This window comes from Haemorhous mexicanus, chromosome 12, assembly GCF_027477595.1.
Source record: "Haemorhous mexicanus isolate bHaeMex1 chromosome 12, bHaeMex1.pri, whole genome shotgun sequence".
Classification (NCBI taxonomy): domain Eukaryota; kingdom Metazoa; phylum Chordata; class Aves; order Passeriformes; family Fringillidae; genus Haemorhous; species Haemorhous mexicanus.
Window position 1 is genome coordinate 13,269,790 of NC_082352.1, and position 137,068 is coordinate 13,406,857.

The 137,068-nt window shown below is 40.4% G+C and overlaps 3 protein-coding genes across 3 annotated transcripts; all 3 read left to right on the forward strand.

Annotated features, from left to right (window-relative positions):
• The first annotated feature begins 818 nt into the window (after nt 1-818).
• On the forward strand, nt 819-28,960 carry LPCAT2 (lysophosphatidylcholine acyltransferase 2). The gene is made up of 14 exons (XM_059857121.1): nt 819-973; nt 6,316-6,455; nt 7,469-7,686; nt 8,933-9,045; nt 11,075-11,135; nt 12,154-12,212; nt 13,389-13,423; nt 15,397-15,451; nt 18,531-18,613; nt 19,155-19,280; nt 20,364-20,517; nt 25,156-25,254; nt 26,929-27,070; nt 27,336-28,960. The coding sequence occupies exons 1-14, from the start codon at nt 866-868 to the stop codon at nt 27,545-27,547; spliced, it is 1,605 nt and encodes a 534-aa protein (XP_059713104.1). The 5' UTR covers nt 819-865; the 3' UTR covers nt 27,548-28,960.
• Nucleotides 21,942-23,214, forward strand: CAPNS2 (calpain small subunit 2). Its single transcript, XM_059857122.1, has one exon. It carries the CDS (start codon nt 22,053-22,055, stop codon nt 22,806-22,808), a length of 756 nt encoding a protein of 251 aa, XP_059713105.1. The 5' UTR covers nt 21,942-22,052; the 3' UTR covers nt 22,809-23,214.
• A 20,050-nt stretch (nt 28,961-49,010) lies between the features above and the next one.
• Nucleotides 49,011-109,413, forward strand: SLC6A2 (solute carrier family 6 member 2). Its single transcript, XM_059857123.1, has 14 exons — nt 49,011-49,408; nt 70,486-70,617; nt 74,323-74,560; nt 82,041-82,179; nt 82,912-83,046; nt 86,862-86,965; nt 87,672-87,796; nt 88,541-88,653; nt 91,194-91,322; nt 94,023-94,122; nt 97,490-97,590; nt 99,552-99,719; nt 101,399-101,470; nt 103,022-109,413. Exons 1-14 carry the CDS (start codon nt 49,099-49,101, stop codon nt 103,043-103,045), a joined length of 1,890 nt encoding a protein of 629 aa, XP_059713106.1. The 5' UTR covers nt 49,011-49,098; the 3' UTR covers nt 103,046-109,413.
• Nucleotides 109,414-137,068: the final 27,655 nt, after the last annotated feature.

The following is a 137,068-nucleotide window of genomic DNA, read 5'->3' on the forward strand; positions in this document are numbered from 1 at the left end:
AGTCTGGCAACATACAGACAACTGTTGTACCAGGAACTACCAATATTTTCATGTGAAGGAGAAATTGGAAAAGCACCATAGCAAAACGAAGTGTTTGAACCAATGTCACGCAAGAGGCCAGCCACGCACTGCACAGACAGACCGGCGGCTCAGCCCCACCACTGGACCGGATTCCTGTGAGAACCAAAAACCCCGCTTACTAAATGCGGTCAGCGTGGAACTTCCTCTGAGATGAGCCCAGCAGCAGCCCGGCAGGCTGGCAGAAGGTGCCGCAGGACGCGGTTGTACCGCACCTCTCGGCCGGCCCTGCACAGCCGCTCCCGGCGCATCCCTGAGGGCACACCTGCGGGAAGGGATCCCGCGGGCATCCGGCACGCAGCGAAAGGCTGCAGCGGATCGGCGCACCTCACGTGCTCCAGAACCAGAATCGCTGTACCAGCCTTAGCAGCGGTGAAAATGCACCATTGCCCTAGAAACGACCTCTGCCGTGCGCCACGACCGCGCCGGCCCCTCTCCTCTCCTCTCCTCGCCCAGCTAATGGCCCGCGTTACTCCCAGTGCTTACGAACATCGCCCTGCGATCGCACCCGGCCAAAGCGGCTCAGCTGCGGAGCCTGCAGCGCGCACGGCAGCGCAGGGCACGGCAGGGCTGCGGGGACACGGACCCCGGCACGGGGCAGGGCACGGCCAAGGCACGGCAGGGCTGCGGGGACACAGACCCCGGGACTGCCACCGCCCGCCTCGGCCGCGGGCCTGCGGCCGCCCGCCCGCCCTCACCTGCCCGAGGCGGGGCTCCCGCGGTGGGCAGGGCCGGCCGGAGCCGCTGGCCCCGGGCTCCGCCGCCGGCTCATGCGCAGCCGCCGGGGATGGCGCCGCGAGTGTTGCCGCTGCCCAGGCAGCACTCCTTCAACCCACCCACCGTCCCCAACCCCTTCGTGCACCCGGGCCGCCTCAGCGCCGGCGACAAGCTGCGGGTAAGGCTGGGGGGCGGGCGGGAGAGGCCGCGCTGCCCCGGGCTGGGATGCGCACGGGAGCGCGGCGGGCGCGGCTCTGAACCAGCGCTCCGTGCCGCGCCCGGGCCTCCGCGGGGCTGTCAGCAGGGAGGGCTGGGGGCACCGGTCGCGTTCGAGCCCCCTTGTCAGGGCAGAGCGCGGTGTGAGCAATCGAGGTTTGAAAGTGCCGCCGGCAGCCGGGGCTGCGGGGCCCGGCCTGCCCAGCACCGCCCGTGCCCAGCGCCGTGCGCGCAGGGGAGCGGAGCAGCCCCGGCTCTGGGTGACATCTACAGCTCCCGGCTTTGCCGGGAACAGGCTGCTAGTGACAACATTTCCTTCCCTGTACGGCACTGTTTGCTTCCTGATCTAACCTAGAGAGCAGATACACGGGGAAGTTATGTAAACGCTCAAAGATGCAAAGGGTGATCAGTATAAAAAAGTCGCAGTTTTTGAAATTAAGTTCTTCAGCCTTTCAGAGTGCTCAAGCTGCATGCTTGCTCAGTGCATACACAGGGGCTTCCCACTGCGTACACACTGACTTCAAACTTAAAACTTTAAACACAAGATTCAAAACAAGCTTTTGGAAATATTTGTGCAACCATTGCTGATAACACATCACTCCTAGAGAAAACAGCGGTCCTGTGTCAATAATAAGTATTACCCATCAGTCAGTCATGTCAAATGCCTCAGCTTTGCAGTTGTCAATTTCTCTCTGATATGAAAAGCTAAAATAGAGGATAACTTTTTCAGTCATGCTGTTTCAAATGCTCAGCTGTCATTAGGCTGATTTTAAGCCTGGGATGGGGAGGGGAGAGTAAATCTCTTGGCTCCATGTTGCAGAGTGTACAACAAAAAATGGTCCCCCATACTCCACTGGGTCACTGGCTGGTGTCACTGGGTGAATTGAATCAGGCCTCTGAGCTGAGTGCTGTCCCAGTATGACTTGTGTACAAGCACACACAAGACTTACAGGATACTCATACAACTAAAAAAGCTTTGATTCTTAAAAAATTCCTTAAAAATTAGCTGATGAACCAAACATTAATATATGATTGAGGACAATGAGGACATCAGTGTGTAGGTGAAATTACAGCATTTTCTGCTGATGTTTATAAATATCTGAAGCTGACATGCAACTAACTATTTTATGTTTCATATAAATCTTTATCAAGTTATAAACAATGTTTGCCCTGAAGATAGCATGGTAGAGGAAATGTGAGAAAGCTGGAAAACATTTTCAAGTCCTTTTATCCCCTATGTTTTACTAGCAGTCTGGAACACATTTCAAGTGCATCTGGATCAGTAGCTTTAGGCATGAACCCTGAAGAAACCAGTTTCTTAATGAGGTTCCAGAAAGGAACAGCTTTCTGTACTGCCTGTCCTTTCTGGAGGGTGCACAGACTACTTTCAAAAGCCTGCATTTTTAAGCTACTTGATAAAGCACCTGGAAGGAAAAGCACACATCTGGGTTAGGGCCTGGTGCTAGTGAGCTGAGGAGCAAAACAGTCACAGAATTGTAAAGCAGAAAAACACACAAGAGAATGTTTTTTGGATTGTGATTTGCTCCCTTCTGTTCTTTTCCCCCTATGGTGATAAGCACTGGGATACTTCCTACAGTGAACCTCTGCTCCTCTCTTGCTCAGCACTGCCAGTCAGACCTGCTGGGAATCAAGGCCTTACCAGACAGTGTTACTATAAACTTCAGAAAAGGGAAGTCTCCCTTCCTGTTCACATGAAGTGTTGTGTTTCTCCATTCTTGCATGTTAAGGATACTCTTGTTATGTCTCCTCATTGGTACTATTCCTTTGACATACACCAATACAGACATACCATTTCAAAACCCTCTTTCTTTGGGAGTCCCCAGCAGGATTTCCATGTGTTGGTGACCTTGCATGTAAAGGCTGCTGTGTGCCTGATGAATGGAGCTTGAAATGAGTCAGGGTAGCTGTTTGCATTTCATTCAGCTTCAAATATAAAAACAGCCAGACTGAAAAGTGAGTGAGAAGATTTTACAATTTCTTGCCAGTCCTTTTTAATAGTTTACAAGCCACCTTTTATTTGTCATTCTGTAAAATATGCAAAGCAAAGATCACTTGGGCTGTGCTAAGCATCTTCGTGTGCCAAACGATTTTTAACCACTTGTCAAATACTTCTGGTTTCCATCCTCTGACTGAAGTTGGCTGCAATTCATTGTTGAGCTTTTTCCTAGGTTTTAGTTCTTTTGCTCCTGATTGCTCACTTGCTGTCCTAACTTCTGAACTGCAAATCTAAAGCAGAAATCCTAGTTAAGTCATTACTGGATTCCAATTTATTCAGAAAAGATGCTCAGTGGACTTCTGCAGTGGTGAACTATGTAATACCACAACCAGCATGCTAAAAGCAGTATATTTGGAAGCAAGCAGCTGGGCTGCCTGGCAGAGCTGTGACATCCTCTGGGTGCTCATGGAACACTGTCTTGCCCTGTGTGTACTGCTGGAGGACAGTCCATCTGATCACAGCTTCAGATGTCAAAGTATAGCAGTGGGAGCTGGCCTTCACTCTGGTCCCCAGCCTGCTCTGCTGCTGCTTGTGAGATAACTTGACAGCAGCTACAGTTGAACAAAATTTTATATGGAATTCTGTGGCTTTCTGATAGACCTGCTTTTCCACTTTTAAGGTTCCTACCATCAGCAGAGGTATAACCCCATGTATTGATCAAAGATCAATCAGCTCTGGGAGCGGGACCTGGATTGCCAGCACTGCAGCAGTGACAGGATGTGCATTATTGCAGACACAGTAAACAGAAAGTACATGGGTGATTCAGTATGTGGGAAAAGGTTCTTTGGATGACTCAGAATAATTCTGTCTTGGTGATTACTGCACAGAAGCTGGAGCAGCTCTGATCCTACCGAGTAGTAACTACACTTGGTAGTTTTCTCTGTATTTTTTTCTCCTATGCTTTCCCTTTTCTAGTCTACTTTGACCTTCCTCTTTTCTGTCCTTTTCTTACCCTGCTCTGCAGCTGATGGAGCAGAAACCAACTCTGCCTCATTACACAGTGACCTAGAAAGCCAATAGTTTGCATCAGCAAATCAGTACCACCTGTGCATCTGCCTAAACTAGATTAATGAATTTATTAAAGTTTTGAAGGAGGGATTGTTTTGCTTTTGCTATTTCATCCTTTATCTTTCATTTTAGGTCAGTACATATATATTCTTTTTTTCATTAAGAAAAACATTATTCTAAGTCAAACCACACTGATTTATGCTTATGCTGCCCATTTTGGATAACTGACTGCAGCTGAAATGTTGAACTGGACTATAGGTCATAGTAAAAGAGGATGCATATAGAGAAAAAAAAAAACCCAAATCTAATTTTGGGAGACAAGCAAGGAGTCTTTGTTGGTTTCTCTTCCTAGCTGACTATTTCAGATTTGCCACAACTGACACCAGAGTGAGTGGGAGCAGTAGATCTCTAGGGTCAAACCTGTCATGCTCATTTCGGTGATCCAGAGCAGTCCTTTGCCTGTCTTCCATAAAGTTATGGTTAAAATTCCATAGCTACTTACACAGAAATGTTAAATAAAAGAAAAAAATAATCAGACCTAAATGTTCAGATCTCTCCTGGAAACACACTGTACAGCAGTGCTTGCAGAACATAAACATCAACACAGTGTACCTGCTTATCATGCTCATCTGAATTTACTCCGTGTATCCACTGTCATGTTTGGTCTGCTGCCACTGTGCCTGTGGTAACAGAAGCGGGTCCTGAAGGCCCCAAATTCATCTTAATCCTCATCAATGTCAGAGGGTTTAGGGCCAGATGGCAGAGCCTCTCCTGAATGGTGACAAGGGGAGGGTAAGAGGACATTACATGAAAATGGAAGGGATTTGGTGGGAGGGAAAGGACTGTGTTGGTGGAAGGAAAATTAGAAACAACTGACTATCAAAAAATTGGATAAAGTATGCACTAAGGTGCTTATTTCCAAATATACCACACTTGTTCCATTTTAAAGAAAGGAGGTAAATTAAAATCCACTGTGCTGTTAATAATCACAGCTCTAGGAGGTTGCAAACTTTTGTAAAGCTGACTTACAAAAAGCTTTGCTTTTTCTGTACAGTAAGAGGCCATTGTTAAAGAGCTGACTAGAAAGGTTGATTTTGAGAGAGGAACACTCTTGTTCCATTGTAGATTTTCTTAAAAACCAGTAAAACATAAAACGTAGTAAGCTCACAAGAATAAGTTAAACTCTCTTAACTCTCCTTCAGTAACTTCTCCCATACACTGGAACTGGTGGAGTTGTCAATCTGTGACACACTCTCAGATAAGTTCTGGGGGACTTGAAGAAAGGGCCCAAATAAATTTTTAAAAATCACTATGACAATTCTTTTGGGGTGTGTTTTGTTTTGTGCATAGGTTTGCACACAAACTGGTCCTCAGTGAGTGGCAGCAGAGCTGGATTAGTGCCAGAGGGAGTTGAGCCCTTTACTGGTTTCCCAGGAGTGCTGGGCTCTGACCTGCTCACACAGCTCACCTGCCTCCCAGCCCCAGCCTTGCTCAGTCTGCACAGTGCCTGTTGCACCATGAAGCCAACCTTCAGGATACAGTTCCTAACCAATGTGCTAGGGTAAAACAATTAAGAATTTCTTCCTGCCCTGCCCTGTACCAGAGCTGTCTGTGGTACAACATGGTGCCAACACACCTGTTTCCTGGAGCTATGCATGAAAACAGGCAAGCCCTCCTGTGGGAGGGCTGGGGATGATGTTTGAGGATTATTTGCAATCAGGGCATCTAAAACCTTGGCTTTGTTAAAGTCCCAGCTGGGGGAAATGACGTTGTGTTGTGAGTGCACAGCTCCCTGGAGCAGTAGTGAGGACCACTTGCAACAATGTTGTGACTCAACACAAGATTTGTCATTTGAAAGGGCAAGACTACAATTAGTCATCCTAAGGATCCCACTTCTAGATAGGCAGCAAGTGATAGAAAGCTCTGGAGTAGAGATATGTGTCAGCTGGGCAAACTCATCTGAACTGGTTGTGTGCTGCAGACCAGGTCCAAATATAAACTGGAGCCAGCAAACTTAGTTTACCCTCTGTCTCTAGCTACATCCAAGCCAAAAATGTAAATAGTCAGATACTCCAGTTCTTCCTGAAATGGGAACTCAGAAGTGAAAATGAAATACCATTAATTACTTCCCATAAGAGCACTGGAATCATTAAAGCTTTCCTTACTAAATCACAAAGCAATAATGGTAGTACTTTTAAATCGTTGTAAAGTAGCTACACAGATAGCAGAGTCCTTTCTGTTGATACCACTTCTTAAGATTTGCACCTCTTTTTTTCCAGACTGTTCTCCAGGGGATTATTTTGCTTCCCCTCCGTGCCATATGCATCACATTCATTTTACTGCTAGCTTGGCTGTCTGCATCAATTGCAACTTTCTGTCAGCCTGGAAGAGGATTTCTGCCACTGGAAGGATGGAGAAGGTGAAAAACTGACCAATATTTGTGAAAACTAAGCTTTTCTTTTCCTAATAACACAAAGCCAGGGTCAAAAGCTTTTTTTTCCTTTCACTCCTCCTTTTGATTAAAGAGGATTCCTCACTTCTACCCATTTATATGAAGCAAATTTTTAATAAGTGTATTTTACAAGAATCGTGGACCTTTTTAAATAAGCAGATTTTCAGTTGTTTTGAGGCTAAAAAATATATGTATAAAAACATCTATAGACTTTCTGTAAGCCAAGACTTACTTCAGTAATAATCCTGAAACAGGAATATTTGAGAAAATAAATTCATTAAGCAAGTATTTTGTAATGTGACATAAGCTGAGCTCCTGTGTAGCCTTTGTCATTTCTGCTATGGTATGATTCTTTAACAAAATTAGCTTTGACAGCTCCTCTCAGCTGCATTGCCCTTGAAGTGGTATTTCACAGCTGCTTCTGTGGGTTCTGGGTTTCAGTCACTCACTTCTGACCTCAAAGTACTGAAGTTCCCTTCTAGCCACGATGTAATGCAGCTGCAGGAGGAGGAGACACAGGAGGTGAATTCTAGCAAGACCAGAAGTTTAGGGAGAGTCCCATGAAGGGAATGTGTCCTCTCCTGTGGGAACATCTTCCACTAAGGAAACATTGTCATTTAATCTTATTTAAAACTGACAGTAAACAAACAGTATCAGTTACATCAATTCTTGTAGAGAGGACACTAAATCTGCTAATTACCCCACTCAAAACAGAGTTATGGTACAATGCCATGAAATATGCCATGAGAAATAGTGTACCTGGGAAGAGTCTGTACACTGCCTTATCTTCCATCAGGAAAAGGTGATGTCCCCTTCCCCACTTCCCTTCAGCCCTACATTCTGCTGCTGAGTAGCATTGCTACCCTGTGTGGGGCCCCATTGCTAGTTAGAACTGGGAAATCTGTTAGGGGCTTTTCTTTTGAAGTACAAAGTAAAAACTGACTGTAAACTGACAAGATTTTTGTGTTTCTGTTTCCAAGGAGGATGATCCAGACCACCCTCTCCAGCCTGACTCGCGCGGCGTACTTGGTGATGGGATTCCAGGTTAAAGTGAAAGGCAAGGTAGCGAGTCAGCCAGAAGCACCAATCTTTGTTGCAGCTCCTCATTCAAGCTTTTTTGATGGCATTATTTGTGCCCTGACTGGAATGCCATCAATAGTGTCTAGAGCAGAGAATTTGTCAACTCCAGTATTTGGCAGTAAGTATTTATGAAAAAACCTATGAGTTACAAATTAGCAACTCGACATTGGGCCAAAAATTTTATCTCCAGAAGTGATATAAGTGCGTCATCCAAAATCACTCCTAAGTGATTTTAAGCTCTGTCTTCCAAAGATACTGACAAATTATTTCCAGTGAAATTCCTATGACACATTATCTTTTTGAATTGGTAAGAAAGCCTAGAAATGATGCTGTTTCTTTTCAGGTATCATTTTGAACTTCTTTTATACTGAAAGTATGTTTTACAGCTGCTCAGGCTGCAAACTTTCTCTTTCATTCTTCCAGTACTAGCTCAAAAAATCTGTTCCACTGCTTTCTTTTAACAGTGTAGCCCACAAATGTGCGTGAAGGTTATTTCAAAACAGACCCAAACTGCAGTAGTCTGGAAAATACCATATTTATAAGATTAAACTTGCAGGAACTGTTATGGATTTTTTTAATGGGAGCAAGACCAGGAAAGAATAAAAGAGGAGTTACTCAAAAAGGAAATGCAGGGAATGGAAAAGATCAGATGAGTCATGCTTCTATTATTTTCTCCTCCTTCTGGCACAAAAAGAATCCCCATTTGCATTATTGCTAGAATCAGCTGTAGACTTTCTGCTGGCTATACAGTAACCCAGAACTAAACACAGTAGGCAACATAGCAAAGTGTTTTTGTAGAAAAGAAATGGACAGAGAATATATTGATTTTAGCTTAAAAGCACAGGACTGTGACAGAGAAGATAATTCTTTGCCAAGTTTCTCATCACAAAGATCCATATATTCTGATGTAGACTTCTGATGAAATGAGGGGTTTTTTTTCTGTAATTTATACTGAAGCTGTGCATGCTTAGTAACAGGAAAGGGAAGGCTAAAACTGCATTTTGGGTGCAGTCTGCCTAAGTTAGGCCTGAGTGTGGCCTGTGAGCAGACTCAGGTCACTCTTTTGAATTGTGGAAATGCTTAGTGAAAAATAGCAGCAATATTGTTAGAATGTGTTTGGGTGAATTTTGCATGTTCATACCTACTGTAAAGCTCCTCAGCTGGCAGGCTGGGTATGTCTTCTGTGTCTTATTTCCCATTTTGCAGAAAGAGAATAACAATACTCTTATCAATTTAGTCTGGAAGTTGTTTATGTGGAGTCTGTCTCCTAGTATGTAAATAACACGTTTTTGCTGTAAGGAAGCCTTGAACCCATGTGTTTTCTAAGCACTAGTATAAGGCAATTTCTTTAATCTGTTTCACAGCAATTTTAAGATCCCTCCAGCCTGTAGCAGTTTCTCGCCAGGACCCGGACTCGCGGAAGAACACGGTTGCTGAGATAACCAGGCGGGCATTGTCGAGGGGCCAGTGGCCACAGGTACCAAACACACCAGTGATTCTCTTCTTTCATGTATTCCTCTTCCCTGGTCATTGGGCATCACAAGTGACCAGCTGGATAGGATTCTTAAAATGTACAGAAATGGAGTCAGCTCTCAGGTATATGAAAGGGTTAAGAAGGGAAATATCTGGGGTCCAGAGGAGTTTTGTTGGGACAAATGGATCAGTTAAATCCTACCAGTACCAATTGCTGTTGCAAATGCAGGTGCTCTTGACTTTCTCTTTTCCCTTTTCAAGTCTTAACAGGCTGCCTTCAGTGCAGCAGGTGAATTGCACTGGTATGTGTGGATCAGTATTCTGAAGCTGGACCACAGAGCTGTGCTCACACCAGGTAGAGGATGAGCAGTTGATGAGATGGGTAACCCAGACTGTCCAAGATTAGTACAAACTACTTTAGCCCAAAACTTCAGTTTCTCACATAGAGTTTAGACAAGGTAGAAGAATTTTCCTTCACTTTTGTTCGACTGAGTGGCTTTTGAGGAAAATTGAGTGGAAGTGAAGATAATAAACTTCAGTAGGAGGTACCTGTGACAGCTAGACCTGCTGTTTACTGCTCTACTTTATAAACAGTCTCTAGAAACAGAGACCATTTAAGTAGGGAAGACCAACACCTTTTTTTTTTTGGAAGGCATTATAGAAAAATGTAGGAAGACCTAATTTTTTTTGTAATGGCATTATTTACACATTTCATACATTTTTACTTCATAAGTACCTTTCTAAAAGCTTTTTTAACATTTAGGGTACTTTGACTCATAAATGTATTTTTCTAACACAATTGCTCTAAATAATTTTGAGAGCCTCGTTATTTTTTGAAATTTTTCAGTTAAACATGCACATGCCAAATTTTTTTAATACTGGGTTTACAGACTACCCTGGTGCTTATGATTTCCTAAACACTTTTAGGTAAATGCCCCGGTAGACCTGATCTCTGCTGAAAGCAACATGGGGAGGAAAGGGAAATGGGCTCCTGCACCAGTGCTGCACTCGGGATGAAACCTAGATATGTATTGTGGCATAAATAGATTATGAGTCAAGTAATCTGGGAATCTCCAAGACTGAGTCAGCAGTACAACTGAGGGTGTCACTGGGTGATTCCTAGTCCTGTGCCCTGGCCACACTTTCTGATGACAGGATGTGTCATGGAGGACTGGCTGTAATTTGCTGTGTGCAGTTGCCTCTGTCATACCCTTGAACAGTGTGTGTCCCTTGGGTGTGACCTGCTGAGGCCTCTCTCACAGCTGGCCTTGATCTGTTCATTCAGACTGAAGTGGGAGCACACCTTGATCCAGACCATTTCGTGCTGGGGTGTTTTTAGAATGCTGCTTATGATCCTGTAGTTTTATGAAAAATACAAAGCTTGTGTTCCAGATGCAGTGTATCACACTGCAGTTGCCCATGCACTTCATGTACTATCTCAGACACTGATCCAGAAACCTTCTGGGTGCTGGTGTGTCTGAGTCACTGGGGTTCAGAGGTTGCTGTGGTGTGTAATGCCTTTGAAGCTCTGCCTCACAGCACATGCCTTCTCTGCCTTTTGCTGTGCTGCTCAAGCTGTGTTCTCATCACAGCTGGCATCTCACTGATAGCATCTTCGCCTGTACATGCCCAAGTACTTATGTACTTCCTTCAGCCCAAACTCCTCTATTTATACACCCAGCAACTCAATAAGGAACTGCTGTCAGAGGAACAATTTATTATTACCAACACTAAAATGACAAGTGAAACACTTCAAGCCTTTTCTACCATATTTTTGAACTGATAAAAGCCTTTTTCCATAACTCCTTTCTTGGAGAGCATTGGTTTCCAAGTCACAATGGACCAGGTTAATAATATTGTCAGCATCCTTCATTAATATGTTTGTTTCCTTTGGAAACAGTAATGATATTCTTGTAATACAGTAAACAGAGCTTGCATAAGGTCAGCCTGTGCATAACAGATATAATATAAGGTATAATCCTTTCATGAAATCTATGTGTGTGTATATATTTTTCTCTCTCTTTAAATCCAAGATACTGATTTTCCCAGAAGGCACCTGCACAAACCGATCCTGCCTGATCACATTTAAACAAGGTGAGAGATTTTATCCCGTTGTTGGGAAAAAATATGTGATACTAATTTGCTAGTTGTAGTAAGGACTGAACTTGTGAAGGTACATCATCCACAACAGCTCTGTTGTAATCTCTTACATTATTAAAGTTTCAGTGGCACTAAACCCACTCTTTTATACTAGTCAGCTTACTTCTCTGCTTTGTGCTGTTGTGTAGGATGCAAAATATCTGTCACATGTATGGATAGTTAGTTGAGGGACTTTTCTGGGTACAGTTTTCATCTAATTTATTTACTCAGAAACTCAACTAGGATTGTTATGAGATGAATGTATGAACTTAAATGATGTTCTTTTATCTCAGCTAACAGTTGGGCTATCTTAGATTCCTGTAAATTTTGCCATGCAAGACTAAGCAGCCAAGTTACAAAATGTCTTTGCATAGCACTTAGCAAGCCAAGACAACAAATCATTTTTAACAGAGAAACATACTTCATTGCACCAATGATCATTAGATTGTTGTGCTGCCCCTCAGTTAAGAAAGGAGAGCACCACGACTTTAACTGTTTTGCAGTGTCTTGGGTGAAGTGTTAAAAACCATCACTGCGTGGCCAGATCCATATCACTTGTGATGATCAGACCACAGAGTGATTCAGGAAATGCTCAGAAGCCTTGTGAGCATCTCATCCTTTGAAATTAATGCCCATCAGTGGGGAAATAATGCACAGAAAATGAGTTTGAACTGCCCAGAGATCTTAAGCAGCTTTCTCCTTGAGATGGAGCCAAACCAAACCCTTTTCTGTCCCAATATCTTGCTGATTGTACTGCTGATTTAAAAACAAATAAAAAACCAAAAACCCAAGTTACAAGATACATAAACCCCGAATCAAACAGCAAACAAAAAACTGAAGTAGAACACTTCTCGTTTTCCTTGTGTTTTTAAAAATATCTCTTTCCAGGTGCTGTTGTCTGAAATAGATCACTTAAAGCTCCCAATTGCTGTATTAAGCTTAGTTTAACAATTAGTTCTGATTTGTGCTGCAGGTGCCTTTGTTCCACAAGTCCCTGTCCAGCCTGTGTTACTCCGATACCCCAACAAGCTGGTGAGCAGAACTCTCTTCTGTTACTAATAACACAGAAGGCAAAAGCCTGACTTAAGTGAAACCTACAGTAAATACTTTGCATTGTCACTGAAGGATATATTGTCCTGAGCTTTAGCATTGCTAAAGCTAAGCTAAGCAGCCAGGCTTCCCAAGTGTCACCACGGTGTAGTTGCTATTCTGACTGTGAAAAATTACTGCTGGGCTTCTTAGCTAAAGGGGGGAGGCAGGAAAGTGTTGTGGAGGAAGTTGGAAACTTCCTGCAGTGGCACAGAGCCTGTACTTTGAAGTCTAAAATGGACACAACTTCCCTATTAGTCATCATTTTCTGGTTAACCTCAAGATAGCCTTTCTGCAAAAGGACTTGTAAAGTTTCTGAGCAGAAGCAAAGCTGAGCCATGCAGTACATGCAACACCCCTCCTCAGGAGAGCAGCTTTGCAGATGTTCTTTTCGTGCAGCGTTCCTTGTGCTGTTCCACTTTACTCTGCCTGTGAGGCTGGGACCTTTTCAACTTTTTTAAAATTACCTGGTCATCCAACAAATCCAGGAAAGACAAAACTTTGACTTCCTAATGTTTTGTTAGGATTAAAAATATGGTTGTTATTGTTATTTGCAAAGACTCCTTTGTGTAATCCTTTTACAAATGAATGTCAAAAGTGAACCACTCAAGGGGATTGGTATCTCATTTCACTGATAAGATTTAAGGATCTGCCAGTACACACTGTAAAAATAATGTATAAGAAGTAATAAACATAGAGAGAGAAATTAAAAAAAAATCAAAGAAAAAGCATGATAAATTATGCAGAAATATCCTTAACAACTAAATGAGACATATTTATGAGAATGCCTCTCTAAAGGGACTGGTAAGGCCCACTGACAAAGTCTTAAACATTTTTATTTTCTCTGCTTTTGTTGTTTAGATCAAAGTGATTGATCTACAATATCTAACTAACAATAAATGTTATTCCCAGTTGTTTATAAAAGTCTGCCATGCTTGTTTCCAATTTTTTAAGGCAAGGAATCCTATTTGCCTTTACACCTTTATTTATTTTTACTGAAAGCCTATAAAAACATCATCCAGTTTTACTAAACTTATGCCTGTTTTAAATTGTAACTTATCTGCTCACTAGCTTTCATCTGGTTTTGTCATCCATGTCTGTGTTTTATTTTTTCCTCAGGATACTGTGACCTGGACATGGCAGGGCTATTCATTGTAAGTTTCTTAATCCTGCTGAAAATTACATACAGAATTTTTTCCCCTGTTGCTAAAGTCTGCCAAACAGATTCCACTAAGCCAAGACACATGTTCTTCTAGGTCTGTGTTTATGAGGGGGAAATATCAGGGATAATGCTGTCATGCAGTAGATTTCATATCTGAATGGCTAGAGAAAGGGTTAGCAAAGGAAAGTATTATTTCCAGTTCCACCACTCTTTTTTTTTTTTAAATTTTCTCCCGTTTCACACATTAAATTAGAACAAAAGAAAGAAAAGTATTAAAGAACCTTCACAACTGCACTGAAAATATGTCTGGAAAATACTTTTCACTTTACAAACATTCATTAAAATGTGCATTTTCAGAACCCACACACCACATTTTCATGTGGAATATTGTCTCTAAGTACAGTAGTCCTGATATACTAGCATTTGTAAGGCAGCTAATTTTGAAACACATCTGGACTAGTGGAGAAGATCATAAGCACCTTTTAAGCTATCTTTGTAAATATATATATATATGTGTGTATATATACACACACACTTTTTTATATATATAATCCTAACATCTGCACACTTAGACAATGGACATGATAAAAATGTCCATTTCAGTTTCCCAAGGGTTTTTCCTGTTTCTACTATTGCTGATACATTTATCAGCTTACTGAGACTAATGAACATTGCAATTTCAGTGCATACTACAGATTTCCTCCATGGAGGATTTACACTGAAAGATTAAAACAGAGCTGTACCTTCACTTATGATAGATGGAGTAGGAGCAGGCAAAGGAAGAATTAAATCAGAGTTATTCCCATGGGAGGGAGGAGGCTGCCCATTCACTCAGAATGGAGAAATGCTCTGAGCCTGGTGGCTGGATGGTGGAGGCTCGAATCAAAACTTGTGAGCAAGCTTAGCAAAATCATGAGGAGAGAAGGGATGGATGGAGAAGAACCCATAGATTCTTAGCAAAACTAACTGGAACCAGGAGAAGAATATTCCCTGCACAAACATGTAGATCACAAAATGCAAAACTGTCTCGCTCTTTGTAAAACTTCCTGGACATTGTGGCCAGGACGGGACAGTACTGGTCTCCTCAGAAACCTCCTGACACAGTTCCTGCTTTCACTTACTACTTATTCCTTACTTTGTGCCTTGCTGGAAGGAATACCTGATGTTATGTGTTTGAAAATCAAGCATTAAGAGTGGACTTGTGCAGGAGATAGACAGAATCCCATAGGTTTTCTTGCCTTTTCCCTTTTCTTTTCTATTTTGTCTAAAACAAGAACAGAGAAAGACTGCTTGAAAGTTTTCTATTAAAATATACCTGCTGTAAAGATCAAATGTGCATTTCTGCTTAAAAATCACAGTGAAAAGAGCAAGTCAGAAGTAGAAGTGACTATGCTTATCCTCTTTAGCAGTTTCTTCCTCCCCAGAGCTTATCTGTTGATCCTAAAATTTTTGACTTTTTAAAAAAGCACTGATGGTCCTGACCATACTGGCACTTCATTAACACTTCTGTGTAAATGTTACTGTAATTTGAAAAGTGGCTAGCAAATACTAACAAATCCAGTTCTGCATAAGGAAGTTACTGGTTCTATTTTGCAGCTGAGAGAATAAAAGATAAAGTGAAGCTTCTTCTCAGAATCGAAGCTCTTAAAGTTTAAAATGCAGTGTCCATGGACATCCTTAAAGAGAGGGAGGTGTTTTACTGGCCAGAGGGCTGTGCAGAGTTGTAAATGTACATGAAAGCAGATGACAAGTTGCCTGCCCTGTGAGCAAGCAGGAGCTATATACAGAAGCCCTGTTAGAAAAAATGTGAAAAGTAACTTTCTGGGAAACTTCACTGCAAGGTACTTAAAAACCTTGCCTAATACTGGCTTTGGTTTTTTGTGCTTTAAAACGTTTAATCTACTGACATGCAAATTCTTTTGTTTTAAATAAGTAAAATTTCTTTTTCTTCCTCTTTGCTTGCAGTAAAGAGCTGTGCATAATGACATTGTGTCAGATCTTCACAAGAATAGAAGTTGAGGTAAGAATGGGAAATCTTTTTGTATTAAGATTTAGCAACCAGGGAATTTCTGCTTTAATATAAATGCATTCTTCACATTATTAGTTATTTTTAGTGAAAAACAAACAAATGTCTCAGAAACAAGAACAAGCATCATAGTAATAGATTTAATGTTTGTCCATATGTATGTATCATACTGATGAGTTTCTAAGACAGCTGCCAGAAATGACTTTATTTGTAGAGCATTATTAAATCATTGTTAATTATCACCACATGGATTCTAGAGATATTAAAACTAAGAATTAACATACATTCTTTCAAAGGTAACAGCTTCTTTTTCCCACCTCTCCATTTCTCTGATCCCTTCAAAGTAACCTTCTCTTCCTCACCATCTCCCCAGACTGGACTCTTGTAGATTTCTACAACTCAGAGCTCATTCAAGTGCTTGTGCTGAGCCTCATATAAGGGACCAGTTCCCTTGATCATTAAATCCACTGCACAGCACAGGGACAGATGAATGGCAACTGAAACAACATCCACACTGCTTCATGTGAGCACCCACACTCTAACTGCTCCCTGCCAAAGAGCAGCTTTCAAAACACATTCCTTACCAGACCACAAAGGATTTTCAGTGTGGACCAAGTTTGTTTAGGAGCCTGAGGAAGGGGAGAAAATGACACATTTTGCTGTTTGTCTGCAAAACACAGAATTTAGCAGAGTCCAAAGCTTTGTGAACACAAGCAGTGTTATTACTGCTAACAATTGGCAATCCAGCCTGTGTTGTGGAACAATGAAATTCATTTTAAGGGAGCATCTTGTTACTGTATAGTGCATGCATTAGACACATTTTATTATTAGGAGATAATTCTCCTAATAATTTTGTTTGGTGGGGCACAGCTATGTGATTTATATACATGGGTGCAAGGAGCATTTAGTGCAGCCCTTCCAGTAGAAAAAGAGCATCATTTTCCCTGCTTCAGAACAGAACTCAAACTTGTTTTTTAAGAAATAAATCTCATTTAGTTTCAGTTCCAAGAGATGAAACTGAAACATGAAAAAATTTGCAGCTTTCACAGCAGCATGTGTCCCTAAAATGAAACTAATTTCTTAGTGTCAGTGCAAAAGCCTTTCAGTTTCTAAAAAGAGAAGAGACACTTTTTCCTGTGGAAGGTGGAACTCCAGCTCCTCTTTTTAGAAATGGTCATTTCTGTTGCTGTCCTATCCTGTGTGCAAGTAGCCTCTCCACTCCCACCAGTCTTGGAGTGCCTCTACCTGCTGTGCAGGAGCAGTGATGGGCTCCAGGGCTGTGTGCCCATGTCCAGTCCAGCTCTAACACACTGGGATATTGCACATGAAACTGAGCCTGGCAGTGAGTTTTAGGGCTGCAAAAAATACAGCAATTGGCAAATTCTGTAAGAAGAGGAACTAAGTCACAAGCAGATCAGAGAAATAATTTTGCTGCTGAAAGAGGGTGAAGAATTTTCTTGCAGGACTGAATTTGACTGGGAAGATGTACTTGCCATTCTCCAGCAGGTAAGCAGCTGAGGTGTGAGATCATGCAGCCACTGCAGGAGGTCAAGAAACCAAATTCTTGCTCCTCAGCTGTTGTTTCTGGCAAACAGGTTTTATGGATAATTGTAGGGGGTTTTTTTGAAGGGGATGAAGGTGATGTTTAAGCTGCCAGGAATTTACCTCAGCCTCAAGTGAAGTCATGAGCACTTTCAAAGCCGTGACCATGTTTGCGTAGATAAACCCAGAGTTATGACTTCATCTCACCCAGGGACGTCAGAGGTTGCTGAGTGCCTGTGCTTTCTCAGTTTAAGAGTTATGTGACTTTTGAAGGGGAGTTGTAATAACCAGGGACCTATTCCAGACCTTGAGCAAAGCTGGCAACTGCTTACAGAAGGAATGAAATCTCAAATATTCCTGTGAACAGTTGGACCTCTCCTTTCCTTACAGGGGAGACAACTTCTAATTATAAAAAGAAAAGTTTTATGGTTATTTGTCAGATAACCAATTCCATAAACTCACTGGTTTTAATCATAAAGAGAAAACATTCCTTAAAAACAAACTTTAAATGGCTGTTCAGGACAAACTATGATTATATGGGACAGTTAGCACTGTGATAATGCATCACCAGCACCTGCAGTATAACTAAAGCAACAGACTGGCACATAATTAACAACTTTCTTCCAATGAACCATGGGCAACACTTTATTTTGGAATCTTTATATTCTAGGAATTAAGGGCAGGGTGCAGAGCAGCAGAAGTCAGATAAATGATAACCACAGCTGAGAAAAGGCACAGTAAACAGAGCTTCACTGTCTGCTTCATTGTAGGCTGAAGTAGGAAGAGCAAAGCACTCCTCCCCACACACCACTTTGCAAACAGGTGCTGGTTCATGCCACAATAGATAATAGTTCATCCAGAGGCTATTTTGGTGAAAAGGTGCTTCCAAGTTCTTACATAATAATACTGAGTCCTCAACAGTAAACGTGTTTCCATTGAGATAGCTGGGGTGTTTCCTAGGTGTGGTGGGAGAGGGGGTTGTTTGGATTGTTTACCTTCTGCTTGGAGTTCCAAAATTGTATCCAGTTAGTGTGCTATTTACAACTCAGACCTATGATTCCTTAATGCTTTTGTCAGGGTGGAAAACTTATCAGTCACATGCTGACAGATACAAGGTATGAGATGGGACTGCAGTGTGTATTTAACATTGAAACTCTCACACACGCTAGTCTAATATATAATATCACTGAGAAGGATCTTTGAAAAGATGTGTGCAGTATTTCAAGCTCACATTGTTACCAGTACAGCATTTAATCTTCTAACTATTATGCTTTCCTTCTTTGGAGGTTTGATTGTACATATTAAAGAAACTTCTACCAATCCTTAAGTTTTGCAGTAAACCTCCTTTGTGTGGGGAGGGCAGAAGAGCTGAGCAGTTTCTGAGGTGGCTGAGACCTCTAGTGCCCATTCTTCTCATTGCATGGCTGATGTTTTTCTCCACTTCTCCTGCACTCAAACAAAAATAAGGAATTGCTCATGTTCCCAATGAAGTGGTAACTATTGAATTGATTGGATAACTCATCCCTTTCAGTTTCTGCCTGTTCATGTTCCTACTGAGGAAGAAAAGAACGATCCAATTCTTTTTGCCAACAGAGTCCGACAAACCATGGCAAAGTAAGTAATTAATCATCAATAAAACCTCTGAGAACTGTTCTTTTATATCCAGCAATTCCACATATAGCCTAACCATAAAGTACAATTTAATCAAGTCCCAGGTACTATACATAGGAATTGCTCTAGATTTTCTCTGAGGTGTCAAAATCCTATACTAGATTACCCTGATTGTTTTTAAATGGAACATAAAAAAGATATACATTGGAACATAGTATATCTTTATATCAAGTTCAATTCATAGAAAACTGGAATAAAATGATCTCTCCTTGTTTGGCAAGGAGAAGTGAGTGGTGGTTTGTTCTCCAGCATTACTGGGCTGCATTTACAAGACTGTAAATCTTAAAAGCTCATGGTGCTGCCATAACGTAGTTTCACAGTGTGGTTTCACAGTTTCTTGAAATGGTGTGTATTGCTTTGTCCTACTTGCAGCAGTGCAAGAATGAATTACCATTTTTTTACATATCAGAGAAGGGAAACTGCCTACAAAAAGTTATTTTCATATATAAGAAATTTATTTTGCTTTTCCTTAATTTTATTTCAGTGCTTTGAATGTGCCAATCACTGATCACACTTTTGAAGATTGCAGACTGATGATTTCAGCAGGACAGTTGACTTTACCCATGGAAGCTGGGCTGGTGGAGTTCACCAAAATTAGCAAGAAACTCAAGTAAGGGAAGTTTTATTGCTTGGTAGCATAATTACTAAAGTGCTGTGAGTGTTGATGGCCACCTGCCAAAGGTTAAATAACCAGACTACAGACTTGGCCATGTGCAACATAGTGTATTTAAGGATACAACTTACATAAATTACAAGAAATCAGAGATGAGGAAAATCCCAATAAGGACTAATCCTGAGTAATTTTTGTTGCCAGCATTGCCAGAGAAAAGATTGTTCTCACCGAAGGGTGAGAAAAGTAGAGCAGTGCCTTTTTGAAGCACTCCATGGTAATCTTGGTGGAAATTTCAATTGCTTTAGTGGTGAGGCACTGACAGCTTGTGGCAGGAAATAAAAAGCCTTCTTTCCAGACTGAAACTTCAGCTTACTGTTCTCAGTTTTACTGTGCAGCCATGTGTCACTAGTGATGTCAGTTTTTACTGTCTGGATACAGTGGAATTTGAGGACTGAGCCATGTAACCATACTCCATTAAATAACCTGGCATGGCTGTGGTGAAATCTGAATTTGTCCAATAAATCTTGACTTTTTATTAAGTGCTATATATCCATTTATAGAATTCCATCTGGAATAGTTACATGGCAATCCTGATTATTCTTACTGAGGTGCAGTGGTTTATTTTGCAGAAATCTGACAGTTCTGAGGCTCTAGCAATACTGGTGTTTGGGTAGAGAGCTTGCTAGTAGAGCTGAGACCTGCTCCCTCTGTCAAGGAAATACCCTGGAGCATGATGCAGTGAAATACTGCTACACCTGAATTTATGGTAATGAAAAGCTGTCTGCTGGAGCAGCCTAGTAATTGGACAGACAATTCCAGGTTTGAGAAGTTATTCTGTGGAAGTCTGACATACCCAAGTATAGAACTGCCTGCTTTTTATATTAGTAACCAGAGGGCAGTAGTCCTTAATTAGTGATTTAAAGTAAAATATCTGGTCTGAAGCACAGCATTAGAAATGCTGTACACACATGCCCTGTTTGGCAGTTTTTCATCTTTGAGCACTGTAATAACTCCTACTGAAATTCCATCTGTCCCAGAACTGCTGTATAGAAATATCTCCTCTCTCTCATGTTCACATAGCCTAAAATGGAATCATGTCAGAGAGCAGCTGGATACTTTTGCTGCTATTGCAAGTGCTTCCAAAGGGGGAAGAATTGGAATTGAGGAGTTTGCTGAGTACTTGAAGCTGCCTATTTCAGATGTCCTCAAAGAGCTGTTTCTACTTTTTGACAGGGTGAGTAATTGGTTAAATGACTTGTTGACAATATTTTGTTAGACATCACCTACCAAAACTATATTTATTATAATTCATTATGTCCAGCTTAGTAAATGCTTCTTGGTTAAGAGTTTCTGCAGGCAAGGTAGGTGACTCTTAATGGTTTTTTTCATAAGTTTCAGTGGAGAAAATATTCATTAGTTTCTGCCTTGTGAGATGGCAACCATCCCTTGGATCAAGTTGCTGCACCAATATCAGACAATAATCTTCATGCTGGTAATAGCTGAATATTTTATTTGGCCAACTGCAGATTTTGATCTTATGTACATTTTGATAGCTTAGTTAGCTGTTGCAAATAATTAGATCATTTAAGGCAGAGTGAAGCTAACTGGAGTGCTCACTGGAACACTGCTGTGGTCCTGCTGTGCTTGTCAATGGTGCTGTTAGACTTTACAGGGACTCCTCTTGCTTCTCTCCATCAGTAAAGGGGATTGGGTGTTAACATGATCATTTAGGCTTTACCCCTAGTCAGTGCTAATCTCTCCAATTTTCTTCTTCTCTCTGAGGATGACAAAAATGGCTGCATTTCTCTCTGTACCAGAAGTATGAATGACTAGAGCAGAGATGGAATTAACCTTACTTCTAGGCCTCCACATGTGCTGCAGTGCACACAGCCTGTTGTCCTGCAAGTGCCTGTGTACTGGAGGTTCTCTCTTACCATAAAAGCTTTCCCAGCTCACCATCACTCTTCCTGATCAGTTGGCCTTAGCAGTACACCTGTCCTTGGGAGGCCATGGAATATGCTGATTAAAACTGTTTCAGGATTTTTCCACATAAAAAGTTTTTACAAGCTCTAAAATAGGAAAGAGTCAAACGTATTTCCTGAACTGCTGAATGCCTTAAAGCTCTAGCAGAGCTAGGTACTCATCCTTTTGTCATTCCTGCCTCCCCATTTTGGACCATTGGCTCCTGAGGCGTGTAGTCTGAGTCCTGAAGCACAGTACCTACATCAGAAATGTGCAGTGGCAACCAGAGTAATTAAGGGCAATCATACTCTTATCTTATACTTTCTTTATATGAGGCAACATCAATGACTAGAACTAGTAAAGTAATGCTCAATTCACTAAAATTTTGAGGGAATAAAAGATTGTGAAAACAAAGAAGTGCAAGGCTGCATTCACCTTTAAGGGGATTAGCACAACTGAGGAACAGTCAGGCTCATCTTACAGGGCTGGTTTCAAATTGCTTCAGGTATGAGCACAAGCATTCTGAGACTTCTGCTTTGTGGGTTTCAACCTTGTTATTTTTTTCTCTAAAATGGTTCCTCAAATCACATAAACATAACAATGCAAAGAAGAAAAGAAATAGAGGCGTATCAACACCTGACAGAAACTAGTGAGACGTAACTGGCAGCCAGAAACATGCACAGACATGGTGAACTCTAAGCATGCAGATAAGCTGTGTTCTACCCACGCCCAAGTCAGACACAAAACAGCTTCAGAGAGCTACAGAACACTGGATCTCCGAGTAACTCACTTCAGAAAACCTTCACGATGTTCCTTGCTAAAGCTTTGCTGAGTGGAGGAAGTGGAGGAAGAGGTAGCAGTCATGGAGGAAGCCTTGCACGTGGCCTTGGAGGGCTCCTGACAGGAGGTGGAGGTGCAGGGAATATTGGAGGACTTGTTGGAGGTCTCGTCAACCTTATAAGTGAAGCTGCAGCTCAGTATAATCCAGAGCCACCTCCACCTCCTCGCAATCATTTTACAAATGTGGAACCTCAGGAGAGTGATGAGATCAGACAGTTTCGTCGCCTGTTTGCCCAGCTGGCTGGAGATGATATGGAAGTGTGTGCCACCGAGCTAAGGGACATCCTGAACAAAGTCCTTTCCAGACACCAAGACTTGAAGGCGGACGGCTTCAGCTTGGACACCTGCCGTAGCATGGTCGCCGTCATGGACAGCGACACGAGCGGCAAGCTGGGCTTCGAGGAGTTCAAGTACCTGTGGAACAACGTCAAGAAGTGGCAAGGTGTGTACAAGCAGTATGACACTGATCAGTCAGGCACTGTTGGGAGAGCCCAGCTGCCCGACGCCCTGAGGGCTGCGGGGTTCCAGCTGAATGAGCAGCTGTGCTGGGTGATCGTGCGCAGGTACGCCGCCGAGGACGGCAGCATGGATTTCAACAGCTTCATCAGCTGCCTGGTGCGCCTGGACAGCATGTTCAGGGCCTTCAAGTCCCTGGACCAGGATGGAAGTGGCCACATCAGGGTGACCATTGAAGACTGGCTGCAGCTGACCATGTATTCATGAAGGCTTGGCAAAGAAGTGGCTTTGTGTGGAAGATACACCTGGAGGACTGCACTCCTCTGCTGCACTGCTGTGGTCTTTGCCTTTAGTCTTTCTAAGGCAGATGTAGCTAGCAGTAGATGGCTCAGTTTCAAGTGTAGTGATTCCTCTTGTGCATGCACTAGTCTGCTTTTCTGAGGGGTTTGTGTAGGTTGTTGATGAGGCAGTTGCTTAAGTTCAGAAAATTCTAAACTCTAAGGTTAGGGAATATGTTGGAAGGATCAAAGTTAGTTACTGTTTCATGTAAAGTGGCTTGTATATTAGTATAACTATTACATAAAAAAGCTCCTAAGTTTGTTGTTGATGTTGCTGTTCTGATTTGTCAGCAGTCACTAAGCTGGAATAAAGGCTGTTTGCCTGAAGGCAGTCACTGGTAGAGTCTTGTGCAGTTATTTCTAACAAGGGGAGCAACCTTAGAGTTGCAATAACTGTAATGATCAGTGAACTTACATAATCATTCAATTTGCTTTTTACTTCTGCTTTTTCATGCTTGGCTGCTGAAGCAAAATCTCAGTTCTGCTGTCACTTCTATCTGGTGGCCAGGACAAAATTGAAGACTTATATGAGGCTACTTCTGCAATGATCTCCTTCCTACAGTTCCATGAACTAGTCTTTTCTCTCCTTCAAGCCTAAACATAGTTATAAAGCAAACAACTTAAAATATTACATTTATATTTAGAGAAACTTGAAATAATGATGCAGTCACATAGCACACAGCCAAAGTCAACCTTTGGCTATCTGAGTGAAATTTTATCAGAGTGCAGCATCCCACTCAAGGAAGTTATGGAGTTATGGCTAAGATGTCAACTTCTGAGTAAAAAAATAAAAGGAATAACATGAACTGTCAAAAGTGCATTTCTTTGAATTAAGGATTGCATTGTTGATCAAAACAGCTCTTGCTCAAGGCAGATTTTCTTGGCAAGGCTCTGCTGCTTTAAACAAAAATTATCTTGGGTGTGTGCAAGCTGTCTGGAATGTGAAAAGAGGAGTTAAATCGGCAGCCTGGCACTAGAGGCAGTCTCCAGATGTGAGAAAGAGCCTCTCTCAAATGCCCCTGCCCTTCCCCAGGGACACAGCAGCGACTCGGTGAGAAATGCCTCCCAATAACTGCAGGCCATCTACATGTTAATGGGGTATTGTGGAGTGGATTGGTTTGGTTTGGTCTGTAAATTTCCATAGCTTTGATTTCTAAATATTGCACTTACACTTGGCAAATAGTATTTTTCAAATTGATGAGACACCCTCCCTGGTATACTTGCAGAAACCTTTTACTTGAAACTAACTTACAATTTGTGCCCAGACTTTTTTCCTCCTGCACTTTGTTTAATAGCAAACAGAAAAATATTCATACTATCCCAGAGAGAAGAGGCCTGTTCCTTCCTAATGGCATTCAGCCTCCCTCCAGTTCTTCAGTGGAAAAGCACTCAGTTATCCATTGTGCCACATAGTGCCATTTGGGCTCTGAGTAATAGAAAAGTGAGCAGGAGGTAAAGTGTGATAACCTCCTCTAAAGTATTGATGCAGTAGTACTTTAAGCTTTATACTGCATCTGGCTTGCAGTCCCTGTGCAAAGCTAAATATACTTATGGCAGTGCAACTTTCTTGTTTTCCAAAGTCTAAGATACACTATATAACTATATATACTATACAATTACAAAACCCCAGTTACCACAGCATGCTGTAGGGAAAATAGTAGCAGAAAGCTGGCTTCCTTAAAGAAAATAAGAGTTGTTAAGGTTGCATTATGTTTTGATTGCTTTGTGTAGCATAACTACAAATAGCCAAATTCTGATGTTCTACTTCCATGTAGAGAACTGGAGCTTAGCTCACACGTTGCTTCCTTCCAATATTCTTGGGTACATAGGCTGCAAACACAGTTAGATATGCATAGAAAGACAATTGCAAGTGCTTTTTGCTGTGGTGTTATACAAGCACCTAAAGTTTTCCTGTATTTTCAGTTTAACTTCTGTTTCTTTTCCCAGGCAGCAACCACATCATTTCTCCTTAACCAGAGTGCCAGAGCATTTGGAATTTAGCCAGCATCCTAGAGTTTAGTAGAACTAGTCACAACATGATCTTGCAAGCATAGTAACTTTATTTCCTACTAAAAAGGCTGTTGAAAACATGTATATTGCTACTCCAGCCTTAGTATTACAGATTTAGTGAGCTCTTAGGTTTTTTTCCCAGGAAGAACAAAACCTCAAGTATTGTAAACTGTCTTAGTGCATGTATTGTGTTTGATTCACAGAAGAGCTTTTAAAGTGATTTGCAGTATTAACTATAACTACTGCCATGCATGTTTGGGTTACAGAATGGAGATGGCACCATTGACTTCAGAGAGTATGTAATTGGTTTGTCTATCCTTTGTAACCCAGCCAACACAGAGGAGACTATTCGGATGGCATTTGAGGTAAGTTCAATTTAGTGTAAATCTACAAACCTGACAAATCAACACTGACTGTAAGTCTGTTAGCTTTCAAATCATAAGTTTATAGCTTCAATCTGTTATGCAAATGTGAGTAATTCTCTTAAACCAATTGACATTTAGAGTGTGAAAGGGAGGGGAAGAATTGCAGGCATCCTAGGGAAGGGTTTCAAAAGCCATCTAAAGGCACTAATGAATATGTAACTTGGCAGGCTAACTCCAAAAATGATTCAGCAGCACTTGTAGTTTTTTTGCCTGAGATTTTTTTCTGCTGTGATTCTTCAATGTCACAATAGATGGAGTAATATCCTCTTGTGGGTCAAGCTTCACTAGAGTCATTGTTCTTAACAAAGAGGAGGAATAAAAAAAAAAAATCAAGGGCTGTTCAGGACTGGCACATTGAAAACTGGGCTGCATCTAAGAGCTGCTGGCTCGTCCTCTGGTGCCCTGGTAGTACAAGCAGTAAAGGAGTAGTAGCTCCTTTCACATCTCAGGTACATGCAGGCAATACATGCCCATGCTGTGAATCCTTGGCTCTTTTTTTAGTAGCTCTGACACAGATCCAGTTGTTTTACTGGTCTTATGGACTGTATTGAACAACATATTGAGATGCCACTCATGTTCATTGTAAGCTGGATGCTTCCTAGTACTGATGCACACTTGGGAAGTACCAGAGATTTTTTGGTAATCCATTATATCCACTGGCTTCTTTTCAGATAAGCACTAGAGCTTTTCAAGGTGATTTGTTAATTTTTGGGGATGTTTTATCAGTACAGATTCCAATGAAGTAGCAAGCCTAGCAGCTATTGTTGCTGTTCCATTGTGTTGTTTCCTAGACTGTACTGTTCAGTATGTTAACAGGTGTGCTGATTATAAAATTGGTAATTTTTTTTAATTTCCTGTTTCAGCACAAAACAACTTGTTTAGCTGGTAAAAGCCTGCTTCAGTCTAAAATGGAACTGTGGGTTCCTTTTGCTACTTGTTTTCTGTGCCACTAAATGTCTTTTCTTTCACAATGGCAAAGTTTGCCTGTAGCAAGTATTTAAGAATTACAGCCATCCATCCCTTGTATTTCTCCAGGGGTGATTCATAGCAGATGGTTACTGTCACTGCACTGGGCAGGATGGGATGATCAGTGTACATCAACTGCCTGCATTCCAGGAACCAGAATTCCTTGTTAATTACAATTAATTCCTTAGTGAGTGATCAATCACATACACTAAAATTTAGTTATGTCAGAGAATAAACTACGATAGCAAGTTTAATCTGACAGCAGATGTGCTATAACCTAACAAAAATGGAGACTAAAACCAAAGATGTTGCAGTATAGACTGGCTGAATCCAGGAGACTCTTAGCATAGCTCATGGTGACAATAAACACACATCTTTGTTTGTGTTTTACCCGTTTTGTATTATTTTTATCAGTGAACCAGTGCTGTGAGGTTTGTTTGTTCGTTTTGGCAGAATGTTCTATTCCCAGCTATAGCATGGACATTGCACTGCAAAGTGTCTGCTTAGTCTTATTCCAGGCTCTTCAAATCCCAGACATTGCTCACAGAGCTGCTGAGTGCTAGAAAGGCACAGTGGGCGGCTAATGTGCACAGAGGGTTCATAGGCAAAGTGATGCCAAAGTATTTCTACACATTTTGTCTCTTCCAGCTCTTTGACATGGATGAGGATGGCACTATAACAGAAGATGAGTTTGCTTCTATCATTCAGTCAGCACTGAGGCTGCCTGAGCTTGATGTTTCTGTGCTCTTTAAAGAAATAGATGCAGATGAAACTGGGAAGCTCTCCTATGGTAAGTTACATCCTTTTGTTAGAAAGAATTCTCTGATAGTCATATTGACAGGAGTTTCCTTTTTTAATTCCCTCAAATTCCCTCATTGTTCTCATACCTTGTTTCTGGGGAGAACTGTTGAAGCACAGACTGAGACACTTTGTGTGATATTCCTGTGTTTTCTTAGAGGGAACTAGCCTGAGACCAGCTTCAGTAAAAGAAGCAGGCACTGAAATTTTCTTTGATTCTGTTGCTGCACTCTATCTGTGTTTTTAATGTTTTTCAGAGGAGTTCAAGAACTTTGCACTCAAGCATCCAGAATATGCTTCATTGTTTACTACCTACATAGATCTGCAGAGACACCAGTTAGGTATGTTTGAGGAGCACGACACTGAGCCACCAGCCCTGGTCTCAGAAACAACACCACTTGCAAGAAATAAAGTCTGTCCAGAAAACAGTGAAGATAGCTCAACTACCTCTGACAAAAAGGATGACTGAGAAGAGTTAAATAATTCAGCTCTTGAATTCTACAGAATTTTTTTCCCCAGCAATTCATAAGCACAACTGATGTAAAGCAGAGATGCAAGTTACAACTTAAAAAAAAAATCTGGGGTTTTTTTTTTGTTTGGTTTCTTTTTTTTTTTTTCATATCAGAAGGAGTTATTCCTGTTTGATTGGAAGGGAAAAACCACTGTTCAGTCCTTAATGTCAGTATCACGGTACTGGGAATGTTGTTCAGTGTCTTCCAAGTTCATGCTTCCACAAAAGTAACAGGTGTGCTAAGAGGGGTACAAGGCTCCAGCACTGCAGTGATCTCTCAGAATGGAGGCTGAGGAGTCCACTTGTCTCAAAACAAGTGGTATTTTTGGTGCTGCTCAATTCCTCTACATCCCCAACATGACTTAAGGGAAAAAAATTATGCTGGTGTGTTCTAATTTGCAATATCACTTAGCTATTCTCAAGTTTCTGAAACACATAAATGAGTTACAGGAAGCTGAGAATTTAAGATTTTGTTTTTTGGCTGTCCTTAGATTGCCCTTAACTACTTGGGAACCAGAAAGCCTGAGCTTCTGAACAAGACATGCTGGTTCAGTCATGTTAACAAAAACCACTTTAGGCCTAAAGGCTGGTGGCAGATGGAAATGGCTGCACTTCTAACAACAAAAAACAAATTGGAATTCCAAGATAGCAGCTTACAGTCTAGAGGAAAATGCAGTCAGTAAGACCTAAGAATTAATAGACTATTTCAAAATAAATAACATGTTGTTTACAGTAACAACTGTTCAGGATCACATTGGGAGGAGCATTTCAAACTTCAGCATATTTTTTTATTCTTGCAATTATCAACAGAGGAATGTGACCTTGTTCTGCAAAGCTTGAAAGGCAAATATGCTGTCCAGCCATAGTTCTAGTACTTAGTATCTATCTAAAGCTGTCTCCTAGAAACCATATTTGCATTACTGTGCCATTACTCAGTGTTTTTGGGGCTTGGTTCAAAACCAAGCTCTTTCTAGTCAGAGATTTGAATATATTTTGCCTCAGTCCTCTCTACTGCACTGGAAATTGGGCCTTTACCTTTATCCATCCTTTATCTGAATGCACTTTATGCAGTATTTAAAATGTATAGCTATTTAGGCAAATACGTCTCAATAAAAACTTGGAAGGGATGAAAGGAGAAGATATTTTCAAATTAAGACTGAGATGAGCAAAGCCTAGATGGTCTAGTACCAATAATAACCAACTTCCAGCAGGTTCTCTTGTGTGAAATAGTAACCTCTGCCTCTAAGTTATTGCTTGCAGTCTGGCCACAAGTTCATTGCCATGTTTTACTTTCTCTGTTTATAATTGTGCCTCTCCTGATGTTTCATGTGCTTAAAATAAATATATATTTTTTGAAAGACTTTACTTGAACAGCTGAGTCTTTTTATTTTTAGTACAGTGGGAAGGGTACTTGGTCTACCATAAGGGGCTGGGGGGAGTTTCCATTAAATCATGCTTAAGGTGTCTTACCTTGATAAACTCAGTGCAGCCTGAAATTGGCATTTTCAGTTCCTTGTATGGTGGCACTTTGCTTTATGGTAGGACTGGAAGAGCAGGACAGGATCAATACTCTTCCAAAGATTTACTTCTGGTGACTACCTTGACAAGAGGGATTATGATAAAGGGTCTGCAAATCCGTGGGGAGAGAGTGCCATTTTTTGATGGAAAATAAGGTGTCACCGTTTACATGTAAAATGAGTGACCTCAACCACAGCTGAGATGTAACAATCATGGCTTTGAGTATTGTGAACATTAGGAGAGCATTTTCTCCCAATTGGAGAAGGAGAAACAGGAATACAGTTAACTGGAATACACGTTAATTCTTAGCAAGGATGCTTTTACCTAGCATGTTAACCAAAGTCTCAGCTTTTCAACCAGCAGTAATCTCTTCAAAGATAACTTCTATTCCAACCAGTAAGAAAAAGATGGGTGGGCAAAGATGACAAAGGAAAGCACTTCAAGATCTTAGGATGCAAAGGCTGGTGAATCCACACACTCCTACTGAATCCAGCCACGTTCAGCAGCAGGAGCTGTGCTGTCCAGTAGCACAGCACGTTTAGAGATTTTATAAAAATCTGCAAGTCACACAAGCCCTTTGCACTTAACAGCTAAAAATATTATGTGTATAAATCTACCTATCCCTGTAGTTAGAGGAAAGGCCACAAATGGGTTTGGTATGTAGCAGTGATTCAACCACGCTCTGAAGAGAAATTAGCTAAACACTAGAGACACTAACTCAATATACACACATCTGCTGGGTGTGCGGGAAGGGAATACATTAATTTCTAGGCATCATCGTGCCTCAGGGAGCTTTTAAAAGGACCAAACTAAAAGCAGTCTGCAATAAACAGGCATTACATTAAGTAGTAGAGCAGGAACTAAACAGAAGGAGAAGGTTAAAAATACTAAACAGAAAATGGCTCTCAATCAGGCATTGAGGGATGACACCTTTCTGCCTCTGACTTCCTGAGGTGTAAATTCATGAGTCTACGGGCTACTTTAGGATCGCTGTGAGTCCTGCACTGCAGGAAGGATATTTGGCCCCATGCCACCATAGAAAACATCATTTATTGAATTAGCACTTCTCTGTCTTGCTTTGACATGGATTTGATGATATGTCCTTCATGAATACAAAAATAATACACTTTAAAGTGTGCAGAAGCTCCAGCAATCTTAACACAGGCAAGACTCAAACAAGGACAAGTCTATTACAAGAGGGAAACACAACTTATTCACAGAGTACAGGCTCATGGGATACTGTTATCCATGAGGTTTGATAACTATATATGCTATGAATAAATCTCATTTACATTTTTTAATCTAGGCTCTTGTTTCTGAACACATGAAAGGCAATGCTGGGTCACCTAGAAAAGTGAGCCTTCTTTGTACACCCTGGAACAACAAAGACACAAATACTATAAGTTTAAGGAAGGCAAATTAACAGAATGTCTGCTGGCCACACCAGAGGTTGATTTCTGAGACAAAGATCTTTCAATCCAAGAAAATTAAAATTTTGTACATCCTTTGCTGCTTCAGTGTTACTGCCTAAATAAGTGGAAACAGAGATGACACATCCAGGTTTCATGTCAGGTTATACCTCTATAAGATCTGGCACTAAACTGCCAAAATCACATAATTCCTGGCTGGTTGCTGTCCATCAGATCCATGAGGAGTAGTAACACTCAGATGGAAAGCATCTGAAAATGGCTCTCCTCACAGTCAATAACTGGGCAGCACCAATCAGAGGCACCAAACCATCAGGGACTGCTGCTCCTGAACTCTTGTGCTCATCTGCCTCACAACAAGTGAGGTGCCAAATCATATTCCTCAATAATCCTGTGAGAGTCACATCCTCTTCCTCATCAGCTTGCTCCATGGCACGGGGATGCAGAGGAGGCAAAGCTCTGTGATTCCTGAATGGTTTACAAGGGAAGCTGCCCAGCAGCTGTGTGCTCTGCCCATTCTTCCCTCCTCAATACCCCAGCAGGACTAAGAGCCCCAGGAGTCCAGCCAAGGGTTGGGTTGTGTGACAGCTCTATTGACCATTCATGGAAGAGCTGCTCAGGGCTGCTTGGCCATATCTGCCATCTCCCTTGCAATTCCAGCTAAAACAAAGCATTCCCTGGGTATCAGAAGTCTGAGAACCATTTGTCAAGACCTTGCTTCTATGGTGGTCAGCCCACCAGGGGCCTGTTCCTGGGTGATTCCCCAGGCACCATACCAGTGCAAATAAATACACCATTCTGCCTGAGCAGGCTCCTCTTGCATAGGTGCCAAGAGCTACTCAGAGCCTGTGGATGTGAAAAATCAGGGCCTGAATCTTAGAAACTAAATGTAAAAAATGTCCCTACATATACAAACACACCCACACTGGACAGTGCTGGGAACTGTTTGACCACAGCCTTCAGCAGGGAATGCAGCCTGAGATTTCATGCTGAGGATTACACAACTCTCACTTTGACAATGCCACCGGAGAAATTCTAAGGAAAGGCTTGGGAAGTTGGTAGCTACACACTGTGTGATTTGCTGGAAGGTTGGACTCTGGTCAGTGCCCTTTGGCTTACCTTCTTCCCTTTTGTTTCACATCTCTCGAAACAACCTACCTTTCTCTCTGCTTTCTCCCTCCACATTTCCACCTCAAACATAGCTACCACCGTAAAAAGTTATATTCCACAATGATTAAAGTTAAATTTTAATATTAAAACATAAAAATTACCCAGTCTGGTGGGATTCAGGGGCACATGCAGTATTCAGGTAGCTACTTTTACTGGTCTGCAGTAAGAGCAAACTTGTCAAAGGTTGCAAGGGATTTTAATGACATTGAATTAATTAATTTTAAATCTTTACTCAATGAAATAACATTTATTAGACTGACTAGCAGTAGGGAGACGTTTGTCAGCAGTGCTTAAGTTTGCAGACTCTCTGTTACTATACATAGCCAGAGAGGCAGAAAGTAAACATCTTATAGGATTAGCAGCTATGTTCATAGCTGAGATGAAATTTGAACATTTCATTAGTATAAGATTAATTCTGACATTTCATAAAGCCAAAATGCAAACAATAAAATGTGTCTGATATAAATACAGTATGCAGCACTTACTCAGATAAAGTTCAAGAAGCACAGCAGGTTTAGTGCCATGACAAAGGAAATACAGGAGGGTCATTTAAGGACCCAACTTCTGCTAAGCACTTCAGTGTATGCTTAATCCTGTAGGTATCAACCAGATGCTTTGTACTTCTCAAAAGCAGAAAACAATACTAATAATCAGAAAACAGGAAAACTTTCCATGGCTAGTTATTGTAAAGATGCTGAGAACTGCATCACCATCATCAAGAATACAATAGCACAACTGATTAAATTTTATTTATTATGGCTTGACTGGTGAGACTTCAGAGACACATGACAATGTTATAATAGAAAATACTTCATTACCTTGGCTAAGCACTACTTTTAAAGCCCCTTCTTGCTGCAACAGGTTGAAAGTAAATATATGCCCCTCCTCTATTCTCATTTCATGACTTTTCTTGGTTTTCATGCTATTACATGCTTTACCATGCTGATAATAAATCGATATTAACTTTTTTAATCAATATTAGCTTTTATTACAACTTTTATTCCAGGAAATAATCAATTGAAAATTTTCCTTTCAAGACTGAAAATTATATGTTAAAAAGAGTTCAGGCAAGGCTCACCTCTAAAGCTGCAGCTGCATGTGCATTGCTTTGTTCTATACTGGGCATGGGTAAGAGCATTCATCTCATCATGGAGTGAGCATTCACTAAGTTCAACTTGTCATTAAAACCTCCACAAAGGAACAGTGCACAGCCTTGCCCATCTAATCCATTGCTCAAAAATTTCTGCTGTTAAGAAAGGTTTTCTGCTGGTCTAGCCTGAACACTTTTGCAGCTGAAGTGCTGTGTTCACCTTGCTCAAGGAGAATGGATTAATTTCTATTTTTCTGCTGGGTAACTATTTATAACTGCACATACCTATATCCAGATCTTATCATCCTGCCTGTTTCACTCTTGCCTTTCCCATCCTTTCTTGAGTCAAAAAGCAAAATCTCTTTCTTTTTTTCTTCATAGGTTGCCCTTTCTAGACTACTGATTATTTTCATTTAGGTTCTCCAGAGAGAGAAGCTCTCAGCTTCAGCTCCAGACCTACAATTCCTCAGAAGACAAGAAGACTTTCTGTTGTTTGTAGTCAATGCTCCTGCTCATACACACCCAGTGCAAAGCTTGGCTTTTTAAAAACAACACAGCATTGCCCACTGCAGAGCTATCTCTGATCCAGTGAACTGCTCCCCCCTTTCTCTCTTCCTACAGCTGCTCATTCCTGCCCACTGCAGTATCTTAGTTTTATCCTTATGGAATTTAAAAGACCAGTTTATCAATAACATTTTGATCAGCTCAAATTATTGTTAAAAAGAGCTTTCTTATTTTAAAAAACCCTTTATTTCCCTTTTGTTAAGGACATAATCTTCCTAAAACTTCACTAAGCATCTGACAGTGCACTAGAAGCAAAGCTTCTGCAGATTAGAGAGACACGATGAAAGAGGCTATAAATGTTCAAAAAGAATAATTTCCTTTTCAAAGGTAAACATCAGCCTTGCAGACAAAGATAAGGCCAAGTGAACAATTAGATACACAAGTCTGTGTTTCTGCTCATATCTCCTGATATCAAAAATTGCAGGGAAATCCAAAGTGTTTTCTTAAACCGTAAAAAAGAAATGAACAGGAAAAAGTGTAGGAGACTAGAAGGAGTCATGCCAGAGCTGCCAGCAGCTCTTGGAAAAGCTGTTTTCCTCAATGCCGGAAGTCTTTGAAACAGGAGATAACCAGCCAGGAGCTGCAGGAGCCATTCAAAGCACAAATCATTTCTAATGTTTACATTTTGCCCACTGGCCTTTCAAATGAAAGCATGCCAAATTCCAAAATGTTATTTAATCACGTCCTTAACAGCCCATCTCTTGTAAGAGAAGTGTATTGTCAGTACACACAGTGGGGGCAGAAACAGTGTCACTGTCACCTGTGTGGTTTAAGTTCAGGTTTGAACTAAAATTAACTCAAAGCTGCACTAAACTTAAAACAGCCTTTGAAATAAACACAGGCAGGAGCCATTCTTTTTACCTTTGGTATTACCAAATCTAAGGCAAAAGTCCATGCTTTATATAGTGCAAACTTCTCTTTTAGTAGAAAAGATACTTGAGGGACCAAAGAGAACCAGCCCTTTGGGCAACAAGCACTAGGAGACACCCTTGACAATACTCTCCATTATTATTCATATTATTAAAATGACCTTTGCAGCTTAAGCAGAAGAAATAGCTATTGAAGTACTGTGTAAAGCACTTAAGGGTAGTTTCCACCTTTCCTGGCTATTTAACTGTTTATAAATAGACAAAGAAAAAGAAAGCAGCTACCCTGCCAAAAGTTGCAAAGGAGAGCACTGGTATAGCAAAGAGAGAAACTCAAGAGTTCTGACTCGTTAATTACCTATGGGCACTCATGGTGTTCCAAACCCTGCAGTCCATTTTTTGCTTTAACACTCCCACTATTTTTTTTTTCATATGCAAGAAGGTGAATTCAGCATCTGACAACGAAAAGCACAGATAAAACAGATTTGACATTGTGATGCATTTAGACTCTTTTATCATCTTTTTCCCTATCAAAATACTTGTACCTCTAACCTACAGCTCTCTCTGACTTGCTTGCTCTCTCTGGGCATTTTTGTGACACCAAGCCTGACTTTTCCCACCATGACTCAGGGACACCGAGGTGCAAGGGAAAGAGATCTCAGCTCTCTGTACAGTCACAGGGGCACAGCAGCAAGCTCTGGCCCAGCAGCCAGGTCAGTGTCTGACCTTCTGGTGGAGCCTGTCTGTCTCCATTTACTCTTCTTCCAGCCTAATGTGAACAATTTCACAGCAGACAAAAAACCCCTCCCCTCCACCTAATCTCTTATTATTTTCCCTAGTGGAGTCCATCTAGCTTACATCAAAGAACTGCTCTCATTAAGCCATTGTTTTATAAATCTGCTAATATTTTTCCTATCCATAATACAGAAGACACTGCTGATAGAAATATGTCAACAGGAAGACAAACAGGCAGCATTTGACATGCTATTAGTCTGAGTCTGGGTGGATAAATAAATCATGGGTCACATATTCACAAGGGGGAAAACTCTGTTTATTTCCACTGGATTTATTACGCACACATCTCCCATACAGCCCGGTGACAAAACACACCCCACACAAAAGGATGTCACAGTGTACCCAAGAAAGGACTATTGATGCAACCAGGACAAAGTATTCTCTCCTTAGGAAGGGCTTCAGTCTCTTGGGAGTACATCACACTGGTCACACAAAATAAAGACAGCTGGAAGTGTCCTTCAGCTGTATCACTGTATATGGCAGGGTAATTCATCAAGGCTGAATCATTCCTAAACACTGGATGTTTCTCTGGAAGTTATTTGTTCTATAAGTGCAATAATTATTAAGTATTTCACCCCTTTCTTTAGAATATTGCAAATTCCCACACTATTCTTAAATGAAAAATATATGCTGATCCAGTCTGATTCTGAATCAGGCCTACCCAAAAGTGTAGCCCACCAACTCCTAAATGAGAAAACACAAAACAGCTTAATGATGTTGTTAGCCATCTACCTACATTTCAGCTCACCATGCTCTCCATAATAAATGATTCTGATACTGCAAAACTGAACCCAATTTATTTTGGTGACATTTCCTAATTAGGAACAGCAGTAAAGAAACCACCTTGGCAATTGTTTCAGATGCGACCTTAGCTATAAAAAAAAGCCAGGATTATAAGGTTAGCATCTCTCCTCTCTTAAAATGGGCACTTTGCAATCAGGCCACCCAAAATCTAAGGAATAAAACACATACAGATGTGGAGTCTTCAGTTAAAAGAACTTCATAGCTGTAGTCTTTACTGGTGCAATAGACCATCAAAAGAAAATATTTACATTTGTCTTAGAAGTTTGTCATTACACAGGTGCCTGTAACCCACTGGTGCCATCCACTTTCAGACAGTGGGAAATGATTAAAAAAAATCAAGAGCTCTTTATTTTTTCAGAAGCAGTTACTTCAGAGGAAGTGTCTCAGATAGGTAAAAATTTACCTTGATCTCTAGATAAATGCTGTGTGGAAGTATTCTGAGAGAGAAGGTCATTTTGTTTAAAGGGCAAAGGTGCCCCTGTGCCTAATGTACCATGTTCCAAAAGCTACCTACAGCTCAGAGGACCAATATCAATAAAATACATTTTCAGTCTGTTTCTTCAGAAAACACAGCCCAGGGCACAAAGATGGTGTGACAGAAGAGAAGAAAATCCCTATTAAATCCATTTTAATTGTGAAAATAAGCTCTCTGGAGGACCTAAGCACAGGACTGGTAAGAAAGCACAAACCTCTCTTCCTCCACTGCTTTCTTAGGGCAAACAAAGACTGATGAGAGGCATCCTTCACAGTCCTGGTGGAAGAACAACATTCATCCTGGTAATTAGAGAGCCAGAAGCACAGCAGAGCAGCACAACACAGACCTGTAGGCTCACAGGGGTAAGCCAGGGAGTTTGCAGGCAGCCCTGCAGTGGGGGCAGTGGAAGGGGTTTGCACCCAGTGCCACGAACCCCGAGCCCCTTCTGTGCTGAGAGCCCCACCTGTGCTCAGTGAAGCTCATCTCATTAGTGTGGCACAGTGCCACACTGAGCTGGATTTTGCAGCTGAGGGTCAGGGCTGGCTCACAAGGCAGCTCTGTGTGTGTTGGCACTTCTCCATCAATGGCAACTTCTGTTCAATCCTTTCCTTATTCAGGCCTGGGCGAGGGAGCAGTGCCACTGTGCCATATTTTGCAGAGAGCTCCTCTTGCTTCTACTGTAACTAATCAATGATCATCAGCACACTCATCTTTGGGCTCTCATTAATTGATAAATGGCTCAAAAGCCAGGGCTGCTGATCCCTGAATCCACTCATCACGGGAGAACCTCTCATGGAGAACTTTAGTGGAACCCATTCAGCCCTGGGTTGCACCACAGCTCGAGCCTTACTCACCAGTCCTGCCACATAGCTGCAGTCACATATTGTTTCCCCTACTCTTTGAATGAATAAAAAGATTTTTAAAGATCCCACACCTTCCCCCTCCCTGTCCAAAAAAAACCAAAAGAGGAAATACAAATCACTAACCTAAACCACAGCCTTCCAGGAAATATTAATGCTAAAATCATGGTGACTTTAGTTGCATAATTATTTCACTTAATGTCTGACCACTCACAATCTGAGGCTTTCTCAGAAGCAGATGGAATGAGATCTCCTCCCTATAGGGAAAGGCATCTCTCATTTGTTTGTTTTAGGTATCATTAAACAACCCTGAAATTCAACTGCATTCCTCTAGGGAAAAGTTAAAGGTGATTTTTTTTTATACATATTACAGGCAAATACTCAGCATTATAAATGTGTGGGTTTTTCCTAAGAAACTCTAAATAAAATCATGCATTTATCAATTATGTTATCAGGATCCTTCCCTCACTACAATTCAATAAAGATAACACAGAAAATTTTAACAAATTCAGCAAATTTCAAGGAAGATTCAAAGAATGGCTGCTTCATTCCTGCAAAAGGAACCAATTAAAATCCCAGCACTAAAAGGAATTTTGAACGTATTGCTCTTGAATGAAACAATGTTTGAAGAAGGAAATGAATTTGTTTATGAGACACATTGTTGGCTTTGCTGAGTTTTACTACCACAGTTTTCCTCCAAGAGGAAATACATTATTAAACAAGAAAGAAGAAAGCCTATCAATCCCAGTAAAGCAGCCCAGTGCTAATGTCAGCAATGACATGGCAAGGCTCTACCAGAGTTTTATTTGGTATTCTTAATTATAAATCCTCCAGAGCTTCCAAAATCCAATTTACATCCAAATTTCTTCCAAAAGGTTGGGATTTTGCTGTGAGCTTATTACATGTTCTTACCTGATTATTTTCTTTAACTATTCTCTAGGGTTTGGACTGGCCTTTATTTTGGGCATTTTACAGAGCCTATAACAACAGGAGCCAAACCCCACCAAAACACAAATAATAATTTATTCAGCACAGAAACCTGACCTTTTCATGTACATTTTTGGAAGCTGCATTATCAGGTAGATCTGCCAAGAAACAGAACCCAGAAAATAGGTCCTACAAACTGTGTACCAGAATCAGAAAATTACCCTGTATGATAATGAAATAGCCCAGTTAAGGAAGCATCAGTACTGCTTTAGTGGTTCCTAAAAGTAAAAAAACTGAATTAGTGTGCCATCAGAGCTGTGCTGTTATACCACAGGAGCACAGCACAAAGCTTCCAGCACTTCTCTGTTCCTGGCTTCAGACTTGTTCCAGTAAGAAGACTGTGCCCTGCTGCTGCCTCTGAAGCTCTGACCCATTTTCTCCTTCTCCCTGTAGGGCCTGCAACAAAGTTTTGCTGAGATCAACACAGAAGAGGAAAGAAAGAATGAGGATAAGAGAAAATAAGGAAAAGTATATGATAAATAATATGAGAGTTATTAGTGGTCAAAGTTAATTATTAATTGATTGAGAAAGAGAATACTGAAGTGCTGTCAGTGCATTAAACCCTGTTTGTGCCTCCTTACAGACATACAGATCAGGAGATGCAGGGATGAAGCCCACAGGAAAGGGGAATGTTGAAGACAACTGCAGCAATTCTGTACCAAAATAAAAAAGCAGACAACCTAGTCACTGACCTAGATGTTGTAAAAGATGGGTAGTTTTGCTTTCAGTAGCCCTCTCCCTGATGAAGTTATTGACCACACCAACTTCGTTTGGGTCTATCTTATTTTTTCTCTTCCACTGTTGTTAAATCAGCATATACTGGCATAATAACTATATAAACAGTATTCCTTCAATGTAGTTTTCCTTCCAATTTTGACCTAGGGTCTCCCAGACCACAGCTCTGATGAAGAAAATAAATTATGTAGGAAGAAGCTTCCTACTCTCAAACAACTCATCCTCCTAACCTCAAACTCCATCATGATTACCTCCCTACTTGTATTGAAAGGGCTCCTGTGCTAACTGGAGCTCAGAGTCCAGCAAATATATACTCCCCTAGTCCTTCTTTGCAGCCTTGGTTAGCTGCCAGCACACAGTCCTAACCAAGTGGTACCTACCCCTATCTTCTTTTTTTACTCTCTGATAAAGAAAAACAAGACAAGAAGACAGGAGAAGCCATGTTTCTCAACTTCCTCTGGAAGTTTTGGGTCTAGCTGCACTCACTTGCATCAGGCTGCCTCAGCTCAGAGCCCTTCCTTCTGCAGGGTGTATGGATGCTCAAGGCTGATCCTTGCCCAAACTAATATTTAACAACAGCCTGCCATTGATCTAAAAGCTTCTTTGAAGAATTAGAGAGAGAGGATGTAAAACTTAATGTTCTGTGATAATTTTTGTCCTTGACCACAAGGAGTTATACACTTGGACACCAAGAGATTGCAGCATGAAATCTTCAGAAAGTGAGAGATATTTTTCTATGTTGAGGATACATCTGAATATTCCATTTTCCCTTCAGAATGTCTCACAAAGAATATCTCATGATGATTCATCTTCTGGTGTCACTACTATTTCAGTACATAAACAAAAACCTAAGGTTTAGCTGGCCAAAGTAACATCATATTTTTAATTACTTAATTTTATGTTTAGACATTTCTATGGTTATGTTTGCTGAGATGCAAGAAAATTACTTTGATTAAGAGCAGCTTGAAAACTAAGTAATCACAGCAAGGAAGGATAACTGCATGACTGCTGGTTACATCTCAGCTCATTTATTTGAAAGGAAGTAAGAAAACAACTGATTCTTCCAATCTATGTCTAGCTTCAAAATCAGAATTTTCATTCCCCTTTCTTTAGCATCAAAGATTCCTCCCTGCAGAGGACAAGACACAACCAGACAAAATTTCTTACTAGCTTCAGCAGATCTGCATGGAATTAGGAGGTCACAAAAGTTTTAGTTCCTGGAAGTGGCAGAGACAGATGTCTGGTGTGCAAGAGGGTGGCTGTCAGAGGAATGTCAGGCAGAGGCACATTCTATTATCACTTCTTCTATTAATTTGTGCCACAGCAAAATCTTAACTAAAACACTATCTTAACAACATTTCCTAAACTTTGATTGCTTGGCTTTGCCCCCAGAACTGACCTGTAGCATAGCTATTCACAGGTCTCAAGTATTTGCTTTAAATCAGCATATTTACTGCACCATTAAGGAAGTTTGATCTTCCTCATTTTCAAAGCTGGTGTCTGTAATTTCTGTGGGAAACCACTGCGCTGTAGCCCCTTCGGAGCTCTGCGGGGTTTGGCCGGAGGCAGAGCCCAGCCCCGGCTCCCGAAGGGCGGCTCGGCAGCCGCGGCCGCTCGGACCGCGCCGCTGCGGGCCCGGAGCGCTCCGCTGGCCGCGGGCAGCGCATCCAGCAGATGGAGCTTCAGGGCAGCCCAAAGGGCCGCCGGCTCTCCGCCGCTCCTGCCGCAGGCCGCGGGGCGCTGCTCGCACCTGCAGCCCCGCAGGAGCCGGGCGAGCCTTCCTGCCCCAGCGCGGAGCCCTCGGAGCCCAGAGCGATTTTGCCTTTTAGCAGCCCAGCAAAGCGGGTCTGGGCAGAGCCGAGCCCTCCCCAGGGCAGCTGGTGCTCCGGCTCTGCGGATCACGGGGAACCCACCCGGCTCCAGCGGCCCCGCCGGGGCCAAGCCGCCCCGGCCCCTGCCCGGCTCCGGGACCTGCGAGCGCCCGGCCAATTTAATGTACCCAAACCCAAAGCACCAGTCGTGCAAGTCTGAGTTCACTTTGCTAGAGGTGTCCTGAAGCAATAATTCTTGTTTTTTGTTTTTAATATATCGTTTCATTCTTTGCAAAACAAGGTAAATTCCTAATGAAACTATTTGTGCTTAGTCTGGAAATGGAAAAATGGAGTTAGGAGTTAAGTGAGTAACAACAGGGAGATCCTGTCTTCTACCACCCTGCAGTGTTTCCAGCTACATTAAATACATACACAAGTTTATTTGAGGTTGCTTGCACCTTGTAAAGTTTTCCTCTGACTTTTAAAAAAACACTTTTAACTACCAAAGTACGTTGTTCTTCATTTTACAGCCTCCTCCTCCAGTACCTCTGCATTTGCTAATGTTCAGGCACCGGGTGTCTCCAGAAGGAATTTACTGTCTCCTACATTACTGGCCAACATTTTGGGCTTGCCTGCTTCTTTGAACACACATGCACACACACACTGCACTCCAAAAACCTCATCTGCTCAGTGAAACATGGTTTCTACAATGCAGCCTTCCCTTTGAATCCTTGAGCTGAGCAGCAGAGATAGATACAGGTACATGTGAGTGAGCCCTGTGGGTCACCTGTGGTTTTCAGTAATAAATGGCTGTAGATGCACAAATTAACACAGAGGTGGCTAATTGTAATTTTCTCTTTCTCACACAGAAAATGTAACCCCTCCCTTCATGTCCCCAGGGCTCTGCTGATTTGGAAATTCTTAGCCACTGTACCTAGAGAAATCATGTGTCCATTGTCCCTACCATATTTAGGATATAAAAGTTGTTTTACTTAGAGTTGCTTTTTTCCAAGTCCACCTTCCTTCAATTCAGCTTCTTGCTTCTAACCTTTCAGCTTATCAGCATTGATTTATTTAATATAAAGTAGTGAGGTTACCTTAGATCAATTATACCTTTTTTTCTGTGCAATTTCCAATGCTTAATACATCTGTTACTGCTCAGCCGCAGGGACAACTTGTCCAGCTGGATCCTAAATTATTTCAATCCTTAATTCAATTGTATTTTTGCCACAGCCCAGCCAATGAGCATAATTCTTTTATGGCTAAGAAGCCTCTTTAGAAATAATCCAATAGCCCATATTAAAATATAGGTCATTGTGAAAACTGCCAAGTGCCTGACTTGTCATAACTTTGAGGATAGGCTCTGAGTCTCCTTTGGCATTGCTGATTCTTTCAGTGCTTGGAGGCTTAATTTTAAAACAATCAGCTCAACAAAAACAATTTACTTAGAACTGTCCAAACTACTCAGTGTTAGTTGGAAAGCTAAATTGCTACTTGGTGCTGCACTTGGATAAATGCTACAACTAAGGGCAGCTGGAGGTTTCCAAGTACTAAATCAGCTCACAACTTGATGTGCCTGTTGCTGTAGAACTGCCAAGGTTTTGGACAGTAAAAGCAGTAAAACCCACTCAAACCTATGCATGAGGTGTAGACACCTGTAAGATGAATGTGTAAACTTTCATTAGGCAAAGCATACAAAAAGGTCTTAAGCTTTGGGGAGAAACTGTTTCTTGCTCTTCAACTAATACCCATTATGAGACTTGAATCCTCAAAAGTTTATATTTTTAGAGATTCACTTTCTTCTTAAGAGAAATAAATAATTGGTCTTTTTCAGTGTTTTAGAGGAGACTATTTTTAATTAGCTACTGGATTTTTGTCTTTCTGTGTCAAAGACATGGAATCACAGTATCAAAAGCTTAAGGAAATTAGTTGCCTTAGGACCACTAACAACCACAATGATCTTTCTCTCAAGTAACAGCAACGGGAAGTTCACTGCTTCCAGGTAGATTAGGTGAATCTAACTTTTTTCTGTCCTTGTGAATGTCCAGCACCTAGCAAAACAGAATTCTGATTTGGATATAGCCATAGCGTAAACCTTGGGCAACTGTAGTGTGAACATCTGCTTTCATGCATTCTCTTACTGAAAAATCAACCTTGTTTAGCATAATTTGATTGTTTCTGAGTACTCTTAGAAAATAAGAATTCTCAAAAATGAGAAACTGACCTTAGATAAGTGAGGCTTTTATTTCCACATATCATTCTCACTGGCCACAGAGAGTTCTGTTTCTGTACCAAAGGAAGAAATTTGACCCCAAATATTTGGCCCAGTAGAAAGCACCAACCATTAGTAACTTAAATGTTTTCACTCTTTGTTTGGACTTTATTGTAATCAGTGAAATCAGCTGCTCTGCATTTGGAAAAAGAATTTATCCAATTGTGCCTTCAGATACAGGAGCGAGATCCCTCTGAAGCTGAATGAGGCTACATAAAGATTGGCTTTAAATGTTCAGTGATGAGTATAGTATACAATAAACTTAAGATCAGAAGGTACTTATTTTTAGTTAAACAAGATATCAAGCTCATTCTCAGTCTTTTTTTGCAGCCTGCACAATTGGACATATTTTATTCGCTGTATAAGCAGCGATATCAGCAAGAGACTGGCAGCAAAAGAAAGGACAGGTCATCCCAGCAAGTAAGAACAGATTGCTTCTGGCTTTTTGTTTAGTCTTTTCAACAGGAGGAAAATAATACCCAGACCTGGCCATCAGCAGTGCAGTTAGAAATCACCTTAGGATTATATGAAATTCAGCAAATTTTACATCACTGGATATTTTGGGTCATCTCCCAGTCTAGCTTTGGACATCAAGCAAGGTGTCTTGTTCAGGGTCTGCAGATGACAGAAATGATGAAGTATCTTACAAAAACCTTGATTTAGGCAGATGGAAATAATGCTATGACCACATGGAGCTCCCAAGTTCAAACACTGTTCACCAATTCTACCCACAGGTGTATAAGCATAGAAAACTCCCACATATCAAACCAGCTTCCCAAAGGAAGACAGATTATTCTGGTACCTTTTTCTCATAACTGCCTTTTACAAAAGCAAGGTAAATGGGGTAGATATTAATCTATCACGACTTTACAAAAGTAGCTGTTACAATGACATTTGTAATTGGTAGTCTGAGTAGAAGACATGGAGATAAATAGAATTGTTAAGACAGGAAAGGAACTGACTAAAGAGGATATAATACTATGTTGTGCTGTAAGGGTAATTACAGACTTGGAGTGAGATTACCTATCTTGAAAGATCTGTTAGTGGGAATGATTTTATTAAATATTTGCATTAATAATATGCACCCAAAAGTTTGTGTTTGCTAATTAAATTTGGAGATGATGAGGTTGGCAGGCAACATTTAATCAGTGAAGAATGGGACTCACACAGGGAAAAAAAGGAAACCTAGCATAACAGAGATGGGATGGAAGCAAACAGAATAAAATGGTAAACCTGGTCTTGAAGAATTAGAGAAGTGACAGAGAAAAATGACATGGGTGTTTATAGCCTGTCTGTGGACATTTAGCACAGATGTGAAAAAGGCAATGGAGATCTCATTAAAATCTTGGCTGATAGTCCTGGGAATTATTACTATTTCACTAAAGGTTAGTAAGACTTCATCTAAAGTCTAGGCCATTTTTGCTCAAGAAAGGTTTAGTCCAACCAGAAAAGAGAAAGATTACACTGATATATAACCTGGTGAACCCAGAGGAAGGACTGCAGCAGAGCCAACTGTACTGGTCCTCCTACTGTTCAAAGCAGAGACGAGGTCAGTGGGTGCCCTTGCACCCTTTGGACCCTGCACTTCTCCCTTGCTCAAGCCAAGATAAGGGAGGAGGGCACCTCATGCACAGCCAGACTGAAACTGGGAGTGCTCCCAGTTCCACCTCACTTGCATGCAGCTTTGCAAATCACTCTCTTGCAGCTGTCTCTGAGACAGAATGAGCCTGGTGCTAAAGCAGCTGCAGGAGCTGGGGATCCAAAACAGGTAGCAAGAAAGAATATGCTGAAGCTGAAACTTAACTACTGTGTGAAATGTTCCAAAGGAGATGTAAATCTTTAAAAGACACTAAGTGCTAGTAAACTGGGAAGAGGTCAAAGAGAAGTGAAAATGTTATGCTATAGAGAAGGGGCAGTGGTGTAATTATGAGGGATAAAAACTCCTGGACTTCAGTGTCATCCTCTCCACACACACATATTCTAGACACTAGAAAATTATAAAGATTCCATGGGATAGCTTGCTTGGATGACACTGATGGTCTCATGAAGGTCATCTGGTGCTGGAGGTAGCAGACCCCAGGTAAAACCTGCTTTGAAGGTGTGTATTTGTGACAATCTCAGGCAATTTGATAAGTTACAAAAGCTACTACCATGAGAAACAGGGAGAAGCCTTGTCTTCCCCTAGAACTTGGCAGTATTGCATGAACAGAATACCAAAATACTGTGAAGTGTTTCTATAATACTTATGGTCAGTCTGAAGACAGTTTGTAACATGACAGACACCATCAAAATGCAGGGTAGGACCAACCCAAACAAGCCCTTCTCAGTGAAAGAGATGCATTTCTTTAGCTCTAGGAAAGAGATATTCTGACACCAGCCTTCAAACAATAAACCACAGACGTTTTAAATACTAAATAAACATTTCATTTGGAATGGCACTGTGATTTTAGAGACACTGTGAAGCAAACATGCCCCACCCACTCTTAAAAGCCCAAGAAGCTGGGGCTGATATATCTCCTGTCATTAAAAGATGCCCAGTGTAGTCCATGGCATGGCATCCTTTACCTGCTAACCTAGAAAGATGGGCCCCCCTGCCAATGCCATGTTCCTATCACTGTGAAATCCTTTTACCATTGATTTAGTCAGAAGGCTTTGTTCCCAGTTCCTGCAGCAACTGGCTATTCCTCAAGTTTCTTCTATTACAGAATAACCAAACTTAACTTCATACAACTTCTGCACTTTGTTTGAAAAATGTTCAGTTTTTTTAGTGCTGGTGAGCCTCAAGGCCAGAATGAGTTTCTGTGGATTTACCAGGACATGAAATTAAGTACTTGATGCATATATCCATTGCCTCTTTTACTTTTTTCACTGTCTCTTGGATTATAATAAGAAACCAATGCCCCAAGTCTTCAAGTCTGAAACAACTTTGTCATACAAATCTAGCCATAAAAAAAAAAAAAAAATCCCAACCCCCAAATCTTTAGTTCCCATTGCATTCACTGCTTTGACAGCTATTACTCTTTTCATTTTCCCACTAAATTTATTGTGATCCTTTGGTTGAAACAATGGTGGGGTTTTTTCTCAGTGACATTTACCTCAATTTACTTACAAAACAATTATATCCTCTCTCAGTTACTGTTTTGCTTGGCTTAACTGCCAAGCTCTTGCACCAAGTGTATCAGACACTTCATGAGGCAAGACTCTCACAGATGCACCAACAGTAAAGTGCAAGTTCCAGCATATTTGAACACTGTTTGTTTGTTTGGTACCACCCTTCTCAGGAGATGTTCCTGGGTTCATGGGAAGGACTGTAGGCAGCTCCTGTAGTTGTGTAGGGTCAGTGGCAGAGGGCTGTGCTGCCAGCACTGGAGAATTCAAACCCTGCTGCCAACAAGCGCAGTGAGCTTTCACACCACCAGCAAATGGAGCTCAGAAAGCACACACAGAATTGTTGTTCTTTGGGGTTTTTTTCTTCCTAGATACTAAGGTGTGAGTGACAGCCTCAGTTTACTGTAACAGCACACAGTATATTCTCCCATACATGGCAAGGAATGACAGATAAGAATTTGAATAATTGGTGACTAACCTAGCAATACCTGACTGTTTTCTGAAGTAAATCACAACCTGTTTCCCAGCCAACAGTGGCATATCACTAACACCCTGCCATCTTGCCTGGCCCCATTGAGGCTTCTAAATACAATATTCTCTTCTCTGACTTCAACTCTACCCACTGTCAGGCTACATTAGACATAACAAGATCCAGACAGAGTCAAGATTAAGCAACTTTTTCATAAAATCCAATTGAGGACTTTCTTACCTTGAGGGTGCAGCGGATATTACATTAACCAGATTGTGCACACTTTCCATGCAAGAACCAAAGGCATATATATATATAGATATATACATGTGTGTGTGTGTGTGTGTGTATATATATATATATATATATATATATATATATATATATATGCAGAGTGACTTAATGACTTAATTCTCTTAGGAAATAAGCAGGGGCTTTCTAGATTCCTCCCACCACAGACATCATGATCAAGCTCAGCTAATTGAGACCTTGTGGGGAAAAGGGTGTTCCTTAGCTAGGTCCTATTTTTCCAGAAGCAATACAGGAGTGCCTCTTTCTAGCGTAGGAAGTCTGTGCAGATCATTAAGGCAGTAATAGTCACGTGGAGAGAGGGGAACCAGGTTTAAAAAGCTCCTTACTGGCTAGGATACCTCTTCAGCTCCCAGAGAGACTGCAGTCCCTGAGTGGGGGAACGAAGAAGGAGCAATCCCCCTTCAGTCATCTTCCCCCTCCCCATAGGTACCAGGGAATGGGACAGAGACACCCCCAGTGCTATCTGGTGAGTTTGTCAACAAGATGCCTTCAGGGCTGTGCAGCTGAGAGCAGAGGCTGCCTTGATGTCTGAAACAGAGCATGTCCTTTATTTGCTGTGGGAGAATGGGGGTGCAGACTCAAACTCAGGTGAGCAGGGCATATCTGGGGGCAGTGCATGGCACAGGGTCTGTATTTGGTGCATTTGGTGCATGTGGTGGAGTGACTGATGGGTGGTGCAAGGAGGAGGCAGCAGCGCACGAGCACGATCCCATGGGCTGCACTGCACAGGAAAACAGCAACTGCTCGGAGGGCACCATGGGACAGTCATACAGACTTACAGCATGACACATGGAGTGTCCAAAAGCAGAGAGAAAGTCTTGTGTGGTGTATTGGAAAGAGATGAGGACAGGAAATCACACAGTGACCAAAAGAGAAGGTATGAGGGCATGGTCTAAGCACCTAAGTGCTCCTGAACAGGACAGCCACTGCTCAAATGCTTCACCCGAATGAAAACTTAAGGATTCAAGTCAGAGCTTGGATGTCGGAGCTTGAACCAAGTGTATTTTGTGAAGGCATAAAATCTGTATATTGTAGCTGTCTTGCTAGCATCTTTTTAGTCTGTGGCCTAAAGAGAGATGGGGAGGATGCCAATAATGTGAACTTTAACTCTGAGGTAATATTCTTTTTCACATTCCAAGTTTGCAGACAAATCCGGTGTTCTTTATGAACTCTGACTAGTGCCTCTTTATGTATTACAATATATGTACTAGTGTTTTATCAGCCCTAGCAGAAAAAATAGGTATGGTAGGCTGTTAAAACATCCTAGTATCCTCCGTGACTTGACCTGCTCTCATTGATGCCAGGGAGAAGGGAAATTATTTAATACCAGGAAGGGAAAGCTGGTTTCTGTCTTTTGTGGACAAATTTTAGCCCCTTAACTGACACAGAATGTAGAGTTACTATTCACAGCTGTAACAAGAAGAGTCCCTGAAAACCCCTTACTGCAGCTGTATTTAGCCATCTTCTGGCACCAGTCACTGTTCTGCCAGATAATTCTTTGTCCATTTTACATGCAAAAGGCTCGAGTTCCATCTGGAATAGCAGCAAATAGCTAATGTCCCACAAATGCCTCAGCCTGACTACTGAATTCTACCAGCCTCATACTTGCCATGAAAGAAGCAGCTGGGCATCCATCAGCCCTGGAATAGGAGCATTAGCAGTGTCCAGCTCTGCCGTGCATCCTGCATCCCACCGGGTTCTGATGTCAAAAGCCAAAAATTCTCCTGTTTAACTAAAGCCACACTAGCGGGCAGGGGAGACCAGCCGAGAAAGAAGGGAAGTGGGCAATCCAAGCAGGCTCTACCTGTTGCCTGCTAAGGGCATTTCAGCTGCCTGGACTAGGGATGCGCGTTTTGCCTGGCGGGAAGCAGCAGCTCCGACCGCGCCGTAGTCTGCGGCAGGACGGAGCCGACCTGAGTAACTCGGCGGGGAACCAGGGGCCGTGCGGGGCTCCGGGCGGTGCGGGCTCGGAGCGGCGCGGGGCGCGGGTCGGAGCCGGGCGGCGGCCGCAGGTGCGGGCGCTCCCCGCGGCAGGAGGCGCGGGCAGCCCCGCTCCCCGGGGGCGCCCCGGCGGGCGCGGGCGCCGCGGTCCCCCCTCTCCCGCCTCATTTGCATGGCTCTTATTACGGCCGTGCCTCGCTCCCGCCGCGCTGACACCGCCGGGCTGAGCGCGGAGTCGCCTCCAGCGGGAAGCGCACTTCCGTTATCTGCGCTCCCGCGCCCCCTCCTCAGCTCGCTCTCTCTGGATGTTTAAGGCGAGGATGAACAAACAGGTCCAGCCCGAGCGCAAAGTGTCGGTGGTGGCCCCCTTGCCGGACCGCGCGGGGCCGCCGCCGCCGCCCAAGAAGGACGTGGAGCTGCTCCTGGTGAAGGAGCACAACGGGGTGCAGTACACCAGCAGCAGCCTCCTGCCCGCCGCCCCCGCGCCGCGCTACGGCACCCAGGACAGGGAGACCTGGGGCAAGAAGATCGACTTCCTCCTCTCCGTCATCGGCTTCGCCGTGGACCTGGCCAACGTCTGGCGATTTCCATACCTCTGCTACAAAAATGGAGGGGGTAAGAGAACCGCTTGCGAGGTCTTTTTCCCCGGCCCCACACCCCCAAGCCGCCCCGCCGCGAGAGCGGCATCCCGCTGCCGCTGGCGGAGTTTCTGCGGGAAGCCGGGAGCCGGGGCTCACCCCGCGGTGCCCGGGCGCCGTGCCCGGTGGCCAAGGGAGGAGCGGCGGCACCGCCGCGCTCCCCAGCGCTCCCCGCTCCTCCCGGGCAGCGGGGACCCGCCGCGGCCCCCGGGCACCGCGCAGCCCCTTCCCGGCAACGATTGCTCGCACACTCCTCGAAGTTTAACTTAGTTTTTCAGTACAGGCGTATTTGCCTTTTGCTGCCACTCCAGGCTGCTTAACACTTTTTTTTCGTTCGCAAAAAATAGCACCGAGAGGAGGGGGGGAAAAAGGCCAAATCAAAAACACTCCAGCAGAAAAACAGCATCTAGAAGAGCTAGCGCCAGACCACTGATAGGTTTTGTGGGGGCAGTTTTAATGCAGGATTGTGATTTCTGCCTTCGGTTCTGCAGTGTGGGGGTTCTCCCCTCCTCCAAAGTAGGTAGGAGACTTGCTACAAACAAAACCTCACCTCCTGCACTGTTTGGCAATGACAGAAACAAAAAATTGCACACTATAGTAACTATAGTTGGCTCAGATTGTCTGGCATGTCTTCAGCAAGACCTTAACTCCATCACCCTCTTTCATATCCCTGAAGTACACAGTGTTGTCAGCGATGACTCCAGACTGTGATGGAGTAACACCATCTGCAAGCCAGGCAGGTGCCTGGGATGCTCTCAAATCACACACAGAAAGAACAGACCCTGCCTGGCAGATGGAGAACTGTGTGTGAACGGTGAACCACACAGATAGAACTGACAGAGAGAAAGCACATTCTGAAAGGTGTTTATGTATGTATATAGTGATAGTGTGGTTGCCTGGTGATAAAGGCTAATAGGTCACACTTGTAGCATAAAATAATTGCTTCCTGTGAAAATAGGAATGCGGGATGAATGGGAAAATCCCTATCAAATAACATGGAATTATACCTGTCCTTGGAACTTAATAGGATATTGGTGCTAATGAAACACTCGGTCGAGCTTGGTAGCTCCAAAACTTCTGATAGGAGTCAGAAAATCTCTCTGCTCACCACCCAGACAGACTGAGGAAAGTAGTTAGTACTGAAAAATAACCTCCATCCTTATTTCGTTACGTCCAGAAATAGTCCTAGCCATTCACTACAGCAGCAGAATGCATCAGGAGCCCAGCAGGCTCCTGCTGGGTCAGGTGCAGGTGGGGCAGCATCATTCATACCACTCAGGACAGGTGCACTACTGCCACATCTCCACATCATCTGGCAATTTTCAGGAAAAGAGATATATTCTCCTATCTCACATTACACAAGGTGACACCCAGAATGTCTGAACTCTTTTCTGTTGTAATTTGGGTCACTTAATTTCCTAACCTGCTTCCTTCATAATTCACTGCCAGCTCAGGCACAGAAGGTAAGTCTGCAATTCTTGAATTTTTTTTAGCCACCATGTATTATTTTATGTCAGTTCAGCTAGAAAAAAACTGGGTCTTCATTAGCATCTTCTGATTCAAATACTTCCAAATGGCAGTGAAGAAAAAGCCAACAGTGACAAGAGGCACATTTCAGTGAAAAGTTTGCAGTAATTCTTCATATCAAAGGTAGAGAGGCCCTTTGCTACCAAAGTCTATAGAATGGTCAAACACTCTGGTATCTTGAAATTTTTCCATCCATTGCCTCTTCTGTTGGACATACATATCAGTTTTAGTCAGCAGAAACTCTTGTAAGAGTTTCAGGCTCTAGAAGAATTTTACTGAGTTTCAAGCTAACTCAGTCCCTTCTTTCTTTCAAACTGTGCTCAGGAGCTTGTTTACTTTATGCATAAATTTTCCTACAAGACCAAAAAACATAAGGCAACAGGCAGAGCTGTGGGATTTTGTTGGGATCTTTCCAGTCATAAATCGTGGATATTCTTAAATATCTTCCCCCCTGCCCCCCACTGCTTTTGCATGAGGGAACCTTTCCTGCACTAATTTAACTTTTGCTGCCTCAAAAGGATAACACAATGGGTTTCATATAATTCCTGTTTATGCCCATGCAAAAATTGGGATGTGGATATAGACATGGGGAAATCTTAATTTCACTATCTTAGTAGTTTTTCTGGACTGCTGAGCAAATTAAAGGGATGAAATCAGAAGTTGTTTTTATACTTGTCTAGACTTAATCTATAAAAAAATTACAGGATGCTCATACTAGGATTACAGATTGCCTTTTGATATTTATAAGGAACTGCTAGGTAAAGAAGAAACCAACAGAAGAGATAGACTTGAATTGGATGGTATGCATAAAGTAAAGCGGTGGAAGGTAAAAGGTTTCCTTTCCTCTTCCTCCTGCAGTTTCTCTTTATTCTGAAAGCCTCAGCAATTATTCAGACTCACTGCCTTAACTAGAGCTGGCATTGGACAGTCGAACCTGTAGGTTATGAACATGTTATCAGCCAATTGATACAAAATACTCGGTGAAACAGAAGCTCAAGCAGCTTACAGAGCCCCAAGTCCTGGCTCAGCACAGCTTGTGCCACCAAACAAAAAGAAATTCTGCTATCCTACCAGAAGCTACACCACAAAGGTTCTACAAATGTTCTTAGAATTTGAATAACAACATCAAGGACATGGAACTGGGAGAAAATAGCATCTTCCTTTACATTAAAAAAAAAAAAAAAAAAAAAAAAAAAAGTTAGGTGGTTGGCATACGGACTATGTCCTAAAGCTGACTATGATTAATTCAAGATGCCTGCAGACACACTAAGGGCATTTGCATGTTTGTAAAAGTAGGCAGCTCTCAAGAAAGCATGGAAATTTACAAGAAGTGAGAAGGAAAAATATAAACACACACTGTATTCCCCCATTCAAAGTTGAATTTTACAAGGACATGGATGTATATACACCCCCTTCTTTTTACTAGCCAAGTACTGGAGTTTCTTTCTTTGATAAACTCCAGGGAAATTTTCTAGAAAAAAAAAAACAGACATGGAAGCTTTTGGGTTAGATCTGGAAGTTCCACTTATAGAAAACTCTGATAGTTTACTTTAGTAAGTTTTACTTACACAAGGCATACACCACCCAGTGGCAGCTATACAGACTTTTTTTGTTAGGTAACTTCGGAGACGGCACTGGTGGTGGTAACAAAAAGAAACATTCATATTTTAACAAGCTCCCAGTAACAAAAAGCTAGAGAGTAAGAAGCATCCAGCAGAACTAAGACACTGAATGAAGAGCCAGAAACATCTGTGTTTTGGGAGTAGCCTGCTGAGAGACCCCAAGGGGACTTCTGCACAAAGATAGATGGCAGAATGTAACCCTTCTGTAAACAAGTGTAATTTTTGGAATCATTCTTCTGCTATTAAAAAATCCCCAGTCTTTAGTAAGATCTAAAAATCTAGAGCATTTATTTTTCTATATCAGTTACCTACTTTCACAGGACTTGCCTGCCTTACAAGGGCAGACAGATCCAGTGAACGTATTGTAATGAAATGTGCCACAGAAAGCTTACAGGACAGTTTAGTATGAACAGACTGGAGGAGTTCTTGCCCTCACTGACTTCTTGGAAGCAGGATATGTCCACTGTGTGCTCCAAAGTATTTATCAGGTGATAGACTCTGAACAGATGGGGAAAATCTGCAAGCTACTAATAAGTAGATATGGCAACACTCCAAAAGGGGGAATTCTCAAACACCACCTTGTCAATCCAGCTGGAAAAAAAGACCACATCTTACATGTATTTGACTGCTGCTCACAGCACAGAGGAAAAGCACTGTTTGCAGCAGATGGAATACTTTTTGTGCAGTGCATTTGTCAGAGTTGCAAAGGAGCAGGGCTTGTCACTGGAGCAATCATCAACTTCGGTCATTTCTACTGGCTAATCTAACAAGAGCTAAATCCTTGTTATAACCTTTCTGGCAAGAGCACTTTTTTAAAAAATTATTTTTAAGGAAAAGATTCCTTAGCTGTTTAACTCTCTCTGTAAGTGGTCAACATCAATATAGTCTAAAGAACTCTTTATAACACAACCAACATTTTAATTGCTCCCCAGCTCTACAAGAGTCTATGGTGAATTAAAGAAGAAGACTACTATTAAAATTATACTCTCATCAAATTCACCAGGGAAAGATTTACCCTGATATTTGGATTACATCTGAAATTTTACTGATGCCAAATGAAGTTGAGTAATGCCTACTATGATTAACTGATGTGCTCACAGTGGGGGAGGATGATGCTCAGTCTTAGTTAACAAGCTATTGTAGTTTTTGTGCAAGACGTTTTCAGTATTAACGTTCATTTTTGTTTCCTGTTCCAGCATAGTCATAGGCAGAAGTAATATTTCCCACTGAAATTTGGGGAAAAGGAATTTACCACCATAAAGTACAACTTTTGTGAGCCAAAGTATTTGCAAGGTCAGTCATGTTCAGACTACTCATTAGGAAGAGTGTAATTGTTGGATTAGTCACTGGAGACTTACTGTATCATAAGAATCAGATTAAGCTTTTAATGAATTTAAGAATAGCGGCAGATAAATATTTTAACATTACTCTAGCCATCATAATGCACACTTTAAATCTCCCCTGCAGCATTATTTTAAAGTGTTTTTAAACCACAGTATTTCCAGAAGAAATTGCTTTCTTCAACAGTATGCCAGCAATCAAAATACTATAGAAGTATCTCACAATTTATCCTAACGCCCCCTGTCCTACTCATGGTTCCATAAGCTGTAATGCAGGACTGAGCAATCCACAGCACAGGTACCAAAGACAGCAAAAACCACATCCAAATATCCCTGAACAGGCCCAGCACAAAGTCAGGAGCCCAGAGCTGTCACCCATAGAGAAGGACACGGTGGAGCTGTCACCTCCCACAGAGCTGAGAGAGAGCCCGACCACCACACACTCCTCTGAGAGCAAACTGCTGCTGACAGCACCACCTTGTCTTTCTACTGCACTCTGCCTCCTCAAGTTTGCAAAGTGTCTGCCACCAAATTTAATCACTGTTTTGGGGAAGAATATAACCTGGCACTTTGAAGTTCAAAGGTGGATGACCTCTGCCTTACAATATCAGAGTTTATACTTCAAAATAGCATTGATGATGATAATAATAAATCAACTTTGAAGTAATCTCACTGCAAAGCCTACGCCAAGAGTTTGACTCATCAGTCAATCAAAGCTCAGATGCAAATCTAGTGATTTTGGTTTCCTAAAAAAGGGGTTTTCAATTCCTATTAGCACATCAAACCACTGACCTCAGATAGGTTAAACTGTTATGCTCATCTCTTCACCACGAGCTCTGGGTTCTCAGCCATAGTGTGACATTAGGGACAATGCTCAGCTGTGTGGGGTGGCAGTACCTCCTTTCCCAGATCCAGAGTCAGTGTCCAGCTCACAGACGCTGTCTTTTCCCACTCCATCTCTTCTCTTTCCCTTCCTTGATCAGCCACTAATCACCTGGTGCATGCAGGGCATGGATTCACGCAGGCCCTTCAGCACTGGAGCTCACATGCCAATTACCAGCTGCTTCTCTGAAATTCCCTCTTCTGCTCTGCCTGTCTTGTTGGCTCCAAAAAATAAATCTTCAGAACAGGAATTTCTGCAGGGTTATAAGCTGCTGCATCATACACCTACTACACATGAAGTATTAAGAATAACTGAGAGGAAAGGACTGAATTTCTCACCCAAATCTTTCATCAATTGCAAACTTCTTGTTTCTGACCCTGAGGTATGATACCATGAAGTAGTGTATAAATGGCACACTATATAGACCCTCAGCTAAACACCTGCCTGTGCAGGGATGTTATTTGTCCTTGAACAATTCTAGCAACCCCTAGCTTGACAAATTTACAAAGGTCTAGAGATAGACTAGCATAGAAAGGTTCTAGATGGGATCCATAATATTTAGCTTGATGTTACACATCAAGAGGATCATCCTGTGGCTGTGCAGGGCAAGTATTGAAAACTGATCTATAGGGTGCTCCAATCAATTCCCAAAACTGATTTTCCAGCTGACAATAAAAGAGCTGGTGTGGACCAGCTGACAAAAGCAAAGATACATCTTTCCAAGTACAGAGGATCCACATTTTGATTGCCACTTGGAGTACTTTATTCTAACTAAGAGGCTGAAAAGACTTCAAGAACTGGACTTAGTTCTGTTTTTAAAAATTTAAAATCCCTGCTTAAGATCTTCCCATCCCCTGCATCCCCCCCCCCAAGCCCTCTTCATTCCTGTACACCCTTCTCAATTCTGCCAAGGAACAGAAGTACTGAAATATCCCTAGTAAACCATTTCTGCACAAGTAAATTCTGCAAGTCACATTAGGGAGACATCAAAGCTGATATTAAATCCTACTGAAACAAATACAGGCCCTTCTTATAGTTTGACATGGAGACTTGGGTTCGGGTACTCACTCAAGCTGAAATAGCAAAGACCTGAGCTTCATGTGTCTGCTTTCTCACTCACATCATCCTAAGCTTTGGGAGAAATAGAAAAGAGAAAGGCCAGCTTAGGAGTGCAGCAGCCAACAACCCTTATTTACTGAAGAAAACAAAATATCTCTAAAGAGGCTGAGACATGGTTTGGGGACAGAATTTCACTTTTGTTTTTAGGCAAAATACCACAAACCTGTCTGTCAGTTCAGTGAATATATGAATATAGCTCCCCAAGTCTAAATATGTCATTTCCAGACAGATACTTCTTCCCCATGCTTAGACCAATATGAAACAGAATGTTAATACAACTACTTACACATAAGATCAGGAGGAACATACACCTTTAGTGAGAGTTCAGATATGCTGTGAGGGGAATGATGGATTAAAATCAGTCCATAAACTACTGAACTTCTTGCTCTGTGTTAAAATGGAAATGAATGGTTTAAAGAATTTTGAGAACTTCTGAAGAGCAACATAAAATAGCCCATGTCTTAATTTTTGCTATGTCTGATAGTAAGCACATCAGCAGCTCCCAGTTGTAAAGCCTTTGTCCCGATTAACAGATTAACCAATCTTTAAGAACCGTAGTATGGTTCTCTGATATCAGTCTGCACTGTAAACTCCATAGCATTTACATACATTGCAGTTATTACATGAAGTTTTTAGACATTGTTTTGCCTAACTGCTCTCAACGTTATTAAAAAACAGTAAAACCACAACCAAATAATTCTATACTTGGAGATACAGTTATACTAAAGTATTGTAATGTAGAAGTCAAGACACAAATTTAAATGATGCATCTTTGTAAAACAGTTCCGGATCTTTCACTACTATCTCACTCTTAGTACTTTCCATTTTCTTTGTATGTATAGAATCAGAGAATTCTTTGGGTTGGAAGGCACCTAAAGGATTTTCCAAGCCCCCTGGAATCTTGCATCTGACTCTCAACTTCTTGACTTGAAATGTGGAAACAAGAAAAAAAAATCATTAATATTGTTGTTCCTGTTATCATAGTCGTTAAAGTTGAAATAAATTATATTAAAGACAAATCCACTGTCCCAAACCATTTTCAATGAAGAGTGTGTAAAGAATCCAGGAACATCACACTGGTTATAAACCTTGAGTTTTCCTTCCTCAAGACTTTTGGAGACAAAGGATTCATGTTAGCAGCCTATTACCCATGTCTTGACAACCTGTGATTGCTTCCTCCAACTACAACTCCTCAATCATCTGCTTTCCTTCTCCCTACCTTCGTATTAAGTCTTGAACCTTTGATGGAAAGGTTTAATCCTAATTGTGCAGCTCTTATATACTGGTGCCAAGTCAGAACAGTTTCAAATGGAAGGCTTTATTGACATTCAAAACTTGGTTTCCTACAGATGGATATCTGAGTCCTTCAGGAAATCAGCACCAAAAGTGCCTAGATCCCCAGCACTGTTGAGTTATTCCTGTTCTCATGGAAATTCTGGGTGACTGTAGCATAACTCAGCAGCTAAATTTCTGTATAGATTCAACATAATTAATTTTAGCCACAGAGCTTATGAAACCATAAAGAAGGGAAAAGGGGGTGAGAGGCATGGAAGGAAAACAGTTGATTTCCTCGCCTTGTGAAATATTCTTCAACAAAACCATAGGAAAGAACCTCTAAACTACTTATGAAAACTATCCTTTGTTTTATTTTCACTCCTCCTTTCCCCTATTCTCTATTCAAACAAGTTTTGCAATCTTTCCTGCAGCATGACAAAGGTGACAGCACAGAGCAGCACTTTGGGGACCAGGGTTTGCCATTCAGAAGCAGAAACTGTCAGCAGGGAGTTCTGGCTGTGTAAGCCACGTCCTTCTCTACCCTCATATTCATCTAAAGCACACTACCAGCTTTCCAGTGAGCAGAATTCTGTGATAGCACATTACTAAGCAAAATTCAGGCAGGATTGGGCAGGCAGTTGTCTGTTGTCAGTCCATAAATATTTTTTTATGACAAACATTCTGACTGCTAGTATGTAGTAAGACAAGCTGCACTTATTATACAATAAGTCTTTTTATAGAAGATGGTAATTTTTCCAGTGCTCCTACTCCTTAAGACTTCATGAACCACTCACTTCCAAAAGCACAAGTGATTGCAGAAGCTGTGTTGTTAATGTAGGTATTAACTGATTGCTACAGTTTGGCTATTGTAATTGTCTAAGAATATGTGCTAGATGTCCAAAATAGGATCCAACCCTCCCAGACAGGTGGTGTCAGACCACACAGACAAAGTCTTTCTTAGAATGCTTTGTTATAAGCTGCTTCCCTAGAACAAACCCAGCAACAGAAGAGCAGTACTGGTTTTGTTCCACCCCACTGAAGTACACAAGAATTGTGATTTCAACACCAGAAGAATATTACTCCTTTGCAGCCTTTATTTCAGAGCTGGAGAAAGTTATTGCAGGATTTCCAAGCTCTGGGTGCCCCGTCTTGCTGCAGCACTCTTGCTAGTCTGAGAAACAGCTTTTGTGGCATTGATGTAGGGGAAGGATTGTGGCTGGGCAATTGCACAGCATCCATCTTCACTGAAGCCTGCAGGACTGTGGGAATGAGCTGATTTTCTGGCCCAACAGCAGCATGGAAGAATGAACCCTCTGCCACTGCCTCACTGACCACCCAAACCACTGTTTCCTTGGGCCCAGTGTATGTACTGAAAAAAAATCTGAGTATTGTTTATCTTGGTTTTTGCCAGCTATTTTAATTTATTCTGCACCTCCTAACCTATGTGGGTATGTGTGCACAGCACTCTTCACTGATATTTTAATTTCTATTTTTCTCTTCTGTAATGAAAGACCTCTTGCAATGTCTGTCCTGAAACACGCCAAAGGTGACAGCACGTTACTTGCCCTTAAGATTCATATCTCGAGGGAAAGTATGATACTGATTGCAGTCAAATTCCAGTTAAATAAAAAAAGAGGAAGAGGCTGGACTTTTCCTGGCTCAGGACTCTCTACAGAGTAACGGGAAGCGTTTCTCAGACCACAAGGTGGAGCAGTAGATCCTCACAGGTCTTGGGAGATCCCCACCTGATAATCAATGTCACAACATTTCTAGGAAAAAATAATCTCTTTCATGGTGGCTCAATCCTTCTAAATACAGAGCTGCCCAGTAATAACAAATATTATTAGCAGGCCGTTCTTGGATTTCCCACTTTATTTTGTTTATTAGGATATTATAGGAGTGGCAGCATTTAGCAGTGCCTAATTCACATGTAGGACCTCACTTGTCAGCATGGCCACCATGACAGCAAGGACACAATCCATTGACTACAAGAGGTTAGCGCTGAACACACCTTTTTTTAAGAGAGTGCAACAATAAAACAGGGATACAGTCTCTTCTCCCCAAGGATTGATATGGGAGGAAACAACTTCTCAAATCCTAAATTTAGAAGGTGCTCCAAATACCCTCAAAAGATTCCCCTTTGGGAAAAAAACCAAGGTCCACACAGACTTTCGTGGATACATTCTAAAATTGAAAGATTTCTTTTTTCTTCTTCCATGTTAATGTAACCCACAGTTCAGGAGGTCTCAGCATCTTTCCTTCTTGGCAGAGGAATCCTTATTTCACAACACAGTAATTTCACAATTAAGTATATTGTACTTACTATGATATTGGAGAGTTCAAGGCCAAATGTTACCAAAACATCCAGTTGCAGCTCAGAAGCCACTCTCAGAAGTGGCTTGACTCTTCATCAGCGTGCAGGGCTGTGTCTGCCTACTGATGTGCAGTAAGACTGATGCTTGAAGAAAGCTCCCAAGCTCCTGCCCTCTAATTGAGCTGTACAAGGCAGCTTAGTTCTACAACTTACCACAAAACTAAGGAATAGTTTGTGCTGTGCTTGGTCTCCTTTCAGAAGAGAAATCCAGATGTGTAAATGAGATTATGAGACAGGTGTTGGTGAGAACAACGACAGTCCAGGACTTCGTTTTGGGGAAGAGTTTGATCATTGGCTTCTTTTCTACAGTTAGTTTCTCATGTATGTATGGCTGTACAGCCTTAGTTAAAATCAATGGATTCTAAACCACATGGGAGGAATCCTGACCCAGCTGAAGTCAATGGGTGATTTTTTTCCATTGACGTCACCAGAGCCAGGATTTAAACCCAAATAACACACGTCTCTCTCTTAAGGGCTCCTAAGTAGACAGAATTTCCAGACTAAGAATTATGTGAGAAGAAAAACACAGTAAAGTAACAAAAAACTATTCAGACTAAACTGATGCACAAGACTTCCACCAAGTAGTAACTGATATTCACTCAGTACAATAGCTCAGTACTTTACCTAAAAAGCAAACTGTCAGGATTCCATAAATGATGGTGATTATTACACAAAATAGATTTACTCTGTGAGAGTTAGACTATGACCTCAGCATTCTCCTATGCTGGGCTCAAGCAATAAAAAAAAGTTCTATTTTAAGAAGTGCCTTTTACTCTCACAGTTTCATATGGACAAATGATTAAGCAAGGATCTCTTTCTAGTTTTCAAGGCTGAAAAGAAAAGCTGGGGATGTACAAAGTAAATTCAAAACTAAAAGCAAGCAGGCAAATAAAAGGATTGTAGTAGAAGATCATGCGTTTTAAAGTATTCGGGGACCTACTTCATGGTTTTTGAACTTTTGAAATTGGTGGCTATAAGAATACAGTTACTCTCTGGCATAAGTTATTGTCTTGACTTTACCCTAACAGAAATAGCCAGAATCCAGCTACCAGGGTCTTCCTAAACAGCCAGTTAATCCTTCCTTGACTCATACAAAAGCTGATGACAAAATCACTGTGTTTGACCCTAAATTATGAGATTTTGAGATCTTCAAGATCACCTCTATGTTTCCTACTAAACACCATTTTACAGTCATGATGTGTTATGTGTTTAAAGCGGTTTAGAAATAGAAAAATAAAAAGTCACTGTGTGACAAGTTGAAAACACCAGACTCAGCCACAATGATTTATCATAAGGTCTGAGTAACCAGTGAACAAAACTGCCCTGCAATCTGCCCAAGCAAAAGTTTGCACTGTGATGAAACAAGAAGGATTTTGCTTCAAACTGTTAATAGGCCTCTACTTCATCTTGGCAGGGAGCTCTGATGGGCCCTGGGGTAATTTTCACATTCTTCCATGGCATATCAAGCTAGAAGGCCCTGTGCAGAATGGCAGTGACAAAGCTTGTACTGGACAGCTTGGACTGAGGGGAAAATTACATTGCTGGAAGCCTATTAGGAAAACAGTCCACTAAGAACAAACATAAGGCTCAAGTTGCAAACTTAAAGAAAAACTTTTGTCTTATAAATTTCCACAGAAGAAGCTGAGTAGCTGGAGGATGGAAAATGGAAGAAGGATATTGCTAGCCAGAACAGGTAGATTTGTGCACTGTTGTGATCTTATATTAGTCTAAATAAGACTCAAGCAATTGATGTCAAGAGAAGTTCTTACAGTCCTCCTGCTGCAGGAAGGATGATACTGACAGGTTTCACTTTGTGCTCACAGTGCCCAAATTCTTGGAGACCCCACCTAATGGCTGGCACTCAGAATATTACCAGCACTACCCTGTGCCAAATACAGATTTTTCCCAAAAGGAAAAGTTTTCTGTGAAGAACTCAGTGACAGTTCTTGTGAAATTCCTGTGTTCAGTGGTAACAGAAAGGCACAAAGTAAAGAAATCACACCCACTTGGAAATTACCATTGCCCAGGCCTTCCAAAATATTAGCACAACCCAACAGTAACTAGAATCTTTGATAAAAGTACAATTTTAATTTTTCTAGGCAATTATGCAAACAGTAGCCACGACTGTAATGGTAAATTTGCCAATATCATTCTCAATAGCACCATACACAGCCATTAAAATTTACAAATAAATTAAAATGGTGTAGCATTTGTCTTCTCTAAGAAAATATTCTTCATGGCTAGATAGCATACTATTGTAAACATAATATTCATTTCAAATATGTCTGATATCTGTACTTCATAATCTAGAAAGCTGATATTTCTTCTATAAGAAATATCAGAAAACTGCACATAGTGGATTTTAAGAAAACACTGAGAATGCTTTAAAGGGTATGTAACTTTTTGCCTTGGCTGTAAATCCCTGTTTAAACCTGCATTATATGTAATTTACAGTACAGTCACTCTGCTTCCTTTAGTGGAGTCAGAAAGAAAATTCATCCTGCAGGCTTCCTTTCTAATGACTGAGAGTAAAAGTTAGATTTCCTAGAATTCTTATAGATAGGAGTGTTGACTGTCTCACACTTCTGTAATAACCCTTTACTGAGAGGAAGAATTTAGGGGATTCTGTTAGGCAAGAGTTTGTAAAGATTAAGATAGTACAGAAAGTATAACACCAATAAAAATTAATCTCTAATGAAGAATGGAAGGAAAAGGAGTGTTTTGCTTTAGTGTTTGAGTCCAAACATTGAAGTTACAACTTAGAATTGGATTAATCCCTAAATGGTGAAAGGCAAGTTTTTAAGAGTATCATAGATTGTTGTGCTTGATTCTTCTTTAGCAGAATGTCAAGGCATTTTCCTCCTATTGGTTTGTACATTAATCTTCTTGAAAGCTGCTTGGCACTTGTCTGGAGCTGATTTAAGATGTCTTGGGCACTTTGTTTTACCCTGGCACAGTTATGAATCTCATGCTGCCTAAAATGGGTACTGCATCCTGCCCAGAGGGTGCTTAACTTGGAGGCTGCTGGCTGGTTTTTATTTTGACAACGTGCAAAAGAAAAGCAGTCTTTAAGAGCAACACCCTCCATCCCAGATTGCTGAGAACCAGGAGCTGCCCTGCTACATGCACAGCACAAAGCACATTTCACACAGGGGCAATCCTGAGAGTGTTGGAGAGAGTAGGAAGCAAGGACCAACCAATACTGCCTAAATGAGGGGCTCAACTTCACAGGACTCATTCCAGGCTCTTTTTTATTAAGGTGGAAAACCAGTTCAGGGATATAGACTTGGCATTCCTGACACATTAAAAGCACAGCTCAGAAAGCAGGTATCATAACTTAATGTAGGTACCAAAATTGACTGCACAGCTCTTCAACCTGCCAATGCCAAAAAGTACCTGCAGGCTGGCAATTTCAGATAGAAAAGCAGATACCACTATTGCACTGGAATTAATTTGTTTAGTTCACTCCATCTCTATAGATTATAAAAAGAAGGCCAAGACTTGATTCAAAACAAAACACAAACAAAACAAAAACAAAACAAAAAACCCTAAAACAAAACAACACAACACCAAAAAACCCTCCAAAACAAAACAACCAAATAGCAAAGGATCTGTCTAGTATCTTCCAGTCAGGCATGTAGGATTTTCTGTCTGAAACTCTGGTCTATGCTAGACAGCAAGTTAGATCAAAGTATCTCACAAGCCATTCTGGCATCAAATTCAGATTAATCCATGAATTTTAAAAACATGCATTTTAATTTACAGCTGACTGAGGAAAAGAAAACCCAACACAAAGGAACATACAAGTCCTCTGAGAAGATGAGAAAGCTATGACTAACAGTCTATATCTGAACCAAAGTAGAACTTTAGTTGCCAAAATCTCCCTGGCACCAACTCTCCCTACATTTAAGAGACAGCTAAGCTGATGAAGTAGTATTTCCTTTTGTGTACATGATGATGTCCCACATATCACAGAAAATATCTTTTCAGTACTTAACAGTTCAAGGAAAACTTATCACATGAGGTTATGCTGTTAGGGATCTCGTGCTGGAATCTAGGAAAACCTGCTTATCTTGATCCACAAGCTCACAGAAAATGCCTTCTGATATCTTAATTCAAAAGTATTTTTTAGCCATGGATGTTCTGCCACCCATGAATCAGGGTACATTTTGACAGGCACCTTGCTCTTGTACATCAGAAGTACAGCCTACACCTCACCTGGGTGGTTTTGTTGATGTGCAAGTGCAGGTGAATATATCCTTGTGTCACCCCTAATAGCTGCAAGGTTAGAGAAAAAAGCCCTAATAGAACATTCCTATTAATTAAATACAAGAATAGTATTTCCCCCTCTTAATTTAATATCTCTTAAGCTCCCAGTCATGTCTGTTGTGAAGCAGCTGTGTTCTCCAGAGAGGCATCTGCATGCTGACCCAGTAGTCCAGTGCTGTACATCTCCCCTGACCAGGACATTTTGGAGAGTTTGTGAACTATAAAGTTTGCTGGTTTTGGTCCCAACAGTGTTATCTGTCCAGGAAAGGATACCACCACTCCTACAACCCCTGTTCTACTGAGCATTAGCAACAGGGATGGCATAAATAACAACAATCTACAAGCTGGCTCCACAGTCCAGCTAACTTACTCTCTCCTTTCTTGTTTAAGCCAGCCAGGTAGTTAAAAGAGAAAAAGGCACAAAATCAAGATGGTGGATATGGGCAGGAATGTTAGTAGCTAGGCTTTCATATTGTTACAAACTCCAAGTATTTACTTCCCAAACTACAGATAAAACTCATCTTATTGCCTTGATCTAGAAACAAGAGATCCAACCCCAATAGGACCTCTGCTATAGAGGCACAATGTTAGAAGCTATCACTGCAACACATGAAGCAAATCTTTGGACTTTCTATGGTCACACTCATGGCAAATTATAGTAATTGCTCTTTTCCTAAGCCAGCCACAGTGAGTGTTGTGAAGGTCAGCAGCAGGAAGCCTCTGCAAATCTCCAGAGCTCCCACTGCCACACTGTCCATCTTGGATCAACCTGATTTATATTCTTTCATACCCACCATGTCTCTTCATTTATTCCTTAATTTTCTACCAAAAAACACAGGCCAGAGTTCTGCTCTTGTATGTGCCTGCAATTATCTTTAAACTACACATTGTTGTAAATGTGAACATTTCATTAATTTATGTAAATAGGACCTTGGCCAATGACTTGGCTGTTATTTATGAATGAATCATGCTGCTCTGAGTGGCTGGATATATTTAGCACTCATTAATTTGTTCAAAATAGCTGCTAATGGGTTTCTTTAGCTCATGACTCTTGCAACAAAAGGCAAAAGGATGATTGGATTTGTGAGGGGAGGGCCTAGGTAACCCTTTCAGTTACTGATCAGTGACCACCTTCTAGATAAAATCACTTGAAGTAACTTGAAGTGCAGTGTAAGGCAGTAGCAGGTTAACAGCTCAAGACAAAAAATGCAGGCTTCAGTTGGCCTCAGCCAACAGCACTGAACCATTTCTGGAAACTGTTTGTTTTCACTTTCTTTTGAGTGAAAGGAATGCTGTTAAAATTGCAATTCTGAAAAAAACTGAAGGCTCGGAGCCCAAATTGAGAGTAGTAATATAAATAAGCTCTAATCTAGCAAAAGTTTGTTGGAGGGAGTAGCTAAATGTAAAGGCTTCAAGAGAAACATGCCACTCACCATGGTATAGATCCACTGGTTTTATGATTCAGAAATACTTTCCATTAAAAAAGATTGCATACTTGGAAGATTTTCTTGTATACTTGAAGAATTTGACATGTGTAAAGCGCTACTGAAGTTTTTATAGTATGTCATGCAACCTGTTTTGCAGAAAAATGTTATTTTTTACAACTAGAATCTCTTGCTAGCTGCTGTCAACATCATCATACAGCTGCTGTTATCATCATCTTGTCTTTGGCCTGAGGTTCCCTCATGCTCTTTTGTAGCTCTGACATTTCTTTGCTCTACCACACAGACCCTCATTGCTTTTAATCTCAGGTCAGTAAGGTCTCAGTGTTCCACCCCCTCTTCCCAGTTGTCAGGAGCAGGCTCCAGCTCTCCTCCTTCAGAGGTGCCCTTGGAGGCCGTGCAAGCTTGGTGGCCTGTCTGCTGAAGAGCCAGATAACATCCATGTACTAAGAACACCTGCTTTTCCAATTACCATTTCTACCCATGGTGATCTTGTACAATCTAGATGTCAAGAACTCTGCATCAGTGACTTTGTTTTTCATTCACAAGAGTCTGCACAGATCTGAATTTCCACCCATTTTCCTTGTTGTCCAAGCAAATGTGCTACCTTCTATCAACTGTGTGTTGACATTGTTTGGAATACTATTTATTCTGAATGAAAAAAACCAGTGTTGATCAATGTTAATGAAGATACTAGCTTGTATTTCAGGTCACCAGTTGGGAGATCTCTGCTTTTAGACTTTTCCTGCACAGATACTGGAAACAATCCTATTGGAAAATATACTGCCATATTTGCTCAGAGTTTGTTGTTTTAGCAGACACCCCTGCCAGTATAACATTTTGACTAGAAATAACCATGGTAACAAATGCAGAAAGCTAACAAGCACAGAGAGTTCAAAATTGTTTCAACCACCCCTGTCCTGGCCTACTTCTTGTATGTGCATCAAAAATCCTTTTAGGATAACCACAGCTGTTTAAATTATCTTTTTAAAGCCATTAGTAAATTAATGCTTCTTCCTTTCTGGGATTTAAAAGTAAGAAGAGACCTCCTGGTAGGACTGAGAAGAATATTTAGTGCTTTTGCTTCCCACCCCTTAGGATGCTGGGAATGCTTACAAAGAGAAGAAACACTCCATGTGGATTCTGGTATACCAAAATTAAGAAGTTGCTTTGGCACTGAATACAGGAATGCAAAGTCTGTCTTGTATTTTGTCCTTCATTAATTAAATACAATAGTTTAAAAAAAAAAAAAATCTGTGTGAGTTTCCACTTGAAGTTTCACATTAATGGTTCTTGTAGGACCTAAGGGTTTGACCTAACCTAGTTTTGCATAAGACATAGGCTGTCTTAACCCCATACTTGCACTGGTGCCTTAAAGGGACATTTATGGATCTTGTGAAATCTGTCAGGAGAGAGATGGAGCACTTCACAACAGTCTGAGACCAACCTGTCCTTCGAGCTGCATGTGACTCAGTAGAGTCAAGTATGGCTCTTGCACCAAAGCTGTATTACAGATGTCAATGACTTCAGCTTTTGAGCTGCAGAGGGAAATGAGGAGCTATTAGGGATTGCTGAAACTAGTGCTGCCTTGTGGGATGCAGCTGTGTGCTCCCACCGAGGGGAGTGGAATGCCCTCGGGTGCGATCAGCGTTCCTGCCAAGGCAGCGATCGCACGGCTCGCCGAGGTAGGGAGGTCTTGGCAGGCTTGAATGAAGTGTTAGCCAAGCCCTGCTTCCTAAGAGCTCAGCTGTCTGGCCTATCCAAATGTGACACTGGATTCATGCAATTAAAGCCCTGCAGTTTCTGTGGCCAGAGGCAGGAGTGACACATGGTGCCACCCTTCCTACCACACGCTGCCCTCCAGGCAGGGTGGGCATTAACAGCAAGTGCTCCTGCAGAGGAGGCTGGGCTGGTGCTTCAGTTCACACCACTGGATCTAAAACAAGAGGACCACCAGGACTGCCTTGCCTCTGGCCCACAGGATGTTCACACAAACAGGACTGCAAAATTCCTCCAAACAGCACCTCTTGTCCATAAGGACATTGCTCCTCAACAGCCCGACGCCAGAGACCCTGTTCAGGCCCAGAGTGACACTGGACAGCTCTCACACATAGGCTGTTCACAAGCATGTGCAGACCATTCTATTCTATATCTATTTATGTTCACAAGCATTTGCAGACCATTCTATTCTACATCTGTTTATGTTTACAAGAATTTGCAGACCATTCTATTCTATATCTATTTATGTTTACAAGAATTTGCAGACCATTCTATTCTATATCTGTTTCATGTGGAAATTTGAATGATATTTTGACCATCATTTATTTTTCTTCGAAGGGGCCTTGATCCCAGAAAGGGTTGAACAAACACCATGAAAATTTATTCTGGATTTTAGCAAGGAAAATAAAAGCAAATATAAAGATACTTACAAAAGTACCTGACTCTTTGTTATTCTTTTACCTAACCAGAAGCTTCTAAACAAGAAGTTTCCAGAAGACTCCAAAACATTAAGTCAAACTAATGTGACTAAGCACCCTTACTTTGGTATTTATCTCAATTTCAAAATACTTCAATCACTTAGCACCTGAAAAGTAACCCAGCTATGAAACCCTGCCATACTGTGTAACTGCTCTTTGATGAAAATTACACCACACCTTATTAATCCCTTGCGGGGGCAGGGCGGGGGAAGAAAAAAAAGAAAGAAACCTCCTATAACTAAAGCCTGGAATGACTCGCAGCCAAACAGATGACACTTGAGCAAGTATGCCTAAGTACAGTACACTTCACAGTTCATCTTGGGATTAGTCATACTTTCAAAAACTGCGTGTTTTAAACTAGCATTTAATACGTATGTCCACTACACATCTCCAGGATTAATCTTCTCAAATACAAATTTCCCTGAACAGGCATCATGTTTTCCACAGCCTCATGACATTAATCAAACATCACTCCCTGCAAACTCCATACCTCCCAAATACAAGCCAGGTTTGTGAGTCAGCTCCACACACTGTGATATGATCAAAGCAAGACAAGTATGGCACTTCAAAAGCTCACTTGCAGGAAATCTGACAGTAAAACCACCTAAAATAATTTTTTCAGATACTAGATATAGTGAAAGCAATATGTAGTATCCCAGACTCACTTTGCTGAGTATGTTTCAACATTGAACAGAGCTCAGAACTGCAGGGCATTAAGCATCTGATGAATTTTTTTTTTTTTGCACAGTACTCAAACATACAACAGTTCAACATGGCAATCATAGAAAACAGATTATAAACAACACTAAAATATTACCAAAACCATGTATCACTTATACTGTAGTAGCTTATGCAAATGCAAGCTGCATTCACATTACATTCCATCATGAAGAAGATTCTTGCCCCCAAAGTGATACAACCAATATATTTCAATTGTAATAAGCATTCTCAAAGGTTTAAGCTATTTTTTCTTTCTGTTCATATACCTTGTCTGTTTCATTGCAAGGTTTCAACTTTCAAATGACTAAACTTATGACTGAATGCTGAATACATTGTCCTTACCATTAAGTTACAGCACGTTACTTTTAGAAGTAGATTGGTGGTATGACTAACAGAGCAGAGTTTGTTTTTCCATTCTATTCTCCAGTATAAAGTCAAAATTCCCTTTCTGAGCAGTCATGCAAGGCAGCTTACACCAGTAATATCTGTGAAAAGCAAGCTCAAAAGGTAAAGAAACAACTATTCAGACTTTTAAAAGCATAACAATAGTTTCAAACATACTTTTAAAACACGTCATTCATTCTGCTTGCTGGCATGTTTTACAAAGCTACAGTCATGATTCCAGATTTTTACCTCCTGTAAGTGTATAAATTTAGGAGCAATGCAAATTTACTTCCTTTTACAAAGGAAATTTTCAAAATTACTAAACCAATACAACAGATTTTAAAGGTTTGCAAAAGTTTGTGCCACTTGCTATTAGGAGAAATAGTCAAGCTACTGCTGTTTTTTCCTTGTGCTGAAAAATTGAACCATGATTTTCAAATCTAGTTTCCTTTTCATAGGTAACTCCTAAGGACAATAGTAATTCAGTGTATGTAATTACTCTGTCAGCTCTCTAGTTATTAAAGAAATCCAATAATGTTTTTCATACAGGCAAGTTTAATATTAATTGAACTCTTCTTGACCAAGCAATCTGTGCACTATAACAAAAGCTACCCTTTCTTGTACCACAAAGAAGAGATCTGTCAGAGCCCACAGTTACTAACATGACAGCAGCTGTAATTGCTTTATAGTATCACATGTGGCCATGTGCTTTATAGCATCACATGTAGCACTGGGGTAATCTCTCTGTGATCTGGATCATATGCAATAGCTACGGAATTTTCAGGCAGCTTCAGCATTAGGTGATCCTTTTGCATTTCAGCTGGCAATACTTTTTATGCTACTGCAGCTCACACACCAGGATTTTGCTGGTGACAGTACAGCCTCACAGCAGAATGCTCAGCCTTGTGAAGGGCTCCAGGGAGGTGCCAGCAGCCCCAGCACTGTCCTGCTGCAGTACCAAGATGCTGTACTGGGGCTAGCAGGAACCTCCACATCCCCCACAGCAATGGCCACAAGCACCACAAGGTTGGAAAGGGGTGTGTTGTCTAACCCACTTCATAAGAATAAGGAAATTTACTATAGCAAAATCTAAAATATGTCATGGAAGTCCAAATTCCATATAATTAGCCAGTAGTAATTAATTTTCAAGCCAGAGGTTCCTGCAGACACTTCACACAGTGGTTTAAGCTGCACTTACAGGATTTCACATTTTTCTTTCCTGTTGCTGGATCTGTGCGCCCTTCTAAAAATACTACACTAAAAATAAAACCTAAAAAAATGCTTTATGGTCCCTTTCCCTTTCAGCTATGCAAGTGTGTTCAGTTTTTTTTTTTTTCTTCAGTTAGGGATTAATTTTCAGGGACACTTTTTTTTTGTCCTTAAAGCCAAAAAACAGAGGGGAAACATTAAGGGGAAATAGGAGTTACAGCCTATAGCTTCTTTCAGGGATTCTGTCTCTGAGACCTTTAAAAAATGCAGACAAGACATAAGAGTAAGTGGGTCCTTCCTTCCTGATATTTCCCATAAGCAGTGGTTTTATCTTTTAGCTGGTAAAAGTAAGTGAGAGGGAAAGAAAAATGCAACTCATACAAAGACACAATGTCTCTTTACTCTCTTTTCAGGTGCTTTTCTTATTCCCTACATCCTCTTCTTAATCATTGCTGGAATGCCCCTGTTCTACATGGAATTAGCACTGGGACAATACAACAGAGAAGGGGCTGCCACTGTTTGGAAAATCTGTCCAGTTTTCAAAGGTGAGTGCTCCTCTGCTCCCCTGAGCAGCACCTGAGGGTGCCACACAAGTGTGATCACAACCTAAGGATCTCTCATCTTTCACAAACAAGGTGTATTTGGTAACCTTCCCCCAACCCTTGAAGCCTTTGTGTTATCAAAGGTGAAGCACAAAATGGGAAAAGCCACAGAAACCATCTTCAGGGTGATTGCTGGCTGAGTGTAAGAGAGGGCAACGACCAGGAGCAGCTCAGCCCTGCCCTCCCTTTCCCCTGTGCACTGGGGGTTGGGAGGACCTGGGTATCTCTAGGTGGAGGGGGGGTTTGCCAATCCAAACATTGGGAACAGCAAATCCCATCCAGGTTAGCTCAGCCCTGTCTTCCCCATTGACTTCTCCACTCAGGACATGGAGCTTTCTGTGCAGGAGCCAGCATACCCCAGTGGTAAAATGGAGCTGTGCAGACTGTGGGTTTGGCCACTAGACTTACAACAGCACAGGAGTTTTCTGTGGTACCTCTGTACCTCAGTTTTCCTGCCTGTGAAGTGGGAGCAATGATTCTGATAGTCTTTGTAAAGTGTCTTTCAGATTTAGCAATGAAAAACACTTTTAAAATCTGAACATTATTGAGTGTTTACCACCAGGATTAACTCTCCAGCATCACTGAATAAAAGGCTGTGGAGTGTTGTTTGTGCACAGCATCATTCTGCAAGGAAAAAATAGGTTAGGTGCTTCAGGGTGTTTGGTTTTGATCAGGAAATAATCAATGTGTGAAAGAAGCCATATGTGTTCTGTACATGAAAGAAGCATTTGTTAAGGAACCTCAAGAATTTTTAAGCATTGTTTGCCAGCAAAAAATGTAAGTTCCTTTATATGTATACCAGACTGTATCTAAAATCTTATGCAAAAGCCTTCTCAACACAGACATATCTGAAATTAAACCAGACAAGCTCAGCTGACCTCGGAACCTTAACATTCAGATCATGTTCATCCTGGGACTGACAAAAGCTGAGGAGCTTAACAGTAGCAATCCAAACTTGATGGATCTGCTGCTTGGATATAGGTTACACTGAGTAAATGTTAGTCTTCTTTCTCAAAATACAGCTTTCCTCTTCAAGCAGTCTAGTGCCACACAATAAGAAAAGTGGAGGGCATTTTTCCTACCAGACAAACCCAAAACTCACAGCAAAATCAGCAATGTAACAAGAAATAAGTAAGCGAGATAATAAAATAATGTGCCTCAAAATTTTAAAATTAATTCATATAGCCCATTCATTACCTAGCCCTTCTATAATCCTGTCATGGGAGATAAAATTCATCCCAGCACCCAGGAATCTGAATACCCTTGCTGAATAAAAATTCCTGTTGGTATTGTTAATATACCTTTGGATGACAATGAGGATTTTGAAAACCTAAATGCAAAAATTAGACCTTCAGGATCTCAAAGCTTTTGAGCCAAATACCACTGTGCTCAGAGGTATTCTGTGTTGACTTCAGGATTGAAAAAGATTATGAGAAAGGAAAATAGAACTTATTTCATGTATATTCTTGTTGACATTCCAGCTGTGCTTTTAAGCTGACATTTTCAAGGTGGACTAAACATACATTACTGTTGATTTTTAAGTTTCTTATTACAAGAATATAGAATAGCATAAGTTATTTGATTCTCAAAAAGTAATAAGCATTGAGACATTTACACCCTGGTATAAACTCAGTACCTTTTTAAAGTTTTGACTAAAACCTCTGCTAACATGCACACACATTTTACTGCTAGTGCTTTGGAGTTGTTTCTGGGACAACTCAAATCTCTCACTCAAAGGAAAAGTACACAGTCTACACAAATTCATAACAGCTTCTCTAAATGAACAGCACTATAGTTCTAATTTTAGCTATGAATATTATTGCTATGAACTCTAAGCACTCTACTTCTAATGAGATGCTATCATAACACATGCAATTACAAATATACCCTGTAACCTTTGTAACACAGTCTGTTTTCGTCTCTGCATTTTTTTCCAGAGTCTATTTTAGACTGTGGGTGGTACAGCATTACTTTTAAGAAAATCTAGAAACATAAAAGCAAATTCATTCCTGAACATTCTTAAGATTGCAGAGAAGAGCTATTTAAAACAAATTTGATCCAGTATTTTTTAGTCTTGATATTAAACATCTCTTGTCCTCCTTGACTGCAGGAATTTCAGGAACACTTGTTTAAACAACACTCATCGAATTTTAATATTTAATATATTGTCCATAGTTAGTGTTTTAGCATTCACCTTAATACATAAGAATTCTTCTTTCTGGGGATTCCTCCCTCCTCTCCATTCTATTGATCATGGTATATATCACTAGAGTTTGAATGTTCAAGTACTAGATTCATTTAAGAACCAAGGATTTGAAAATACTGTTTCATCTTTACTTTCACAATTATTTCCCCATTGTTAGGGAGGAGCAAACTGGTTTACAGATTAAAAGCCTCCTGCAGAGCAAAGAGTAACTGTTGTACATGAAGCAGTCTTTGAACTGCCAACTCCTTCGGGGTCAGCATCTGTTCCTTATGCAAATTTTAAACCTGGATTAATACAGTGTTTGCTACTTCCTTCCTTTATAAAAAAATAAGAAAGCTTAATAATCTGCAACTATTAGGCCTCCAATGCCAAAAATGAAACTGAAGAAAAATACAAGTAAATGTTTGCACTTCATTGCTGTGACAATAGCCACTGTGACAGTGATGACATTGATAAAATAACTCTACTCCCTACCTTTTATATGCAGTACATACAACTTTGAGGGAGGAGTCAGAGAACAAAGCTGCACACACAGTAAGAATGAAGTCAAGGCAAAGCAAGATTCCTGAAAAATTCTGCCAACCAACTTTTATTGGAGTCCAACATTTGTATCAAAACTTCCTCCCAAACTGTTGGAAAATGTCCATTTTCATGAGGAGAATGTGCACTTTCTGGGGTGCTTTTGCTAAAGAGACCCCCCAGCCACACTTCATGATATGCAAAAACACAAAGCAAATGTTCAAAGTCAAAAGAGAATGCTTATACTCTGAATTCTGTAATCCTGGTGATTACAGAAAAGGGGTTGAATGTCACACACAGTTTAGCCCCAACCTGATATTCACCAAGTTTTACTGGCATGCCCAAAACCACCTGGAGACCTCAGTGGAGCAGCACAGACTGTTTCATGCATGAATTGGAGCCAGTTACCTGCTGATGGAAGCCAATACAGAGAGTAGTAATGGGAAAGAAACAAGAGAGGGGTCAGTGTCTGTTCCAAACTAGTTCAGGGTGGGAACATGAGGCATAGGGAAACTTCATTTCAGTGTCAAGCTTTACTTTTCCAAGAGAAGTTGCCAAGGTCCCTGACGTCACAAAGATGAAGTGAGTTTCGCTCCTAACATGGGCTTGCAACCTTCTGCATTGGAAGCAAATCAGCAATGGAGTTGAACAAGGACAAATTTTGACATTGCACTGCTTAATTTCTTTTGCTGACAAACAACTGGATTTGATAAAAGCCAGTCATTTTCCAGAACCATTTCTGTAATTTTTTGTTTAGAGGTCAGGTACATTGTGTCCGCATATGTGCATGCAAATGTCAGAAATTCCTTTTTATTGGACCTAAAATGAATTTGCAATCATGTATCATTGAGTTTAACTCCAGTGTTTGTGCATACTGTGGCATATCAAATGCAATGTGTAATCTAGTTTTCCTTTGCCTTTAGGTGTAGGCTATGCAGTGATACTCATAGCTCTTTACGTGGGTTTCTACTACAACGTTATCATAGCTTGGTCTCTGTATTATCTATTTTCATCATTCACATTTGAGCTCCCCTGGACAAACTGCCACAACAGCTGGAACAGCCCAAACTGTACAGATCCAAAACTCTTCAATGCATCAGTGCTTGGCAATGGTACTAAATACTCCAAGTACAAGCTCACTCCTGCAGCTGAATTTTATGAGTAAGTGTTGACCTAACTTTGCTATTTATTCAAAATTCTATGTCTAAGGGAGTTTGGTCTTGAAGGTGAAATAGTTTGTATCCAGCCTCTAGAACAAGCCTCAGAAGGCTAAGGTTAAAATGGAGCTGTAATGTTGGTCTGTATACCTGGGTGACTGACTTTTGCCTCTGTGATCTTTGGTTTCTCCTGCACTAATGCAGTGCTTGCTGCTGAGCAAAATGGAACTGGACAAGACACAAATGTTCCCTATGTGCCACTTTTGCTTGCACCAGCTTTGCTAGGGCAAGGAAACACAGCAATATTCTGACAGAGGTGACTGCATGCCAGACTGAGCTAAGTTTAAGGCTTTAAAATAACCATTTGTTCACAGATTTAGACTGCTGCTCTACTCAAAAAGTTTCGGTGCAAGAGCAGACCTCTGTTTGTTCCACTGCTTCAATAGTTCAGTGAAGTGAGATAAAACACTGAACAGGAGGAAACAGCCAGGTTATTATAGAAAGACAGGCTTTTACCAGTGCCTAAGCAAAAGAGTGCTCTGCAACATGGGCTGAGACAGGCAAAGGCAGGCTTAAATCAAACAGCTGGAATCAAACCCCAAAAGGTAAATTAATAACTGAACTATAAAACAAAGATAGCAAACTCTGTATAAATATTTTCATTAGGGGCTTATAGAGGAAAATGATTTGGAGAAAGGGGATGAGCATCAAGCTATTAAATCAGCTGTTGAATTAATCTGAATAATGAATCAATTAATATTTCTGTGTTTGGAGGAGAAAGATATTAGGGCACACACCTCCTAAGCAGTGAGTCCAACCTTGTAGAAACAAAGGGAAAATACTCTTTCCATAAATAACCAGCAGGGATCTTGGGGTCTCTGTTTATAGCTCTTTAACATTTGTGGCCACTGTTTTTCTCTGAAGACAGCCCAGGGAAAGATCAGTAGTGATACACAAACTGCTGGCAGGGGTTTGGGAACAAAACTCAGTGCTTTGGAAACAAGATGGGGGCTTGAGTTCAAAGGAGATTACTGAAATGGCAAATAATGACAGCTGTGAAATCTACTGCCCTTACAATAAAAGGCTTAAGTCTTAGTAAAGTAAAATGTAATCCCTACCTCTTGCTTTGCCTTTTTATTATTTAAAATGGTTCTGAGCAACTTCTGCTATCACCTCATGCTTGGGTAATGATTTTGACTTTGTAGTGGGTCAGGCTGTGGTAGAATCAATTCATGATGTTTTGATTTAGATCCACTGATCTGGGGAACTAAATCAAAAAGCTCAATTAATGATTGTCTGTACACTGAAACTTGAAATAATATGGTCCTTTCCTCATCATGAATAAGATTAAAGGTGCAGAAGGTAAGAACAAAAAGGGTATTTGACATTTCATTTTGCTTTAATCCCTGAATTTTGCAGCTGTAATTAGGTCACTAGGTCCTGTACTTATTAATGACTAGATTACATTGCAAAAATGAGAAGGGTAACCACTTAACTAAAACACTCTATAACATCTGTTTTCCCAGCTGTAAAAACAGGGAATCACAAGGGGCATTATATTCACTTATCCAGTATTTGGATGAGCTCATCAGGTCCAGCTGTACAGCTCAGGTGTCGACCCAAACTTGTACAAAGTCTCAGTGTATTCAGATCCAACCTATCAACTAAATCAGAAAACAGCTTCTTTCCCATGTCAAATAACCCAATTCATGCTCGTGGTCTTCTTACAACAAGGAGAGTTGAATCTTTTGAGTATACATTTTCATATTTTGTGCCAGAGTCACAAAAGGAAATGGGAAGTGATACAGCTTAAACTTGGTTCTCTAGGTTGCACAGTTACATCAGAACACTCACCCACAAACTTTTGGCCTCTGGTGGGCAGGCTGAGGGGGAAGCAGGGAGACCAGAAACACAAACATTTATCTTGCAGTTGGAGAGTGACTGAAAAGAAGTACTTCCAAGACAGGACACAAGCAGAGAACTAGCATGATCATTCTGAAAAGACACAGACACTTCTTTTTGGGACATAATTCCTTCACACTAAGCTGGTCTGACCAAGAATTTAGAGTTGATTATTTCCTAAAGCCCTGTAGCTGCCAGAGCTGACTGCCTCTATCTCCACCAGCACGGGAATAAACTGTGGGAGGAAGTGGGAGTGCTGTGATGTGACAGCTCATCAAATACTACAAGAAAGGTACCTCAATTTCAGCAGAAATATGCTGCTTGTCACTACTTACATTGAGTGAGAAAAGGGAAAACTTGCAATCTAGGCCAAATCTATCAGCTCTCCAGGATCTGGCTGGGAGGAAATGCAGAGAGAAACCTCTAAGCCTCAGACTTGGAAAAAATCGTTCCAAATTGCAAATTCCTTGCCAAATCAATGGCAGGAGAACCTTGAAGAACATATTTGGCTTTTGTTTTCAAGCCTCAAGAGCTGGGCAGAACTTAAGTTTGGAGTGCTTCCACACTGAGGCCTTCTAGAGAGTTTCACTTTACCAAGTCTGGTTCCATCTGTAGAGGCTTCATTCAGGCCAAGGCACCACTGGTGTCATGGGGACAACTTCTTACCACAGGAAGGAGCAGGACCTCTACAATACTTCATTAGAGATGCTTAAAATCAACTATAAAGCATTTGTGCACTGTAAACTTGGCAAACCGAGCTAAAATTCAATATCAACTGGTGCCTTTCTGCTAAGTAATAGCCAGGAATATTCCAGTTAGGAAAAAAATGTCAACACCACATTTCTTTAGGGATACACATTACTTTAATTCCTTTCCTCTTCAGTTATTTGGAATTAAACACAGAAAATGAAAAGAACTTTCTATCCTTTCCACACATGTTAAAATAATTCAATATAAACCTTTTTTTTTTTTTGGAAGAACAGAAGTACATCACAAATAAAGTTGCCTTATCTACTCCATATTGCTCCTATTTTAATACTTTATCTGAACACAGGCATACTTTATATTTGTTCTCTCCCTTCTTGTGTCTGCAAAAAGTCTGTTACCATCCTGCTTTCATTTATGCTGACACTTCAAAAATACCAGTTTGGAGGAACAAAAGCACTATTCTTCTCACAAGGTACTGTGCCTGCAAAAAATCACAGTCTGTTGGAGAAACAAATCTTGGCCATTTTTTTAAGAAAAAAAACAGTGAAAATGTCAACAAACATTGGGCTACAGAAATTTCCCTCTAACAGTGCTTTTTCTCAGGGCTGTAATCCATTCTTTCTGCATGAGAAATTTTACAGGGAAATTTTCATGCCAGATTCAGTAAACTCACAGAATTCACAAGTCAGCCCAGCTGTGTGCAATTGCAAAAACCTACCTAAGAACAAGGAATTCACTCACAGCAGTGAGTCATATTTATGAACATTGTGTTTATGAAACTTATGAGAAGTGTGTGAACCAAGAACATCCTGAAAAAACCCTTCCCCCTAAGGTTACTTTTCTAGACCAATAGGTTTGTGCTTTAGGGTAAAGCCTTCACTGGAAATGCCACCCCAGGCAGAGGCTCCACATGGTTCAGTATGAGAGCAAATGGAGTGATCAGTGCCATGGACCCCAAAGATGGAGGAACCTGTCCCCATTAAACAATTGGGAAGCAACTTCTCCCAAGAGAGAAAACACCACTTCCAAAGTCAGCACAAGCAATCCTGCCTGAGAATGCTTATAAAAACTGAAACAGGCAATAAGAACTAATGAGAGTGGATAGCCCTGTATTCTGCTCATCACACCTGGTCTTTCCACTCTGCTCTTCTGAAGCAGTAAGTTTTGGAGAGTCATCAATGTGCTGAAGTGGGGCACAGCAGCAAAGGAGATCAGAATTGCTGTTAGTGGGAGGATAAAGTTTTCAGTGCATTGAGATAAACATTCTCCCTATTATCGTGATTCAGAAAGAGATTTCACCTCCAACAGAGCAACCCTGAATGTACAGACAGACAGACAAGGAATGAGATCCTGGAAAGGGTCCTGGTCCATGGCAAGTTGGACATGAGTCAGCAGGGCCCTGGCAGCCAGGAGGGACATTCCTGTCCTGGGGACATCAGGGGGTCAGCTGGCACCAGAAGGGATTGTCCTGCTCTGCTCTGGGGGGGCTCACCTCGAGTGCTGGGGGCAGTTTTGGGCACCACAATATAAAAAAGACATTAAGATGTTATAGAGTGTCTAAAGGAAGGCTATGAAGATGGGGAAGGGCCTTAAGGGGAAGCTGTGTGAGGAAGAGCTGAGGTCACTTGAGGTCTGTTCAGCCTGGAGCAGAGGAGACAAGGGGAGACCTCAGTGCAGTTACAGCTTCCTTGTGAGGGCAAGAGGAGAGACAGGCACTGATCTCTCTTGGTGGTGACAGTGACAGGACCCAAGGGAGTGGCCTGAAGTTGTGTCAGTGGAGGTTTATGTCAGATATCAGAAAAAGTTCTTCACCCAGAGGGTGACTGGCCACTGGAAGAGGCTCCCCAAGGGGCTGGTCACAACCCCAAGCCTGACAGAGTTCAAGAAGTGATTGGATGATGCTCTCAGGCATGGGAGATGTGGACATTTCTCAGAGATGTCCTATGCAGATGTAACAGTTGTACTCAACCATCCTTGAGGGTTCCTTCCAACTCAGTCTGTTCTGTGATGAAGTACAAATAATAATTTATGATAAGCCAGCCAGGGTGCCACTGGTAAATGATGTGTTTCCCAAAATCTAGCTTGCAGTCCATTACACAGCTCCATTCTCCAACACAAGAGGGAGCTGAAATATCTAGAGAAAAACCCAGATGCTGCTGCATCTGGAACCCCCTGGATTGTGCCCTCCAGGGTGGGGGTGAGGCACACAGGGCACAAGCACTGCCCCTCAGATGGCTCAGCTGCTCCCCTGTGCTCTGGGCTGTAGGACAGCACTGTCCCAGAGCCAGGGTAACCTTCAGCATTGCAGCTGTGCCTGCTCAGAGCTCTTTACAAAGCAAAGAGACACCCAAGCAGCTCAGACAGCAGCCCTGGGTATGGCAGAGCTAGGCCTGAGCCAGGCTACCCCTGTGGCCCTTCATGGGGAGCCACTCTGCTCCCTCTGCCCTGCACCCCCAGCCCTGTTACCAACACCCTGCTGGCCAGCCTGCATGCAGCCAGCTCAGCTCTACAGGTTTTGTACCATAAGCTCTGCCTCACACTGCTCTGTGGGCACAAACTGCCATGAAAACCACAGCTGAATGTAAGTAGTGCTATTTGTGAGATAAAAATTCCTGGAGCCTGGCAAACACTGCAAAAAGGGCTCTATCCACACCATGCAGATAGCCCAACCTTGCACAGGTAAAGGAAAACCACATTTCATGCTCTGAAGGAAACTGGCAGCAGTGATGACTGAACTGTGGTTGCCCAAATGTATAACACAGAAGATGTAGAAGAGCCTTCTAATTGAGCACAATTATCATGCTTCAAATTGCCTTCTAAATTGAGTATGCCATTTCTATAGATTGCACATTGTATACACTGACAGCTCCTTCAGCATCTTCAGTCTACAATTTGCATTAAGTTTTAAATCATAAAAACATAATCTAAATACCAGAACAGGGAATACAGCTTGGGACACCTGATCCATTTTGCTGATTCTTAGTTTATGCAAGTCTTTTGGGTTTGATCTCACAAATATGACCACTAACTGTAAGAAGTACTTAGATGTTCCTAGAAGTACTTAATATATTAACTAACAAATACATTTGTTAGTTAACACACTAATTTAGAGATAAGTGATGACATTCTTGAATTCTGAATCAATCTGATCCAACACATCTAAAATTTAGATAAATGACACCCTTCTATTGAGCACATCAAATTTAGGCAAGTAACTTTTGCCTCTAATAAAAAGAGAAAGAATGAGCTTATAGAGCTGTGTAAACATAGTTGGACCAAAAATGAAAATTGTGATTGATTTTAGATTGAAAAAAAATGAGGCCTACTCCAAGACCTTAAACTTGATCTATTTATGCAGAATTTTCTACATTTCTAAAAGACAATCACATAAATCTGTCCAGGGATGAATAATACATAAAGCTCCCTAGAAAGTACCAGTCTGACAAAACCATCCCAGAGAATTCTACACCTAAAACTCTTAAATCCTGTTTCCTGGCTGTAGCTTAAATGGAGTGAAAATGATAGAGGAATTTTCAGATCACAAGCCTTGGCATTTTTTATTTCCTGGTTTGGTTCCCTGTTTTTGTGCAAATATTCACCACTTTTGTAATAAATATGTTCTGAATTGCTCAGAGTAGAGACAAAGCACACATTTATAATAATCCTTATTTTACAGATGGGAAAGCCAAGACACAGAGAAGAATTTATTGGTTCCAACATTTCCTGTTATTAAAACTATGACTGGGTCCTTCATTTACTGAGTCCTGCTGAGCAGCTGCCCCACTGCCTCCTCAATAATTTGTTTTTAGTAGGGTTTATGTGTGAGTACCAAGCAGCTGAGCTGCCTGTTGGCTGTTCAGGGTCTGATGCCAAATCAAAGAGGACCCAAGTGCTGCACAAGGACTAAACAGAGTCAGTGGTACAAACAAACAGATCACTCCTTGCAGATTTCTATGGAGGTAGGTGAACCATTTCCCTTTAGCTGAATGCAGAGTGGAAGTAAGGCAGGACCTGGTGCCAGAGTTCTTGGGTGACTAGGAGGATCTTCCCAGAAGAGAGCACAGGGAAGGAGAGAATGAGAAGAAATTTCCCTTGGGAGGAACCAAAATGTCTGAATGCAGCTTCAAATTGAGAGCCCTTCACACTCCTGCCTCTCCTGCAGAGAGGGGGACAGACTCTGGGAACCTGCATGAACAATCTCAAAGTCATTGCAAATGTAATTTACACTCCCTTAAGTGGGATGCAGTCTTAGGATAAACCAAGCTCCTCTGCACAAAGCCCTGATTTCTAGTGCATGTAGTTTGATTTTTGGTGCTGTTTCAATTAAATATTTCTAGAGCTCTGACCAGAATATTAGAAAGCTTAAACAATTTATTTGTTGCTCTTGCATTTTGTCCAGCCTAATTAAATAGATCCCTGTAATACTGTCAGTTCCATCTGTTAATATTTGTTCTCAGTCTTTCCCCCCATAATATTCTCTTCTCATTTTCACATGTATTTCTCATCTACTTTCATTCTTTTCTCAATAACAACAATTTGCAAGCAAAACACTGTTTCTAGTTTTCTTACTACCAATGGTTTTCCCTTTCCTTTTGACTCATTTGAATTCTGAGAGTTTATTTTGCTAGCAGAATTGGACAAACATCTCTCTATTTATGAAGCAAGGGCTGCTTTCAGAAACTTTTACTTAAGACATGCTTTGGACATAATTTGAAGGAATTGACAGAGGCTTCACAAAGCACCCCCACTGACTGCCAGGGATGCCAGTGGGGTTTCTACTGCTGCCATTCCCATTCCTGCTGCCCACAGCACGAGGATGCAAAAGCCTGTTTCCCCCAGTGAGTTCACTTTGTTTCTGTGTATCTGGTGTGTAGGAGAGGAGTTCTGCACCTGCACGAGAGCCGTGGAATCCACGACCTTGGCTTGCCTCGCTGGCAGCTCTCCCTCTGCCTCTTGGTGGTGGTAATCATTCTTTTCTTTAGTCTCTGGAAAGGAGTGAAGACTTCAGGAAAGGTAGAGCTAATATTGTCCTTCTGTCTTGACTGCATTCTTTTTCTACTTTAAGAAGTCTCCTAATTTTAGAAAGCAAGAAAATAAATCACTGATTTTGAGGCATCCTCAGGGACCAACCTACCACATTTCTTGAGTGATATTCCAACTGAAAATTTTATTAATGTATTATTTGCAATTCAACATTGGTGGTTTCATCCAGAAAATATTTTTAAATAAACAAAATTGTCTTAAATGTGCATTTTCTTCTTAGCCAAATGTACTAATATTTCAAATGATATAAGAGGCTTTGGTTGGATTATATAAAATGCCATGTCAAGAGAAATATCTGATGAAAGTAATTTGAAACCACTCTTTGACATCCCTCACAAAATATCTTAACAGAAACTCTAGAGCTGGGTACATCTGAGACCTTTTTGTACATTTTCATGCAAGTTTCACTTAAAATCAGGCAATGACTGAACTTTTAAATAAACAACAGAGAGATAAGGAGCAATCAGCAGTCTAACACACACTGACACTGTCTTCTGCTTGTCAAAACCGTCTCCTGCTGGTATCTGTAAACTTATATATGAAAAGATTCATGACATATGACAGAATTTTCCCTCATGTCCTAAAAAGAGCTTCTCCATCAAACTGAATGACCTAAACCAAGAAAATGCCAGCTGTACTTATTACATATTCTTGACTCTTCTGTAACAGCTGATTAACCTTTGGGATCTGTGTTGTCTGCAGGTTGTTTGGATAACTGCCACGTTGCCTTATGTTGTATTATTTGTCTTATTAATACATGGAATAACCCTGCCTGGTGCATACAATGGAATAAATGCATACCTGCATATAGATTTCAGAAGATTAAAAGAAGCCACAGTAAGTGTATTCTTCTGCTCTCATTCCCTAATTATTAAACCTCTTGCCCTTGTTATTGAAACTGAAAATATTACCGTTAACTTCTGAAGTTAAATAGCCATGCCTCTGCTTCTGCCTCAGCAGTGGTCCCCCTTCTCTGACAGTTTCACTTTGCAATGCTCTCCAAAACAAGGCTATCTCACTCTGAACCCAAACAATTCAGATCACAAAACACCCCCCTGTGAAGGCACTTACAGGTGTGGCAGACCCCTAAAAAAGTCCATGCTTTGAATGTGCACCCAGTAAACTGCAACATCCTTTATACAGGAAAGTGGAGTTATGCCCAAATTTAGTACTCAAAAGGTTAAGAATTCCCTCAAGACAAAAATCTTGCTTTCTGAATCACTAGCTTAAATATTAACCTAGAAAACAAAAATACTGGCCCTATGCAAACCTTGCTAAGCACACAAAATCAGGACTAACTCACCTAATCTAACCATGGTCCTTCATACACATAAGATTTTCAAAAGCATGATGTATTATCTTATCTTACTACTGAAAGTGATGTACATTTCACTCTGTCATTGAACATATACAAACCAACCCAATTTGTGGAGTAACTTGGAACTAAGACTTATTTCATACATTGTAAAGCAAAATCTACACCTGTAGTCACTAATACATGAAATTGGCAGCATTTTAGACCTACAAAAAACAAAGACTGCATTTACTCCCCTCTACCAAACTGAAAATAGCATAACACATTTATAAGACAGTAGTATGGATGGGTCACAAGACCATTGAAATGGTTATAAATCTGGAAAGAGACATCATTTTACTAGAAGGAAATGCATCATCTTGAAAAATTGCAGCTTTCAGAAATGTCTGCAGTCTGTCCATAGTTGTACAGTACCTTTCCTATGAATCCTGTCTTGACTTTTCCAGAATTATTAAAAAAGAGCTCAAGTGTTATAACACAGACATATTTTTAATACACTTAACAAAAAAATATACTCCTGGCCTTTTAATGCTAAATTTGAAAGCAGGCATTTCCTCCAAAACAGACCCAGACCCCATGTCTATTTTGGAACAATCCAATCAAACTTCAAATATGGGATTTTCATCCACCTTTCTCACAAGGCAGCAGCCATCCCAGTAATTCACATTTATGCATACACATAAATACAAAGATGAGCAAAGCAGGTGCCTATATTTTTCTTATCTATTTTAAGTGTTGTTTGGAAATAAACACCATAATTCCAGCTAGGTGTCTATGGAGCTGTACTGGCTGTACCAGGCCTCCATAATCACATCTGCCTTCTGCTGCTGGAAGGACATTCTGTGTGCTGCCCTTTCTTGGCTTAATATTTCTGCAGCTGCTATTTAGATGACCCAAAAGTTATTTGTTTCTAGGACTACATTTTTCAAACAACAAAAAGTTACATTGGAATAATAAAAGACTAAAGATCACTTTAGTGAGAAGTGGCACTAACTCTTTGTCATGTCAGCCCTCCACCCTTGGAGACTGATCCTTGCTGCTGCAATAGCTTTGTGTGTTTGATCTTTGTGCTCAGGCTCCAAAGAGTGGAACCCCACTTTGTTTCTATATGTCAATGTATCCCTGGATGTGATATATGATTTTATTACCTCCAAATGAAGAATCTGAAGAAAATGACAAAGAAACATCCTAAGTCACAAACAAAGGGGTGACCCACAGAGGGCTCTGCCAAGGCTCTCCTAAGGGCCCTTAGAGCACCCTGACCACTGTCAAGGTGTGCCCCATTTGAGGAGCCACAAACTGCACTGAACAAAAATTATAACAGCTTAAACACTGAAGGAGGCTGGAAAGACTGATGACTGCCTACTGTAAAATGTTCCTATTTGTTGATTTTTAATACAAATAAAAACAATATTCTATAATAAAATGTTAGATCACACATTGATCAGAAGCTGTGAAGATGAGAAACCTGAGCATGAGCTGCAGAACAAGCCCTGCTCTCTTACATCCTGCTTGGTTAGAACAAAGAGAATGTTCTGCATTTAATCTTAATTTCTGGTTTCTGCTCTTCTTTCCCTTCACCTTGATCGTCTCAATTTGTTTCCTAATCAGCTGCTATGAGCCAAGACTCTTACTCAACAGATACTTCAGCATGTGCTTAAATCCCTTGGGAGGCAGCAGGGGCTAATCTCTGACTTGAGTCACCAGGACTCAGCAGGTGCTTAGGGGTGCTTGAATAGTGAGAAAGGGTGAGTACTACTGCACTGGCAGGATACAAAAGAGACACTGAACTACCAAAAACAAGTATCTTATGGTGCATTGTGCAGATCTGGTTAGAGTTTAACAAAATTGATGTTTAAAATTTTCAGGAATTTCATCAACAGCAAAAGTTATCTGAATTTTTCAAAACACAAGAACTAACATAGACTGCATCCCTCTTTCTGCATTTCTTTTCACATAAATGCTTTTCAGAGAGACCAACCCTATATGATCTCAATCTTTGTGGGAAATTAGAATATTAAAATGTAACTGGTATATAAAAAGAACGACTAAGGAATTAAGGTTTCAGAATTGTTTAGTTATTCATTGAAAGAAATCCATAAAACCCTGCATGAACTACAATTTGAGAAAAATCATATCCTCCCATCCACTGGCTAGTAAGAAACACTCCATAGACTGCTCTTCATGTTATCTTTCAAGTAATCAACTCTCCACAGTCCATAAAATCGAGTGTTTCTACAACTCCAGATTACCACAAGTGGTTCACAGTGTCCAGCAGGCAGAAGTTGAAAGCATCTCTCATCTATGTTGAGAAAAAGAGATCACCAGCCTCAGTGCTTTCATGTATCATGTCAGCATGGGAAAAGGCACTCCCTTCCTTCCACTAGGCCAAATATAAAAGTGTAGCACTAAACTCCCAATGCAGAGGGAGCTCAGAAGTTTCTTAGATCTGTTAGAAAGTTGCTGCTGAATAGCTGTGTTAGATCTGGTTTTGTAGAGATGGACAAATGATGAAATCCAGTGCTTTTCATGGTTCTTTCTGAGTTTTTGGCAGATTTAATCAAACATTGCAGATCTCACTTTGAGAAATGTTGGTTGTTATTCATACCACTGACTTCACTACTTCTGTTGAAGATTTTCATTTAAAAATCTCTGTGTAAAAACAGAATGAATGGATATTGGTAGGAGGGATACTTTAGAAAATATTATACCTTTAAAATGTTTTCCTTGGTGGACAATCCTTAAAATTGTCAAGCTGCTTCTAAACTGAAATTTAATGACTATCACAGAAACAACTCTTTCTCCTCCTAAGAGAGAAAGCTGAGAGATAAACCTGCATGGTTCTGTTCACAGCACATCAGTCAGGCTTCAGCTCCTGAATCAAGGAAGTATCATGTAGAGTGCACTAACAGTCACACAAAGGAAGCTCTGGTATGGGAAAGAAAATGTCCTATAACTCTTGACCTATTAATTATTTTTAGATTTCTGGTTGTACATTCCAAACTAACTTGGAACAAGAGCAATTGGAAGTGTATTTCTGTCACTCAGGAGAAAAGCCCAGCAATCATCTCAGTGCTGGGTAAAATCTCAGAAGTCCCTGTCCCGGTGCACAGCCCACCAGGGCAGCAGTCTGTGTGCTCTGAGGACTTTTCCCCTGCTCCTCCTCCCCCCTCACCACCTCAGGTGAGGCCATTCCAGACCAGGGCCATGCTCCATGTGACACTTACACTCCCCTTGGCATGAATGCCAGCTGTTTTCCAAAAGCCCTTGCCTTTCTTTTCTGCTGCTGTATCCTTGTGGCTGAACTGACCCTGGCACTGTTGGTGTCATTCTGCAGGTATGGATTGATGCAGCCACTCAGATATTTTACTCCTTAGGAGCCGGGTTTGGTGTTTTAATTGCATTTGCCAGTTACAACAAGTTTGACAACAACTGCTACAGGTAAGAGCCATTCTTCCATTATGGCTGCAAAATTATTTTATTTTACTCTGACTGCAGCTGAAATAAGTTTTAAGCTATCCTTTTATCTTCAGTCATATATTAATGGTGGTGAGTTTTGTGTAGACATAGTAACCAACCCAAATCTTGAAATACTGTCTTCCCAAGTGAAATTTTAGTAACAGGAACCTGGCAAGATATCTGCTGCTCTCCAAAGCAGAATAGGATTAGCTTTGGACTTTAGACAGCTGTGTAAACTCTGCTGGTGTTTGCCTTTCAAAAGTACCATTAAGTGCAACAGTGAGCACAGGATGAAATCTTATTGGTGCAGGAACAAAAAGCAGAAAGATTCCAGCTTCCTGGAGTGTTTCTGTGCTTTGGGATTATATTTCTGATATTTTACATTGCACTCCAGTTTAGGAATGCACTTTAAATCAAGTCAGTTTTTAAGTGTTTTGCTGAATCACCACCATGGAAATTCAACCAGAATCGCTCTGCACCTTCTGAGAAATTCCAGCATTTAGATGTTTCATTAACAATAAATTTTGGAATAAAAACAAGCATCACTTTTCCAATAAAATATAAATTCAGAAGGTACATATATTATAAATTCATTGTGAACTGAAGGATGGGGCAAAAATGCTGAAGAAAATCCCCATCTAGTGCTTAAATTTTTTCCTCACTGAGCTGTTCTTCTCTCCATGTTTAGGGATGCTTTGCTGACTAGCACCATTAACTGTGTCACAAGCTTCATCTCAGGATTTGCCATTTTCTCCATATTGGGCTACATGGCTCATGAGCACAAAGTTAAAATTGAGGATGTAGCTACAGAAGGTAGGAAGTTAATACTATATTAATTTTAACCCTTCTCCCCCACCATTTCCCTGCAAATATGTTTATATTTGTTTCCAACAAGTGAGTGAAAATCTCATGGAAGTGAACTGAATTAACTTACTTGGAACTAGAACTCTGTGTTTAAACCCCTTGTTGAAATGTGAGCTCTAAATGTTATTGCTTCACCTCACCTCTACTGAATTGAGGTTCCCCAGAATCTTGCCCCCACAGGTTTTGCCCATCCAACAAACAGGTGTTAACCACTGGAATCTTATCAATCTTAGAGAAGTATTGCTGCTCAGTGCCACAGGTGACTGGTTGTGATGGCTCTGCTAAGCTCAGCTCTATAGTCCTTTCACTGGGAACAAGTCACCCATGGTCTCAGCTCCTGCACCCCTCACCACATCCAAGAGTTCTCTTGCCAAACAGAGGCAACACATCCACATCATTTCTTCTCCACTACATAGCTGAAAAATAACTAGTAAGGCTGCAAATCCAATCAAGTATTACTCAAAGTGGAAAACAATGGGATAGGGTTTTTTTAATACCAAACCATCATGAGTAAATAAATAAAGCATTTTAGATTTATTTTGGTACAATGCAAATGTTGTTATAAAAATACTCAGAGTGTGACAAGGACTGAAATGAAACTCAACTTAGTCATGATTTATCTTATTAAAATGAGCACTTTTGTGAAGATAAGAAACATAATAGTGACACCTTTTTTCCCCTTTTCTATTCCAGGAGCTGGTTTAGTTTTCATCCTGTACCCAGAGGCAATTTCAACTCTTTCAGGATCTACATTTTGGGCTGTGGTGTTCTTCATCATGCTCCTCACACTTGGCATCGACAGTTCTGTGAGGATTTTCTCCTTCTAGCCTTGACATTGTTCTTTTCCTGTCATGTTTTGTAACTGAAGGGGCATTTGCCTTTAGCAGGAGGTTACATTTCAAGCAAACATTCTGTACATTTCCTAAATCTGTTTCCACAGCATAGTAATACTATTACTTGCTGTATTATAAAGACTTTCCATCATTAAGAGGTTTTGAAAAAGATTAAATCTTTGACAAACCAGTAAATATTTACTCCCTGCTACTTTCTTATGACTTTACAGAGGGGCTGTTCATCAACAGTTATTACTATATAAAGGCCCAACAACACTGCTATGATCTATTACTGCTATGAACCTGCAAAAATGTCCTGGAGCCCTACTTGCAAAACACAAATAAGACATTGAGTAGAGTGGTTTCTAGAAGGGATTATTTTATGTGCTGCAATCCACTAATCCGCTCTAGACAGACATCTGAAGGTACTCCCATTGTTTTTCTACAAGCCATGATACAGAATTTCCTGTAAATTTAATCACAATTTTAAAATCATGCCAAGCTATTTCCACAGTGGTTTCATTTTCCTATAATCTGACTATAAAATGTCTGGTCTAACAAGTTTATCTGCTCTTTGATAAGTTTTACAACATAATATTCAGGATCACAGAAACTTCATCCCAGAAAATATTCCAAGTCCCAAACAACTTTTGTACTGTTTTTTTTACCAAAGAGGTCTCAAGGCATCCTGTTGTACTTAGCTTAAATGTTGATAAATTTCTGCAGTACCAAATAGGGTCTTTAAGGAATAGTGAACCATGCACAAACTTTCATCCTCTTTAGTAGGGCAGGGGTTTCTTACTATTCCAAAGCATAGGAGTCCCTTTTGAAGTTCAGAATGTCCAAAGCTGATCCAGGAATTTCTTGCTAGAAATGGTAAAACACTGTTTCCATTGCTTACAACCGCAGGAAACTTCATTCTTTTTCAAGGACAAGAAAGGGAAAGACTGAATTGACATGAAAAAGAGCAAAAGTAAAAAAAAAAAATAATGGAGTTGCAGCAGGAAGCTTTGATAATCATTGGCAAATAGCTGAATGAGATCTTGTGGAGTGAGGGCTGAGCTGTAAAGGTCACATTCAGGTCTAAATATTTCCAAAGTATTTGGATTTTTGGATTCCAGCTGAGGTCCAATGAAGTCTGTCTATATAGACTAAGATCTGCATCCTTAGACAAAAGTTTGAGGGAAGATTATATCTGGGATTGTAGCTTGGCCATTTTTCCATTGTAAGCAAATATAAAGGATTGAAATGAAGGGTTTAGCACAATGAAAGAACATGAATGACCAGTAGGCAAGGGATGACAAATGAAAAGAATGAAGAAGAAAATTTATGCTCAGAAGTGTCTAGATCCAAAACATTTAACTTTGCAACAGCAGTAAATGCAAGGCAAGGTAAAGAAACATAGAAGTGACAAAGACACTTTGGATTACAGAACATACTTTTCCTACAAACAGAGAAAAGTCTCTGCTGGAGCTGATTAAAATACAGTGAACTAGTGAACTGTGGCCAAGTTTAGTTCTTTCCTTCTAAAGGGAGAAGGATTTACTGGTTCAAGATTTGTTATGATTTCCCAAAGAAAACTCAAGTCCTGCAGTACTTTTTATGGTGATAATTCTCTGTTACTGATTTCATCCAGGAATATTTTAATCAAAGTCTTATAGGAAAGAGACAGGCTGTGTCAGCACCTGCTAACCAGCTATTGTATTGCACCAGGCACTTCAGGTCTTGCCTTGGTCTTTTAGCATCACAAAAAAGCATAGAATTAAGCCCCTCCAAAACATTAAATAAATTTGTTTACTATGATAAAGGACTGAAATTTATTTTCATAGCTTTTTGTTGGAGTTTGGGGGCAGAATGTTTTCATTAATGGAAAGAAATGAAAATTCATAACCACCTACATAATCCAGCAATTTAAATGAAAATTTGGAAAGCACCTTTCCTGTATTGCAAAACAATAGCTAATGTTCCTCATCAACTTCTAGAAAGCAAAGTAAAATTCCTTCATGTTGTGAACCAAAAAAATCACATCAAACTTCCTTTGTAGTAATTCTTCCACATCTGTAAAGACTTTTGTCAAACTGGATTTTGTTAATCAATGGCTAAAGCAAATCATTGTTCAGTACATTTCCTTTAGGTGCTTGTTGTGCCTGTCTTTATTTAAGAAACATCTTTAGGAGCTTAGCTACTTTAGCTAGCAGCTTTTCCCCCAGAGTATATTCAAATGTACATTTTTTGTCCCCAAAGTACTGTCTACTTATTGTTCTGTTGAGTCAGCTAAGAGTCCTCAAAGGATACAGCTATGGAGGTGACAACCTCCCCTCTTGATGTCCAGTTCCCTGACCCAGCCCTTTACCAGAAGAAAACAAACCCTCCTATCACCAGTGACTTACAGCTGAAATACCAGAAACCACAGAGTGGTTGGGTATTAATTGCACAAACTGCTTTGCATCCTTCAGCCTGTATTTCCAGCAATCAGCAGCCTTTAACCAGAGTTTTTATCTTCCCCTTCACAGATGGGTGGGATGGAGGCTGTCATCACTGGCCTGGCAGATGATTTCCACCTGCTGAAGCAGCACAGAAAGCTCTTCACCTTTGGTGTTTCTTTTGGCACTTTCCTACTTGCTCTTTTTTGCATTACCAATGTAAGTACAACAAAAGTTCCCATCAAAACGTTACCAAAAATATGCCATAAACCAGATGAAATATGGATAGGTTCAGATGACTCTTTAATTATAAATTTCAGTTCTTAACTTCTGTTCAGAACATCACTTTTAATCTAACATATGAAGCTTCTCTGCTTTTTGGCACAAGATCATTTGCTATCAACCAACCCTATGAGTCTTTGTTCCCAACAACTGTTTGTGCTGCTGCTAGCATTTGTTTTGGGGTTTTGCATTTGTTTGGGGGTTTTTTGTTTGGTTTGGTTTGGGATTTTTTAGTCACATTAAATGGAATTGTATAGAGTGCTTATTCCTCTGTGAGGCACTAACAATTTCAAGTGACCAGACCATCTGGCTGTTCTCTTCTTGAAGAAAGGAAAAGACACTCACTCCTTATGGAAGGAGTGTAGAATAATGATCTCCTCTCCCCACCTTGTTTCTTCAGGTACCTAGATCTTGACATCTTTTACTGCTAACACCACATAAAGCACAAAGCAAGCTTATCCTGAACATTTAGTGACCTGTATTTATCACTACCATCAGACTGAATGTTTTGCCTCATCTGGCTTTTTACAACCAATTAAGGAATTAAATTAATGCGCTCTAGGCAGGAAAGAATTTTCTTCTTTTTTTTTTTTTTTGACCATAAGAAAGGCAAAGAGAGGCCTGTTAACAAAGATGCCAAAACTGTCAGAAAACAACTGAAACTTTAAGAAACCACCATGAAAGCAGATGTGCTGAACCTCTGTCCATCCCTGGAAATGGTTTCCACATCTGTGATTGAGATTACTAAAATGGCATAGAAGTTTATAAAAAACAAAGTTCTTTTTACATTAAAATACCCCAATATTTTTGCTCCAGTTTCCTCAAACTGAGAAATATTTGAGACTCTAAAAATATTTAAAATATCTATCCTTTTAATACCATACTATTTCTATTGATACCTAAGCACTGAACATGCTTCTATTTATTCAAAGTTGCAACTGGGATACAATTTTCTGAAGTACAACATCAGAAGAAATTCAGTGTTAAGAATCAGAACAGGTACTAGTGGGTGCAATTCCACTGCCTCCAAGTGAGCTAAAGCTATTCAAGAGAATGACTAACTCTAGCTTTTAAACAATAACACCTGTTTAGGCTGAAGTTCACCCCTCCAGCTGGAATTCACAAACTTTCCAGAATAGCCCAAATGTATTGGTTCTTGTAACTAAAAAACAACATTTCTGATGTATTAAAAAAAATGAAAAAAAGGAAAACCCTTGTGAGAACATCACATGAAATTGTTTGATTTTGCCCCCTGAATTTTTAAGGCTTTATTTTCCAAAGTAGTTGTTTCTGAAACAAGCACGTTTCTTACAAAATCATATTAGTAATTCACTTTGCTAAGATTGATTGCAAATGCATTCATTTGGAGCAGGTGTAGAGCAAAAACAAGAGGTCAGACTCAAATGTCACTCAACAAGCAGCATTTTCTAACACAACAACCAAACTTCATTCCATTTCCGGACAAGTCCCCACAGAATTAAAAACCTACATGAGGCCTGAGCACTGCTCTCTCTCTTTTTGTAAATATGCACAGCTGTTTCAGAAAAAACATATTTAAAAAAATAAAAGGCAACTGATTACAGAGACTAAAATCACCTACAGATTTAAACAATACAAGTGTTATTTATACCATTGGTGGTAAAAACACAGAAAATAATTCCTTTTTTTCCTCCCTTTCTGAACAGGCATAATCAGATTAAGTTTGGTTGTAAAGAGATATTTTAACAAAAAGTCTACTGCAACTGCAAACATTTCAGTTATTTATGTGTGACAGTTTCCTGACACACTTTATCCAGGTTCATTTTGAAACAAATCTACATCCCATGGTTTTCCAGTCCTCTTTAGCTGAAACTCAGTAAAATGAGCAGTAATTTACAGAAATACACACAACATTGTAAAACACAGCAAAAAGTGGTGAAACTGCAGCTAAAAAAAAAAAAAAATAGTCGAACAAGACTTCAGTAAATGCATTTCCAGCTCTCAGTCATGAACCACTGAGGCTCAATTTGTGCTGTTGTGAAGGAAGACAAGGTTTGTTGTCTCCACTGAGCAAAGGTTTGCAAATACCACAGAGGCTGAACAGGGCACAGCAGCTGCTTGTTGTGCTGGTGACAGAGTTAACAGCCTCCTCTGCCTTAGGAGGAGCAGTGGGTAAGATGCAGGCAGTCAGGGAAAAGGGAAATCAGACCTACACTGCAGACTCACTGGCCTGCAGAGCAAGTGGCCTTAGGAACAAAGTGACTGATAAGGCCTGTGGGAGCTCTTGGAGGGCTCCATTCCTGCCACCAATTTAGGAACCTCTCCATTAACTGCTGCAGACAGGCCCTGTGCTGATCATTTCCCCAAACCTCCACTGAACAGGAGTGCCAAGAGAACTCATTAATCTAAGCTGAGGTTTCTGTTTCCCAGTGGAGTGAGGACATAGGTGAAAAAAAGCCTCTTTAGAAGAGTTGCAAGTCTGATTCCACTATTTTGTATGTAAATATGAACTTGTGTCTGATGCATCAGATCCATACTAAAATACTTGGCTTAAGATAATGCTTCAAGTAAAGCAGATTTCTGTTAAGTGGACACTAAACTCTGTGATGATTTTATTTGTCACTTCATGTCCTTGCATCTTTTAACTCCCTCTTGCAGGGTGGAATTTATGTGCTCACACTTCTGGACACATTTGCAGCTGGCACTTCAATATTGTTTGCTGTTCTGATGGAGGCAATTGGAGTGTCCTGGTTTTATGGTAAGCTCCTCCTTTTGCATGTGCAAAAGCTTTTCTGAAATTCCAAGTGCTCACGATGGGCTTACACATCATTTTAAGGGCAAACAGCATAGCCTTGTATACACAAAACCATGACAATCAGATTTCATAGTGATTTTCACCTGGTTTATGAGCAGTGACAGGAAAGCAGACATTCAGTGGGCCAAGCTTTGAGACCCTGCACAAAGCCAAAGCAAACAGCCTTGTGAAAGGGACTGTGATGGGATGGAAGAGTTACTCCTTTTGCCAGTATTTTACAGCTCTCAGTATTGCTGATGACTTGCAGTAGCAGATTTAGACTTGGTGCTTTCAAAGCAAGTAGATTAGCCTAAATCTAGACTCACCTGTGCTCACTTTTCATTAGTCCCCCAGGGCCAATCTCAAGCACTCTCTACATAACACAAAGGTGGTGTTTAGAGAGTTATTATAATTCCTACATCAATCCCTTTTGTTTGTGACAATATTCTACTTCATTGAAAAACTCTAGCAGTTTATTTCTTTTATTTCCTAGAATGGTATAAAATACCCAACACACTAGAGACCAGAAATTATATTTCTAGTATTTGATACTAACTTATGCCACCAAAAGGGAGTAGTGATTTCCTTTATCCCAAATCTGTCAAGCTTTGGAGTATTTGGTTGACCTCTGGCACTAGACTGGAATCACTCTTTGCCAATCAGAGTGCAGTGATGTGCTATGGCCACCCAAAAAATATCACCTCTTCTTTTCCTTCCTCATCTCCTCTTTATTCTCATGCTTTAGTTCCTGGCTGATCACAACTCCTTTCACTATTACCAGGTTTCAATGTCATGGCAGCCTGCAAATCATCCCCCCCTTAAGTCTGTATTGAATGAGTTGCCCTAATTCCCAATAACATTGTTCTCCCTCTCAAAGGCCTCTTCATTTTTATTCAGACACATTGCTAATAGCTAATGTATGATTCAGAGGGTTCTTAGACATCATGATTCTTATTGCTGTTTACCTAACTCAGTCACTTATTTATCCATCCATCCTGCCTTAGCATGTTCTTCTAATCTAACAAACTTTATCTTGCAGTTAAAGAACTGTTGGAGAGTGAGTGAAGTGAAAGAGTGGCATCCATGCATAAAGCTGTTCAATCTATCAAAGGAATAGTTTCTAGTTTTGATGCACTAATTCTGTCACCCAACATCAGCATGGAGCAAGCAGCACATAGGCTGTTGTCTCTCAAAACAGTGGAGGCACTTTATTTCAGACAGCTGTCTCTAATCCCTGTAAAAGAGCTGAGTGTGGATGAGTAATCACAGTTTATCTTGGAAGTAGGGGCTTCTTTAGTTTCTGAGGGAAAGTTACTTTCTGCTACTTTTTATTAAAACAGGATTTACTGCACTTTACAGTAGCTAAGCTTTGTAGGTGGTTCACAAACCAGGCCAAAGTTAGTCAAATTTTATTTTACACCCTCTGTCTTTATCATTTTTTCCTCTCTTCCTGCAGCCTCCCCATAACTGGGAAAACATCTATTCATTTTTCTTGAGCAGCTGAGAGATGTTTCTACTGACACAGCATGACCTGCTGCTTTGTAAAGAACTTATTACAGCCCCAGGTGCTATTTAAACTTATTAAATCTGGCATGATCTTGTCTGCCTCTTTCTTCTGATAGACCCCTCTTGCCTTAATGACCTAGCTGAATATTAAGCCAGCCTAAAGGCAAGCATTGACATTTGGCACAGACTAAAACCATGGAAATTTAGTTCAAATTGCACCTATGACCATTCACTGTGAAGTTTCTTCTTACAAAGGCCAACTGTGTATGTAAGAGAAGGGAGAACTAGTTTGTTTTACTATGCAGATGTACCTTAGTTATGACTGCTCAGTTGTTACCAATTTTCCTCATGTGCAACCCTGATATCTTTTTGGTGAATATTCTATTTTGAGGTATTTAACCAGCTCCTGATAACAAACCTGCAGTATCTCTGAAACCAGGTACCATCATCTGTAGCTATGGCTGTGTTCTGCTTTAAGGCTGATTCTCAGAACAATTATTTGAAGACATGCAGTACTGAAAAAGCAAATTGTGGAGAAGTGCAGTCTGAGAGCATGGCCCAGTCATCCCCCACTTTCAGCAGAAACTGAGCACCAAGCACTGTCTGAGCTCCAAGTGCATCTGTCTGGAAACATTTGAATAAAATTCTGATATACCTTGTCTTTGACCTTCTCCACAATGATAAATTTCAGTCAGTGTTCATAGCAGTTAAAATTCAGTCACTCTAAAGTTCACAGAAAGCACTGCAAATAGAATCAGATTAAGTTTAAAGAGCCTTTGCAGATCCTTCTTGGCTATTTCTCTTCAACCAGACTTAATATTGGGGGCTGGAAATTGTTTTGAGACATTTACACTTAAGTGTCCACACCCTGAAAACATTTTGCATCCTATTATGTACAATGCACTAATTCAAGCTGTCCCAATTATTTACATTAAATAAATTAAGCTAAACTGATCCACATAAAGAGAAATAATCTTTATGGAAAACTATACATACTCTTCAATAAACAAATATTCATGGAAAAAACCTGCATTTCTTCTGTTTACCTAATGGGTTCATGATTAAAAGTAAACTTCCTGAACATATTGAGCAAAATAAATTATAAATAAATAATGTGACATGACAGAATGCACAGAACCAATGTCTCCAAGGTGTTTTCTTTTTACAGAAAACAGAAGGATACTTCTTTCCCCATTTTATATCAGTGTTAATCATCCTATTCTAAAGTGATAAAGTTTGTACATATTTACAATAAACAGAAGAAAAATTACCTGAGTTTTCTGGAAAAGTCAAATATGAAATTATAGTTGCAATAAAGAAAATTCTGTGGTGTTCAATAGAACACTGAAAAGTATGTCTAAGTGGAACAGAGAAATGATCTTTTATAAATTAAGAATCTTATGAATCTACCTCATTATGAGCAAGCAGTTTGTGTGAGGAAGGGTTTACATTTTCCTGCAGTGTACTCATAATAACAAAGGAATTAGGTTACACTCACCCATAACTATTTTTAAAATTGTGTACTATTTACAACCTAAATTCTGGTTATTTGTGAAATGCCTCTTTTCAGTGGTAATGTCTGCAACAGGCCTTCAGTGCTCACAGGCATTTAAGTCAGATACAGTGATGTCAAAGACACACTTAGACATTGAAAAGAGATTAATGTTGTTATTTCTTATGTCTTCTGATTTGAAAGAAGACATAAGAAATAACAACATTATTTCTGTCTGGTTTCATCATACCGAAAGATATTTTGGGTATGCCAGCATCTCATCATTTAGAGTCAAGTCAGTGTCGTGCTTGCATCTGTTCACATCCATTCTAGGTGTGGACAGGTTCAGTGAAGACATCCAACAAATGATGGGCTTCAAACCAGGCCTCTACTGGAGACTCTGCTGGAAGTTTGTCAGTCCTGCTTTTTTATTGGTAAGTGTTGATAATTATTCCATCATGGAAAGAATACCAGTACACTGATTCCCAGAATAGACACTAGGCACCAAGAGCAAGACACCTATTGCTGTGCCAGATACTGGTGGGATGAATAGAAGACAGTCCAATTTAATTCTTTTTTCTCCTTGAAATTATATGCTGGGTATATATTGTTTAATACATTTCAGTTGTGGGAGGGAAGTTAATGGTGGTTGGTCTTCTTCTGTTCTTTCATTTTAGGATGATTTAAGAAGGCAGCTTTTCTCAGAGAACTCTTAGGCAGTGTCCTCTCTGCCCCTGCAGCACCTCTGCATATTAAACACAAACCATTCCCTTGGGAAAAGAAGTTATCCAGGGATAAGAGATTGTGTTACCAAGAATGTATTTTTGATTGGAGGATACCAGGATCCCCAGTTTGTGAAATGATATCATAGAAAAACTAATATACACCTACACCTGTAACTAGCTGTGTGAAACACTAAAGAATTGTACAAAATATACCTTGTAAGCTGCCTGTTGGAAAACACAAGTGTTCCATTGCATTAGGGGGAAAAAAATCCCAAAGTGTGAATTTGGTTTCTTTGTGTAAAGGTTAGATTCAGTACTAACCTCGAGTTTTATATTGGAATCTCTTCCTGTGCATATTTGTAAATCAAAAGGTCAGGATAATAATACAGAAATTTGACCTTATTATGGTTTTAGGAGACAATTGCTTGTATTAAAGCTGTGCAATCTTAAAGCATTACTGGTATTGCAAATATACACTGGGTAGGCTTTTAGAATAGGACCACATTTTTTTTAAATATATAAGCTATGACCCCAATTCATCCATAAGCACCTACTAAGACTATCTTAATTATAATTTTAAACACAGATCTATAAAGGAACTTTTATGGAACAATATCCTGCAGCACTTCAAGCAGGATGGGAAAATCTTGGAGCAAGCATCCTTTGATTTTGCACACAAGGAGAGAGTTGAAAATTTACATTTTATCATGAGTGTTGTAACAATCTAGCTAAAGGTGGAGAGCTCACCAGTTTAACCCTCAGGTAGTTTAAGATATCTTGGTGAAAGAGCTTCAATACCTTCCTAGACAAACCTGAAAACATAAGGGTCAGAATAAATCTGTAAATAACACATCTCTCAGCCCTCACAACGCACATATCTTTTTTTCCATCTGGAAGTTCTTGAAGCTCTTTCTCCATATGTCTGCAGCTATGAACATAATCCAAAGAAAAATCACAAAACGGAATTAGTATTTTTCTAACCAGATTCTACACCATGGTCTTCCTTTAACCCACACTATCCTGGTGTAGTCTTTTAAACCCTAGGCTCAAAATATTTTAATTGGAAATTGAAATATGGAGCAGAACATATAGCCCCAAAGAACCAAATCAAGGATATCTGCATGTTATACAACCCACATGGATTTAACAGGACAGAAGTAGGGTAGTGCACCATTCTTTCCTTCTTGCATCTAGCACTGGGCAGGGAAGCAAAGGAAGAAAAAAACAGCTTTGTTTTCCAGGCCCTAAGGCTGCTCTAAGTTTCCTCTGTACATGTATCATGCTGAAAAACAGCTACAAAGCTCTTAAAGGAAGTCTAATATTCCTGGAAAACAAACAGGAAAAGCAATAGATCCTGCAGAGTTTTTTCTTGACTTCAGAATCACTTTTCTACATCTGAAACACTCGTTTAAATGAGGCAGTAGTGGACAGCCACCTGATCTTCCCATCAAAATTTCAAATAATCTGCATCCACAGAAGTTCAAATGAACTGCAACACTAGCAAACACATCAAGAGCTTCAACAGCTTAAGCAGAAGGAGGCACAAAATAAACAGGCTGAAGACAAACCATAAAGCCGGTTTGAAATAAACTTTAGGGTGCCTAATAGAATCACTTCCAGTAAGGTTCTTCATCCTAAATCTGTGGTTCATTTTATACTTTCTTCTCCAGTTTGTTGTGATAGTCAGCATAATAAATTTCAAACCTCTGACCTATGATGACTACACCTTCCCTCTGTGGGCGAACCGCATTGGCTGGGGCATAGCGCTGTCCTCCATGATCCTCGTGCCTGCCTACATCATCTATAAATTCATGAACCTGCGTGGGACCTTTAAAGAAGTAAGTGCAACACTGATCAAATGTCATGAAATGCTGCTGTGAAATGAAATGGCTGGGTCTAAGTTGGCAGTTTATTTCTCTCCCAAAACTTATTACTTCTGAGTGACCTTTTGAATCCATCTGTCAGGTGGATCAGTGGTTTGAGGTAGGGTTACTGCATTCTGTTTGAGTCTCTAGACAGAAATTACTTTCCAGACAGCACCATAATAATTGTGAAAAATTATTTTTTATGCATGTAACCAATCCAGTGAATGAGATTAGATTTTTGTTTATTAACAAAGAATGTTCAAATTATGCTATCTTCATATTCTGCTATGAGTTATGGTCCTCAAACTGTTCTGTACTTTATTTATCAGTTCAAAACGGCACATGAAAAAGGTTCATTAGCCATATCATCATATTAACTTTACCTTCACTGTCTATATATTCTCACTGTTATCCGTAGCTTAAAACCTCTAACAGTACTCAGAAGGCTCCTCACCATTATACAGCACCAGTTTTTTTCCCATCATGTCATTATTTTACAGCCTTATCTAGACCCACTGACTTAGACCTAGTTCTGCTGCTCTCCTTTCCTACAGCTACACTTACACAATGGTGTAGCAAAATTTTGATGCTCTTGGGCAAATCACTGAACCAACACCACACACAGAATTAAGCAGAAAATAGGATCTCAACTTTTACATAGATGGGTCACATCCCCCTCACACTGGCCCAGCAAACCCAAAGGAACTAATTGTTTCTGTAACATCGCAGATATCACGTGTCATGTTCATCTCAGAAAGAGCTCATGAAAACAGGGCACCTAACACATCAGTGTTGTGCACAATTTCTAGATCTCATTTCCAGCAATTCTGTAAGCCCTTTGTTTTGTTCCATCCTGGGGAGGGCTACAAACACATTTTTCTAGGAGAATTGAAGTCTCAAAGAATAACTTATACTGGCCCATCAGACTTTTGCCCTCTTGGTCAAGTTTACTGATAGGGGGATGTAGAAGCCTTTGGCCAAAATCACATTTTCTCATCCATCCAAGTTCTGGTTTGTCTGTTAGTGCTCCTACTAAGAGCAGCTCCCCAGTTTCCCCACAAGCATTATGGCAAAAGGATAATACATGGCATCCAAGCCACTAGCTCCAATATGATGCCCCAGATTGAGGCTCCTTAAGGGATGGGAAAAGGTATGAACCTAATCTAACAGGAACTCCTTAAGTTGCTTGAAAGTTCCTCACAAACCAAAACCTACATGTGATCTCGAAGGGCACAGCACAGAGTAGACCAGGGAGATGAGCTGGGAAATTCCAGTGCCTCCTACCTCCCCCACTCTGGGACTGGCCAGCCCTCTTACAGCACTAAGAGAAAAGCAGGAATTTAGGGGATCTAAGGCCTGTGATACCAAACTTGTTCCTGATATTTTTTTCTATATGCACTTGCTAAATATTTGGACTTAGTATTTGCATAAACTTTCTACTGTTGCTTCTTATATTAAAGGCTAACACCCAAGGGCTTATAATAGGCTTATTCTCTCAGTGACTGAGCAAAGGCACATGATGTAGTGATATTAAAGATTTAAGTTACCATTTTAAATAAAGTTCATGCTACTTCCCCACTATAGATTGGGGATTACATACATAATCCCACTTCATATGGCTGACTTTTCCCTCTTCTTCCTGTCTGGTTTAGAGACTAGCTTACTGCATCACACCTGAAAATGAGCACCAACTCGTGGCCCAAGGAAATATCAGGCAGTTTAAGGTCAGTACACCTTCCACATGCTTCTTCTCCTGATACCATCCCTGCTTTTAGCAACAGCTACAGCTTTGCACCAATCTCCTCATGCTGAATGCCTTAGCAGGTCTGTAGTTCTTTATTTCTTCCAGCATGACAAGACACAGGAGGCTCAGTACCACATGCATCAACCCTTCTGGAAAGCTTTTGGGACCTTCCTTGACTAAGGAGAGCCCTCAGTTTTACAGATCACACTAATCTGGTATTTCAGGTTGTGTTTGAATACAGTGAGATTTCAGCAATAAAGGTATTTCCAAACTATCATGTGCATTTGAAGAGGTCATGGCCTGTCATTCAGATACTGCACAGCAAGCTGAAATCATGTTTCTGAAACTGCAATTACATCCCACAAAACATAGTAAACAGCAAAAAAATACCCAGTGTCAGAGCTTACCTATAATGTCATGAAATGATGTACCAGCTTACATGGAATTGGCTTTCCTCACAGGACTAGAGTTGATTGAAAACACTTCATATGCCATGAAAAATATGCTATAGTTTTCCAAATAATGCTTTCCTTTTAGCAAATAAAATGAGCTTATTGAAATAAACTCCTTTATGTGGAAGATTAAAAGGATGCAAATGTGAAGCCTGTTACTCTTATCAGCATTCATGCTGGACCACTTTCTGTCTTCAAAGTTGAAAGCAACTAGAATTATGCACACCTCCACAAAATGTGACCCAGATTTTATAGTGGTGGTTTGTATGTTGATACTGAAAAAATAAATCTGGCTTTTGCTTATTCTGAAAGATATTGTTTGAAGTGAATTTTGGCTTTTAAAGGAAATATTCTGTGTAGATTTATGGGATGCAGAATGAAAGCACGAATAGGCTTCCTGTTTCATGACCACAATTTATTTGATGTGGCCAAGACTATAAAACAGCACAGCACCTCTTCCTGCCTTCTCTTCTGTTTCTGCCCCCAGCTGTCAGATGATTTACTGTTCCTGCTGTTACTCAATGTTTCCAGGGGCAGATATTCCTGTGTGAAAGGACTATAAACAGCCACTCCACAGTGCTGGTCTTCTGAACACAAATCTATGACCAAAAGGTGGCAAATTAATTTCATATAAAGTATAAAGGCTCCCCTCAGAAGTAAACTACCAAAGTTACCTCAAACCATGCTAAATATGAATCCATTTTAATTTGCTGCCATCTTCAATGAACAGGTAGGAATGGCTTTGTTAGTGCTAAAGCAGATTTAGTGATTTACTCACAATGTTTAGGCTTGTAAACAAAACAGTGCCTACTGCAACCAATCAAATACAAATATTTTATTCTCATATATGTCTGCCAGTTCTCAACTTTAAAACTGAATTGAGATCTCACCAAGTAGCCTTTACATTCAGCACATTCGTCACTGCAAACAGGACTGCATAGAAACATAGTTACAGAGTGGAAATCTATCCATTATTTTGAAACTTCTTTGTAACTCTAGATTTGTCAAAAAAAAAAATCTGTCAACATCATTATTTGAATCAATGATGTAATTTAACAACCACTTCTGTTTCCTTACAGCTCCAACACTGGCTAACAATATGACAACCAACAGACCAAGGAAAAAGCCCACGTTCAGCTAAACTGGGAATACAGGAAAGTCAAGTTCAAAGATCCCTCACTTATGCTTGGACCAGGCTGGCCCAGAGCTTATCCACTGACTCTGTGAGGGAAGACATCTGCTCTCTGTTGTCAATGCCTCCCTTCTATTACTTGGCTTCAAATGATCTTTAAAAACTCCATTTAAGTTTTCTCACATCCTTTGCTGCCATGAGATCCCTACATGACCAAAACTTGTGAGTTTTGCTATAGGCAGAAGTGGAGGAGGGGGAGCAGAGGAAAAGAACAATCAGCATCAGTTAAGTGCTTTTTTTATTGTGAAGAAGTGAATTAAACTTTTCTGACAGTAATAACTTCTTCAGATAATCATGCCACAACCTATTTTAAACCAACAACACCTGAGCACTCTTAGCTCTAAGGAAAGAGTACACCTCAGTTAGGACAAAAGAGCAATTTTAACTATGTCCTCATGTCATTAGCTTTCTTGCCATACTGTCCTTTGGGATGTGAGTTTGCATCCTTCTGAAGGGAAGATTCAGTGCTTCATTTTCAGTGGTTTGTTACTGGTTCCTTCTCTTGGTGAAGAACATTCTCTTTGCTGTACATGTCCATGCCATTTTCTGACCAGTTCAATTACACTGAAGCTGAAGAGCAGCAGGAAGAGAATTCCTGTTACAGTTAGTAGTGCAGAACACAGCACTTAAAAACACAGTGTACTTCATGAAAGAGATATTCCCTTATATCAACAGTTGGAATGGCTTTATCATGTACACTCTGCAGACTTTTCCAGCTAAGCATGAAAGTTACATCCAAACAGACTTTCATCTTTTTGTTGTATTTTGTTCCAAATAAAGAATGTAAAATACATAAGAAGGGACAATTTTAACATTATATCATTACCAAGTGGCACAAAAAACCAATCTGGCTTTATTCCCCTGCTGTGAACATATTATAATTTAACCAGGATTCACCATCCAAAACACAGTAAGAATTTTTTTAACTAATTTAAAAGTATGTTTAGCTCTCTAAACCTATTCCAGCTCTGTTCTCTAGTAGTATTATGCAAAGTAGAAGATACAGAACAAACTCTGCATTTGGGTGCTGTTCTTATTCTGTGGTCACTTGTCACTGTAGTACCTTTCAAGTGATCACTACATTCAGTAGCTTTGAGTTAGTTCTTGTGATTATTTATCACTAGGTCTACAGTAACTTGCAGAGGCAGTAGCTTCTCTGCTGGATCCAACCCAGAGTTACCTCTGGACATTACCTCTGATTTTTTTGTCTCTATACATTCAGCTGAGCTTGTCTTTTAAATGTATGTAATGCTTCCTCTTTTTTTAAAAAAGACCTTTTAAATAGATGGGCTTTTTTTTATTTATAAAACATTTTTTTTTAGTTGTTTTCTTTTTTAAAATTGCCAAGTTCTAAAGTGCCAAGTGCTTTTGGGCTTTTTCCATTTAACATTGATTTCTGTTCAAAATAATGAAAGGGAAATTTCTCTCCTTATTCATTCTCTTCCTCCAGCATATTCAATTCTTCAGAATGAATCAAGTGTTGTCCTTCTCTTGAAGGGTCTCTGTGACAAACAGTTTTATTTAAATAGGGATTTAAACCCAAAGAATACTTTCTTCTAATTATAAAGGAAGTCTTATTTTCTGGCCTAGCTGATGGCCAATAGCTGCTTAAACTCTGTTATTAAATATATTTCAATAATAAAGGAATTCCAAATGTTGCAGTTCTAGTGCTGTAATTACACAAGAGGCTAAACAGTGAAAACATGTTAAAGGCTTCAAAAAAGTAATCCCACCAACTTCTCCGTTAATCTCATTTTTATTGTTTGCCAAACTTCATGAGAATCCATTGTTTTAAAGCCTATTTTTCAACAATACAGCTTCTTCAGTCACTGTCTTGGCATGGCTCAAAAGCTTCTCAGCATAGATGTAATTATCAAGTTTAGAAGCTTCTAGGGGCTGTTTTCCGTGGAGCTTTAATAGGTTGTCACTTTACACATTGTTTGGTTGGTTCATGATTGGAAATGCTAAGAACCTCCACTGATGTTCAGTTGTGACACAGTCCATCAGCACCATCCCATGCAGGAAAAGTTACTCTTGCTCACCACTCTGCTCTGACACAGGAGCAAAGCTTCCATACATGGGAATAAATGAGCTTCAGCCAGTGGTTTTGGGTTTGATTGTGTTTCTAGTACTGACTCCCAAGGCAATTACCTACTGCATTATTTTTATTTCTGTTACTGTGTAACTTCTTTGGTTTAATGTAGTATTTATAGCTCAGGACTACATTGCACTATTGCCACCTTTTTCTGAGGTTTTCTAGGTAAAGAACTTGCAATCTATACAGAAGTCAAAAGTCTTACCAAATTAAGTAGAGATCTTACTACCAGAATTAACCTGAATGGAAAAGAAATACACAGTGCATGACTGCATAGGTAGACTTTAAATTCAAGGTGTTGCCCAAAGAAAGTCTCCCCCCAAATAATGACTTCTGTCCTAGAGACAAATGTCTTCAATTCTCCACAGACTAAGATGATGAACTACCTCATGCCTCTTGGATGATGAATGATGCCATTAGACACAAACTAGCATCTATAGAGATGACAAACACTTCTGTGAAGACCAGGTTATGTTCATTTCCTCCACTCAGTGGTGTGGCACAGACAGTCCAATAAGAAGCCATAGCATGGGCACCCACCTCCTCTTATCCCCCTGCTTTGGGCCCCCAGGTACATTTTCAATATGGAAAATATCAAATGCCACAAAGATACTCATCTCCCTTCAGTTAAAACATTTGTAGTTAAAAAACAAGACCAAAGCCTCCAGTCATGTCTTTATCATCCATGTCACTTAATTGCCAGTCTTCCCCTAACTCTGTTGACTGCTCAGCCCAGCAGCTCACCCTTTCCCTCAGCTGCACCTGTTTCAAGAGCAGACCCTCTCTGAGGAATGCCACTCTCCCAGATGTCCCCATGGAATTGTGTGTACATTCTGAGTAGGCAGCCCACTTTTTAAATAAGAAAAATGTTGGTATAAGTAGCAGAATCATGTGCTTGCTACTTATGTTGGCTGTTTGGGTAACAAGCCTGTGGGAAGAATTCAGTGAGGCACTTAAAGAGCTCATTTGACAGTTCTAGAAAATATTTCCTCTAAAGCCTTTTCTTAATCTGAAAAAGGAAGCAGCTGTCATATCAGTATCTCTCTTCTGAACTTTTATTTGACCAGTGAAAAAGACCTGCCTGTGATCCATAATGTTTCACCAATTCACAGAAAATTAGTTAGCACCAAGCAAAGAGATCCTCCATTCTCTCTTTGTACCTTCCCTGCCATCATTCAGCCAGATAATTCTTCACATCCTTGGAACTACTCTAAAGCTACATTACTAAAAGTCCACAAATTTAAATTTCTGGAAGAAACAGTGAGCCTTTCAAGGCAATAATCCAAAAAGCACAAGTACAATTTATTATTGGGCCCTGTTTGACCAATATCTTTTTTTATCAGTCCTTCTTGTGTTCAGTCATGACCTGAGACACACCCTGGCAACACTTGAAAGACATTTTACCATACTGAGGGATCCTGCAGGATATCCAGGATCAAACATGATATTTTAAATTTAGAATGCAGGAGAATTACTTGGCTGTTACTGCTGTGTATGTTCCCTGACTGCACGTGCAATGTGTGTTGTATGTACTTTTCCCAGAGGAAATTTCCTGTACTTGGTCATTTCTTCTCACAAAACACCATTTAAGTGTTCTTATTGAAAAGGGGCAAGCCCAAACATTGTGTATATACATTTATTTCTCATGCTATTGTTTTGACATGAATTGAGTTTATTTTTTACTATTAGGTTGTAGGAGGCCACATCAAAGTTATTTTGCTGTTAATGTCTCTTTTGCAGTTCTTTCAATTCATTCAGCATTAATTAGCAGCTACTTGCTTTTATGGGAGTAGATAGCTTTCATTCATATTCTGGACTGCTTCACTAAATTTCATGAGGAATTGGCAAATGTTTAAGAACTTCCTTCCTAAGCACCAAATTAAAACTGTAGTTCAACAATTTCAAAAGAGGTGAGACTTAAGAATATTTTATTTGTAGTTAAAATGTTAAAACATTTTAAAATAAGCCTGAAGGACCCAGACATTAGAAAGCTATTACGGTTCAACAAATGACAATATATAGCCCTACCTGCAGAAATTGTGTGAACTCTGAGCCTCTTGGAGCAGTAAACTAGGACCTTTTTGTTCTAACACCCTTTATTTTCTCAATACTAGGAGTATTTGTGGTCCACAGATCACCTCATGTAAGAATCCAATTTTCTTAATGTGAAGGCTAACATGATGTTTCAGATTAGACCCCTGAACCACTTGGGGGACTTTCTCAGCTACTTGCCTCTGATTCATAACCAGGTCCCTGTTGTTGATTGTGGGCTTACCTAGCTCATCAGTGGAAAGTGATTAATTTGTACAGTGGTACTGGTCAAACTTGGACCAAATTTAGGTGCATCTAAACTCATCAGAGACCACTACAGAGAGCTACATGGGCAATAAAAACATTAAATCAGTAAAAACATAACAGGGTAATACAGTCACTCTTAAGTACAGCACTTGATTGGTTTCCATCACCCTCAAAAACCAGAAAGTGCTTAGACAGAAAGCAGTCACTGTGTGCCTGAGGAGCAGAAGCAGCCAAGGAACTGAAGGCCCCAGAAGAATATAAATGACACAGATATGACTGTGCTCAGTGCAATTGTGCTCTTAGAAGGACATGGAGGTCTCTAGGTCTGAGTGGCTGGGAAGAGCAGGGGATAAATGGAGAGGTTTAACCCTTGTGTACATTAACCATGACTGCAGTAATTCCCATAAGAACAGGGGGCCTTTCCTGCCCAACCACTCACAGCAAGATTGAGTCACCTGTGTCCTTTACTTTCCTCCTTCAAGGTGTTTCTTTAGCTGCTGTACTAAACATGAGTTGCCTAATTTCATTATAAGGAAACAGAATAAATTCAGTGAATTAAGAGAATTACTAAGCCTTAAGCTGGTTTTCTTTTCAAGGTGTCATGTTGTTTCTTGGTCAGTGCCAAGAGGCATTAAGCTTGAAGGTGACTTGCATTTGTAATTTACCTTGCACTCTCTGTGAACCTTTCTGCAAGACTTAGCTCTTCTTTGCTATGGGCAATATCAGTTACAAAGGGAAAACCTCCAAACAATACATTTTGAAAATAAATCCTAATAGGTCTAATGATGACTTGCCTTACAAATAAAAGCTTTACAGTGAGCATTTACTTGGTTTACACCAGTGTTTAACTTAATTTTTAATGCCTTTTTATAGCAGTGACTAGAATTTAACTTAGATAAGGGTACCTCTGTATAGGAAATATTTTAATATTTTTACCAGTTTTTTTAGTTTTCATAGAATATATGTATATTGTAAGGCGAGAAATTCAACTTTGATGTAACAAGGTTATCACACAAGACCTTTCTCTTCATTATTAGATTTTGTAGTCAGCCAGTCTAGTTCAATAATATGTTGGCCTTTAATTATAAATGTAAAAATGTGATACAGGAGAATAGAACATTACCTACAGCTGATGCACATTGTAGCACAATATTCTCTATTGCTGCCTTAATCTCATGGAATGAAGTCATGTGTTTTTAATTTATATTCTAAAAGAAAACCAAAAAATCCAGAGCATCTTTTGGCTGCAATTTTGTGTTGTTAGATGATTTAACATGGAACCAAATGTGTTAGTGTCCAGTAGATCTACTTCCAAAGCAAGAGAACACTTTGTAGTTTTCAGGAATTAGTCTTCATAGGAGCTCAAAACTTGCCACTAGTAAAAAATACTCTCCAAAGTGCCCCAGTGACCAGAAGTGTCCAAACACAACCACTATGTTTCCATGCCTGATTCCATTAATTGTGCAATCTGCAGGTGAATTTTGCCCTTTTTTAAAGTCTTTGGTTATCTGGGGGAAATGGCATTTCAATTTTTTTTCATTAATATTTGGTTTTTTCCAAAGGGAGACACCTACATGCCCATGTGTATAACTTAGAAACAACTCCATTTCTTATAAATATGGATATGGATGTGTGTGATGTGTGCTGGTTAACTATACTTAAAATGCTGATAAAGATGGTGAATGTAAAGTATTTGTCCTCATACCTCTGTCTTTCTGTGATCAGTGTAAATAAGAACTGTTTTAAGCTGTGCATTAATGTAACAGATTATCCCAATATTGTGTATAAAATTATTTAAATAAAATCTGACAAATATGCACATAGAGTATAAAGAAAAAGATTATGTACCAAGAATTTACTTCTGTCAATTAAAAGCTGAAATGGAATTTTTGGTTTCTGTCAATACTATTCAAGCTAAAGCTTTGCAAGGGCAGCTGGTCCTGGACTTGGCAGACAGCTGAAAACAAAGTCCTAAAAGCTGGAAACCTGCACAGCTCAACCTTCAGGAGATTGTTCATGTCCTTTCAGTGTCCTGCAGTGGGCAGATAATTTCAACATCTGAACTCCTTTCAGCAAAATAATTACAGTAATGCAACGAAGGTTTCACAACCACACTTTGAAAGGAAATAATCAAGATCTTCTAGGAACATGAATCATGATGCATAGCACAGATAGCCTAATTCTCCAAGGCTACATTGTTCTCCTTTCTACAAGATATTCTTTCTGCCTTGTTAATTTTGCCATAAGTACATTATTCTTAATTTACAGATCAGCCAGGTGACCTTTAGCCCAACATAAATTAATAACAATTATTTAGCTTTTTTTTTTACTAGAACTAAAACCACTTTGGTATATTTCCACATCAACTTCTTACATTTCCACACCAATAATGAAAAGCACCATTTCAAAAGTCTAGCAAAGTGTACCTTATCTCACTTGTCTCCATATAAATTTTACACTTGGAACATACAGAACCTAATGGCCTTCCTTGGTGCTTTTTTCTTTAAGCAGAACTCAATATTATGAAGGTACAGCCTTCAATTGTTTATATTTCTCTACTGCCTTCAAGTAAGAAATACATGGTTTAAACTATTTTAATACATCTGAAAGACCAAATAACAAAACTTTCACATGCCAGTTTTTAATCATGTGAAACACTCAAACTCACAAATTAGTATTAAAACAATTAAAACTTGAATAATTTCAAGATGCTTCAAAACAAATTTTTGTGAAATACTGAATCTATTCTACCATTCAACAACAGCCTGCTAACAAAATTTTCATTTTACCACTACTCTTCATTCTCCCATCGACTGCTTTAACCAAGCTTTAGTCAATTGGCAAGTCTTTAAGACTCATTACCTCAGCATTAACAGATTACGGAAGTAAAGATAGATAGAAGTCACTTAAAAATCATTCTTCCCTCCTGGAAGTATTATTGAAACCAAGTTTTCCATCTATTTTTGGATACATATACTATCTCTTCTGATAGTTCCTTCATTTACTCTAAAAGCAGGAATTTAAGTAGCACCAAATTCCAACACCCAAAGCAGGAGAGGCAGATGAGGTACTGGATGCTACCAGTAGATCCAACGACTGTGTCAGCATCCCTGATTCTTCAGCATCTGAGACTTGTACAAATAAACATGAAATTTCAATTTGCTTTCTTACCTAAATTAGTATTTAAAACCTAAGATAGCTTAAAATGCAGAAGCACACCAAAAGCTACCTTTGAAAATAAAACTGAAGGCTTGGAGAAGTCAGAAAACATCTGGTTCTTTTTCCATTATAAGACAAATCAACGATGCTGCCAAAAACCTGAAATATTGCATTCCTGTACAAGCAAAGACAATGAAGAGAAAAATGATATGATGTGTTTAAAAGTAGTAACTAAAGTAACAAGAAGCTCTAAGAGTTCCACAAGAAACCAGTGTAAAAAAGAGTGAGCTGCCAGAATTGAAAGAGATCCAGAAATGTCTACTTGCTTAATCCACCAATGTGTAATCCCAGCAATAAATCAAAAGCAATTCCTAGAGAACAGAAAGGCCCTCTCTCTCTTCCCTCAGCTGTAAAACCAGTGATAACACTGCTAATCTTTGTGAAGTTTTGAAGTATCTGGGACAAGCCAGAGCAATGGCATTACACAAGCCAGATACTAGAACCCTTCACTCCTACAATTATTAAAACTCTTTAAACAGCTTCTCCCCTTCCTGTGGTTTGCAAAAAAGAACTAAAATAAGTCAATTTTCTTCCTAGATGTCTACAAAGTGTGTGTGGAAACATTTACACATTTCAATGAAAGCTGTTTCACATTGCATAAATCCACGTTGGACCAACTGGAAAGGTCAGCATCTACTGGTCTTGGCTTCTCCTTATGCACACAAGCAGACTCAAAGTTCAGCCACCCATTAATTATTTTCTGCAGGGTCATGTTACAATCAAATTGTGAAATTTATTGTCATTTCAAGCAAAAATGTGTGATCAAACCATAGATTTCTCTTCCAGCAAAGATTTAGTTCTCAACTTACACAGAGAGAAATCGACTTTAACCAAAATATGACACTGCATACATTTTCAGAAGGCACAGTCTCGGGGGTTTATTACTTTTAGTTACTGAGATTCAGAAAAAAAACAACATAATTTAAGATCCTTACATGTCACTGAAACATTTTAAAGTGAAAATCCATTTTTTAATTTCCTTTCTCTCTGCCAAAGCCAGAAAACAATCAGGCAGGCAATACTGTTTTTCTAAATCCCTGATCACAAATTTTCCAAAGACAGGCTTGGGAAACACTTCAAGTTGTCTCGACTAATTGAGACACACAGTGTGATTTCTGATAAATTCATGAGATTAATGTTCAGAATTGTGTGTTCAGTTCTATCAAAAAGTAGCACTTGCTTCCCACAAATATCAACGTGAATGTTATTGTGTCTAGATAAATTTCTGCAAGCAGCACTTTGCAACAGTATTAACCAATGTGAGCATGACAGCTCACAAACAGAACAAAAGTGTCAAGTGGTTTCACTCATTACCTTTTCACAAAACCTTCACAAATCACTACAGAAAAAATAAAGCACATGTAGGTAGTAAAAATAAAAGTTGCAATTTCTGGCAGAGAAAATATTCTACCACCTTTCAAAGAAGAAATGCTTGGTGTCTCATTCACTGGTGCTTGTGAGAGCAAATCTCTAAAGAAACTCAATATTTTGGCATCGACCATGACCAGAAATTATCACAGTTGCAGCTATTCAGTTGCAAAATTGAAAGTATCATAATCAATATTGCATATTTTCACCCATTTCTTTAACTTGTCAAAGTGAAAAAAATTTGTAGACAGGAAAGATTCTGCTGACTCAGAATGACTCTGGTGGAAAGGGACCCAAGTTCAGGTGCAATCTCCTGTCTCCCACTTCCTGCCCATTTCTTACTGTCCTCTTGCTTGGCCCCACTGAGCAGAGCCTGCTCCATGCTCTGACACCTCCTGCAGGTGACAAACATTGAGGAGGTCCCCCTCAGTCACCTCCTAAGACAACCAAGGCTAATTCCTCCCTCCTCAAGAAGGGAAGTTTATCCTAAATCATGCTTTAAGGAAAATATGGATGATTTGCTTGCAACCAAATGCACATTTATCTAAACTATTTCCTGACTTCTTTCCAGAACACACATTAAAGGAACCACAGACCAGAATTTTGAGCCTGAGGTGAAACAGACACTGACTGCCAGATAATAGATCTTGTCCTGGCTTTAGTTCATAGGACTGATTTTTCTGCCACCTACTGTCTCCATTAGAACTCTGGTCCTGAGCTGAACAACATTCAGCCTTCCATGTTCAGAGGTCCCTGACAGCTTCCCTTAAGCTTCTCCTTTCAAACTTCAAAGTTAATTAAGCCTGATTGTCAAGAGTATATAGAGTGAACTTCATGGCCAATTTTGAATTCTTCCATCACTGTGCTTTCACCATCAGAATGGCAAATCTGAAGGGGACAAAGGCATTGCAGGGCAGTGTGGTGAGCAGCAGAGCTCAGCAGGAGTTTCACAAAGCAAAAGGAGAGCCCTCTGAAGGAGCTCTCAGCATTAAGGCAGCAAGGCCATGGCACACACAGACTGGCATCAGCTCTGCCAGGTGACTCCAATGCTGTCCCCAAGCTGCTCTGCTCCCCTTGGCAGGCTTCTGCCTTGCCTCAGGTTTGCCACCTACACAACCTGTGCATGACTTTCCTGGTCCTCTTTGCTCAAAACAACCCAGGTCAGCTAAGGTTTTGAAACCATCTGCTGCTCATTTGGTGTAGACCAAGTAATAGAAATTCAGGAGTTGTACAAGAAATAGGAAACCCACAATCCTTGTAAAAAGAACAGAATGAAGCATTAAGTTTTCTACAAAACATACTGTACTCTAAGAACACATAGATAAGTGTCTGTAGCTGAAGACTGAATTTTTAATGTTAGAGCTGATTTTATGCTATTTATTTTGTAAATACTACATTTTGCTTCCTGTTTTGCTGGGCTTCAATGGCCCCACTTCTATTGGGATAGCAAATAAGGCTGAGAATTAACTGTGTAAGAACTTTGATTTCCCATTTTTGGAAAAGAACAGACTGGCTTTCAGTTTATAGTTGTCTCATCCAAAACAATGGCAAGAAAAGCTTGGGTGCTGGTTGAGTGCCATTGCAACCACCCAGAAAGGACAGAAGCCCATATCAGCCTTGCTTCTGGTTTGAAATACTTAGGCAGCCTAGGAATTTCAAAACCTATTTTTAAATTACTATTTTGCTTTTTTGCTATTTCTTAAGTCTGTTGCATTTACCTACTGAACTGACCCTGAAACCCCTGAACTATTTTGTTCTTAAACCTGTTTTATTCAAAAATTAAACCTGAAATATTATCCTCCCTCCCAGGCATATAGAATATTCTTTGTTATTCAAGAACAAAATAACCTGTTGTCTACTCATCTGATTTGATGTTTTTGTCCTTGTAATATGCCAGTTCAGTAGTTCACATTTTCCATTGACTTTTCAATGCTTTCTCAAGCCAAAATGACATTACCCTTTAAGTACATGGGGCTGTTGTCATCAAGAAAGAGGCAGCACAGAAAAGTCACTGTATACAAAGCTAAGATACAATTAAGCAACTAAAAAGAGGAAAAACAAATGATCAACCATTTCTGCTCCCATTCACCCTTTCCATGCAGAGCCCACCTGGAGATACATCAGCTCCGACATTCCTCACAAAACAAATGAAGGCAGCAGGCAAGGTCAGGTCAGGAAGAGTTCAGTTCAGGCTTCCAGCTGTTGGTTGTTCTTTTATTTGGGTTTTTTTAGAGGGGTGGGTTCAGACACAGGAGTCCCATGTATGACAACACTTCAAAGATAAGACATCTCACCACCTCTTGTAGATGTTTTGATGTAAGTAGTAGCCCTTGAAAGACCCTTTTAGGCACTTTGCAGGACCTGACCCAGAGATTTCTGAGACATTTCAGATTTCTGTACTCTAAAGACATTGTTCATTTTCCCCTGAATTATGTTCTAGTCCGTAACAACCAAGTGATCAGTGTGACTTTTCATTTGCCATCATTTGCACCTATCAGCAACACCAGCCTGGCTTCCAGGAATAACTTCAACATCCCTTCACAGACTATGGATACACCAGAAGAGACTTTTTGGACTCCTTTTTAACAACCCCAATGCAAATGAGTATCTCAATCCAACAGAAAGCATATGAGAGAAATATTTTGTAAAAGACACTATTTTTAGGCAATAAGTTAGCTGAGGATTTTTGACAGAAGTTCTAACTCTTCCAATATTTTGTCTCAAAATTTATTTTTACAAAGCAGGGGAGATATTATTTACTGCTTTGTTCTTCATAGCACTTTGCTACCATTTCAGAAAAATATTGTCCTTTTAACTCTATTGAATAGCTAACTTCTGTTCAGCTATTTACAAAGACCAAAACATGTTGTACAGAATAAACACAGATGATAGAGAGAGTTAGACAATTTTGACTGGACCCTGAGCTCCTTTAGCTATATTCCCCTTTCAAGGCCAAATACAAAATTATGACCCATAAGGGTGTTCAGTGGATTGCATACACAAAACACTGTTCCATGCACAGCATCAGTAGAAAGTTGTTGCTATTACATTCATTGATTTTTCTGCTACTTGTATTGGGCTTGAAACAATGCTGTACTCACAACATAAATTTACAAAATCCTCATTTAAATCTCTACCTGCTCTACTTCCATTTTCAGACAAAATCCTAGATAAGAATGCCACAGAGATTGTCAGGCATTCCCAGGGATTTTCTTCCTTTATTTGTGATGTATTATTTCCTTTATTTCTGGTATTTAATATGTTTTGTATGCAAGAAGAATAAGCCATTATTACCCAGCTAGAAAAAATGCATCAGGGTGGTAACAAATATCATCCAGGATTTCTTATTTTCCAAGACTTCATTTCCAACACAGAAGTTTAAAAACCTGATGTGAACCAAACACTAAAAATTAGAAAAATATCCCTTAGAATTATTCAAGAGGTTTTAAAGGTCTTCTGGAGTTTTAGTATAATCCATTCTCAAAAATTATCATATACTTGAACAAATCAGGCTTTTCAACATTTCTTTAGCCAGCTGATTTCCTCCCAAACACCTGCTGCTATCTGGTGTGACAAAAGGTCAAACTCACAAAATTCCTAAAAAATTATTTCCATAATGAAAGTCAGTAAACTTCCCATAAACCACAGCAGAATTGCTGTGACTGTGACAGTTTAATCCAATTCAAGAGGAAAAAAAACCCACTTTGGTTAGATGTCTGGTAACAAACTCATTCAGACAATTTGGACTCTAATCTAATTCACAAAACATTAATCTGTCTGGTTCCTGATCTAAAAGCTACCATTCTCAAAAACTCCATCTGCTCTTGTTTGAATGCTTTCAAGATGTATAAAAACATGTCAAACATCTTCCAGCAGGAAAAATTATAATCAACCACACTATTTTGATCCTTGTACAAGTCTTTTCTTTGATTTATGAATATTAAACATTAAATACCACACTAAATTACAGGCAGTTAAATATTCAAGCAGGAAAATTTATTCCTGATGCTAAAGTTCCTACTGTGTTTTTCCAATATATAATTATTAATGGAGCCTATATAATAATGCATTATATCATATATATAATTATTAATAGAGCCTATCTCTGTTGTTTGGCATACAACACACCAAAAAAACAAGAGTAGCCTGATGTCAAGCAATGTAATGCTCAGATCTATAGGAAATTTCTTTATGAGAGGACTTCCATAAAAAATAACTTTGTAAATAAATCTCAGCTGCTGCTCCAGCTACCTCCAACTCTTGGAAGACCCTTTATTCCAATTCTATGTCTATTGTGATTCAAGTGTGTAGAGCAAAACATGCCCCTTAGTTCTTGTTTATTTACTTTCTGTGCCCAACCAGTGCCAGCTAGATTGATGCATGTTTCTGCCAAGAGAAAACTCTCATATTAAACCTGGTTATAATCCACTACAAACTCAAATCCATCAATAATAGATTGCATAATCCCAAAGAGGGCACTTCCAACAGTTTCCACAGCAGCAATAATTTCAGTTACTCTCAGCCCAGGAATATGCCCAGATTCAACTGTGTGAGAATACCTGGATTTGTCTGGTGAAGGCATTCAGAGGATCTGCAGAAAATTCTCAGTTTGGCCGTCTGGGAAATGGCCAATCTCCCCTGGAGGGGTCACACAGAAAAATAAAATGAGGGCAGAGGAAACGCAGGAAAACATCTTGCATGAACATCCATTGGAATTCATCGTGCAATTTTGGACTTACAAACCCCTGTACACATGAAAGTTGGGAGTTTCTGGCTCAAAGACTGGAAACAGGCCCTGAGGGGAGAATTCCCTTCTATCAATGGCATATGTTACAGCCCTACAGAATAATTTAGGACCACCAAAGAAAAGGCACATATCAACTCCCAGAAAATGTATCCTCGTCTATACAACACCAGGTTATTGACATATATTTGTGGTAACAAGCACATGAAAGTTTCTTATTAGTTTTTGATGGAATGATTTTTTTTTGGGGGGGGGGGGGGGGGTTTCCCTTTTTTTATTTCATCTGGAACAGCACTATTTGAATCCTAAAAGGAAGCTTTTCTTTCCCCATCTTAGGAATATTAGGCTGCATTCTATAAGAAGAAAGCCTCATCCATTTATAAATAATGTTTACAATGGACAATGCAATATATTTTCTAAAAAGTGTTTTTTCCTGTCAAATATGTATCAAAATTTATTACCAAAACATTATTAATTGTTCCCAAGTCAACCAATTTAAATTAAAGGGTTATTAAATTAAATGGTTTAGAAAAAGAAAATGTACTCCTGTTATATATGGGCAAAGAATTTCAAGCCTCTGCCCTGGCAAGCAAATCTGAAGCAGAAGAACAACTAAAACCTGTAAAAGTGACCAATCTCCTCTGGATAAATTAAACTTGTATGCAGACACGAAGACAACTGAACTAAGGGCTGCCCTGAGCTGCAGAATGGTTTTACTGCCCCCAAAAAGGAGCACTGGCAGTAATCCTGTCTTTGAAATCAGATGCTGTCCCAAGCCCTTGTGGGGCACAGCTGGCACGGCAAGAAGGAAGAAAAGCAATAACTTAGGGCTGCTGCTAAACCCAGCCTCACACCCCCTCTATCACCTGATGCTGATGTGCAAGGCACACAGCCATTGGGACTCCTGCCTCCTGAGACACAGCATCACAGCTGTGTAAGAAACAGCCACATGGCAAAAGTAACACCAGGGACAGCTCTGCTTGAGTCACCCATCTTTTTTCTCCATGTTTTGCCAGGCCACACGTTATTTCTTACACAGCAAAATATTTTAAAAAGTTGCAGCTGCACCACAGAGTAGGATTCCCAAAAGAAAAATCATTGCTGAAAAGTTGGTGTTTATGCTAGGGGTAAGCTGTTAGGCACATGCTTTTGGTGCCTAAGATGACAATAAACAAAGCCTGCTCCATATATTTTCTGGCTCACAGACAAATGCCATGCAATTAAATGTCAAATTAACTTGTGCAGCAGCTGCTAATAGTTTTCACATATTTGGAAAATAGAGCATTGGTTGTCTGTTACAAATTATTTTAGGCTGACTCATTTTCAAGGTTCCTAAGCACCATAGGGTTCCACAGCTTCTTGTGACACTGGCTGGCTTTCATGAAAATAACAACCAAGAAATTTTAGGAGTAATGATAATAAACAAGCCTGACATGACCCACTGGGGCTTTTTATTACAGAAACTATTTAGACAACAATATCTAGAGGCAAAGAGGTTTTGAGCAATAAAAATTAAGTACTTTAAGCCTTAGTCCACTCCTTTCTAACATATCCAAGCCATACCAAAATCAGGTGGTAAATAAAACTCAAATACCTAACAGTAAAAAGATTATTTGATTTTTTTTTTAACATGGTTTAAGTATTATGCTGTTTTTAGACCACATCACCACAGCCCAAAAAGTTGCTAGAAGGAACATGCAGGCCCATGGTATAGCTTTAGGTAATCCTGCCATGTCTTGCTCTTCACCTATAAAGCAAAAGCTGTGATATTTAATTTCCTAACAGAAATCAGCATATTCATACAAGTTCCATGAAACCTCCAAAGGAAAAAAAAAAACAGTGTATTTAATACAACTTCTTAGCTTTTCTGATAAATATGCTACACAGCTGCTATTCTTGATTCATTTCAGTTGCTACCTTCTACTTGTGTAACACTGCTCTTCTCTCACATACAACTGAAGGTGATAAACTTCACATTTCCCATATATTTGCAACTATAATAAGTTTAAGCTCATTCAAACTCCAAAGACTGAAAAGGAAAAGGAGGCACACACTTGATATCTCTGAACTTAGAGGTGTTTAGTAAAGAATCAGTGTGTATCACCCCACCCAGAGGTAACACTCCTACAGCACAGCTTCCTCTTGTGTGCACAAGCCTCAATTGCTTGGTATGGTCCCTTGGTGGGCCTGAAACAGGAGAGTTTAATTTATTTAAAAGATAACACTATAAATCATTTTTCCCAGTGATTCAGACATCTCATTTAAGGTATAAATGAGATACAAGAAGTGTGTGTACAAACCAATAATTCTGTTTTTGAAAGTTGCCACAGAGACACACAGCTAACTGTTGACCAGAATGACAGTATTTAATTTTGAAAATAACTTTCACAATATATCCATAAAGGCAAACAAATTCTAATCAAGTGATATTACAAGATTTGCAGACACATGATGTTTTTAAATGGAAACAGTCTGTATCCTTTAAATGTTTTATAATATTTTTTTGAATGAAGAAAGGATTTTAGAAGAAATAAGGCTAATTTTAATGTGGAGATAAGCACTCTGCACCAAACAAATTAGATGGCTATAAAAATGCACATAAAACTAAGCAAATACCTTCCTACTTCAGACTGATTATATTCAAACTGAAGTAAAAATATTAATAATGCAAAAAGATAATGCTTTAGAGAAGACAGAAGTGTGCTGAAAATTAAAACACTTTCTCAACATTCAGTCCCTTAATTCCAAAATCTCCTCAGTTCTGAGTCTTAATAAGCAGAACTTTGGCTCTAGAGGATTTGGTCTGATTCAGGCTTTTTGAAAATGTAAGAGGAGTCCATTACAGCTGCTGTATTCACTTTCTGGCTGGGAGATTAGGCTGGCTCTCCCTTTTCCCTGCCATCAGTAGGTTATGTTGGTGTTAATGCCACCAGGAGCTTTGCTTCAAGTTTTGGTCTCCTTCTCGATTTTATAACCCAAGACAAAAAGGATCCACCCTAGCAGTAGCAATAATCTTCCAACACTGAGTCCCCACTGAAAACTGCCTCACATTGAAGGCATTGCCATAAAAGGACACCATTTTAGCCCCTCTGCATTGCTGAGAAGTCACTGCACTATTTGCAGCATTCTGCAGGAAGATAATTGCTCATTAAAAACAAGAAAGCTGGAGAGCAAGCTTATCTACCAATTCCAAAAGTCATCATGGGGCACATGAGGCCAGCTTATACTCTCCTGCCATGAGTCTCACAGCATTAATCTTTCCATGACACAGACTGAAGCTGCTGGGAAAACCTGCAGGCACCACAGCATCCCCAGCAGCATTTCAAGGCCACTCACCCAGCTCAACTACTGTGTGTGCAAAAGCTCCACAGAAGTTATTTAAGTCCATCCATATCTGTTCCCTTTGTAAGCACATACTCACACCTACAGAGCAGCACAACTGTCCTGGCTTCCCACCTTGGGAAGGTGAGGACAGCATCAGCAAGGGGGAGCAGAATGAATGGGTTCAGTTATAGATTCCTCCTGGGAACATGGCTGTGAATGACCTTCCTCTCCTGACACTGCACACACAGACAGCCCCTTGCTCATCCCTGAGTGTCTCTGCCAGCTCCTCTTCCCCCTGAGGTGTGTGCAGGGGCCGTGCCACAAGCTCTTATTTTGCTTTAAGAAAGAGGCAGACTAATTGAGTTTGCCAGAAAGACACACACAAGTCACACAGCTTTCACTTCAGGGATCCTATGGCCAGTTACACACCCCTTCAAACAGAGCCAGAATCATGACATGGCACGAGAATCTGTCTATAGACTTCTGGGAACCTTTCAGAGCCAGAGGCCACCATGTTTACAGCTGCATGGAAGGGTAGGGAAGGTACAAACCCTGCTTCCCTTCTCTTCTGAAGAAACTAAAGGATGCATGCCGAGTTTTGTTTCTGATGCCTTACACTGATTTCACCTGGGGAGGTGACTCCCTTTCAGTGTGACTCTACCCTGCTCATCCAGCTGCCCAAATCAGTCACTGACACTCATCTAATGCTCACACTGATCTTCCCAATAGGCTCCTCTGAAGATGAGACATCGGTGCCCCACTTCAGTTCTCACCTCACTTTGCTCAGCCCTTTTAAGATTTGTGTGTAAATACCAGCCATTTTCTACTGCTACACTAATTTTGCTTTCCCATTCAGATCTCTCCATTACATTTCACTTCTCATCCACCATATTCTACCACACACAAACCCTTCTGTTTTGCCAAACACTTTTAGCACTCTTGTGATGCAAAGTCCTGAAACATTCAGCTGCCATAGATGCAGCTTCTTCTCCCTCTACCTCTAGACAACAATTTAGGCAACAGAACCCTTCTCCAATGAGATCATTTAGCAGGACCTATAGGAAACACCTCATTTTGATCCTAGTTATATATTTATGTAACATAAATATTCACATCTCTAAACATCATCCTTTGGTCACCAAAGGAAGATGTCTCATATTGAACTATTAATATCAGAGGGTTGTAAATTCTTTTATATAATTAGTACTGGGAACCAGCTACATGCCCATTTGTAATAGTACTTCCTATCCCAACAACAGCAAAGAAACTATGCCAAAACAAAGGATTTTAAACACTTATCTTGCAACTTACCAGACAAAACCAAGAAATCTTCAAAACACAGATATTCATCTATGCATCAAAGTTGGGTAAATGCTGCTTTAAAGTCACCATCACAGCTGAGTCAGAGATAATAGCCTTTCATGTGGTGTCTTCACTCACAAAAGATTATTTGAAGAACTATGCACATAAATGTGCACATATATCTTATTAATGCCAACTGAAATTATACTTGTGGAATACAGATCTTTGAATCCTTAACCTTAAATCAAAATTACAAGTCATATCATTTATAAGACCAATTTTTAAAAAATCTTAATGCATTTAGTTTGGCAGAACAGGAAGAAATAAAACACCAAACTGGGTTTTGGTAAGGTCTTCCATTGTACACAACAGCTGTCTACATCAGGATAAGACCACAGTAAAGTAGCCAAACTATTTTTTGCCCTTTTCATACATAATCCTCTCATATTGCACCTGGTATTTTGCAGGGGCAAAATCATCAGTAATTATTAATTTTGTTACCATTCTGCCATAGTCAATGCATTTGGGTTCAGTAGAATGTTTGGCCCTGTTGATAGAAAAGAAATAAAAATCTTAAAACAAATGGGTGGTACTGCTCAGACCAGCCCAGCCTGCAGAAGAACATTGCTTCCATTTTCCTTAGAGCTCCTCTCCCTGGAAGTGGCAGAAGAGAGGGGACTGAACCAGAGCTCCACGGCACGGAATGGAATCAAGGAACTGGTTCAACATTTTGGGTCACAAGAGCTTCTCTTGGGTCTGAGTGGGAAAACAGACACAGCTGCTGCCCTTCAGGGTCTCCTCCCATTTGCTAGCAGCCCCCAACAGTGGAATTGAACCACCAGGTTTATTTCATCATTCACACACCTTCTAAGTTGAGTCATTTGTGCAATGTTTAAGATATGCACTAAATGATACCCAGAGAATAGAAACCAGAACAAATCCTTCTGTCCATGGAAATGGAGACAGGTTTGGCACAGGCCCCTTTTTGAATAGTTTTTACCTCACAGGGTAAAACATCACCTTAAATTTCATAAGGGATTTCCTTCTAAAGACTGTAATACTGCAAGATCCAGTATACACCTATTTGTTGAGCACAGCTAAAGAACCTTACTCATCTCTGCAGGTACAGAAGCCAGAAAATCCCCACCACACATTCCACTTAAGTGAAACAAATAAGGTCATTTGGCAGTGCCCCAGTAAGGACTCCCAATGCCTTAGCAAGCTCTGAATAAAACTCTAAATCATAACAGAGGAAATAAAATCTCCAGAATTTTTTTTTTTTTAAATCATATTTAGGAGCAACCACAAAAGCTTAACTTCCAAAATGCTAAATTTAAAGTTTATGAGTGGAATCAAATTGGTTTTTTATACTAGTTCTACATCAATGAACTTTAATAGCAACTTTTAGATTAAAGACAGATTTGCCATTATCAGCTTTTGAGTCATTGCTGCTGCAATGATAAAATTTTAGATTAAAAACTCTTCAACACTATAGCAAAGAGTCACAAAACACTTTTATAAATAGCAGTAATAGCTTATGTTGTTTCTTTTATGCAGACAGCCAAGAATAGCAACAACCAAAATATACCATGCATTCACAGAAAATTCTCATTCTACAGAAAAAGCTGCAAGCCAGCAGAATTTCATGGATAATAAATGTATTTTGGCAAGCCATGCTATGCAGTTTTCTTCAGCCAACAGGCATTCACATGTACTTGTTTCACTTCACCCTATGAAACTGGGGATGGGGATTCCTTTTAATGTGAGCATGGTGTAGATGGGAAACTTTGTGAATGGATCCTCACAGCAGACATTTTGCTAAGTGCAGCTAAAAGAAGCACACAGGAAACACTGCAGAAACTGTATTAGAAGTATATGCAAAACAAGCATATGCATTGCAAGTGAGAATGGCACCAAATTATTTTTGTGTCTCCCTAACAGAAGGGTTATCCAAGTATAATTCAGAAAAGCTTTCAATATGAGCCCTTCATTAGTACTCATAAAACAGTGAATATCTGAGTTTAGATTAAGTTCTCAATAGGGAAACCACAACTGTCATCTTTTAAAATAGTTTGAGAGGACTCTACAGTCTCAATAAACATAATTAATTTCTCCCTATTACTGAGGTCAAGATGCATTGTAAAGATCATCAATGAAAGGTTTTCATCCCCATCACATTTTCAGGGAGGAAAAAAACCAAAAAAAAAAAATATATATTACCTCTTGCTCAGTTCTCCTAGCTAACCAGAGCAAAATGTAAATGAAAGTAGTAGGAGATAAGTGCCCATCTTTGGCTGACCTCATTTCACTGAGTATAACCAAAAATTAAGAGCTCTGTTTCCCCAATAGCTCTAGTCCTAAAAGAGGATGCCACTTTTCTCAGAGATGACCAGATTACCAATAATTTGCTAGAAGATTTTAAGTGAGGCATTTACAACAAATAAAAGCTCAAATGGTCACTATTAAAGTGTCAGAACTTCTTCAGTAAACACCAAAGCCATTGGCATTTTAAATGTCAACTATTTTGTATTTTCAACCCTAAAAGCAAAGCCCTTTATCATTTCAAAGGCATTGTCCATTTTTTTTTAGAATTTATTTCTGGAATTTCTTTTTAATTTTCATCAGTTCATTCAGGACAACATTATGTCCTACTTAATTCAGGCATGTATGTCCCAAACATAGATTATTTCATTCCACCTTTTAGGGTAGCCAGAACAAATCATTGCAAAGCCTTTTTGGTACCTTTTCTTAGACTGTCTCCACCTGCCTTTCTTCTGTGTAGAACACATCATTGCTAATGTGCAGCATTCCAACTGTGCATGACTAATACCAGGATGCTAATTATCCCACCAATTCCTGGTGCAGTGATATTCCCAAAGGATTAATTCCAAACTCAGCCTCTGTTTTCCTTCAGATTGTTTTAATGAGAAGCAGAGGGCAATGCTGACTATGCTGGGATGGAACAAACAGGGCTAGTAAAGAAGCTTGTTATCTCTGCATCCTTGCTCAGTCTTCATAGCCCACATTGTTAAATACTTTAAAAACCCTAAAAAGTGACAGTGACTGAAGTTGGTCACTACTAAAAAAACAGATATTTTCCTATTGGCTGTATTGCCTTTGATTTTAGCTGTCACTTCTGTAATCTTCCAACTGTGGAGCTTAAATACTAAAATATTTAAACAACTTAAAAGTTGGATGTTTTAAGACTTTTGCTTCTGCAACAGGCAAAGTTTTGTAGTGGCTTTGTTACAGTTGAATCAATGTTTCTGTTAACAGCCTTCCTTCATGGAGAATACCAGAAGATGAACATTTCCATGGAGCCAAACATGAAGTGCTCAACTTCTGTACACCCACAGCAGGAGGACAGCTGACTGTTTGAAACTTTTAAAACTCAACTGACTAGCAGCAGGAAACTGAGAATTTAACTCTTCATAGATATTTCAAGGTCTTCCCAGAAGCAGAACTCCAATCCCACCCTTGATTTTAATGCCCAGTGAGCAGAGTGTACATTAACATACTGTGACTGAGCCCCAAACAGATCAGCATGTATTGCTAATGAACAAAAGCCTCCAGTTTTAGCAATTCACCCTACACATGATGTACCTTTTCAGATATACAACTTGTGAACCCTGTTATTTTCTGAAGCATATGCTCATTTCCAGTCTTTTGTAAGTAATGCTGGATTGTACTCAAGGTGTGGAAGGCCATGAGTTATGCTTCAAATGTTTCACCTCTCAGAGCTGAGAGATCAGCAGCTGGAAGAAGGAAAACTCCCCTTTTGTGGTCACCAGAAACAGACCTGCTGTGTGGCAGCAGACTGAATTCAAAAGACCACAGAATGCTTTGGGTTGGAAGGGACCTTTGAAGCTCATCTGGTCCCAAGCCCCCTGCAATGAGCAGGAATATCTTCAACTAGATCAGGTTCCTCAGAGCCCCATGAAACCTGACTTTGAAATTTCCCTACTGCAGCTTCTCTTAATCTGTAGAGAGCCCTCTATGCAGGTCAGCAGGCACCCACATTTCTCTCCTGTGGCATGCAGCCATGGTTAATTCCCAAAGTGCCTTCTCTAGAAAGATTTTGTCCTGCTGTAGATTTTGATGTCAATTTTGCATCTTCTGAAAAGTCTCCAAGGAATTCATCATTGAATCTCTTTGGAGCTGTTTCCCACTTCAGGGAAATGTAGAGACACATACAGGAGTCTGTAACAATTTTTCATGTTCCTTTAGACAAAACTTGAACTTTACTTAACTAGAAGAGCCTCATTAAAATCTTCTGTTATATGTCAAGCAAGGGGCCAGTAGGCACACCTTCATTATTTGCAACAAAACCATCCCAGTGGCCACCACCCCTGGTTAGCATGCAAATCTGGAGTGCCAAAGTAAATACAACAAATCTCAAATGGAGACCAAACATGCACAGCCTGACCACATTTGGAACTGGATCTGACAAGGTCTGAAGTGAGTGAAAGGGCAAATTCTCAAGCTTACAGTGCTGGCCTGGCAGCAAAGCCAGGAAACACTTTCAGATCTCACCATCACCATCCCCTCCTGACCTTCACATGGCTATAAAAGGAGAGCTTTCCAGTAGACCAGGCTCCACATAGGAGCTCCCATTGTAAGAGGACAGCTTTTCAAGAGATGATAAACATGATTAGATGCTGGCTCAAAATCTCTGGTGGTTCATCCCCATGCAGAAAATTAAATATCATCTCCCTGTTAAAATATGACCTCCCTGCCAGGTCTGGTTTGTCAGAATGCTCCATGCTGTAAACTTCAGATATTCTCATTATGCATTTGGAACTTTGCATGGCACAATGGAACTGAGATTTATTAGGGCTTCTGGCCATAAAACACAGAAAATTCCAAATAAACTCCCTTTTCCCCCTTCAAGTGGTTCTCTTACTTCGCTCACTGACAACACAGCCCCAGGAGAGAGGCAACAGACAAAGGAGAACAAACACAAAAATATTTGCCTTACTCTCTCAAAGCAGTAACCAGTGTCCCACTGTTTTCATAATCTTTGCTATGTCAAAGGCCACTTATGTTTAACTAATTAAAAATAAAGCCAAGAAAGAGCAAACCAGCAGGGTAAAAGAAAATGAGAAAAATAAAATAGATTTAGGAAGTACAAATAAAATGGACTAAATGTGAAAAAGAAAGGGCTCATGACTCAACAGCAGAATTCCCAGATGGTCTAAAGAGACATTTTTGGATAGAAACATATGAATGAAATCACATTAAACAAATATTACCCTTGACATTTTTCACTCATCATTTTACACCTTTTCCTGGAATTTTCCACAGCAGCTGCAATTCAGTCAGTAGCTCAAGTATACCAGCAATTTGATAAAAGCTCTTTTTTTTTTTTCGGAAGTAAAATATATTCCTAGTAAGAGTAACTAATTACCCAATTTATTGTTTTTAGCAATGTTATTTCTAAGTAAACATTATTTCTACTTGTCCAAATATGAATTTGAAAAAAGCATTTAAAACAAAACTTCAGAAAACTCATAAAAGTTTGATATTAAAAGAAAAACCAACTCCCTAGCTAGATCATGATGAGTACTAGAAAATCTATTACCACCAACAAAAACTATCAATACCACTTGAGATGAGAGAGAGCAGAGAATGCAAGACATTCATTTATTCCAATAGACAAACTGCTTTCCAGATGAAATGTTGACAGTAAAGTCAGCACAGCAAATAGTGCCATAGACCAGGGCATAGTAGCCTGCAATGGGACTACACAAAGAGTGCTGACACTACTTGAAAAAACACTCTGCAGCAGAAGATGCCCACGCTTCTCCTAAATCAATATGTCCCAGCAGTCTGAGCTGTGGCAAAAGCTGCCACAGACATCACACAGACAGTCAGGGCATTTGTTCCTTCCCACAAACCTCTGTCTTTTTTTTTTTTCTTTTTTTGCTGTAAGAGGATTTCTGTTTTCTTGTAACCATCTAATTCACACCTTCCTCACCACACTGCAATTCAGAAGAGGGTCTTTCTCTAAAGCAGACTTCTGCACCTTTCTGCATTGAGTTCCACAGACAGGAAAGACTGTAACTCCCCTTGGACAGGGAGTTAATTTGCTTGTTTGGATTGAGAGCACAAGTGACACCCTTCGGAGGCTTTGCTGTGCCTTCTTGCTGCAGTCACAACAAGGATAGCTATTCAGTGCCTCAGAACAAATGCAAAAGCTGCCCTGAGAGCGTTTCCGTCAGTGCTCAGCAGGGATCCAGGCCACATTCCAGCAGTTGTTATTTCTGCAGAGGCAGCTCGCAGGTCATTGTCTCACACATCCTCCACAGATGCAGCTCTCCAACAATTTCAGGGCTTTTTTAACTCTGATGACTTTAGTAATCTGGCTTCAAGGGTTTTTCCCGAAAACTAGCCTCAATGGAAAACTACGGCAGGAGGGAGTTGGAGGGGTGGGAAAGTGCAGCCTGTGAGGGGGGTGGAACCACAGCAGCATTTCACAACCCACTCCTCCGAATTATCAAAGTTACCACATCAACACAACAGGAATTTAGGGAAAAAAAAATTAATCCAAGCCACTAAAAGCAGCTTCTACAATACCTCTGACTGTTGCAGCATATATCACAACTAAGACAGCCACAGTGCACAGAGCATCACCACACAATTTCAGAAGGCTTTAAACACTCCCCCAAACACAGCAACACCTTACCACATCAGAAGGCTTCAGGTCTGCCCACACAGAGTAACATCAGACCACTTCAGCAGGCTGCAGACTTTTGTCCTTCTTGCTCTTTAGCCCAACTTTTTATACCCTCATGTTAATGCACTGCACCTGTGTGCCCCTCAGTGTTAATGCACTGCACCTGTGTGCCCCTCAGTGTTAATGCACTGCACCTGTGTGCCCCTCACTGCTAATGCACTGCACCTGTGTGCCCCTCACTGCTAATGCACTGCACCTGTGTGCCCCTCCTTGCTAATGCACTGCACCTGTGTGCCCCTCACTGCTAATGCACTGCACCTGTGTGCCCCTCCTTGCTAATGCACTGCACCTGTGTGCCCCTCCTTGCTAATGCACTGCACCTGTGTGCCCCTCACTGCTAATGCACTGCACCTGTGTGCCCCTCCTTGCTAATGCACTGCACCTGTGTGCCCCTCATTGCTAATGCACTGCACCTGTGTGCCCCTCACTGCTAATGCACTGCACCTGTGTGCCCCTCATTGCTAATGCACTGCACCTGTGTGCCCCTCCTTGCTAATGCACTGCACCTGTGTGCCCCTCATTGCTAATGCACTGCACCTGTGTGCCCCTCAGTGTTAATGCACTGCACCTGTGTGCCCCTCACTGCTAATGCACTGCACCTGTGTGCCCTGTGTTCCCTTTGGTGGTTGGTCAGTGCCCTTGGGCACTCCGTGGCTCATTGTGACAATGCTGCTCACCTCTGCTCACAGCTGGAGCTCATTACCAATTAGCACTCCCAATTACCACCTACACCTGGTCACTCCTGAAATCACTTTAAAGCACCAACAAGAGCACACTGTAATGTAGACTAAGTATTTAATATAAGTTTTCCACAGTACACAGCTTGTGTTTGAAATGAGCTTATCTGGAATTCTTGTGCCATAAGAAATTATAGATAAAGGTTTTGAGCTCAATTATTTAACTGTGGTGACCCTTCTAAACACTAGTATTAGCTAAATAAAGGCCTACTGACACAAGCCTGTGCACTGTCAGCTCACAGAACACATGGGGGCACCCCTGTTCAACGGGACACAAAATCCTCTCCTCAAGGGGCTGCTTTGGTAGCAGGTCTTGTGTCCTTCCATCTCCCTTCCTGAGAAAAACATAATTGCTTTGTTCCATTTTATAATTTCATGCCCTCTTCAAGGGCTTTATAGTTAAGCAAAGCCACTGCAAGAAATTTTTCTATAAACCATAATCTTGTCACAATCTCATACTTAAAAGTTTTTAGATCCAGATTTAAAAGCAACTTAAATAGTCAAGAAAATAAGAGTTGAGACTGTCAACAGCAATCCTTTTAAATTCACCTGTTCACCTGTTTTCACTGTAGCCCATTCCCAATTACCACAAACTGTGTACCTGCACATGTCAACAACTAGAACTAGCACAAAGTCTGCATTTGGTGCGGGCTTCTGTGTTTAGTCTCACAACAAATTTTGTGATAAAATGTGAAAAGTGTTTTTAAAGAATGAACACTGCAAGAAAAATTGAGGTTGAATTTGTTCCTACATAGATATCTTTTAATTTGGTTGTTCTTTGGAAAGGCTTTTTAAGAAAGTCTGCAGCCAGCAGAGCCACAGCTGCACACAAGCTGTCAGAGTGATTAAAGCTCTGTGCTCCAAGGGCACCACATAGCACCTGCACATGGACAATCCTTTTTACCCTGTCACAAGGATGTTTGCACTGACTTGCTCTAGCAAGCTACACCCACACTCAAACGTTGCTTCCTGACCTGCTGACAGCTCATTCCTCTCTTTTGAAACCATGGAACAGTTTTGCTTTCACATATCACAGAAGGAAATACTTTGTCTGTCCAATAAGCAGCAGAAACAGGGTGAGCACTGGGCATGGCCTGTAGACATGCACCACATTCAAGGGTGCATAGCTTACCACTTTTATTAACCTTGAGATTAGCTTTGTAATTGCTGGGAAATTTCATAGAGGAAGTGTAGTTTTGTTGGGTTCTTCTAAAATTCACACTCAATTCATGAGATTTACTCCATAGAAGTGTTTAGAATGGAGATTAAAGTCCCTTTAGCTCACCCTGAATAGAGAATATGACATTGTAAGAAGAAGCAATACCAAATTATAACTGATACATTCTGCAGTTTCCCCTTTTCCTGCAGGCACATAGAAAAGCTCGAGTCTTCTGACGCAGATCTTTCCCTCTGCTTTTCATTTGCTCTGCTTCATCTGAGGGAATTGAGCTCCATTTTCTTTTAATCACATGCACAAAGGACAAACAAGACTGTTTATACACTTTACTCACTGTTGGAAAAGCAATTGCAGCTTGTTTGTTGTTGTAGTGTTTTTTAAGACAAACTAGAACTTGAGTATTTAACCAGAAGTTGCCTCCTTTTACTTCCTAAGAGTTGCACATGGTCTAACAAGGGAACAGATTATGCAACAACTGTTTGGAGGTCAGTCAAGCAAAGGACTGCTGGTTACTACATTATCAAATGGTAGGGCCTGTTGTAGGAATTGAAAGCAGCAATTTCCTGTTCTACATTTGTTTCCTTCTAGACTTGCTGTGTGAGTTAAATCATCTTTAACTCAGCAGATACTTCTTGTGATCCTGGTTAATTAGCAAGTCACAACAGAGTCTGCTAGAAAACTGGGACAGCACATCTCTAAGAAGCAGCTGCCAGCTGAAAGCACTGTTAGGAGCATCCACAGGTGTTTTGGTTTGAAAGACAGGTGTCTGCCAAGGAAGGCAGGAACTTCCCTTGCAGAAGTAAATATGACCCTCCTCCTTCCCCCTGAATTATTATAACTTCAGAATTACAGGGCTTTCAGGAAAAGATATGGGAAAAAGAATAACAGTTTTCACATGTATGTATGTATGTATGTATGTATGCATGTATAACAGAGCAAACAAACAACAACAAACAGAACCAGAAACCCAGTAACAGCCTTCTCTTGGCCTCTGGCACCTGCCCCTTTGTTGTAGTAATTTGAAATATTGGGTGGATTCATAAACTGTTACTGTCTGCTTTGTTTTCAGGTGTAAAACAAGCAGTACAAAGTACCAAGTAACAGGCAAGGTCATGTATTTGTGCTGCCAAGTGAAGTTCCTAATCATGGTGAGGAGTTCAAACAAGAAAAACTCCAGGGTCTTCCTTTGATTTAACAGTGGTACCTGTGCACTGCTAGGATTTCTTTTTGTTTGTTTGCATTATTTGTGGTACAAACAACCTATGAAGAGTACCCCAGTTTTCATCCAAGTTCAATTTTAGTTCAGTAACTCACAGTATTGCATTTGGCATAATTTCTGGTTTTAAGTTGATCATCAAGCACTCATTTTAAAACCCAACATTTAACTGAAAAGTTGGCCCAGACCAGGATGATGACAGCTGAGTTTTGTACCCAGAGGGGTTCAGCAATTTCTGTGAACAATCTCTAAGAAATGTATAGATGTCACAGAGCAGGTACCTGAGTGCAGTGGGTTTGCACTGGGAGTCTCTGTAAGTGTTTGACGTGGCTTTGATGATGCCACTATAGAAAATGACTTGGTCATCCGGGGTTGAAGTGTGTCTAACTCTTTAGTTAGGAAGGTGAGATCAATTTCCTGGCTAATTTTACTACCTTAAAGCAAAAGAAATGTCAGCATCAACAGAAGGTCAACCTTGCTGAAATACGTGAATTTTTTCCTTTGTGCATCTTATCTGTAGGACTATCGACTTCTCAGGTTTTTTTTTCTAAGTTGCCTTCTCTGCTTCTTAGAAGATTTGCCACTGTATGCCCAATTTAAAGGCATCATGGAGTTTCCCTAAAAATACTGACAGGCAAGTTGCAGTACACAGGATTTGATTGTGGGCATATGGTTAGTCATGACATTCTAATTAGATTTTGATACTTAAGCCTGGTGTGAGGAGGGTCAGTCTCTTAATCGTGTTAGACTTTGAAGAGATTATGAGTGACTTTTTCCTCCCTACAGACTGCACTAAAAGCTGCCTCTCTAACTGGATTGCAACACTAAATGTAACTTGATAAAACATTGGCACATTACTGTATTAGCTAAAAAATCACAAAGGAAAATTCAGTCATTTCATAACCCCACAACACTGAATTGCAATATGAAAATACACCCCACACATAGCCCTGCTGAAATAAACTTGGCATAATCACAGATGTCCAGCTGAACAGTGAATTCTAACAGGATTTGTTCTCTCTGCAGCCTTCACTGGCAGAGGTGAATTAACACAGAAATAAGACTACCTCTAAGTTCAGTCTCCCAACAAGATTTCTGTAACTTGTTCATTCTGTGTAGGTGAGAAATAATAGTAAAGAGCATCTCTGACACTTCCACTGTCATTTTTTTCCTAACTTGGTGCAAAACTGGGGCAAAACAAAGGCCAGTCTTCTTATCAGAGGAAAGCTAAAGGGGAGGGGGAAATGGGGAGACATAAATGCAATGCTTTAGAGTGCACATGGTCTAGAACTTAGGACTTGGTATTCTTATATCACATCCCTATCCTTCTTACACTTCTCCCCAAAAGTACTCATCTTTGCAGACACATTTCAAGTAACTAGATCTGAAAGTCTGAAGGGTTTATGCATGAGACAGCAGAAGATGCAAAATTCAGAATTGGACTTGGCCACTTAAGGCTGCACTGAGTTCCAAGACAACATTATCCACTCTCAGTGTGCTTTCTTAGCATGTATGGCCTGACTGGACAGACCCTGAAGTAAAATATTTCTGTTTTGTTCCATGATGTGGGGCTTATGCCAGTTTTCATTAATTGTTGACACAACAGGTGGCAGAAAGAATAAACTAGATGAAAGGTGGGTTCTGTCTCCAAGCACAAGAAGTAAATCAGGCCTGTTTGAAGTAGCAGATTTTAAAATCTGAGAATAAAAAAAAACCCAGCATTGTAGAAATGATGCACTGCTCTGATACTAACACACCTGCTAAGATTTGCTCACAGCAGAGTCTCACACAGCTTTAACTTTAGTATGTTAAAACTGGACATGAGAGATAAACAGAATCACCTAAGAGACAGGCTCTCTCTCTTTCTCTCTGCTTTTTATTTTCAGTTTGTTCATTTAGTTCACTGACCACATTTTAGTTTGCTGACCACTTCAATAGGCTCTTTTGAGGTGAGAAATAGCTCCATAAATGCAAGCAATTTGCTGAAAATGGTAACGAGTAGAGCCCAGCTAAACACACTGTTATGAAAAACAGAGCTGAGGCCACTCTGACAAGAGTTGTGCTAGTTTAAAGTCCATAAACAATAAGCAGGGCCACACTTCACCCCAGCACAGCTGGCCTCTGAGGATTGTACTTGTCCTTGAAAGAGAAAAGAGCAGATAAGCCACAAAGAGTTATATTGTGGGGACAGCTTGTGTGGATCCTGGTGAAGGACATGAAAGCAGCCAAATAAAAATATATTCAGTCCTGATTGCAGCCAACTTATTTTGATGGGAACTATTTGCATATTCCACTTAGATCTATAATGTTCTTGCAGTGAATTTCTTTTTTTTTTAAGTCTCAGCTATTGATTTCTTATTAATCAGTTTGAGAAGAGGGGGCTGTTCATTTAAGAGAAAGCAAATCAAAATTTTAATCATAACTGTAAATTTAAGAGCAGGATCAAATTAATTTCTACCTTTAGCAAATTATTTCAGGCATGTAACAGAAAAATCCTGTCTGGATATGCAGAGGAGACAAATTTGACAAATACTGCTTTTATAGGACTTGCTACCTTGTTACCTGTAAAAAGTCTCAAATTTAGAATTTTAAGCTGTGATTTTTATAATCCTTGTGAGTTTTCTGTAGAAGTAAATGCATGACCCAAGCAAAACTGAACTCTCAAAAACCAATTACAAGAAACTGAGGAGCAATAACAGAGCTGTCCATAAGCTTTTTGACACTGGTTTCTTTCTTTTTTAATTTCTACAAACTATTTTGTATTCATGTGTTTTGCTGGCTAATGGTTTTTCCTCTTGTTTACCCTCAGTGCAGAGGACTGAATTCTCTGAGGGGAACTGCTCATCTTTAGCACTGGCAACATCAAATACAACATAAGCATGTGTGATGTAAGTCACAGTCTGCACAACACGGGCACTCTTGTATGAAGGCACATGGAAATCAGCGTTTGTTGAGGGAGGCTCACCTCAACTATTAAATAATACTTCAGTTTGCTGAAGAGAGAGCTTTTCAAAGGCACTGCTTTTTGAAACTCCTATGTCTGGGTGTGTTGGACTTTCAGTCAGATTCATTGCCCTGACCTCCTGCAGACATACCAAGGACAAGCCAATCCCATCTTACAAAATACAAAGCTGGTGTTTCCCATGAATCCTCCCTCTGAGTGTGATCCATCCCCTGCACAATGACGACTGTGGTTCAAATCCCTCCAATACTTGGCTGTGTCTGAGTTCTTTATGTCTGGAGGTGTATGGACAATATTGGCTTCTCCTAGCAGTAGTATTTTATCAGCAAGAAAAGAAATTACATTAAAAGGACATGCCTCAGCTTGGAGCTGGCAGGCAAAACGTGCTGGATTGTGTCTTTGGTTCTTAAAAAGCATCAGTTTATGAGGACCGACTTTGCCAGACATTAAAGTTCTATCTCACATCCAGTGCTGCAGTTTAAATAGGCAAAACTTGACCCTGCAGCCAAGAAGCATGGCCTCATCCATTGCTACATGGCTGGAGAGCTGCTTGTGCCAGCACAAAACAGGCAGAAGCTTAGAGGAAGATCTGTGCCCTTAATGATGTTGTTCCCAGCAGCAAGAGCCCTACCTGTGCTATTTCAAGAGTGGAGAGAGAATTTTGGAGAGATGTTGCAGACTCCATTTCAGTCAGCTGTCCACTAGCAGGGTGTATTCTGTTCAGAGAGTTTGGAGTACAGACTGTGACTCCAATGGGGAATTTTGTTCCAAATCCCACCACCTGCTGTGGGTCTGCCTGTGCTGACATGGGAAATCCAGAGCAAGGGGTACCACTCCGCAGGGAAAAGCAGCATTTTGTCTTGGCAGCATCGGCCTATGGATGCCCTATCTGACCCGAGCCAGCAGCTCTGCAGGGGGATAATTACTCCAGAATGGAATGAGAACCTCCGACCTCCCGAGCACAGCATGAGGCACTTTTTCCCTTCCCAGGGGATCTACTGAAGAAGCAAACATTATTGCGGATGACGCAGATGAGAAAATGGGAAACGGGGACGGGGGAGGAGGAAAGTGGAAGTGGAACTCTTAACTTCGCACGTTTCGTTTGCTATCAGCGCCCGCGGAACGCGGGGAGCGCTCCTGGAGCGGGACGGGGATCAGCACACGCTGGGATCCGCACACGGGGCTGTCCGCACACGGGGCTGTCCGCACACGGGGGGATCCGCACAGGGGGGGAATCCGCACTCGCGGGGGATCCGCACGCGGGAGGATCCGCACACGGGGCTATCCGCACACGGGGCTATCCACACACGGGGCTATCACACCCGCGGGGGATCCGCACTCGCGGGGATCCCGGCCGGAGCCGCTCCAGGAGCGCCAAGGGCGGCGGCCAGCGCCCCCTGGCGGACACGGCAGAGCGGCTCCGCGGGGCCGCGCGCGGTGAGCGCTGCCCGCCGGGGAACGCGCTGGAAAGGGATCTCCAACACTGCAGAGGGATCTCACACTGCAGAGGGATCTCTCACACTGCAGAGGGATCTCCAACACTGCAGAGGGATCTCACACTGCAGAGGGATCTCTCACACTGCAGGGATCTCTTAACACTGCACAGGGATCTCCGTGCTTCCACAGAAATGTCTGTAATGACTCACCAACTATTAAAACTGCACCCTTCATGTTTTAAGTGTAATTCCCTATACCAACAGGTGAAGAGTTTAAATCAGCTCTGTCACACTGTATTCTAGTTGCTATGTTGTCATCTCCTTAACAAAAATGGTCTTAGCATAGGAACAAAAATGGAAGATGACCATTCAAGTCCCCTCACACAAGATGACTCAGATAGAAATTACCTTTTTTACAGCAATCATTTCTTTCACAAAGTTTTCCATACTACTTTGTTTCCAGTGCTGTGAACAAAGTCTCAGAGGAACTTATTACGAACCTGCTGCATGTAATGAAGGCTTTCATAACTGGAACCTATAAAATCCTAAGGGTCCCCACAATGCTGAATTAGTACGGAGGTTTTTAGTCCCCAACAGGGACTAATCACCTCTGAAAACCCAATCTACTGTATTTGTAAAGAGATTCACTTGGTTGCTTTGATGTTAAAACACAATGAGCCACAAACAGATTACTTGGGTCAGGTAACAGATGGCACTGAAATCCTTTTGTGAGGGGGAGTCATCATCCAATTGCATAAAATTCCATAAGGAAAAGGTGTATGTATTTCTCAGAGTGCTTGAATGAGATCACATTTGGTAAAAGTCTGAGGAACAAAAGATTTCCTATTATTACTCATATAAAAGAATGTTTGCAAATAGATGCTAACTATCAAAATTGCTGTATACTTGCACTCCATTACTCAGTGCTCTGAGGATGCAAAAATAATCTGTACAAATAGCAGAGTAGTTGCAAATAAGAAAGCTTTATTCTTTTCATCGGTTTGAAAGTGTGATATTAATTTTGGCTTTCAAAATCAAAAAAGCAAGGGCTTGTTAAAATAGAAAACCCAATAGAGAGCACTCCCAGAGGTATTTCCTGGCTGTTGTCTCAAAGGGATCCTGGCACAGATGAATACCTTCCTGATCCCATCAGGTATGTCCTTTACAGAGAGAACAAACAGGCTTTAACTGTCAAACTCCTATGAACAGCATTTTTATTAAGTTATTCAAGACAAAAGCCCGGATAGTTTATCAAATTTGCATCTCTCACACAAATGGTCATGCTGTGATCAGTGAAACACCCAGGAGTACCAGCACAGC

Bases quoted from the DNA above. Each gene is read 5' to 3' on its own strand.
- LPCAT2 (XM_059857121.1), top strand. From the start codon at position 866: ATGGCGCCGCGAGTGTTGCCGCTGCCCAGGCAGCACTCCTTCAACCCA. The intron at 12,213-13,388 runs GTGAGCAGAACT...TTTTTTCCTCAG, and splicing joins TCCGATACCCCAACAAGCTG to GATACTGTGACCTGGACATG. The intron at 13,424-15,396 runs GTAAGTTTCTTA...CTTTGCTTGCAG, and splicing joins ACATGGCAGGGCTATTCATT to TAAAGAGCTGTGCATAATGA.
- CAPNS2 (XM_059857122.1), top strand. From the start codon at position 22,053: ATGTTCCTTGCTAAAGCTTTGCTGAGTGGAGGAAGTGGAGGAAGAGGT.
- SLC6A2 (XM_059857123.1), top strand. From the start codon at position 49,099: ATGTTTAAGGCGAGGATGAACAAACAGGTCCAGCCCGAGCGCAAAGTG. The intron at 91,323-94,022 runs GTAAGTACAACA...TCCCTCTTGCAG, and splicing joins CTCTTTTTTGCATTACCAAT to GGTGGAATTTATGTGCTCAC. The intron at 101,471-103,021 runs GTCAGTACACCT...GTTTCCTTACAG, and splicing joins GAAATATCAGGCAGTTTAAG to CTCCAACACTGGCTAACAAT.